At 44.6% G+C, this 144,179-nt stretch overlaps 1 protein-coding gene across 1 annotated transcript; it reads left to right on the forward strand.

Annotated features, from left to right (window-relative positions):
• The first annotated feature begins 1,063 nt into the window (after window positions 1–1,063).
• On the forward strand, window positions 1,064–119,646 carry paxip1 (PAX interacting (with transcription-activation domain) protein 1). The gene is made up of 21 exons (XM_060825136.1): window positions 1,064–1,266; window positions 14,870–15,004; window positions 20,725–20,768; window positions 23,350–23,413; window positions 28,061–28,174; window positions 38,864–39,484; window positions 53,028–53,463; window positions 60,872–60,966; window positions 66,542–66,637; window positions 82,801–82,938; window positions 88,334–88,455; window positions 94,698–94,882; window positions 95,979–96,022; window positions 99,201–99,268; window positions 101,484–101,586; window positions 105,689–105,857; window positions 109,359–109,459; window positions 110,265–110,399; window positions 111,053–111,128; window positions 111,220–111,279; window positions 119,192–119,646. The coding sequence occupies exons 1-21, from the start codon at window positions 1,174–1,176 to the stop codon at window positions 119,206–119,208; spliced, it is 2,916 nt and encodes a 971-aa protein (XP_060681119.1). The 5' UTR covers window positions 1,064–1,173; the 3' UTR covers window positions 119,209–119,646.
• Window positions 119,647–144,179: the final 24,533 nt, after the last annotated feature.

A 144,179-nucleotide genomic window follows, 5' to 3' on the forward strand; every position in this document is an offset into this window, starting at 1 on the left:
TGTGCTTTTCCAGCACCACACTCTCCGGCTATAACATTTGGTAGTCAGTCTAACGTAACAGAAATGCCAAATTTTCACATAAATAGACACTGCTTAAGAACTCCACAAGCTTGACCGCAGCTGTGGAGAGAAACATTTAACATTCTGAAACGGAAATTCATTTTCCTGGACACTAGGGATTTTAAACTTTTTTTGGAGTTTGAAAACACTATCATAAAATCGTGAAATTTTGTATAAGCCCCCCCCCCATTCTCTCCCAGCATATACTTAAATTATAAAATAAACAATAAAACAATTCAACCAGCTTTTCAACAATGTTTTTATTACAAAATGAACATTTTGCAATCAACTGAAATACCATGAATATTTTACAATTGCTTTTTCAAATAACCTGAAAATCTTTCAGGCATTAAGTTGGGGCTGGGGAAAGATATCCTCTGGGGGAACAGAAACTGCTAGACCAAGAAAAGCATTCAAATCATTACTTCAGATTCCAGCAGCCGCAAAATGTTTCGTTCGTGTTTTATTTTGAAGGGGTAAATATTATCACAAACAGTTTAGTTTATTTTGATGTTGCACATCCTTGTATTAGCCTGTTGTCACTGACTCTCAGTGATATTTGTGAGTCTACATAACAAACTACCCTCCCCACGCCCCAGCCAGTACTGAGTCAGGGAGCAGAAGACTCAATGTTTGCAAAGTGGCAACATTTCCCGCGTTATTTGTAACAATCGCCGCCTGGAACCCGCGCGCGCCCCGCGTTCCAACCAGGCCCCGCCCATTGGAAGGCGGACCCGACCATGGCTTCGGAGAGGGGTGTTCAGAAAGTGAAGAGACTGAAGTTCTCGGAAAACTACACGGAAGCAAAGAATAAAACAGCTCCGTGGATATTGTTATCAGTCATATCCTCAATACTGTGCGCATGTGTGGGGTGTCGGGATTGGTCTGAGCCAGGGGGTGATTTTAATAAGGTTAGGAAATTTCACCCCCCCCTCCCCCGGCTCTCCCAGGATTGTTCTGCTCAGATGGCTGGGGGATCCCCAGGAAGAAGGGGAGGGAGGTGCGCAGGCGCGGGCTGATGGATGTATCGAGGGGGAGCTCCGGAGACAGGGAAAGGGAAGCAGTTTGTACCCAGGCAGCAGGAGCAGCCCCAGCCCCAGATCACTCCCCGGCATGTCGGAGACGCCTCGCAGTGAGGAGCCGGCAGTCGCCCCGGATCTGTTTAAGGAGATCAAGTTCTTCGCGGTGGGAGACATCGATCAGCAGGTGAGGAAAGGCCTGGGCTGGAGGGGGATTGAGGATTGGAGGGGGAGAGGGGTGTGTGAGTACTGGAGAGAAGGGGTAAGGGGCTAAAGGTGACGGGTTGAAGGTTGGGGGGGGGGGGTTGGCGGCGAGAAGGTTGGGAGGGGGTGAGGTGTTGAAGGTTCCAAACTGAGGGGGGGAGGAGGAGGAGGAATGGAGGATTGGAAAGGGGTGGTGGGGGTGAGGGGTTGAAGGTGAGGGGTTGGAGGTTAGAGAGCTGGGGTGAGGGTTTGAGAGTACAAGATGAGGGGTTGATGGGAGCAAGGGTGTGAGGATTGGGCTGAGGGGGTTGAGGAGAGGAATGGTCCTGGGTCTGGAGGGTCTCTGCTCCATCCCCCACAGGAGAGGGACTGATACTTGGTGCTAGCAGCCTGGGCCTGCAAGCTGCTGCAGTTACTCATGGCCTTCTGCAACTTTTCAGGATTTGACCTGGAAGTAGATCATTCGTGTTTTTTTTCTGATCAGCTCCTTTACAATGTTGTCTTTGAATCTCTGTGTTTTGTGTGATTGTTTTTGTTTTTCTCGCTTGTGCTCTGGACTGAGCTGCCTGTGGGAATGTGTTTGTGTGGACGATTGCCTGGTTTTGCACTTCGTATTGTATAGTAGGCCCAGCCTTGTAATCCCTGCCTGAGGGATCAGCCCCCCTGTTGTGTATGTAAGGACAAGCCTAACACAGCTCAGTCTGGAGAGCTGGGGTACCTCCAATCAGTACTGTTATTTCTGAAAGACTTTTTTTAAGCACTGTGGAATATAGAATTTTTCTTTTCAAGTGAATTCTCCTTCCTTTTGTCTCAAATGGATGGAAAAATTACTTGGAATGAGGTTTTTGAATGTTGTTATTTGCATTTGACTCTTTATCAGTTGTGAAATACATGTGTAAAGTTATTATGATGTATTTGTCTGCCAATTGATGAGTTTATACCCAGATTATATGAAAAGGTAGAAGTATTAAGCCGCTTTCAGAGACTGAGAAATAATCTGTCATTGCGATTAGGTGTCTAGCCAGTGAACCTGTGTAAACATTGAATTGGGAGGTTGTTTTTAATTTGTAATGACCTATTTTGCTGGCACTAATGAGTGCTTTTGTATCCATCTCCCATATTAAATATTGGTGAAGTCTTTGTTTATTTTTAACTCGTGGATGTAGGTTTGTTCATTGAGCTGGAAGGTTCCTGAAAATGAACCTTCCAACTCAGTGAGCAAACCTACATCCAGAACCTCAACCTGAGCTACAGATCTTATCAAAACACACTAATTTTCATCGTGTTTGGCATTGCCCTCTGTACACAGCAAACCAGACCCTGCGTTTCTGTGATCAACTTGCTGTGTGTTTGACCACAAAAATTGCTTTTAGCAAAACAAATACACCTGCGGAGTTATTAACCAACTTTAGAATAATGGACCCTCAGTACAGTGCTCAGCCATAGACCCTTCGGTCCAAATAGTCCACGCTGATCGTGTGCCCAAGCTAAACTAGTCCCACCTGTCTGTGTTTTGCTCAAGTCCCTCTGAACCTTTCCTATTCATGTACCTGTCCAAATTATGTTTTAAATGTTGCAACTGTATCTGCACCCTCGACTTCCTCTGGCAGTTCATTCCACGCACACAGCACTCTGTAAGGAAAAGGTTGTCCCTAGTGTTCTTTTTAAATCTTTGTTCTCTCACCTTTAAAACTTTGCCCCCTAGTTTTGAACTCCTTCCCCCTAGGGAAAAGACTCTTGCAATTCACCTTATCCATGCCCCTCATGATTTTATAAATATCTATAAGGTCACCCTTCAACTTCCTACATTCCAGTGAAAAAGTTCTAGCCTCTCCTTATAATTCAAACCCTTCGTTCCTGGCAATGCCCTGGTAAATCTTCTCTGGACCCACTCCAATTTAATAATGTCCTTCCTATAGCTGGGCAACCTGAGCTGTACACAGTATTCCAGAAAACGCCTCAGTCATCACCTATGGAATCTCCATGGCCTTGTGCTTCCCTGTCTTTGTCATCTCAGAGTCTTTTGTTTTGTTAGCGACTGTCCAGCTTTTCTGTAGCAAAGGGGTTTGACGAAACTTCTCCCTTACCAAAGTACTATCAGTGTACGATAATAAATTGCAGCAATTCCTGGGAAGGCATGACATTGAAAACAAGAAGGGGAGTAGAGACAACCCTGGTAATTAGGTGACTATCCCAAATCAACTTATTCCTCTCTAGATGATTATAAATCCTATCTCTTATAACCCTTTCCAACACTTTACCCACAACCAAAGTAAGGCTCACTGGTCTATAACGGGATCTTTTTATAATCTTGCATAACCTTTTTCACTGTCCACTATTTTGGTGTCATTGCACTGTGACATCTCTGAGACAATTCCTTGTCCCCATCTTAAATGAGAGACCTCTGTTTTGAAACAATGCCCCCATTCTAGCCTCCCTTCCAACAGGAAACAATTGCAGATCAGTCACTTAGCCAAGTGCACTCAGCACCTTGGGTTTCAATAAGATCACATCACTGAGGCTCCAATGTGTATGCCTGGCCTACTGAACCTTTCCTCATGAGATATGCTCTTTGTTCCTGAAGTCACTCGATTAAGTCTTTCCTGAGGTGTTTCCAACAGTAGACTATCCCTCCTGAAGTACGATCACAATTGTATGCAGTACTCCAAGTGCAGTCTCACCAGTGTCCTTGGAGTGGAAGCAATACTTCCCTACTTTGACATTCTATTTCCCCTGCAGTAGAAGTTGTTCCATCGCAGTCCAATAAAGCTCTGCTCTTGCCAAAGTGGATGACCCTCATTTTTTCCCACCAGATACTTTGCCAGGTTTTCACTTGGCGGTGAGTGTTTAAACTCCTCTCTTCTTCCCCCTCTCCCAACTCCCACCCATCTCTTCATTTTCTTCCGAAATAATGTTTACTTTCAATGAGTTGGACCTCGTTTCTCATGATCTTACAAAGAATTTTCACACAGACCCAGGTGCTGTAAACCTGCTCCAATTTTACTGCCATTCTGATTTGAGTTGGCTAATATTTAACCTGTGATAAGTCCAGGTATTTGATGACAATAAAACTCCCATGTGGCTGTTGCACATGACCTGGTAGTAGTTTGATGGCCCTTTTAGGAGCCCGAAGAGTTCAGTTAGCCCAAAGTCATACCTTTGCAGTTTTGACAACTCACAGCTAAGTTGCTGTAAGTGATGTGATTAAACATGAACTTCATGTGTGTACTTGCACACTCTGATTGTATATGGGCAAAGTACGTTTGTCACTGTTTTTGTTGTATTTCATTTCCAATCCTTTTTTTGTTTGAAAGGAGTCTGGTCAGATGTTATAAACTGCTCTTCTGGGATGATTTGGAGATGCCGGTGTTGGGCTGGGGTGTGCAAAGTTAAAAATCGCACAACACCAAGTTATAGTACAACAGGTTTATTTGGAAGCACTAACTTTCGATATGCTGCTCCTTCATCAGGTGTTTGTGGTGATTATATATTGAAATATATATATTTTAAATATTTCAGTTACATCACACTGTAAACTTTTGCGATACACTCTTATTCTCCACAATCACTTCATGAAGGAGCTGCACTCCGAAAGCTAGTGCTTCCAAATAAACCTGTTGGACTATAACCTGGTGGCAGTTAATATGGAGCCTGGTAAACAGGGACTTAAAAAGCCAGTTCCTGGCAGTACCTGCAGATGGCTTTGAATTACAGAATCCTGACAGTATGGCAGCAGGCCACTCAGCCCATGAAGTCCATAAGAACCTTCGGTGAGCAGCCCACCCTATTCGTGCATTTCCCGTGGCCAATCCACCTAACCCGCACATCTTTGGACTGTGGGAATAAACCAGAGCAACCCCACACAGACACGGAGAATGTGCAAACTCCACACAGTCATCTGAGAGTGGAATTGAACCCAGGTCCCTGGCATTGTGAAGCAGCAGTGCTAACCACTGAGCCACCATGTTGCCCATTTGGGTTGGACAAGGACTAGAGCTGGGTGATCTTCGCCTTCGCAGAGAGCGTAAGAATGAGGAGCAGGAGTCTGCCATTCACCTGTTCAAGAGCACACACCCATTCAAATGAGATCATGGCTGATCTTCGACTTCAACATCATTTTCTTGTGCTGTCAGTGCTGGGACCACAATTATTTGTAATATGTTAATGACAGATGTGAATGTACTATCACCCAGTTTGCGGATGAGACAAAAATAGTTGGGAATGCAAGTAGTGAGGGTGATACTAACAAAATAGAGGTATATTTACTTGTTGAGTGAGTGTACAATATAATATAGAAAGATATAAAGTCTGTACGCTGACAGGAAGACGAGAGGAGAAGGTGAGGACTGCAGGTGCTGTAGATCAGAGTCAAAGAGTGTGGTGCTGGAAAAGCACAGCAGGTCAGGCAGCATCTGAGGAGCAGTAGAAACGACGTTTCGGGTATAAGCCCAGCGACATTCCTGATGAAGGGCTTATGCCGGAAACATTAATTCTTCTGATGCTTGGATGCTGCCTGACTGGCTGTGCTTTTCCAGCACCACAATCTTTGAGGAACACGAGAGGATCTGATTGTTATTCAAATGGCGAAGCACTGCAGAAAGCTACAAAATGGAGACTTTTGGTGGTCCTTTTGCATGAACTTCAAAAAGCTAGCATCTGAGTTCAATGGGTGATTGGGAATGCAAATGGAATGTTGATCTTTATTTCAAAGGGTATGGCGCATAAAAGTTGGGAGATTGTTACTAAAAACTGTACAAGACACTAGTCGGAACACAGCTGGAACACTGATTTTGGATTCCTTATCTGAGGGAAGATACACTGGCATCGGGGGGCAGTCGAGAAGAGACTCACTTGGTTGCTATCAGGTTTGAAGGAGAGGTTGAGTAGATTGGGACCTACTCATTGGAATAGGAGAGAATGGTAGGTGACCTGTTGAAGAGAAGAATCTTTAGGATGCGCCTGATGGGCTAGGTGCTGCAAATTTGTTTCCCTTTGTGGGAGGGTCTGGGACCGAGGGCCTAATCTCAGAATAAAGGTTCATACGATAGTTATTTCTCTGCAGGTCTGTGAAATTCTTTGCTGCAGAAGGCTGTCAAAGTTTAGTTGTTAAGAATATTTAAGACACCAGGTTTTTAGTCACTGCGAGAATTGAAACTTATGGTGAAAAGACCTGACATTGGAGTTGAGGATAATCAGATTAACCATTATCTCAAAAAGCAGACCCAGTTGGGCTGAGTGACCTACTCCAATCCTATGTCTTATGGTCTTATCACTGTATCCAGTGATGTTTTTAGTGTGTGGAAATCTATTGCTGTCTGTATTAAATGTACTCATTGACTGAGCCTCCACAGCCGTTGGGATGGAGAATCCCAATGATTCACCGTCCTCTGGGGGAGTGAAGAAATTCCTCCTCCTCAGTCCTAAATTGGCCTGCCTCTTCCTCCATCTCCCACCTCTACCCCTCGGCCAGAAGAACCATCCTTCCTGAGTCATCTCACCTCAGCTCCAGGATACCTCTGTCGGAGTTCCTCAGGGCATTGTCCCAGGCTCAACCAGCTTCAGCTGCTTCATCTTCATCAGGTTAGGAATGGAGATGTGCTGCTGTTGGTGAATAATGTTCAGCTCCATTTGTAAATTCTAAGGTACTGAAGCAGTCCATGTCGAAACGTAGCCAGGTTTGGCCTGAAAGGTGGCAAGGAACATTTGTGCTACACAAATGCTAGTCAATAACTATCTCCAACAAGATACAATCTACCCAATGCCCCTTGACATTCAGTGGCATTTCCATCATTGAATTCCCCACGAGCAGCAACGTTGGGGGATGCTATTGACTAGAAACTCAAATGGGTTCGTCAGGTGAACACACTTGGAGCAGGTCAGACTTGGAATCCTGCAGCAAGTAACTCACTTCCTGCCTCCTCAAAACCTGTCTGCCATCTCCAGAGTGCACATCAGGAGTGTGAGGGAATACTCCCCAGTAACTTGGATAGGTGCACCATCCAGGACAAAGCAGCCTGCATAGTGGGGCATCACATCCACAAGCATCCGCTCCCTCCTCCACTGATCTCGATATCATCAATGTGTACCATCTACAAGACGCTTTGGAGAAATTCTTCAAGGCTCCTCAGACAGCACCCTCCAAATCCCATGATCATTATCATTTAGGACAGGGGGCAACCGGTACAGTGGAACACTACCACCTGCAAGTTCCCCTCCAAGTTTCTCCCAATCTTGACTTGGAAATATATCACTGTTCCTTCACTGTTGCTGGTCAAAATCCTGGAATTTTCTCCCGAACAGCATTGTGGGTCAACTTACTGCAGTGGTTCAAGGAGACAGCTCACCAGCGCCTTCTCGAGGGTAACTAGCAATGGGCAATAAATACCAGCCCAGCCAGCAATGGCCACATCCCATGAATAAAAAGGAACCCAGACACTTACCAGTCTGCAGCTCCAACAGTTTACACAGCACCATTTCTTTCATGATTGTGATTTTCCTGAGTTCCTTTCACCTTTTGATATCCTGATTTATATGTCTGGGATTTTTATTGTCTATAATATTGTGAAGACTCGGGTAAATAGCTGTTCAACTCATCTGCCATTCCTTACTTTTGGTTATTATTGCCTGGTCTCTCTTTCTATGGGACTGATGCACACTTTGTTAACGCCTTTTTTCATCTTTAAATATTTATAGAAAATCATAGAATCTGTTCAAATATTTCTAGCTTGCTTTCTCTTGAATAAATCTTTCCCTCTAATTTTATTTGTCATTCGTTGCTTTTTAAAAATTTTGTTCAATTTTCTGACAACAAAGGTCACAGGAATGCCATATTCTAGAATTTTATTGAATGTGACCAGCTACATTGGGATTTGGGTCCAAACCACAGAACGTCAGCCTGGAGTTCTGGATTGCCAGGCCAGAGAGACGGATTATTGTGTGGCCACCTCCCTAGGTGGGAGCCTGAGACCAGTTCACATGGGCCTTGACATGAAAGCCAAAGCCTTCCAGATTGACATTGGAAAACAATGACTTTGCACAAGGGGTAAAACTCTCTTTGGCCAACGGCATTTGTTGCAAAGTGAGTTGATTTTTATTCTGTGGTTGAGAAATTTCTTTTAATCAGGTATCGGGAGATACAGGCCACAGCTGGGTGTGTAAACATGTATCAGATCTCTGCGTGTTGTTCCATCATTCAGAGGCTAAATTGAATCTTCCTGTTCTTGAGAGCAGTGCTGGTGGGAGGAGCTTTGCTGATGCTTCCTAACCTTTGCCAATGATTTCTAACCTTTCTGTTAGATTTTTGCCTTTGATGTTTTTATTTCCTGTTGCTGGAGAAATGGCGTCAATGTGACAGGAGGCAGCTTGATCGCTGGTGTGACAGGTTCATGGAATTGTAACGTGAGTGCAAGAGGGAACGTACAACAGCACTCTGCATTTATTCAGTGCCTGTTACATAGGAAAGTGTCCCAAAGCACTTCAGGAGTCTGGCTGTTGGGAGCCAGGATCATGTAACAATCGCTATTACTGTCCTTGGGACTTAAAGGAAGTGACTGCAGCAATGATAGATGTATTGCAATGTTCCAAAATTTCCTTGATTCTGAAACCATCCCAGTGGATTGGAGAACTGAAAATCTTATTCAAGAAAAGAAATGGCAGAGGCAATGCAGCCACAGAGCTGAACATTGCCTACACTTCCTCAGGAGGCTAGGAAATGCAGCATGCCTGTGAAGACGTTTGCCGGTTTTTATAGGTACGTTATAGAAAGCATCCTAATCAGTTGCATGATGGCTTGGTATGGCAACTGCTCTGCCCAGGACCATAAACTACAGGGAGTTGTGAACACAGCTCAGTCCATCTCACAAGCCAACCTTCCATCTATTGACTCCATCTATACTTCTCACTGTTTCGGGAAGGCAGCCAACATCATCAAAGACCCCTCCCACCCCGGTTCCAACCTCTTCCATTGGACAGCAGATTCAAAAGCTTAAACACACGTACCAACAGATTCAAGAACAGCTTTTTCCTCGCTGCTATTAGACTTCTGAACAACCTCTCAAATTTTAAATTTAATCTTTATCTTGCTCTTTGTATATGTTCTTGCAGCTATAATGTTGTATTCCACGCTGTGTTCTGTTACCCGATACACTTTGCATGCTGCGATCTGCCAATGTTGCACGCAAAACACAACCTTTTGCTGTAGCTAGGTACATGTCGCGTTAATAAATCAACTGTAGTTGGGAAGGTACAGGAATCTAATTTTTAAGGCGATAAGAACAAACCATACCGTAATCAGGCAGAGTCAACATGGTTTCTTGACAGGGGAAAATCTTTCTTGGTGAATTTATTAGAGTTGTTTGAGAACATAGCAACTCAGATGGTTCATGGAAAACAGGATCTGTACTGTATTTGGATTTCCAATGGCGATTTGATGGGCTGATACGTAAAATATTATTCCACAAGATCTCATGATGTCATGGAGTAATGGGAAGTGATGTGATAAGCAAGGATAGAGGATTGGCTGATTCACAGGAATAGACAGTTAACTCTGTCATTTTACAGGTGAACAATCTAGATTTAGTGGAGTGCTATAGCGATCCTTGGTAAAGGGAGTTGGTGGTCATGTCAAGAGAAAAGACCTTGGCTACTCACCCTATCCGTGCCTCTCATGATTTTATAAATCTGTACAAGGTCACCCTTCAGCATCTGATGCTCCAGGGGAAATAGTCCCTGTCTATTCAGCCACTCCCTCGTGATCAAACCCACTGACCCTGGCAACATCCTTGTAAATCTTTTCTGTGCCCTTTCAGATTCAGCAGAATCGTGATTGTTAAATGCACAACTGGGTCACTAGTGCCTTTTGAGAGAAGAAAATCTGCTAGCCTTGTGTAGGCTGGCCTCCCCATGACTTCAAACCACATCAGTGTCACTGAATCTTAGCTGCCCTTTGAAACAGCCTTGTAGGTTACCCAGTTCGAGGCCAATTACATGGGGGGGGCACCATACTGGCCTTGCACCAATGTCTACATTCTGTGCCAGAATAAAAATAAAATCAATACCTTGGTCTCGACTGATGAAGATCATTAGTAATCACTTGCAGGGACTGGTTGCTTTGCAGCCAAATCCTTTGACAATGTGAAGATAGGTAAGGAATCAAGTCGCAAAGGGATTTCAGTAGAGTATATGAGTAAGCACAGATCTGACGGATGGAGTATGTTGAAAAATGTAAACTTATTTACAGAACGCATAGAAAAGCAAAATGTTATTCAAATGGAGAGAGCATGAAATGTTACTAGAGAGGAATGTACAGATTGGTGTCTTTATATATTAAAAACAAATAGTTACCGTACAGATACAGCAAGAAGTAAAGAAGATGGATTGTTGGTGTTCATTGCATGGAGTATATACACACACATGGGAATTGTACTGCGAGGTTTTACTGAGACTGCACTTGGAATACGGCATACAGTTTTACGCTAGGTTAGAATTACGTTGGATGTAACTTTGTGAAGGTTCCCTTCACTGCTTCCTGCCCTGAAAGGTTGCATTATGGAGGAAGCTTACACAAGGTGGGCCGTTACTGATTAGAGCTCAGAAGAATGAGGGACGATCATGTTGGAGTATACAGTGTTGAGAAGGATGGGTGGGCACAGAGGGTAATTCCCCCCACCCCCCCTTCATTTGGAGAGGTCTAGTTCTGGGAAGCACAATCTCGAAATGAGAGTTTCCATTTAAATGAAGATGAGGAAGAATTGCTTCTGAGCCTTGTTAGCATGTGGAATTATCTTCCTCATTGTGATGATGCTGCCCCTTAACCAAAGGACAACATAACCTTGTTATTCTTCAAGAAGGGTTGTAAAGGCAGAGGTGTCGATTTGTCTGGTTCTGATTACTTGGAACAATGGTGTGTTTATGGGATGTTGCAGGGATTGGAACAGCTTTAAGTTGCAGTAGAGTCAGATGCGTTATGAAGTAAGTTGTTCTAAATTCTGTTTTTTTCTTTTTATGTTTCAACAACCGTTGTGTGTAAATAAATTCTGTTTTCTTTGGAGTTGTGGTTTGACCAGCTGCATCACCTCTGGAGTATCCACTCTGTCTTCCTTTTTAAGAAAAATAAGTTAGGGTCTTGGCTACTTTCTGTTTTGAGGGGATCTGGCCTGGTCCAAAATGCCTGTCGAGCAGTGGAGAGTGGCTGATCGAAAATGTCTCCCCGATCGTTGATCGATGAAGGAATTCGGGAATTGGGTGGGGGAGGGAACAGTAGCGGACAAGAAGGCGGAGTTAAAGCCACAATCCATGATTTGCTTTAACAGTAGGATAGGTTCGGGTGGCTGAGTGCTCTACCCATACTTGAGTTTTATCTGATTAGATCTGATTAGGAAAATAAGGCAGTTGTGAAATACTGGTAAAATGAAAACGCTGTGTGAACTGTATGTTAAAGGCAAAATGTCGCAATGCAGAGCCTGGCTGGGTAGGCTGCAGTTGTACACTTTGTCAGATCATGCACTGCTCCCCATGAACACCCAGCCTAATCTTGATTGGCCTGCTCCCACTACCCAAGTGGCCAAGTCCCAGGTTTCAACTTTGCCTGGAAAATTTGGCCAGCACATGACAATGTGAGGATGTCCTGGGTTAGGTAGGGCTCTTTGCTCCCTCTATGGGACACAAGTAATATCTTCAACTATGGCTGCACTTGTTCATGTCTGGACCATCGTACTCACTCTGAGCTCTGACTTCTAAGATCCCGACCCTGGTGATATCGCAGCCGTTTACCTTGAGTCAGCTGAAGCTGTAGAATAGATTGTAAAACCTCCAAGATTAATTTGTAACTGCCTTCCCAGACATAACTTTCATAGAATCCCTACAGTGTGGAAGCAGGCCATTCAGCCCATCGAGTCCACACTGACCCAGATGCCCCCCTCCCCGCAACCATGCATCCCCATGGCTAATCCCTGGACACGTTGGGCAGTTTAGCCCAGCCAATCCACCGGATAGACACGGGAAGAATGTGCAAGCTCCACACAAAGTTGCCCAAGGGTGGATTCGAACCCAGGTCCCTGGTACTGTGAGGCAGCAGTGCTAATGACTGAGCCACCCCATTCTTGGCTGAAGCAACGCAGGGCTAAAGTTGCTATAAAAGTGGAGCTTAAGGACAGGTAAAAATTGTAAGCATCTTTCCCAAGTGTGTTAATTTTAGGTCCTCGAATTTAAAGGGAAGTACTTTTGCAGAAGCTTGATGCTCAAGTATTGAATGCAAAACATTGTCAAAATTAATCCCTTTTTATAGCAGTAGTACATTGTTAAAGCCCCACCCCGTGTTCCCATCTTGCCATGCTGTCCCTGCTATCCCCATTCCAACACCACTGGATGTAGGTTTGCTTGCTGAGCTGCAAGTTACAGTGTGGAAGCCGGCATCCTCCAGTGCATTTGATCATTGTTGCAGCTATTCTGGTTCATTCAGGAGTCTGATTGACGGTGGGTGCTTGGATGGACTCATACAGCACAGAAGGAGGCCATTCAGCCCATGGCTGCCTGAACCTTCGAAGGAGCCTGTCCTCTTGTAACCGTTTTCCTGTTTTGACCATTGAGCTGAGGCACCACTGGCCAAAGCTCAGTTGGCAGCTTTGTGATGCACGCTGCTACCAACAGTGTGACTTCAGTTCCCAAGGGGTTCTAATGAAGGATTCTCCGTCTCAACCATTCCCCTCTCCTGAGATGTGGTGACCCTGCGGTTACCCCAACACCAGTCATCTCCCTCTAATGAGAGAGTAGCCCTATGGTTTGTTATGTAGTTAGTGACATTACCTTAATTCATTTGTTATTAAAGCTGATCCTTTCTAGGCTGATGTTCCACTCTGCCATTTAGCAAACTCTTTTAAGAGTCTTCTGTTGTTTATTGTGTATTGATGATGGGCATATTTGTAGAGCACATGGTCTTGAATGGCTTTATCATATTCCCAGTGCCCACTACAGTTTCAAACTACACGGGAGCTTCTATGGAGGACTGCTCTAGTTCCATTTGTCCTTGTTGCTCAGTGAAAACCTGCTGCAATATTGTCTCCTGTGTAAGTTTCCGCAGGTTGCTTCATGTTTGTTGCTGGGTCCACGACTTTTTGTCATTTATTTAAATGATTTGGATGTGAGCAGAAGAGGTATAGTTAGTAGGTTTGCAGATGACACCAAAATTAGAGGTGCAGTGGATAGTGGAAAAGGTTACCCCAGAGTACAACAGGATCTTGATCAGATGGGCCAATGAGCTGAGGAGTGGCAGATGGACTTTAATTTAGATAAATGCAAGGTGCTGTATTTTGTGAAAGCAAATTGTAGCAGGACTTGTACACTTTTAATGGTAAGATGCTGGAGAGTCTTCCTGAACAAAGAGAGTCACAGGTAGATAGGATAGTGAAGACGGTGTTTGGTATGCTTTCCTTTATTGGTCAGTGTATTGGGAGTCGGGAGGTCATGTTGTGGCTGCCCAGGACATTGGTTAGGCCACTGTTGGAATACTGCGTGCGATTCTGGCCTCACAAGGGTTCACAAAAAAATTACGATAATGTTGCCAGGGTTGGAAGATTTGAGCTATAAGGAGAGGTTGAACAGGCTGGGGCTGTTTTCCCTGGAGTGTTGGAGGCTGAGGGGTGACCTTATAGAAGCTCATAAAAATCGTGAGGGGCATGGATAGGATAAATAGACAAGGTCTTTTCCCTGTGGGGGAGTCCGGAACTAGAGGGCATAGGTTTAGGGTGAGGGGGAAAGATACAAAATAGAACCAAGGGGCAACGTTTTCATGCAGAGAATGGTATGTATATGGAATGAGTTGCCAGAGGAAGTGGTGGAGGCCGGTATAATTGCAACATTAAAGAGGTATTTGGATGGGTATGTGAATAGGAAGGGTTTAGAGGGATATGGGCTAGGTGCTGGCAGGTGGGACGAGATTGGGTTCGATATCTGGTCGGCATGGCTGGGTTGGACCCAAGGGTTGGGTTCCCTGCTGTATATCTCTATGACTCGATGTTGATCACTCTTGTGCATTTACTACATGCTGAACTGAAGCCGTGGTTGGTGTCAGTTTGATGGTGAGTTCTGTGGTGTTCTGGTTGAAGAGTGTGGGTTATACAGCAGCCTGTGGCTAGGATCCAGACATCCCTGAGCTTTTGGAAAATCGCTGCAGATTACTGTGATTTTGATAATACTCCGCTCTGAGCCTTACAAGAAAGGGACAGCTTACCCTGTTATTCTTAAAAAAAAAAGTGCTGGTTCTACCGGTTAAACTTAGACCAAGTTGAGTTTATCAGTGTGGCAATTGTTAATGCAGTGTGACTGTCAACTCTAAACCCTCATGGATCGTAAATTCACAGCAATGTGCAATTTCAATATTGTAATTTTGTTCGTTCTTCTAACTTTTACCCCTTTCTTTTCTTCCTCTGGGATTGCAGTTCACTCTAATTCCATTCCCCTTCATTGCTCTGTTTCTTTTTCAATAGCTCATTGGTTAAGAAGACGCATCGTTCCTGTGTGTGTCTGTACCTTTAGCAGTCAGCTCATCCTGTGTCTAGTGTGTGTTTACAGCTGTCTCTTTGTTTCTTTAGGTGATTCAGCTGCTGAAAGCTGGCAAGGCGAAAGAGGTTTCATATAACGCATTGGCGACGCACATTATTGCGGAAGATGGTGACAACCCAGAGGTTGGCGAGGCTCGGGAAGTGTTTGACCTGCCAGTGGTTAAGGTGAGCTTTATATTCTCTCTCTGTCCTGCACGGCAAATTCGCCTTTTCAATCTGAAGGGCATGTCGCTGCAGAATGACTTGGATGTACAATATAAATCAGTTATGAAATGGTTGCACCCTAGCAAGGAAACTATTTGGCCCAGCCAGTATTTGCCCAGGATCTCTCCCCTACGTTGTTGTGTTAGCCCGTCCACTTTCCCTTTGGAAAAGGTGATTGAATCTGCCTTGACCACGTGTTTGAACAATGCATTCTCTCAGTGCTGTGTTTGTTTCAGTTCCCCACTTCTACCTGAGCCTGCTCGGTCATTCAGCATGATCATGGCTGTCCTCCCCTCCACCTCAACATCACCTTGCTCTCTATAATCCTTCAACCTGTTCCTAATGAAAAATCCGTCTAACTCCTTTTTAAATTTATTTAGTGTCCCAGCATCCAGTGCATTTGGGGGCAGTGACTTTCACAGATTCATGAACCTTAGAGAGAGGTAATTTCTCCTCATCTCTGTTTTAAATCTGACACCCCTTTCGCATAGAGCTATGACCTGTTGTCATTTTGGCTCCCAAAGGGGAAACATTGCTCTCCATCTCCCTTGAGGAATACTGAAGTCAGAAGCCACACTTCGTCAGGTTATAGTCCAACAGGTTTATTTGAAATCGCAAGCTTTCGGAGCGATGCTCCTTCATCGGGTGAAGTCACTTGCTGCAAAAGCTTATGATTTCAAATAAACCTGTTGGACTATAACCTGGTGTCGTGTCCACCCCAGTCCAACACTGGTACTTCCACATCGAGGAGGAATGAGCAAGGTCAGTCCTCGCTTGGACAACTTCCTGTTTATACAAACACTTCCTTGACGATATGGGGGGGGGGGGGGGGGGGGGGGGGGGGGCGGGGGGGGGGATGGTGGTAACTGCAGGTTGATTTTGGTCCCCTAATTTGTGCTGTTTGCGCTGTGTGAGGTAATGGGTTTACAAATGCAGTACCCCTTAAGACGTCTCAGTGCATTCAGCTTGTTGGCTGTGGAGTGGTCAAGTGGTGCTCCTTGATTCAGTGGAGCAGCTGATGGGTGTTGGTGCTGTGACTGGGACTGACTTTCTCTGTGCGATGCTGATTTACACCTCAATCCTCCCTTGATCAGGCGCCCAGTGCAGAGTAGATCTCTCGTTGTGCTGGGGGAGACAATCCCTATTCCTCTGCCACTTCCCACACAATCCTGGGGTGGGGGGGGTCTCAGCAAGTTTGGCTTAACTTGTTTTCTTTCTCGATTTTGAGCTGAAATGTCCAGTGATCAAATTTTCAGCCAATATTAAATGTATCCACTACCCACACCCCCACCATTTTTCTCGGAGTTTGTTTTGCAAGGGGATGGGTGCTGATTTTTTTTTCCTTTCTGACTTGTGATAATTGTGATTATTCCTGTATCTCAGTTTTCAATAATTTATGCACTCTGTGCTTTTGAGCACAGTGCAGTTGTATGAAATAAAAATTTCCTTCTATCTTTGGAAAGCCCTGAATCATTCAATAATTTAGGAGATCCGTGAGTAGGGTATCAAAGTCAGAGATAAGATCTTTAGTTTGGAAGGGCATTTGAAGGAGAGGCAGTGAAGGGAAGTCTTGAATCAGGACTCTTTTGAAATGGTCTTTCTGTTATTCCCTTGTCAATCCAGCTCTTAATGCATCATCCACTTCGTATAATATTGTAATTAAAATGCTGTGTTCACTCCTTAGCTTGCAATTTTTTTTCTCATGAATTAGCTAAAGCCCTAATATAAGCACATGTCCAGTTCTGCAGCACTCTAAGGGAAAAAAAAACCCTAATATTTAATGTCCTGCAGTATCTGAAATCATTACCCACTGCTGGAACCTGCAGTTCCGTGTGATTCAAAGTTGCCCTTCAGGACGGCAAATTGTGCCACAGGTTTCAGTAGCAGTGTGCAGCACTTCCCAGTTTGCAGTGATGTTTTCCATTGCTAGGAATAGGGAGATGTTGGTACCTTGTGCACTGATTGTACAGTCATACAGCACTGGGACAGACCCTTCACTCCAACTCATCCATGCTGACCAGGTATCCTAAACTGAACTAGTCCCATTTGCCAGCACTTGGCCCAAATCCCTCTCAACCCTTTCTATTCATATACCCATCCAGATGCCTTTCAAATGTTGCAATTGTATCAGCCTCCACCATTTTCTCTAGCAGCACATCCATAGACGCACCACCCTCTACGTGGAAAAAGTTGGCAGTCCCTTTTTAAATCTTTTCTCCCTCTCACATTAAACCTATGTCCTCTAGTTTTGGACTCACCTACCCTGGGGAGAAAAAAACCCTGGCTATTCACCCAATCCATGTCCCTCGTGACTTTATAAACCTTTGTAATGTCCCTCCTCAGCTTCTGATGCTCTCGGGACGTAGTCCCAGCCTATCTAGACTCTCCTAATAACTGAAACCCTCCAGACCTGGCAGCATCCTTGTAAGGTTTTTCTCGAACCTTTCTGGGCAAGGGTCACCAGCCCCGAAATGTTAACTTTGATTTCTCTTCTCAGATGCTGCCAGACCTGTTGAGCTTTTCCAGCAACTTTTGTTTTTGACCAGAATTGAATGCAGTGTTCTACAAGTGGACTCATCAAAGTCTTATACAACCGCAACGTAATGTCCCAACTCTTATACTCAATGCTCTGAACAACGATGGTCGACTCACATCGATATTGTGCACTTCCTTGTACGGATCTCTCCAGTGTGGAAGAATTAAAAGCCAGCACTTTCTTTTTGTATTGGTCAGCTAAGGGACCTCACCTGGGGAGGCCATTCGACAATGCTATCTGATATGTACGTACAGATTGGGAGCAGCAGAGGCCAATTCAGCCCCTCCAGCCTGCTCTGTCGTTCAATAAGATCATGGTTGACCCACTGGTCTTTCGAATCCCATGTTCCCATCTACCCACGATGAATTCTGCTGTCATCCAAAGGCTGTGACATGAGGGTAGATTGGACAGGTTAGAGCCGCCCTCCTTGGAAGAGTGAAAGCTGAAGGGGAGTGCATGGAGGTGTGCAGAGCACAGAGATTGATAGCCAAGAGGTTGAGATGAAAGCATTGGAGGGGAGCTGAGAATTTTGTTTTCACTCCACCGCACAGTGGGTGGTTAGGGCTCACTCCCTAAAGGGAGCCTTGACACAGTTTGAAGTAAAACACAGACAAGGCTATGGACCAACAGCTGGAGAGCTTTTCCAATCAGCACCCACTTGATGGGCCAAATGGCCTTCTCAGCTGAAAATGTGTTGCTGGTTAAAGCGCAGCAGGTCAGGCAGCATCCAAGGAACAGGAAATTCGACGTTTCGGGCACAAGCCCTTCATCAGGAATGATGATTTCTGATGAAGGGCTTGTGCCCGAAACATCAAATTTCCTGTTCCTTGGATGCTGCCTGACCTGCTGCGCTTTAACCAGCAACACATTTTCAGCTCTGATCTCCAGCATCTGCAGGCCTCACTTTTTACTCAAATGGCCTTCTCAGTACATTTTCTACGTTTCATAACAATGGGCTCGGTCACATTTTATTGATGAAATCATAGGTGAGAGAGAATGAAGCTTCTTGATCACTCTCCAGTGGGTTTCATTCCAGACTACATCCAACAATCAATGGAACTGGAGAGGAGGGAACGGACAGGTCAAGGCTGGCCAGGACATTAGAACGTTTCTCCACACCATTGGATTTTACCACTGACCATGGTTCTGGAAGGCTTAGTGAAAGTGACTTCATTCCTGACTCCATATAATTGATATTCTCTAGAATTTCTAATGACTTTGGAAGGTTCTGGGGTGATCTGATTGAAGTCTTCAAGATAAACCGGAAAAGGCAGGATAGATAATGATAAACTATCCCCACTGTTGGGGATTCCAAAACTAGGAAATTAGGGCTAGAGTGTCCAGGGAGCAATCTTGGGAATCACTTCCACACAAAAAAAAATGGTTGATGTTTTCCACTCTCTCTCACAAATAGTAGTGGCTGCTGGGTCAGTTCTTAATTTTAAATTGGAGATGATTTTTTGTGAAGAGCAGGTATTAAGGGGAATGGGCCAAAGGCAGGTAAATGGAGTTAGGCTGCGTGATCTTAAAGAATCCTGGAACAGCCTCAAGGGGCTGAATGGCCTACTTCTGTTCCTATATTTCAATTACTTCACTCTGTTCAGCTTGAATATCCAGCTTGGAGAATCCTTGAGGATTTGACTTGTGTCTGAGGTGCCCACGGAACAGGAGAGTGGAGTGGTGGGTTAGCAGCCCTCCTTGGTTTATATCTTACCCGTGTGCCTCTGAACTCTGCATCTGGAACTGGAAGTCAGTGCTGGGATCCACGTTCCCCAAGATCATTGGTTCAGTCCCTTCACCCCGCGCATCCCAGTGCCTGAGCACGTAACCCAGGGTGAGCTGCACTTTGAGGAGCGCTGTTGTACTGCATTGGGGTAGCGCCCCAGGAAATCAAGCCCTGCTGCTGCTCAAATCATCACAGAAGTTAGTTTTAAAATAAATATGTAAAATCCCCCAACTGTCTGCTTTTTCTGTTAGTCCCAGGTTGGTAGAAAGCATGGATCAGGCTTCTGTACTTAACGAGAAATTGCGATTTGTTGCAAGTCATCCTTTTCTAGTTACAGGTTGTTTTAAAGCTACGTAAAAACAATTGAGAACTCTAAGCCCTTTATTATACTCGTCCTTACACAAGTCTAAATAAATGGGAGACCAGAAAGTACTTGGGCGGATGGAAAACAATTCCATACCTATTCTTCACAAGATCTATTGGGTTGGTTTTCACTGATGTGAGTGTTGTTTTCTGGGGAGGTGATGTGGGTAGAGGGGGGGGTGGGACAGCATTTATTGCCTGCCATGAATTGACCTTGTGAAGCAGCTCGAACTATTGTTAATCGTAGAGATGTTTTTTAAAGTGATGGTTTAGTCCCTTGGTATAATTCACAGACTCATTTTAGAGCTCGGATTCAAGCACATTGCTGGAGACCAGACTGGGAAAGACAGCAACTTTATCTAAATAAGGCACCTTTAATGAATCAGTTGGATTTTTAATGGGTAGTTTTCATGGTGACTTTCACCAGCTCCTCCCAGATTTATTCAATTAACTGCAATTTGCCCACTTCCTCACTGGGGTCTTAACATGGGTTTCCCGATAATTGGTCAATTCCTGTGAATCACCAGTCGTAGACGGTGGCACAGTGGTTAGCACTGCTACCTCACAGCACCAGAGACCCGAGTTCAATTCCCACCTCAGGAGACTGTCTGTGACACATGTCTTTGCACATTCTCCCCGTGTCTGCGTGGGTTTCCTCCAGGTGCTCCGGTTTCCTCCCACAGTCCAAAAATGTGCAGGTCAGGTGAATTGGCCATGCTAAATTGCCTGTAGTGTTAGGTGATGGGGTAAATGTAGGGGAATGGGTCTGGGTGGGTTGGGCTTCAGTGGGTCGGTGTGGACTTGTTGGGCCGAAGGGCCTGTTTCCATACTGTAAGTAATCTAATCTAATCTAATCCTAGAGTCCAGGCGTATAGTACACAATGCTGCTGAACCCACTTAAATGAGCTGGTGTGTCTGAGATTAACTGCAGAGGTAATGGGAGTCTTGTGCCAGACGTGGGTGATGGTTAATCTGCGAAGTGGAAGAGTATGCAGTATTAAGAAAGTTACGTATATATTTTGTGACTCTTTTTTTTCTCTCTCCTCTCTCTTGCAGCCGTCCTGGGTGTTTTTGTCAGTACGGTGTGGCCAGCTTCTTCCGTATCCTTTCCATGCTCAGATGTTTCACCCACGCAGGTCGATGGATTGCATTTTGCGCCCAGTCAACATGAGGCGATTCTGCAGTGAAATTCAGGAGTGAAGTATTGTAACAGCCAGGGGAATGGAAGGTTTCCTTTGTAGCTTTGTGCCTTGCCTTCTCTTCCCTGGTTCCGTTTGAGTGCTCATTGGTGATCGCTGCTCTGGATCCAAGCCCTTCATTCCATTTCCATTTTTGCCTTTCTGCTGAGATTCCCCCTGCTTGGCTCCTTCACTCCTCCACTCTCAGTACAGTGTGTTTCCATCTCTTCACAACACCCCTTCAGTATTCCTCGATCTTCCTCTGCCTACTGCCATCCCAGGCTTGAACAGAGAGGACATGATTGAGCTGCGTAAAATTCTGAGTGGTGTAGGTGGGGCAGATAGGAAGCAACCTTTCCTTTTCGATCCCTGGCCACTGATCCTTCCATTGTAGATTTAAGGAAAGAGGCACAAAGTTGAGACAAGGGGAAATCCTTTTGGGAATCTGAGCTCTGTCTATAAATGACAGAAACCCTCAATTTCGGAAAGTATTTAAATGTTTTAGTTGTGATATATTTAAGGCCATGACTGAGTGCAGGAAATTGGTTTGGAATAATTGGCTCTCTTTGACCGGTGCTAAGTCGATGGGCTGAGGGCCTTTTTCTGTGCTGTAGACCTCTCTGACTTCCTCTTGTGTTAGTCTGTAACTTGCCTCTGTGCTTTTCTCTCTAACCTACGGCCCATTGAAAGTTAGCCTTCTCAGTCTTCCTTCCTACGTCACTGGCCCTAAACCCCCCTCCAAACTTGGTGTTTTGGGGGTTACTGTACTCACCATACCTCTGTGCATCTCCCTCCTGGATATTTGTCCACGTAGGGCCCTATGGGCCCACCAAGTCTGCACTGACATGAGAAACACCTTCAACCTAATCCCATTTACCAGCACTTGGCCCAAAGCCTTAAATGTGATGATGTGCCAAGTGGTCATCCAGGTAGTTTCTGAAGGACATGAGACAACTCACCTCTGTTACCCTCCCAGGCAGTACTTCTAGACTGTCAGCACCCTCTGGGTTAACAAACCTTTCTTCACATTCCTTCAAAACCTCCTGCCCCTCACCTTGAACCCGTGTCTCCATATGACTGACTCTTCACCCTGTTCATACCCCTCGTAATCCTGTACCCCTCGATTAGATTCCCGACAGTGCGGAAACAGGCCCTTCGGCCCAGCAAGTCCACACCAACCTCAGAAGAATAACCCACCCAGACCCATTTCCCTCTGACTAATGCACCTAACACTATGGGCAATTTAGAATGGCCAATTCACCTGACCTGCACATCTTTGGGATCACCCCTTTGTCTACTCAGCTCCAATGAAAACAACCCAAGCCTATCCAACCTTCCCTCAGACTGCAGTTTTCCATCCCAGGCAGCATCCTGGTGGATCTCCTGTGCACCTCCTCCAGTGCTGCTCCTCCAGTACATCCTTGCTGTAATGTGGAGACCTGATCTGCACAGAGTACTTTTGCTGTGGTATCAGCAAGGCTCTGTACAACTCCAACATGATTTCCCTACTTTTCTAATCTTGATTCATAAAGGCAAGCATCCAATGTATATTTTTCACCAGTGATTTATGGACAAACATGCCAAGGTCCTTTTGTTCCTAGCATCATGCCGTTCATTGAACACTTCCATGTTACATTACTCTTTTCAAGTGCATCATCTCATACTTTTCAGGGTTACCTCCCACCTGCCCCTTCCACCATCCCATTTACGGCGCACAACCCCTGGTGAAGTCTTCATGACTTGCTCATTTTCTTGATGTGATCTGCTACACCCTCAACCCAACAGTATTTGAGCTCCTCTAACTCGGGCATTCCTTAAAACCTCCCTCCTTGACCAAACTCCTGATCAGCCGACCTTGAATCTTCTCAGGTAGCAATGGAGTGATAGTGATTATTTTCAGGAATACTTTCTCGCTGTGCAGTAAGTGTCTCCGTGAGTGTATTGGCCCAGGGTAACCTGCTCATTAGCTACAGCCTATTGCCTGCACAAGGAGTTAATAACCAGAGACTTTTCCCCAGGGCAGGATTGACGGGTACAAGGAGTCTTAATTTTAAGATATTAGGAGAAAGGTATAGAGGGGACGTCAGAGGTAGGTTCTTTATGCAGAGAGTTGCGAACGCTTGGAATGCCTTGCCAGTGGTGGTGGTGAAAGCAGAGTCATTCGGGACATATAAGCGACTGCTGGGCATGCACATGGATAGCAGCAAGTTGAGGGGTGTGTAGGTTATGTTGTTATATTTTACATTAGAATTAAACCTCGGTACAACATCATGGGCCAAAGGGCCTGTTCTGTGCTGTACTTTTCTATGTTCTGCAGCTCTTGAGGGACCCTCTGAGTGCAGTGAGCTAACGTGGTCCTTGGTTTTCTCTCACCACTGTAAACCAGCACCTCATATCTCCGAGTGAACTGGTCCGTCTTTGTCATACACTGTCACTGACACTTTTAATGTTTGATCCAGAATAATGAACTGTGCAGCTCATTTCCTTGACATAACGCACACAGAGTAGCTGGCTTCTCTCCAGAAGGAGGACAGGTATTCTCGGGAGTTGCAGCCTGCCTATCACGGGTACGTCCTCGCAATTTTCACTGCCCTGCGCCTGCTCCTCAAGGCAGAGAAAACTCTTTTCTCGGTAACTGCTGTTAAAGGATTCGCACTTTCTCCCTTTTTCTTTGTTTGTAGCGAAGACGTGAATTGTACTGTTTTAGAAGAAGGAATGGAGGTGTACAACAGGCTGGCTATGTTGAAACCATTGATGTAGAATATGGCCAATCATTTATCCATGTGTGCAAAGGAAAATGCATTAGTGCTTCATCCCAGTTTAAATTGCTTCCAGTCAATTCACCTTGAAATGAAGAGCAGAAACTGTTTCTTCAGATAGGGGTCTTCACTTTCTGACCCAAGGCTGTCTTTTTGCTGAATATAGTTCATCAATGTGCTGTTAAGTCTTTCCTTTTTCCTGTTGGATCATCTGAACTGTGTCTCTAATTTCCTTGTAGAGTAGTCCCATTTCCCCCCCCCCCCCCCCCCCCCACGCCCCCATCCGCAGGTGATGTGTTTCAAGACCTATCGCAGATACCTGAAACCACGGATAATAGTGAACCCTATATATGTCACTTTGTTTGTTTACATACATACCAATGATAAAGTTTAGTTGATAAATTACATGCAATAATTCATTACCAATATTAAATAATAAATACCTTGTACATTATTATCCATGCGAGCGTGCCGTCAAATGAACGGGATTCTGGCGTTTTAGCTTGACCCTCAAGGGATGATTGTGCAATGAAGAGAAATGATTAGTTTATTTCTGGAATTTTCCATTTAATTGTTTTAGGCAGCGGATAACAAACCCTGGAAACCAAATCCGCGATTATTTGCGTTCGACTGTATATTCCTTTCATGCCATGATAGACTGTGGACTGATGCTATGGTGATATCACTTAGCCCCCTCGAGCATGTGCTGTCCTGTAACACACATGTTGATACCTCCTGTTCTTTAATGCTCTTCGAGTAGTTGAAAAGACTTTACGTGGGGAGTATGTTTATTGCTTTTAATTTCATTTGCATTTTATTTTCAAACAGCATATTTGGATTTGGATCTGAAGGATACCCCCCCATGCCAGTTGGGCTAGTGCAGTGGGTTTTCTTTTGTAATTCACTCATGGTATGAGGGCGTTTTCGGTAGGCCAGCATTTATTGCCCATCCCTAATCGCTCAGAGGGCAGTTAAGAGTCAGCCACATTGCTGTGGGTCAGGAGTCACGTGCAGGCCAGACCAGATGAGGGTCCCTGAAGGACACTAGTGAACCAGATGGGTTTTCTGACCATCTGCATTGGATTCCTAATCATTGCTAGATTCTTAGCTCCAGAATTTTTAAAAATTGAATTCAAATTTCACTGTCGGCAATGGCAGGTTTTGAACCCAGGTCCATAGAACATTTTACTGGGTTTCAGGATTAACAGTCCAGTAATAATATGATTTGGCCATCACCTCCCCATGAAAGAGCTATCCATATATCCAGTCCCAACTCTGCCTTTTCCCCTTAACCCTGCCCATTAGTCCTTTAGGATTGTGGCTATATAAGATTCTTCACAGCACTCATTCGAGTGATCGTGACAATAAAGCAGATTTCGAAGTTGTCTTTTGGATGTTTTGTTATGGACCAGGTCAGACCCCCTCGAAAAGATAGCCCAGGCTCTAACGTTTCTAGTTGTTTTAAGCCGGTGTACAGTGGATATTTCAGGAGGAATGCAGCTGGCCCAACCACTCAGTTTAAAAAAAAACACAATTTATTCACACACTAACCAAAGGAAACCAAATTTACAATAACATAACGACTTGAAAACCCAACCGACATGAAAGTACAACTTAACAAAGAGCTGTTACGATTTCCTGCACCATCCCATAATCAAACCCCCCCCCATGGCAAAAAGGTAAATTCAAACACAGGGTCTTAAAGGAGAGAGACGGCAGAGAGAGGGGGGGGGGGGGATCAGTGTGGAGCGGGTTCTTTTGGTCCCCGGCTAATAACTTAACCAGCAGCTTCAGACAGTCTACTTGGTGAAATCAAACAAACCAGAAAAATCTCTGAATTGGGAGAACTGGCAGCCCCCCTTTATTGTGCAAGTGTTTTTTAAAAGAACTTAAGAACCTTTTCAAGTAGAGACTTCCAGACATATCGAAACCTCTACCTTTACAACCTCTCAAAAAAACAAGGACGGAATAACTTTTGTTAAAGGAGCAGCGTCGCCATGTGTTCCTACACAACTTGTTAAGGTAATGCTCCAGATCTTCTCAGCTTCCCCACCCCAACCACACCCCCATCATATGGGGAGCAATGTTCTCTCATCCCCTATAGTTTCCTCTGCCAGTTAGCTCAGTCTGTAGGCTCTGATTACTGCGCCACATGACAGAAGGGACAAACCCATCGCTCTGTCAAAATTCCTTCTGGTTTTGAACACCTCTGTTGTCAGTGCCCTCTAACCATCTCTGCTGTAAGTTTATGGAACCAAAGTTAGTTGGTGGAATTAAGATATGGATTGGTTCAAAATCTGATAAAACAGACTCGTGGAGATGAATGGCCTACACTTGATTCTATAATACAGAAAATTTGTTCCTTTTTTATGAAAAGGAATTTCTTGTATGAAGAAACAATATTGGTACGGTTGTTGTTTTTTCTGTTCCTCAATTTTGCTTTTTAAGAAACTTATTTTGTGCAAGAATCTGTAAAGTACAGAATGGCACAGTGGCTTAGTGGTTAGCAATGAGGGACAGCGCCAGGGACCTGGGTTCAATTCCATCCCTCGGTCTGCCTGTATGGATTTCCTCCCATAATCCAAAGATGTGCCAGTTAGGTAAATTGTCCATAGTGCCCACCGATGTACAGGCTGGGTGGATTACCCATGGAAAATGTAAGGTGACCCCGATAGGGTGGTGAGTTGCTCTGTGTGGGATGCTGTTCAGAGGGGCGGTGTGGACTCAATGATGAAAGGCTTACCTGTGAAACGTTGATTCTCTTGCTCCTCGGATACTGCCTGATCTGCTGTGCTTTCCCAGTACCCCACACTCAACTCTGATCTCCAGCACCTGCAGTCCTCGCTTGCTCCTGGTTAAGGAGAGATAGGCAGTGGAGGAGGCTCTGCATATGACTCAGTGGTCAAGTGTGTTACCAGAGTTCTCTGTTTGCATTGTTGCTAATTAGGAACACAGTTAGAGGAGGAGCAGTGATCCCATGTATTTCGTTTCGTCGGTTGTACATTTATTAGATGTTATTAAACTTGGAAGCCTGGGATGTTCCTTCTGGCGGTGGAATAATGCGATTTTGAGGAAGTTTATTTTCCCAGAACTTCGATATGTAATGGGCCCTCTTGTAGCACAGTAGTAGTGTCCCTACCCTTGGACCTGGAGGCCTGGGGTCAAGTTCCACCTGCTCCAGAGATGTGTAATAACATCTCAATAGGTTGGTTAGAAAAATAGGTTAAGTAAACAAAAGAAACAGTGTAATGTTTAAGTGTGGAGGCTGGCTGTGCAATTTTGGGGTTGGTATGAACACTAAATTGGGAGGGAAATCCCCACAGACAGTAGAAATTGGGCCAACTGTCTTGTGTTTCCATGGAAACAGTATGTTCTTAGGAGTTGTCAGATTTGAACCAGTAAAGGATCCATTCATGACCGAACACTTCAGAAACAGGCCAGGTTCTTTACTTTGTGTAAAATCTTACATTTAAGACCAAAAGATATGAGTAGAAGTAGGCTATTCAGCCCATCAAGTCTGCTGTGCCATTTGATCATGGCTGATCTATTTCTCAATGCCATTGTTCTGTCCTTAACAATTGATCCCTTTTCTAATCAAGAACCTATCTATCTTTCTCAAATACACTCAATGACCTGGCATCCACAGTCCCCCGTAGCAATGAGTTCCACAGAGTCACCAGCCTCTGGCTGAAGAAATTCCTCCTCCGCTCAATGCTACAAGGTTGTCCCCTTCACTCTGAGGCTGTGCCCTTGGGTCCCCAGTCTCTCCTACAAGTGGAAATATCTTCTCCACATTCACAGTATTCTGTAAATTTCGTTGAGATTCCTCCTCCTCATTCTGCTAACTCCATTGAGCTCAGACCCAGGATCTTCAAGCCCTTGATTCCTGGGATTGGTTATGTAAGCTTTTTCTGGATCTCCCTCCAAGGCCAGCACATCCTTCCTCAGATGCGAGGCCCTAAACTGCTCACAATATTCCAAATGTAGTCTGGCCAGAACGTTATACAGTGTGTGCAATACATCTTTGCTCTTGCATTCTCGCCTTCCGGAGATGAATGCTGACACTGTATTTGCCTTCCTAACCGCCAACTGAACTTACATAGTATCCTAAAGAGAATCCTGAACTAGGACTCCCAAGTCCCTCTGTGCTTCAGATTTGTGAGATCTCTCCCCATTTAGAAAATAGTGTATGCCTCTGATCTTTCTGCTAAAGTGCACAACCTCACTTTCCTACATTGTATTCCATCTACCATTTCTATGCTGAGGAGTTGTCAGCTTCTGGGAAGGAATGTTCCATTCTAGGTGAATGCTTCTAGTTTGATTAGATTACTGGTTCGAGAAGTGAGACTTCACTGTCGTTTATATAGAGCAACAAGTGTGTAATAAGAAAATACATAAAAATTATATTTAATGAACACTGAAAAGTATGTCTCTCTTTCCATTTCTCTGTTCCAGGTTTCCACTGAAGACCGCAAAACACTATGGGCTTTAATAACGTTTTACGGAGGGGACTGCCAACTCAAACTCAACAAAGCTTGCACCCACTTAATCGTGCCTGAACCTCAGGGGGTAAGTGAGTCACATTTGCCAGAGCAGTCTGGAATGTACTCCATTTAGATGAAAATCACGCAACACTTGGTTATAGTCCAACAGGTTTAATTGTAAGCACACTAGATGAGCATTGTCCTGGAACAGTCACTACTTTCCACTGCCTTTGATGGCATTAGATATTTCTGGTCAGGACTTAGAGGCATAGAGTTGTACAACACGGAAACAGATCCTTCGGCCCAACACCTCTATGCTAACCTGATATCCTAAACTAATCTAGTCACATTTGGCTCATATCCCTCCAAACCCTTCCTATTCAGATACCACCCAGCTGCCTTTTAAATGCTGTAATTGTACAGCCTCCACCATTTTATCTGGCAGCTCATTCCAAACACGCACCACCCTCTGCCCGTTGGGTCCCATTTAAATCTTTCCTCTTAAATGTTAGCTAAGCCAGGCTGCTCCTTGTTACAAAGTTCTGTTTTCTGGTCAGCTCATTCACTACCTGCTGACCAGCTTTCAGATGTGTGAGCAACCCTTTGGTGTTGGCGAATGCCTGAGTGTGCATGTGAGGATGTAGTGTGAGGTAAGCGGGTGACAGAAGTGGATGGCGATAGTTATGGGCGACTCAAGCACCTGATCTCAGAATAAAGGGTCACATCTTTAATGCAGAGGTGAGGAGGAGATTCCTCTTGGTGAGTCGTGCGTCTATGACATTGTCATCTTCAGAGAGCTCTTGGGATCATCACGTGTACTCAGTGCTGAGAGAGTCCGATTTTTAATTAGCAAGTGGAGGGTGCGTTCTGGGGAGAAGGGGAAATGGAGTGGAGTTTGGCTAGATCCATCATGATCTCCGTTAAATGGCAGAGCAGACTCGACGGGCCGAATGGCTGACTTCGGTGTTCACTGGTCAGACGGGGACCAGCAGCGTGTTTTCTCATTCTTGTTCCAGCTGCCTAGGCCTCTGAGTGTGGCACTGTCTTCGGAATTGAAGGTCATGGCCATGATCGGCATGCAGGCACGTAACCTTCGAGGGAGCATTGGTGACCAGCTGAAAGGAGGGGGTGAGGCAAGATGGATATCAGCGGAGCGTGTTGGGAAGTAAATTCACGAGAGGAATTGGTGGGGCGTGTTGTGTAGGGGAGGGGTTTTCCGAGGCATGGCATCATAACGGCCCTGAGTTTGGGAGTGGTGTGGCGGGGGATGGGATGAAGCTGGAGAAGTGTGGTGAGTCTGATCATTTCGTACTGGGGGCCTTTCAGCCCTGGCCCGCAAACTGCCTCTGTCATTGACTGGTTTAACCTCTTCTTTCTTCCCCTTTTCATCCCACAACGTCCCTAGTCTTTCCCAGTTGGAAGTTAGGCCGAATCGGGCAGGTATGTTTCAGGAGGAGGAGGCCACACAATGTCCGTGGTCTTTCCCAGTTGGAAGTTAGGCTGAATCGGGCAGGTATGTTTCAGGAGGAGGCCACACAATGCCTTGAGAAACTATTCAGCAACTTTGTGAAAGCACCTGGCACCTTGACTATTTGGTGCATCAGAATAACTCTCCTCCTTTTCCCTGCCCGGACTTTTCTGCCAGTTTGCTTAAATATGGTTGCCCGGGCTTGCAGCCCTTCTGAGGTGGTATTATATTGCTTGTTCTGGTTTGGAAATGTCTTACTGGTATATTTACTGAGCCACTGGTCAACTGCTGAGTGAGAAATGGGAGATCTCGCACTCTGACTTTCATTTATTCAGCTGGAATGGTTTGAGTTTATCCTTTCTTGGAAGGAGAAAGGAGAAAGCAGATGAAGGGGATATCACCCTCCCTGATCTTTCTTTTAATGTAAGAGATTTATTGCTCTCGTTGAAGACAGATCTCTGAAAGGCTTAGATCCACGGAACTTGCCTTGTGGGCATGTTTCAATAGGGCAGTCTGTGTCAGGCTCGTAAAATCTTTTTACAGCCAGTTGTTAAAAGCAAATGGGCAGACTAAATTGTGCTGCTTTGCAGTGGCCGTAAATATCTACTTAATAGCCATTTGTCTCCGAGGTGGGGGTTGTCTGAGTTCACTGGGGAACAATGCCAGTCCCAGTGATGGTGATTCTGTGGGAGCATCTGCAGTCTTAAAAAGAATTTATTAGCTATAACTGAAGGTTTCTCCATTCCTGCAGGAAACTGCTTCATGTTTATGGTGCTGTTGTTAATACTGGTTCACCTCCGAGCAGCAGTAAAGCTTTACAGTCCTCTGGCCAGTTTTTTTTGGTGTTCCTGGTTCCACGGAGCTTGCTGTTGCAGTATCTCCATCTGCCATGTCAGCTTCAAGCTGTAACTGGTGCGCAAGGTGCCGAAGGGGATGAACAACGTAGACCGAACGAATGCTTCCTTGTGTGGGGCAGTCGAGAATGGGAGGTCACAGGTTTAGGATAAAGGAGAGCAGATTATAGAGTCATAGAGATGTACAGCATGGAAACTGACCTGTCGGTCCAACCCATCCATGCTGACCAGATATCCCAACTCAATCTAGTCCCACCTGCCAACACCCAGCCCATATCTGTCCAAACCCTTCCTATTCATGTACACATCCAAATGCCTCTTAAATGTTGCAATTGTACCCACCTCCACCACTTCCTCTGGCAGCTCATTCCATACACGTTCCACCCTCTGTATGAAAAAGTTGCCCCTTAGGTCTCTTTTATATCTTTCTCCCCTCACCCTAATCCTATGCCCTCTAGTTCTGGACTCCTCGACCCCAGGGAAAAGACTTTGTCTATTTATCCTATCCATGCCCCTCATAATTTTGTAAACTTCTATAAGGTCACTCCTCAGCCTCCAATGCTCCAGGGAAAGCAGCCCCGGCCTGTTCAGCCTCTCCCTATAGCTCAAATCTTCCAACCCTGGCAACATTCTTGTAAATCTTTTCTGAACCTTTTCAAGTTTCCCAGCATCTTTCTGATAGGAAGGAGACCAGAATTGCACACAATATTCCAACAGTGGCCTAACCAATGTCCTGTACAGCCACAACATGACCTCCCAACTCCTGTACTCAATACGTTGACCAATAAAGAAAAGCATACGCCTTTTTCGCTATGGGTGGCACAGTGGTTAGCACTGCTGCCTCACAGCGCCAGAGATCCGGTTTCAATTCCCGCCTCAGGTAACTGTGTCTGTGTGGAGTTAGCACATTCTCCCATGTCTGCGTGAGTTTCCTACAGGTGCTCCGGTTTCCTCCCACAGTCCAAAAATGTGCAGGTCAGGTGAATTGGCCATGCTAAATTGCCTGTAGTGTTAGGTGAAGGGGGAAATGTAGGGGATTTGGTCTGGGTGGGTTGCGCTTCAGGAGGTCGGTGTGGACTTGTTGGGCCGAAGGGCCTGTTTCCACACTAAGTAATCTAATTTATCCTATCTACCTGTGGCTCTACTTTCAAGGAGCTGTGAGCCAGCACTCCAAGGTCTCTTTGTTCAGCAACACTCCCTAGAACCTTACCACTAAGTGTATAAGTCCTGCTACGATTTGCTTTCCCAAAATGCAGCACCTCTCATTTATCTGAATTAAACTCCATCTGCCACTTCTCAGCCCATTTGTCCCATCTGATCAAGCTCCTGTTGTAATCTGAGGTAACCCTCTTTGCTGTCCACTACACCTCCAATTTTGGTGTCATCTGCAAACTTACTAACTATCCTTCTTCTGTTCACATACAAATCATTTAGATAAATGACAAAAAGTAGAGGACCCAGCACCGATCCTTGTGGCACTCCATTGATCACAGACCTCCAGTCTGAAAAACAACCCTCCACCACCACCCTCTGTCTTCTAACTTTGAGCCAGGTCTGTATCCGAATGGCTAGTTCTCCCTGTATTCCATGAGATCTAACCTTGCTAATCAGTCTCCCACGGGGAACCTTGTCGAACGCTTTGCTGATCTTTGAGGGGCCCTATTCTCTCCCTAGTTACCCTTTTGTCCTTAATGTGTTTGTAAAAACCCTTTGGATTCTCCTTAATTCTATTTTCCAAAGCTATCTCATGTCCCCGTTTTGCCCTCCTGATTTCCCTCTTAAATATATTCCTACTGCCTTTATACTCTAAGGATTCACTCAATCTATCCTGTCTATACCTGATATAGGCTTCCTTCTTTTCCTTAACCAAACCCTCAATTTCTTTAGTCATCCAGCATTCTGTATACCTACCAGCCTTTCCTTTCACCATGACAGAACATACTTTCTTTCGATTCTCGTTATCTCATTTCTGAAGGCTTCCCATTTTCCTGCTATCCCTTTACCTGCGAACATCTGCCCCCAAGCTGCTTTTGAAGGTACTAATCTAATGCCATCAAAAGTGGCCTTTCTCCAATTTAGAACTTCAACTTTTAGATCTGGTCTATCCTTTTCCATCACTATTTTAAAACTAATAGAATTATGGTCGCTGGCCCCAATGTACTCTCCCACTGATACCTCAGTCACCTGCCCTGCCTTATTTCCCAAGAGTCGGTCAAGTTTTGCACCTTCTCTGGTAAGTACATCCACATACTGAATCAGAAAATTTTCTTGTGCACACTTAACAAATTTCTCTCCATCTCAACCCTTAACACTATGGCAGTCCCAGTCTATGTTTGGAAAGTTAAAATCCCCTACCACAACCACCCTATTATTCTTACAGATAGCTGAGATCTCCTTACAAGTTTGTTTCTCAATTTCCCTCTGACCATTGGGGGGGTCTATAATACAATTCCAATAAGGTGATCATCCTTTCTCATTTCTCAGTTCCACCCAAATAATTTCCCTGGATGTATTTCCAGGAATATCCTCCCTCAGTGCAGCTGTAATGCTATCCCTTATCAAAAACGTCACTTCCCCTCCTCTCTTTCTATCCTTCTCTCAAAGGTGATGAATCTTTTGAATTCACTGCCCCAGAGTGCAGTGGGTGCTGGAACATTGAGCATATGTCTAGAGGAGGTGGACAGATTTTTAATTAGTGATGGGGTCTGTGGAGCGGGCAGAAAAGTGGAGTTGAGGCCGCAATGAGATCACCTGTTGCTGTATTGAATAATTGAGCAGACTGAAGCCCACTCCTGCTCCTAGTCCTAATGTTGTTTATTTTGTTATATCTGAAGCTGGAAGTAACTCCTGTACTTGCTGACCCAGTATGGCTTCTTTTCTGGCAAAGCTGTAATTTTGAAACAAAAAAAAATCACCTCCCTGTTTCCAAATCTCTCTCTTGCCTCACACCTGTGTCCCTTCCAGCACTATTCCCAAAACAAATCTCTCCTCCACCAAGTAAACGTCCTTTAGATCTCAGAGAGAAAAGGTTGTGTGGTAAACAGGACATAGAACATTACAGCGCAGTACAGGCCCTTCGGCCCTCGATGTTGCGCCGACCTGTCATACCAGTCTGAAGCCCATCTAACCTACACTATTCCATGTACGTCCATATGCTTGTCCAATGACGACTTAAAGTTGGCGAATCTACTACCGTTGCAGGCAAAGCATTCCATACCCTTACTACTCTCTGAGTAAAGAAAGTACCTCTGACGTCTGTCCTATATCTATCACCCCTCAATTTAAAGCTATGCCTCTTCATGGTCACCGTCACTATACTTGGAAAAAGGCTCTCCCTGTCCACCCTATCTAACCCTCTGATTATCTTATATGTCTCTATTAAGTCACCTCTCAACCTCATTCTCTCTAACGAAAACAGCCTCAAGTCCCTCAGCCTTTCCTCATAAGACCTTCCCTCCATACCAGGCAATATCCCAGTAAATCACCTCTGCACCCTTTCCAAAGCTTCCACATCCTTCTTATAATGCGGTGACCAGAACTGTACACAGTACTCCAAGTGCGGCCGCACTAGAGTTTTGTATAGCTGTAGCATAACCTCATGGTTCCGGAACTTGATCCCACTATTAATAAAAGCTAAAACACTGAATGCCTTCTTAACAACCCTGTCAATCTGGGTGGCAACTTTCAAGGATCTGTGTACCTGGACACTGAGATCTCTCTGCTCATCTACACTACCAAGAATCTTACCATTAGCCCAGTACTTTGCATTCCGGTTACTCCGACCGAAGAGAATCACCTCACACTTGTTTGCATTAAACTCCATTTGCCACCTCTCAACGTTGCTGTGCAGCTTATTTATGTGTCTCTGCAATCTACAACATCCTTCGTCACTATCCACAACTGCACCGACCTTAGTGTCGTCTGCAAATTTACTAACCCACCCTTCTACACCCTCATCCAGGCCGCTCATAAAAATGATGAACAGCAGTGGACGTAACACTGATCCTTGCGGTACACCACTGGTAACTGGACTCACATTTCCCATCAACCACTGCCCTCTGTCTTCTTTCAGCCAGCCAATTACTGAACCAAACTGCTATATCTCCCATATTCCCATTCCTCCGCATTTAAATATAAGGTGGATAGCTGTAAACTACTGAAGGATATCAATGGACCCGACTGGTTAGCTAGGCAGAGCAGTGGCAAATGGAATTCAACCTGGAAAAGTGCGCGGTAATGCACCTGGGGAGGCCTAACAAGGCAAGCAATTATTGTGTGAATGGTAGACCCTGGGAAGTTATGGAGACCATAAGAACCTTGGTGTGCATATCAGAACAGTCAAGATAGGGCAGGAAGAATAAGATGGTTGAGAAGACTTATACAACACAAAAACAGAAATTACCAGAAAAATTCAGCAGGTCTGGTAGCAACTGTGGAGAGAAATCAAAGTTAACTTTTCAGGTCCAGTGTCCCTGCCTTAAAACTGATGGTAGCTAGGAAAAAAGTTGTTTTTTATGCGGAAGTGTGGGGAGGGGGTAAGGTGTAAATGATAGTTAGGGTTAGTGCCCAAAGAGAGAGAACAAACTAGCAGGAAATTTGCCACCAGGATACATGAACAGCAACTGGCCACCGAGACACAATCCACTGTCACCAGCTTCCATACATACAGACAAAGAAGGACACCACTTTGGGACAACGCACGCATCCTCGAGCAGGTGAAGCAAAGACATGCATGAGAATTCTTGGAGGCATGGCATTCTAACCAGAACTCCATCAATAAACGCATCAATTTAGCGTCAAGAGCATGGTGCTGGAAAAACACACTAGATCAAGCAGCATCTGTGGAGGAGGAAAGTTGACGTTTCGAGCAAAAGCCCTTCACATCAATTTAGACCCTATCAATCTTCCCTTGAAAAGAGAAAAACGCAAATGACATCACCCACCTTAAGAAACCAAGACCTATAAATAGAGAGGAAGGGCATACTACCAGCACTTTACCAGAGATGCTCACTGATGATATGACCTAGTCATGGTGACGAAACGTCTGAAAACAAACCTTCCAGCTCAGTGAGCTAACTTACTTACTTATCATTAACCTGAGCTACAAATCTTCTCAAAAATTACTAAGAGACAGAACAGTTGGAAAGACAGGAGTAGTTAATGATTAACTTGGGAATGAAGAGATCCTAATGTGAACTAGTGGCTAACAATGGGTTGTGTGTATTAGCATGTAATGGCAAGGCCTAATGTGTGCAGCTTGGGAAAAGGTGTCTCGAGTCCTAATATTGTTGAACATAATACTGAGTCCAGAAGGCTGCAGGGTCTCCAAGTGGAATATAAGGTGCTATTCTTCCAGCTTGCACCAAGCTTCACTGGAGCACCGGAGCAAGCCTGAGATCAGAGATGTTGGCCAGGGAACGAACGTCTGGGGTGGGGTGTTAAGGTGGCAAGTGACTGGAAGCTCAGGGTCTTTTTTGCAGACTGAATATGGGTGTTCTGCAAAACAGTCACCCAGTTTATGCTTCGACTCCCCAGTGAAGAGGAAACCATATTGTGAGCAGTGAACTGCAAGTGAAATGCTGTTTCACCTGGAAGGTGAGTTTGGGGCTTTAAGTGTGTAAGTGGGAGGAAGTGAATGGGCAGGTGTTCCACCTCCTGTAGTTACGATATAGGAGACTTGGCTTTATTAGCAGAGGTAGAGCATACAAGAGGAAGGAAGTTATTCTGGAACTGTACAAAACACTGGTTAGACCACAACTGGTGCGCAAAGGTTGTAGCCAGGATGGATAGGATCAAACTTGGTTGAAGACTTCATTCCCCTTCCCATTCTCTTTCTGACATGACCATCCTTGGCCTTTTCCATTGCCACAACGAACCACACTGCAAATTGGAGGAACAGTTCCTCATCTTCCACCGGACAGCCGACAGCCCGGAGAGCTCAACATTGAATTCTCCAATTTCTAATAAGCTCTCTTCCCATCTCCCAACTCCCTTCCAAGCCCCTCCACCTTCCTTTACCCCTCCCTGCCACCTACCAGGTTAATTCATCCCATTGACAAACTAGGTCGTACCCTCTACCTGTCTCTTCACCTATCGCCACTTCACCCTGGCTTTTCTACTCATTTATCTGCAGCTCCCCTCACACCCGCCCTCAATCCTGAAGAAGGGTTACACCCGAAACATTAACTTCTCCACCTCTTGATGCTGCTTGGCTTGCTGTGTGTTCTTCCAGCCTCTTGCCTGTCTCTGATGGATAGGAAGGCATTTTTTGTGTTGGTAGAGGGACATCGATGTAAGGTGAGAAGAGAATACACTTCACTGGAGATCATGAGAACGGCAGATGCTGGAGAGTCAGAGTGGATAAAGAGTGGAGCTGGAAGAGCATAGCAGGTCAAGCCGCATAGAGGAAACGGGGAGTCGATGTTGTAACCTTTCATCGCTCCCCTTCTTCTTTGACACTGCTTGACCCGCTGTGCTTTTGGAGAGAGTCAGAAGCTCACTGTCTAAAAGGGTGGTTGAGTGAGAAGTTTCTGTAACAATTAAGTTACATTTAGCTAGTCCCTTGCCCAGCCATAGCCCCCAGAGCTATGTATAGAAAAGTGAAAGCTGGAATCAGTGTAGTCAGTTCTTTGATGGGTGAGGGACTGATGATGGGCCTTCTCTCCTGTAAACATGTGTATTACTAAGGAGCTATATGTTTACATTGAATACAGACCTTGAGACGAATGGGATTAGGGTAGCCCCATCAGCATTTTCACAAAGCTTAATGCATTAAAGCCTCAGATCCATACCTTAATAGGCTGTCTTTGAACTTTATAATTACCAACTGAATAAATATTAAACAACTGCCAGATTGATCCAAACGGTAATTGCTTCTCCCAAAGTCCTACAGAATTAACGTTAAATCTGTGCGTTCCTTTAATCAGTGACATAATTTTTAAAATATGCTAAAATGTAATTTTTCTACAAAAATGTCTTCTTTAAAAATAAGAGCCCAGGAATTTTCTCTGTATCCTTTCATAGGGTATGGGTTTTGCTAACAAAGCCAGCATTTTTTTAAATCCCTAATTACCCTGGAACTGAGGCCATTTCCAGAAGGCAGTTAAGGGTCAGCAGCATTGCTCAGGGTCTGGAGTCACATGTAGGCCAGACTAGCTAAGGATGGCAGGTGCCCTTCCTGAAAGGGCATTAGTGAACCTGCTGGCTATTTACAGTAATCAGTGGTCGTGCTATGGTACCATTATGGAGGGAAATCTGTTCAATTCCAGATGTATTAATCTGAATTTAAATTTCACCTGCTGTGGTGGGACTGGAATGAGCTACTGGCTAAGGGGTGTGAGGATAAGGTGGGATCATGTGATGTGGCAAGAGACTGGTGTAGAATGCAAATATCAGTACTGTAAACTAGTTGGGTTTTAAATAACAGTATTGCAAATTTGTTTGGTTTTAAATATCAGTATTATCAACTAGTTTGGCTGCATACCTTAATTCTTGTTGGGCCGAAGTCCTGTTTCCACATTAGGGAGTCTATGAAAGTTAGGAACTAATTCTGTATCGAAAGTATGAAGCTGCTATTTTGTTTATCAGGTGCTGACTGATAAACCACCTGTATATTTCAAAGATTTGCACTGTCTTTCTTTATAGAATAACTGCAATTACTCCTGAAAGGCTAACATACTGTTTTTCAACCTTCCCACAACATGACCCATTCAAAATTAAAAAAAAAAGGTTCTCCCAGACCTTTCTCTAAACCTCTGCCCAATCCCTCTGGGTTTAGGTGCAAAGTTACAAGATAAGGCCTGTAGCCTAGGATCTTTTTCACTGGAGTGTCAGAGGCTAAGGGCTGGCCTTTAGATGTTTTAAAAAAAACATGACGTAAAGATAAGGTGAATGGCAAAGGACTTGTCCCCAGGATAGGTGAGTTCAAAACTAGAGGGCATAGGTTCAAAGTGATAGGGGAAAGGTTTTAAAAAGACCTGAGGGGCAACTTTTTCACGCAGAGGGTGGTGCTTGTCTGGAATGAGCTGCCAAAGGAAGTGGTGGAGGCTGGTACAGTTACAGCATTAAAAATACACTTGGACAGGCACATAAATTGGATGGGTTGAGAGGGATATAGGCCAAATACAGGCATGTGGGACTAGTTTAGTTTGGGGAAACTTTGTTGTCATGGATGAGTTAGACAGAGAGGTCTGTTTGTAGATATAATGAAGAAAAACACACTGTTCGCAACAGTGTCTTCATTTTCTGTCTCGATATGAATTTTAAAATTGGGGTGGGGGGGCATGCTGAATAAAGGACCAGTTGTGGCAAAGTTGTAGTGTCCCTCCAAAAAACAATTCTGGCTCTTACTAGGTTCCAATTTTGAGACCTTCTTGTGGAAAAGCAAGGTACAAGTGATAAGTTTTCTTAATGTCAGTGGCAGAAAGGTTTAAACTCTGTTTTGTTTTGACAGGAGAAGTACAACTGTGCTTTGAGTCGAAGCAGCATTAAGATAGTGACGCCAGACTGGGTGGAGGACAGTGTCGTGGCAAAATCCAGGAAGGATGAGTGCACGTATCACCCTCGCCTTGTCATTCCGGAGGAGGAGGACGAGGAGGAGCTGGCCGGAAACGACGAGGAGCCTGAGATGGACAACAAGTGTTCGGCCAAGAGCAGCGCTGGGTCATCGCGGGCAGGCTCTCCGCTCAGCGTGCCGGGCTCGCCCCACAGGCGGGGGGGTGAGAAGGCCCAGAAGGCCACCAGCGAGATCATGTTCGACGACTCCTCGGACTCCTCACCCGAGAAGCAGGAGAGGAACCTGAACTGGACCCCGGCGGAAATCCCGCCTCCCAGCGCCGCGAAGCGCCGGCTGGCTCACGGGAAGGAGTCTGCCCTCATTAACCTGTGCGCCAACGTCCCGCCGGTGCCCAGCTCCGTCTCTCACCCTGAGGCCAGAGTTGGCTTGGTGACGCCTGGCCAGGGGCCTCCGGGCCCTGAGATGGCGACTGCCTGGAGTCCCGCCGTCAGGACTCTGCGGAATATAACGAATAACGCTGACATTCAGCAGATCTCCAGACCGTCGAATGTAGCGCAGGTAAGTGGCTTGTCATTCCTGCTGGGGCACGCGGCATCTCTTGAAGTGAAGCAGGTGGGGTTAACGCGGAGCCCGGCCTTTCTGTTTAAAAGTGTAACGACAGGGAAGCAACACTGTTGAGTCACAAGTTAGCCAGTCGGCCAGTCTGATCTGCTTTCGTATCATCTGTGACACGGTCCCCTTGTCTCACCCCACTCCAGGATTTTAGCAATCTGAAATGATAATCCACCTTTCTCTGTCTGTGCTGCCTGATCCACCTCCAAATGTATGAAGTCGGAGCAGGAGTAGGCAGGTCAGCCCCTCACATCTGCTCCCCTAATCAGTATGTTTGTGATCTCCTCTCAGCCTCAACTCCACTTCCTGTCCCTCCCCCATTTGCTAATCAAAAATCTGTCCATCTCCTCCTTATTCACTGTCCCAGCATCCACCTCATTCTGGGGTAGTGCATTCCACAGATTTGTGACCCTGTGAGATAAATAATTTCTTATCTCTGTACTAAACCTGCTAGCCCTTAGCCTAAAACTCTGGCCTCTCATCTTAGATTGTGCCTCAGAGAGAAACCTCATCTCTAGACCTACATTTTTGATCCCGAAAGCATTTTGTGCACCTCCATTAGATCTCCTCCTGTATAGACCTAAATTGCTTCATTGCTCTCAATCTTCTTTTGAGCTTTTTCTGTTTTTCCCTTAACAGAGGTTATAGTGTTTGCTTCAAAGAGACCTTGGAGTGCAGGTTCATAGCTCCTTGAAAATAGAATCTGAGGTAGATGGGATAGTGAAGAATTCAGTATGTTTATTGGTCAGTGCATTGAGTCGGAGTTGGGAGGTCATGTTCAGGCCGTAAAGGGCATTGGTTGGGCACTTTTGGAATATTGCGTTCAGTTCTGGCCTCCTTACTACAGGAGGGATGTTGTGAAACTTGAAAGCGTTCAGGAAAGCTTTACAAAGGGTGCTGCTGGGGTTGGAGGGTTTATAGGAATCGGCTGGGGTTGTTTTCTCTGGAGCATCGGAGGCTGAGCGGTGGTTTATATAAACCTTACAGAGGTTTATAAAATCATGAGGGGCGTGGATACAGTGAACAGACAAGGGCTTTTCCCTGCACTAGGGGAGTTCAAACTAGAGGGCATAGGTTTAAGGTGAGAAGGGAAAGATTTAAAAGGGACCTAAGGGGCACCTATTCCATGCAGAGGATGGTGGGTGTGTAGAATGAGCTGCCAGGGGATGTGGTGGAAGTTGGTACAATTACACATTTTAAAAGGCATCTGGATGGGGATATGAAAAGGAAGGGTGTAGAGGGGTATGGGCCAAATGCTGGCAAATGGGGCTAGATTAATTTAGGATCATAGAATCCCTCCAGCATGGAAACAGGCTCTTTGGCCCAACAAGTCCACACTGACCATCCCACCCAAATCCATTTCCTACATTTCCCAATGCACCTATCTTACACATTCCTGAACAGTGGGCAATTTACCATGGCCAATTCACTTGCACATCTTTGTATTGGGCCAGGATACCTGGTCAGCGTGGATAAGTTGCTCTGAAAGGTGTGTTTCCATGCTGTACAGCTCTGAATCTAAAATTCTGCATTTCTGCTCTTGCTGCAAGATGACCTCTAATGTCTGTGTGTTCCAGCTAAATTGAAGCTTCTGTTTCTCTGTATTCCCCTAACCAGTGTGGGGATAGGTCTGCTCTGTAGAATTGTGAGCCACCATCAGATCCCTCTCCTGGGTAATTCTGGGAATGGTACAATGTTCCTAACCATCTTCATGACGTTGACCCAGCTACCGTCTTGGTCAGCACAGCATCTTCTGAAAGCAGAGTACTGTGGATGCTAGTCTGCTGAGAAACAAGCAGTTCAAGTTGAAATAAAGAAGGAAATTGCTGAAGAAACTCAGCTGGTCTGCCCTATATGTGGGGAGAAAAATAGACTTGACTCTCCGGAAGAAGAGTCATCCTGGATTCAATATTTCTCTTTATCCACAGATGCTTGCTGAGCTTCTACTGCACTTTGTTCTGACTTCAGCACTGCATCTCTCCTCTTGCTCTTACACCCTTCCTGAGAGGTGCAGGTTAAAGGTGTGCTTGAGATTAAAATTCATTGTTAGCATGCAGTGCTTCAAGCAGAGACTGGGTTTGGTAAAAGGGAGAATATTGAAACTTGTTCAGAAACCAGGCAAAAGTGAGGACTGCAGGTAGAGTCATAGAGATGTACAGCATGAAAACAGACCCTTCGGTCCAACCAGTCCATGCCGACCAGATATCCCAACCCAATCTAGTCCCACCTGCCAGCACCCGGCCCATATCCCTCCAAACCCTTCCTATTCATATACCCATCCCGATGCCTCTTAAATGTTGCAATTGTACCAGCCTCCACCACTTCCTCTGGCAGCTCATTCCATACACACACCACCCTCCACGTGAAAAACTTGCCCCTTGGGTCCTTTTTAAGTCTTGCCTCTCTCACCCTAAATCTATGCCCTCTAGTTCTGGATGCCCCACCCCAGGGAAAAGACCTTGCCGATTAATCCTATCCATTCAATCACTATTTTGTAAACCTCTATAAGCTCACCCCTCCGCCTCCGACGCTCCAGGGAAAACAGCCCCATCCTGTTCAGCCTCTCCCTATAGCTCAGTCTAGATTAGAGTGGTGCTGGAAAAGTACAGCAGGTCAGGCAGCATCCGAGGAGCAGGAAAACTGACATATCGGGCAAAAGCCCTTCATCCGGAATAAAGGCAGGGAGCCTTCGGGGTGGAGAGATAAATGGGAGGGGGTGGGGCTGGGGGAGGCGGGGGGAAGGTAGCCAAGAGTACAATAGGTGAATGGGGATGGGGATGGAGGTGATAGGTCAGAGGAGGGTGGAGCGGATAAGTGGGAAGGGAGATTGGCAGCTAGGACAGGTCATGGGGACAGTGCTGAGCTTTCCAGCACCACTCTAACCTTGTTCAGAAACCAGTCTGTTACTGTGAATGGGGGAGTTGTGGAAGGAGAGGAGTAGCTGATGGGTTGAATGGTCACTCCTTTCTGTATTTATCAGGTTAGTCAGTCAGAACTACCAGGTTAAAATGGCCTTTGGAATAAAATGGATCCTTAGCTTGGTAACAATGGATTCTGCTGGGGAGGCTGTTTGTTAATGACACACGCTGTCATTGATTCGTAAATCAAAAGCGGCAAGTTTATGGGGTTGAGGAAGATGCTATGAAGTGTGAATCTCCAGAGTTTGTTGGTTGGTTTACTGTTCCCTGCTGTTCGTTTCTCACAAATGGCACTTCATCCTGAACCTTTCGTTGTTGTTAAAGCCGTGTTGGATTTGTAAGTGAATCACTCTTTAATCTTACACGTCCCTAACTCTAATCAAACTGACTATAACACCGGAAGCAATTGGAGTGGGCCGTTCAGTCCGTTGAGCCTGGTCTGCCATTCAGTAGGATCGTGGCTCATCTAACATTCCTCAATCCACTTTTCCGCCCTTTCCCTGTAACCTTCGAGTCCAACTGATCAAGGATCTATCTTAGCCTTAAATGTACACAAGGGCTCTGCCCTTACAAAGGCGCTCAACTCTCAGAAAATTCTTCCTTCTACTCAGTCTAAAATGAGTGCCTCCCTACTCAAGACCCTTTGGATCTGGACATCCTTTCAACATTTATCCTGTCAAGAATCCAATATGTTTGAATGAAATCACCTCTTATCCTTCTAAATTCCAGTGAGTAGAGTCCCAACATGTTTAGCTTTTGCTCATAGGACAATCCTTCCATTTGAGAGATCAACATCGTGAACTGTCTTTGAATTGCCTCCAATGAAGTGACATTTTTCCCTTAAAGAATGGGGCCAGACTGTTCGCAGTATTACAGATGTGGTCTCACCGTATACAATTGCAGTAAGGTTTCCTTACACATGTATTCAGCCCTTTGAAATAAGAGTTAACATTCCACTAACCTTCCTGATGACCGGCTGTATACGAGTGTGCTAGCTTTCTGTGCACAAGTACCCCTGTGTCCTTTGATGTTCCAGATTGCTGCAGTTTTTCTCTATGTAAATAGCACTCTGATTTCCTGTTCTCCCTTTCAAAACAAACAACTTCATGTTTTCCTGTATTGTACTCCATTTACTAACAACTTGCCCACTTACTCCCTGTGTCAGTGGAGTTTGCACATTCTCCATGTGTCTGCGTGGGTTTCCTCCGGGTGCTCTGGTTTCCTCCCACAGTCCAAAAATGTGCAGGTCAGGTGAATTGGCCATGTTCAATTGCCCGTAGTGTTAGGTGAAGGGGTAAATGTAGGGGAATGGGTCTGGATGGATTGCGCTTCAGCAGGTCGGTGTGGACTTGTTGGGCCGAAGGGCCTGTTTCCACAATGTAAGTAAGTAATCTAAACTTATTTGACCTATTGATGCCTCTCCATACTAAAAACCAAAAGAACGCCAAATGGTGTCAATCAGAAGCAAAAAGTTCAGCAGGTTTTGAGAAAGGGTCACTCAATCTGAAACGTTAACTCTAACTTCTCTCCACAGATGCTGCCAGACCTGCTGAGCTTTGAGTAGTTTCTAGTTTTGTCTCTCTCCAAACTGTGTATTTGTCTCCCCCTAGCAACCTATCATTGCACCTATTTTGTGTCGTCTGCAAGTTTGGCTACAGTGCATTCACTTCCTTCTTCCAAGTCATTAATATATCTGGCAAACAGTTGTGTTTGCAACACTGAGCCCTGTGGAACCTTGCTGGTCACAGCTCAACTAGGCTTTCTGTCACTGCTCATTTTAAAATATGCCCTTAAATAACGTAGACAATAAAGCTGTTCCCATTTGCTGCTGGCTCGTGGACTGGGCAAAGCAGGTTTAAGATTTCGGGCAAAAGTGTGAGGTGGAAGTCGTTTTGTGCAGTGGACGGTAATGTCCCGAAGTTTGCTGGTGAGTGTGCAAATAATTGATTTGGAATGCAATTGGATTGGTTCCTGAGAGAAGTAAGCACGTAGGTCTAGGACGATGGAGCTGAGCAATGGGATTGTCTGGATAGCTCTGCAGAGCTCAGCGTGGATTTGAGGGGTCGAATGGCCTCCAGTGTCATAATTGCTTCTCTTTACCATGTTTTTCATCGTCTGGCCAAATATCATTTTTGTGACCTAGCATCCAATTTTACTTGATAACCCTTTGTTAAACCACCGAGGGACATTTTAACTACATGGTCGGCGCTATGGAAGTGCAAGGTGTTGGAGTCTGACGATGAGTTAATTATTTATGCAATGCCCCAGCAATTGAACAGTTTAACTGTGGAGCTCATTCCTTCCAAGTGGTAAATTGCTTTTATTCTTACAAAGTCAAATTTGCACTTTTTCACCTGATCTTCCCTCTCAGTCCAGTCAGTTTCTTTGTGTCTGATTTGACTGTAATTCATCTGCTTTCTTAGTCATTCCCCTGTATTCTTTCTTGATTCTCATTTCTCTTTGATGTGCGAGAGCTGCTGTTGGTCCTGTCATTCACTATTCTCCTTGTTGACCTGTTGTCTTCACACTCATTATTGCCTCTGACAGCATTCATTTAAACAATAAAACAGCTTTTTCAGCTGAAAGGTGAGGGAGCTAATAGCGAAATGGCCTGTTCCAGCAGGAACTAAGTTTTTCATCATCTTGTGGTATTGGGGTAAATGGTTTCAGGTGTGGCAGGGTTAAATGAGTCTCAGCTTTTGCAGCGACAGTGAATGTCCTCATAGGTCAGTGACGCAATCCAACATCCCAAATCCTGGGACATTTGAGTTTCTCAGGCTCTCTGATAATGTTATGGTCAGTCACACCAACTGGTACCTGGCTCGTGGCCAGGCAAGAAGAACTGAAGAGGGGTGGGGAGTTACAGACAATGGAGGAAGACATTGCTGTGACTATTTCCTGAGCCTTTTGTATATTTGACCCCTTTGAATGGCAACAGAGAAGCAAACTGTTTAGCCAATCACTGAAACCCTTAGTAAACCTAAAGCGGGGTGGCTCATTCATTAGCACTGCTGCCTCTCAGCGCCAGGGTCCTGGGTTTGATTCCTGCCTCGGGCGACTGTCTGTCTGGAGTTTGCACATTCTCCCCCTGTCTGTGTGGGTTTCCTCCCACAGTCCAAAGGGATGCAGGTTGCCCTGTCCTGTGCCGGCTAGGTGGGTTTACAACGATTAAATGTGGGATTACAGGGATAGGATGAGATGCTGTTGGGCAGGTTGCTGCAGATCTGATGGGCCAAATGGCCTGTGTCTGCACTCTGGGTTTTTATGATTCTAAGGGTCATTGTTTTAAAATATGGCATTGCCCAATGAGAAAGATTTAAAACATTTCTTCGTTGGAGGGTAACGAGTCTTTGGAACACCGTTCCCCAGACAACGGTGAAAACCATGAAGTAATTTGAAGGCCGAGGTAGATTGGATCATGGCTAACGGAGTGGGGGGTGGTGTGGCATGTGGAATTGTAGCTGTTGAATAAGGAGCAGGTTAATGTCCCCTAATTCACTGTTAGTACACTTGTGCTGGTGTTTAACTTCCACACATAGTAATCCTAATCCCATGTACCTGTTCCTCAAGGTCTTTTGGCTTTATTCCTGCACTATTTATTGAGTAGATTAGATTCCCTACAGTGTAGAAACAGGCTCTTCAGCCCAACCAGGTCCATTTCCCTCTGATTAATGCACCTAAACACTAGCTTGGCCAATTCACCTAACCTGCACATCTTTGGACTGTGGGTGAAAACCCATGCAGGCACGGGGAGAATGTGTAAGCTCCACACAGACAGTGACCCGAGGCTGGAATCGAACCTGGGACCCTGGTGCTGTGAGGCAGTAGTGTTAACCACTGAACCACTGTATTCATTTATGTTTCTGCAGTCCCTGTTTTCGTCACTAAGTCCTGTACGGCCACAGTGCACCAACAGACCCCTCTTTGGGGAACCAAAATAGCTTCATCTACTCTCTTCCCTTTAGTTTTCGATCTGTATTCATTTATGATCTTTCAGTCACTGAAAGTAGTGTTCCAGCTTTCCAACTAGTCATTATACAACATTTCTTTATCAAATCACCCAGCAGCCTCATCGGTACTCATGAAACCAGCCACAGTCTGCCCTTCGCTTCTGTATTTTCCGAATCAGCAGCACCCGATTTTAGTCACGCCCATGTTTCCTCAATATGTTCCACACATCGCGCAGGCTGAAAGTGTAGCATTGTTACAGTTTATATGGATCAAGCATTTCCTAGAATCATACAGCATGGAAACAGACCCTTTAGTCCAACTCATCCATGCCTGTCAAGTTTCCCAAATTTAAACGAGTCCCACCTACGTACACGTGACCCATATCCTTCTAAAGCTTTCCTATTTATGTCCAAATGTCTTTTAAATGTTGTAACTGTATCTACACCTACCACTCCCCTCTGGCAGTTCTTTCCACATATGAATCACCCTCTGCCTGTAAAAGATCCCCCTCATGTCTTTTTTAAATCTTTCTCCTCTCCCCTGAAACATCTGCCCTCTAGTTTTGAAGACCCCCACTCTGGGCAAAGACAATTGCTATTCACTTTATCGGTGCCCCTCATGATTTTATAAACCTCTGCATAAGGTTACCCTTCAACCTCTTATGCTCCAGTGAAAGAAGTCCTAGCCTCTCCCTGTAACTCAAATCCTCCATTCCTGGCAGCATTCAGGTAAATCTTTCCTGTGCCCTCTCCAGTTTAATAATCACCTTCCTAGGGCTACCTTTCATAGTAGCTCTTGTCATGGAATCTGTATGCACGTACATATTAATGTACTCTGGTTGCAACTTGCGAACTTGAGCTTCCAAATCCTCCTCCTCCTCCTCCCCTTCACTATGTATCTTGCCACACCTTTTGCCCTTTCAAAGTGAATTCCACCTGTAAGTTTGTCCATTTCACCTTATGACACTTTTTCTTCGACCTTCTGAGTTCTTAACTGTGCTTAATATTTGAGTATTGTTTATCAGATTGGGTAAAGCTTCCCATATCCAAATCTAAGTCCTTCTGTAATGTTGCTGTTTGGACCATAACAGGGGTGAGCCTTTCTGAGCTGGGTCAGAGAGAGGGAGGCCGTACTCTGTTCCATCTCTGTCTTGTACTGCGTGTATGGACTTCAATCTGAGGAAAGCAAAATCATCCAAGTTACTGTTGGGAGTGTGTTGCTGGGAAAACACAGCAGGTCAGGCAACATCGAAGGAAAAGGAAAAGCGTCGTTTCAGGCCGGAGCCCTCCCGAAAGGTCGATTTTCCTGCTCCTCTGACACTGCCCGACCTGCTGTGCTTTTCCAGCAGTGCACTCTCAACTCTGATTTCCAGCATCTGCAGACCCCACGGTCTCCTCATCCAAGTTACCGTCCAGACATTCCACTCTGTCTCTGCAATCTCTAACCTTATTCATGAAATCATTGCCAGAGCTTCACTATCTCTGACCTTAATTCCGTCAATAACCCATCTGGACCTGAGGAATGCCTTCTATTTCAGTTCTCTCCTGTGTGTAGTATTTTTCAGATTCCCCTTGTTTCTTCACTGTATTAAGTCCAATGCTTTTAGCCACCTTTATCAGTTCCATTTGATGTCTATATTTACACTTCATGGGTTCTGGCCAATGATGCTGTACTTCTCTTCCTGCTAGAAATGTTTCTATTTCGGAATAAAAATACAAATTACTGGGGAAACTTAGTGTGTCTGTTAGCATCTGTGCAGAGAAAACACTTGATGTTTGGGGTCTGGCGACTTTTTCGGAAGAGTTCAGCTCTGTAGAAAGGTCAATGGATCTGAAATGTTAATTCTGAATTCTCTCCCCAGATCCTGGTTGACCAACTGAGCTTTTCCCAGCAATTTTTGTTTTATTGCTGATTTCCAGCTTCCACATTTCTTTGTTTTAGTACAGTGACTGTTCTGGACCTGGACTTCCTGTTTGGTCTCCCATTGCTTGTTGAGATTAGATTCCTACAGTATGGAAACACTCCCTTCGGCCTAACAAGTCCACACCGACCCTCTGAAGAGTAACCCATCCAGAACTGTTCCCCAACCCTATATTTACCCCTGACTAATGCACCCATCCAGAACTGTTCCCCAACCCTATATTTACCCCTGACTAACGCACCTAACACTATGGGCAATTTAGCATAGCCAGTTCACCTGACCTGCACATCTTTGGATTGTGTGAAGAAACCGGAGCTCCCGGAGGAAACCCACACAGACAGATGCCCGAGGTGGGACTCTAATCTGGGTCCCTGGCGCTGTGAGGCAGAAGTGCTAACCACTGTGCCGCCTCCTAACCAGGCATCCTGTTGATGAGGCCGTTTTTGGAGTACAGTATGCAGTTCTGGTTATCCTGTGACAGGAAGGATATTATTAATTTCAGGAGGGTTCAGAAACGATTTACAAAGATGTTATGGAGACTAGAGGGTTTGAGTTAAAAAGAGAGGATGAGTAGGCTGAGACTTTTCCCCCTGGAGTGTAGGAGATCTAGGGCTGACCTTATACAGGTTTATAAAATCATGCAGGACATCAATAAGGTGAATAGCAAAGGTCTTTTCCCGAGGGTGGGGGAGTTCAAAACTAATGTTAAAATGAGACGAGACAGAGAGGGGCAAAGTTTCACACAGAAGGTGGTTCATATGTGGAATGAACTGCCAGATGGAAGTGGTAGATGCAGATACAGTTACAACATTTAGATTACTTTAGAAACAGGCCCTTCGGCCCAACAAGTCCACACTGACCCGCCGAAGCGCAACCCACCCATACTCTTACATTTACCCCTTATCTGGGCAATTTAGCATGGCCAATTCACCTGACCCGCACATCTTTGGACTGTGGGAGGAAACCGGAGCACCCGGAGGAAACCCACGCAGACACGGGGAGAACGTGCAAACTCCACACAGTCAGTCACCTGAGGCGGGAATTGAACCCGGGTCTCTGGTGCTGTGAGGCAGCAGTGCTAACCACTGTGCCACCGTGCCGCCCACAAAGACATTTGAGCAGGTACATGAATAGGAAAGGTTCAGAGGGATGTTGTGGTTCTGCTCGCCGAGCTGGAAGTTTTTGCTGCAAACGTTTCGTTCCCTGGCTAGGGAACATCATCAGTGCTGTTGGAGCCTCGTGTGAAGCGCTGCTTTGATGTTTCTTCCGGTATTTATATTGGTTTGTTCTTGCCGCTTCCGGGTGTCAGTTTCAGCTGCAGTGATTTGTATGTGGGGTCCAGGTCGATGTGTCTGTTGATGGATGTTCTTGCCGCTTCCGGGTGTCAGTTTCAGCTGTAGTGGTTTGTATATGGTGTCCAGGTCAATGTGTCTGTTGATGGAGTTTGGGGATGAATGCCATGCTTCTAGGAATTCTCTGGCTGTTCTCTGTCTGGCTTGTCCTATGATAGTGGTGTTTTCCCAGTCAAATTCATGTTGCTGGTTGTCTGAGTGTATGGCTACTAGAGATAGCTGGTCGTGTCGTTTTGTGGCTAGCTGATGTTCATGGATGCGGATTGTTAGCTGTCTTCCTGTTTGTCCTATATAGTGTTTTGTGCAGTCCTTGCATGGTATTTTGTAAACTACGTTAGTTTGGCTCATGCTGGGTATTGGGTCCTTTGTTCTAGTGAGTTGTTGTCTGAGCGTGGATGTTGGCTTGTGTGCTGTTATGAGTCCTAAGGGTCGCAGTAGTCTGGCTGTCAGTTCTGAGACGCTCCTGACGTATGGTAGAGTGGCTAGTCCTTTTGGTTGTGGCATGTCCTCGTTCCTCAGTCTATCTCTTAGGCATCTGGTGATAAAGTTGCGTGGGTATCCGTTTTTGGCGAATACCTTGTATAGATGTTCCTCTTCCTCTTTTCGCAGTTCTGGTGTACTGCAGTGTGTTGTGGCCCTTTTGAATAGTGTCCTGATGCAGCTTCGTTTGTGTGTGTTAGGGTGGTTACATTCATAGTTTAGGACTTGGTCTGTGTGTGTTGGTTTCCTGTGTACCCTTGTGGTGAATTCTCCGTTGGGTGTTCGCTCTACTAACACGTCTAGGAATGGGAGTTGGCTATCCTTTTCCTCTTCTCGTGTGAATCGGATTCCTGTGAGTGTGGCGTTGATGATTCGGTGTGTTTTTTCTATATCTGTGTTTTTGATGATTACAAAGGTGTCACCAACATATCTGATCCAGAGTTTGGGTTGGATTTGTGGTATGGCTGTATGTTCTAACCTTTGCATAACTGCCTCTGCTTTGAGTCCCGAGATTGGTGATCCCATGGGTGCTCCGTTCATCAGGAATACACACATAGACAAAGAAGAAACCATGGTATCATTCAACGTGACGGCACTGTTCACTTCAATTGACAAAACCCTAGCCAGAGAAACAATAGCCAACCTACTGGACATACATAACAGAACACAGGAGGCCGAACCTATCAACAAGGACGGCATACTTAAACTACTGGACCTGTGCCTCACCACACACTTTACATTCAACAATCAGATATACAAACAAATCAACGGAACACCCATGGGATCACCCATGCGAAAAGAGGAAGAGGAACATCTATACAAGGTATTCGCCAAAAACGGATACCCACGCAACTTTATCACCAGATGCCTAAGAGATAGACCGAGGAACGAGGACATGCCACAACCAAAAGGACTAGCCACTCTACCATACGTCAGGAGCGTCTCAGAACTGACAGCCAGACTACTGCGACCCTTAGGACTCATAACAGCACACAAGCCAACATCCACGCTCAGACAACAACTCACTAGAACAAAGGACCCAATACCCAGCATGAGCCAAACTAATGTAGTTTACAAAATACCATGCAAGGACTGCACAAAACACTATATAGGACAAACAGGAAGACAGCTAACAATCCGCATCCATGAACATCAGCTAGCCACAAAACGACACGACCAGCTATCTCTAGTAGCCATACACTCAGACAACCAGCAACATGAATTTGACTGGGAAAACACCACTATCATAGGACAAGCCAGACAGAGAACAGCCAGAGAATTCCTAGAAGCATGGCATTCATCCCCAAACTCCATCAACAGACACATTGACCTGGACACCATATACAAACCACTACAGCTGAAACTGACAGCCGGAAGCGGCAAGAACATCCATCAACAGACACATCGACCTGGACCCCACACACAAATCACTGCAGCTGAAACTGACACCCGGAAGCGGCAAGAACAAACCAATATAAATACCGGAAGAAACATCAAAGCAGCGCTTTACACGAGACTCCAACAGCACTGATGATGTTCCCTAGCCAGGGAACGAAACGTTTGCAGCAAAAACTTCCAGCTCGGCGAGCAGAACCACAACAACGGATACCCGAGCTACAAATCTTCAATCAGTTCAGAGGGATGTGGGTCAAATGCAGGTAAAGGAGACTAGTTTAGTTTTGGAAACGTAATCTGCATGGATGAGTTGGACCAAAGGGTCTGTTTCTGTGCCGTGTAATACTATGCCAGTGTGCTCAGTCTTTCAGGAGCATCGTTTTTGTTTGGTCCAGGTTCCAATACCCCAGGAATGTGAACCACTCCCCAGCACTAATTTAGTGGTCCCTATTAATCATCTTTATCCCGCTGTGTCTGAAGTATACCAAAACGGCAGGGATACTTGGCCTCTAAAAATGCATCGGCAATGGTGGGGGAAGAAACAATTTAGTCTTCCTCTAAGACAAAATACTGTGGATGCTGGAAATCTGAAACAAATATGGGGAACATTGGAGAAACTCAGCAGGTCTGGTAGCATCTGTGGAGAGAGAAACAGCGTTTGTGTTTCAAGTCCCAAATGACTTCAGAAGTTTGGAAGGAGACTCATGCTGGATTCAAAATGTTATCTCTGCTTCCAGCCTTGGGTGCTTAATATTTATTCTTCCTCCTCTTGTTGAAATTGGACAAGGTTATTTACCAGATCACTGCCAGGAAGAGAGATCCTGGAATCAGTTGTAAGCCGGATGCCAAACCCTTTACAGCGAGTACAGCCTGCCTTCCTAACTTGTCAGCTGCAGTGAATGTAGCCATTTGTCTTTAATGAAAACTCCTACATTGTCTCTTTGCAATAGCTATTCAATTAGCTTCACTTCTCTGCCTTTTCGCTATACCCGTGCAATGTCCTTTCCCCACCGCAGTTCCCATTTACAGGTTAGTATCCAATCTGCTTGGACTGTACAGCGTTACAGATCGATGATAATTAGAGCTTTCAGCTACTGTAGCTTCTGTCATTTAAAAGATGGGGCTTGTGTAAGATTTTGGTCACACGAGACTCATTTCATTTTGCTGCTTGTGCAGTATTGTATTTAGATAAGTCAAAGGTGCATTTAAAACCGATGGATGTGTTGTATTTATGTGCATGGGGCTGGTGCAGAGTTTCTCAAGTTATTGACCAGTAAAGCGAATCGGCAGAAAATTAACTGGGTTGAACCAAGACTACTCACCACCCCCTTCTCAACTTGATTTTTTTCCCCTTTGCACCCAGATAATTGAACAGCAAACTCTAAACATCATTCCCTCCGCATCGTGACTATATTTCAATCTCTTTAGTCTTGGCACTTGTTAAAAAAAAATTTGTGGGATTGTTTTTGCAGATCTTACAGTCCCTTTCCGCTCCGACCAAAAACCTGGAAGCCGCTAGTCAGAACCAGCAAGGCCCGGACCCAAGACATCCCAGTGCCATCTTGTTCACACAGGTTAAGCAGTTGACCCCCGAGGCACAGCAGCACCAACTGCTGCAGCTCCAACAGCAGCATCTGATGCAACTGCAGCTACAGCAGCAGCAGCAGCAGCAACACCATCCTCAATTGCACCAGCATCCGTTCCAGCAGCAACAGCAGCACGGGTTCTCCCAACAGCAGCAGCACCATCACTTACAGCAGCAACTACAGCAGCAGCACCTCCAGAGGTTACAACAGCAACATCTACAACAGCAGCAGCAGCAGCATCTACAACAGTTACAGCAGCAGCAGCAGCACCATGTCCCACTGCAGCAGCTGCCAATCTTCGGGCACGATCCAGGGCTAGAAAGTAAGTCGATGAAGCGTTTCGTTCGCAGTCATTACGTCACATGTTTTCCCTTTTGCGTCTTTCCAAGTACATCCGCACACCTCATTATGACCTTGATGTCGAGAATGCATTTCCTGTCTGTACGTGTCAAGTCCGGTTGCTGCAGTTCTTGATTACGCCCTCTCCTCTGCTTTTACCCTTGTAAATTCTGAGGGGAGGCGATGGCCTAAAGACTCATAACCTGGAGACTCTGGTAATGTTCTAGTGACCTGGGTTCGAATCCCATCACAGCACTTAGTGGAAGATTAGATTAGATTCCCTACAGTATGGAAACAGGCCCTTCGGCCCAACAGGTCCACACTGACCCTCCGAAGAGTAACCCACCCGGACCCATTCCCCTACCCTATATTTACCCCTGACTAACGCACCTAACACTGTGGGCAATTTAGCATGGTCACTTCACCTAACCTGCACATCTTTGGATTGTGGGAGGAAACCGGAGCACCTGGAGGAAACCTATGCAGTCACGGGGAAAATGTGCAAACTCCACACAGGCAGTCACCTGAGGCAGGAATTGAACCCGGGTCCCTGGTGCTGTGAGGCAGCAGTACATTGAGGGCCGAAAGGCCTGTACTGCGCTATAATGTTCTAATGTACTAACCACTGAACCACCGTGCCCTGGAAGTTTGAATTCAGTGAAAATCTGGAATTAAAAGTCTAATGATGACGATGAAGCCATTGTCAGTTGTCAGGAAAAGTTCATCTGGTTCACTTATGTCCTTTAGGGAAAGAAACAGCCATCCTTCCCTGCTTTAGCCTATATGTGACTCCAGACCCACAGCAATGTGGTTGACTCTTCATTGCCCCCTGGGCAATTAGGGATGGGCAATGAATGCTGGCCTATCCAGTGATGCCCACATCCTCTGACTGAACTTTTAAAAAATATATGTCAACGTATCTGATTTCGGTTTTGCCTGCAGCAGGGTAATTGCAGGCTGTAGCCGCTTGGTGATAATGTAGGATGGGCTTCTTTAAAGTCCACAAACTCACATTTACCATTTTGCAGATTTGTATTCATCAAGCTGCTGGTTATACATAGACACTCCCCGCATGCCCCTTCCCCCAAAGATAAAGGGAAACCCACCAGAGTTACATGTGGAATGTTTTCCATACTTTGAGGCCAGCTCTTATGTTCATACAGGAATGAAGGGTTATGGTCAGAGGGTGGGTAAAGTGGAGCTGAGGCCAGAGAAGATCAGAATGGCGGAGCAGGCTCAAAGGGCCAGATGGCCTACTCCTGCTTCTGGTTCCTATGTCCTTTTTATGCTCACAATACCCCATCTCCATTGTCAGGTTGTTGAAGCTGCCCCTGTGTCGTAAGCCATCCACAGCTTTGCTCCAAGCTACCTCACCCACCTGTCTAAATTCCAGCGCTCTCGTAAACGCTGCCTTACTGAAAATAAAATATTTTGTAGATCTCATTGTGCCTCAGAAAGGCAACAGCTCATTTCTTCCTCCTCCTCCTCCTCCTCCTCCTCCTCCTCCTCCTCAATCCTTTCGCTGTCTACTGCACCCTCTGTCAACTCAAAAGTCTCTGAAAAGTTTGTCCCTTTTAAATACTCATCAACCTCACTAGCTTTGTGCAGTTTCTCATCAGTGTAGAATCTTTGATTCCACTGCAGTTGTGAAGTTGTTTGAAACACAAGTTTACAATTCCTTTTGTGTAGCCATGTATTTCATGTGCCTGGAACTCGGTCAATATAATTGTGGATGTCCATCTTGAATAAAGCCACAGGTGTTGGACCAGAGAATTGTTTGATCACAAAGAACCCCGACATATATTTGGAAAATACCTTTAACATAATGAAACATCCCAAGCTGCTTCACAGAACCATTATAAAGCAAATTCTGACACTCAGCCATGTGACGAGGCGTTAGGTGAGGTGATAGAAGGCTTTAGTCAAAGAGGTTGCTTTTAAGGTGAAAACTGAGGTAAAGAGAGAGAGAGCAGCGAGGTTTAGAGACAGAGTTCCAAAGCTGGAATTGTATGCAGCTGAAGTCACGGCCACCATTGGTGGAACGATTAAAATTGGGGTGTACGCAAAACTGGTGTTAGAGGATCTCCAGTCTCATGTTGGGTTGTGGGGCTGAAGGAAGTTACGGGAGTCAGCTGGGTGATGCCCAGGAGGGATTTGAAAACCAGGCTGAAAATTGACTGTAAGCTGCTACAGGTCAGTGAGCACAGGGGTGTAACGGGTTTGAGCTGGACTTGTGTTGAGATGCAGGTAGTAGTGTTTAGGGAGGATTGGCTGACTGGCAGAAGACTAGAGAATGGGGTTAAAGGGTTTTTTTTTCAGGATGGCAGCCAGTGACTAGCGGAGGTCCATAGGGGTCTGTGTTGGGACCACAACTATTTACATCATACATTAACCATCTGGACAAAGGAACTGAGGGCATTGTTGCTAAATTTGCAGAAGACGCAAAGGTAGATGGAGGAACAGGTAGTGCTGAGGAAGCAGGTTGGCTGCAGAAGGACGTAGACAGGCTCAAGGAGTGGGCAAAGAAGTGGCAGATGGAATACGCTGCAGAAAAGTGAGGTTTTTCCAATTTGGTGAGAAGAATAGAGGCATAGACTATTTTCTGAGCAGGGATATGCTTCAGAAATCTGAAGCACAAATGGACTTGAGTGTCCTAGTTCAGGATTCTCTTTAGGTTAACATGCAGGTTCATTGGACAGTTTGGAAGGCAAATGCAATGTTAGCATTTATTTCAAAAGGGCTAGAATACAGGAGCAGAGCTGTACTGCTGAGGCTGTACAAGACTTTTGTTAGACTGCGTTTAGAATATTGAGAAGCCTCGGGCCCTGTATCTAAGGAAGGATGTGGTGGTGGGGAGGGTTCGGAGGAGGTTTACAAGGATGGAGGGCTTGCCATACAAGGAGCGGTTGAGGACTCTGGGTCTGTACTTTGGAGTTCAGGAGAATAAGGGGTGCAGGGGAGTGCATTTTATTGAAACCTACAGAATATTCAAGAGGCCTGGACAGAATGGAAATGGCGAAGATGTTTTCATTAGTAGAAGAGGTGAGGACCAGAGGGCAGAGCCTCAGAGTGAAGGGATGACCCTTTCGAACTGAAACGAGGAGAGATTTCTTCAGCCAGAGGGTGGTGACTCTGTGGAACTCATTGCCAAAGGGGGCTGTGGAGGCCAAGTCATTGAGTGTATTTAAGACCGGGGTAGATAGGTTCCTGATTAGAAAGGGGATCAATGGTTACAGACAGAAGGCAGGAGACTGGGGTTGAGAAACGTATCAGCCATGATTTAAATGGCAGAGCAAACTCAGTGGGCTGAATGGCCTAATTCTGCTCCTCTGTCTAATGGTCTTATGGATAATCTTTCATTTACGGGTGTAGAATGTGGAAGATGAATCAAGGATGCATTGGAATAGTTGAGTCCAGAGCTTGATGACAGGAGGGTTTCAACAGAAATAAGAAAACATACTGAAGTCCTCAGGCTGTGATAAAGTGGAAAGAAGGTAATCAACATGAGGTCAGAAGTTCATTTCCGTGTTAAATAAAGACCTACAAACAGACCTTTTCTGAGACAGTTAGCAGAAGCAAGGAGGGGGCCCAGTATAATGAGTCAGCAAGATATTTTCTGACCATCTATTAGTAGTTGTGTAAATATAATTAATCATCACTGAAGTAGGGCAGCACAGTGGCTCATAGCACCAGGGTCCCAGGTTCGATTCCAGCCTTGGGCAACTGTCTGTGTGGAGTTTGCACATTCTCCCCATGTCTGTGGGTGCTCCGGTTTCCTCCCACAGTCCAAAGATATGTAGGTCAGGTGAATTGGACATGCTAAATTGTCCATAGTGTTAGGTGCATTAGTCAGAGGGAGATGGTCTGGGTGGGTTACTCTTTGGAGGGTCGATGTGGAGTTGTTGGGCTGAAGGGCCTGTTTCCATACTGTAGGGCATCTAATCATAAGATATAGGAGAAGTAGGCCATTCAAGCCCATTGTGTCTGTTCCATCATTCAATGAGATTATGATTGATCTGATGATCCTCAACTCCATTTTTGTGCGTTTTCCCATTAACCCTTGATGCCCTTACTGATTGAAATCCTCTCTGTCTCAGCTTTTATTGTACTTAAGGATCCCACCTCTGCAGTAAAGAGGGCTTCATTACCCTCTGAGAGAAGAAATTCCTCCTCATCTCAGTCTTAACAGGACAGTCACTTCTTCTGGGATGATGCTGTCTTCTCCTAGACTCTCCCCAGGAGGAAACAATCTTCCCACCTCTATCCTGTAAAGCCCCCTAATACCTTTCAATAGATCACGTCTTTCTCGTAAATTCCAATGAGTGGAGTTGCAGGTAGATAGAGTAGTGAAGAAGGTGTTTGGTATGCTTGTCTTTATTGACCACAGCATTGAGTATAGGAATTGGGAGGTCATGTTGCATGTGTACAGGACATTGGTTAGACCACTTTTGGAATATTGCGTGCAATTCTGATCTCTTTGTAAGGAAGATGTTGTGAAACTTGAAAGATTGCAGAAAAGATTTACAAGGGTGTTACCAAGGTTGGAGGATTTGAGCTGTAGGGAGAGGCTGATTAGGTGGGGCTATTTTCCCTGGAGTATCTGAGGTTGAGGGGTGACCTTATGGAGGTTTATAAAATCATGAGGGGCGTAGATAAGGTGAATAGACAAGGTCTTTTCCTTGAGGTGGGGGGATAGTCCAAAACTAGACAGCATACGTATAAGGTGAGAGAGGAAAGATTTGAAAAGGACCTAAGGGGCAAGTTTTTCATGTGGAGGGTGGTACATGTATGGAATGAGCTGCCAGAGGAAGTTGTGGAGGCTGGTACAATCACAGCATTTAAAAGGCATCTGGATAGGTATATGAATAGGATGGGTTTAGTGGGATACGGGCCAAATCCTGGTCAATGGGATGAGATTTATTGAGGGTATCTCGTCAGCATTGGGTCAAGTTGGATCAAAGAGTCTGTTTCCATGTTGTATATTTCGATGCGTATAGGTCCACCCTACTCAAACTTTCCTCGTATCAGGCAGGGAGGGACTGTTATCAGTCTTGTGGTCGTCTTCTGATGCCTCCCAATGCCGGTGTATCTTTCCTTGGGTAAGGGCCCCAAAACTGTTCACAGTATTCCAGCTGTGGTCTGACTAGTTAGTGCCGAATTTTGCTAAACTTGTCATTCTTGTAAAACCTGAAAATGTGTTGCTGGAAAAGCGCAGCAGGTCAGGCAACATCCAAAGAGCAAGAGAATCAACATTTCGGGCATGAGCCCTTCTTCAGGCTTCTGCCCGAAACGTCGATTCTCCTGCTCTTTGGATGCTGCCTGACCTGCTGCGCTTTTCCAGCAACACATTTTCAGCTCTGATCTCTAGCATCTGCAGTCCTCACTTTCTCCTCTATTATTGTAAAACCTCTCTATTTTAATGTTCCGTTCTCTTTGAGATTAAGGTCAATATTTCATTTGCCTTTCCAATTAACCAATATGAATTTGGATGCAGTATTTTTATGATTTATGGATGATTAACCGCTTCAGTTTTAGAGTGGTGCTGGAAAAGTGCAGCAGGCCAGGCAGCATCCGAGGAGCAGGAAAATCGACGTTTTGGGCAAAAGCTCTTCATCAGGCGAAAGCTCATTCCTGATGAAGGGCTTATGCCCGAAACTTTGATTTTCCTGCTCCTCGGATGCTGCCTGACCTGCTGTACTTTTCCAGCACCACTCTAATCTTGACTCTAATCTCCAAGCATCTACAGTACCCACTTTCTCCTGCTTCAGTTTTAGTTTAAAGTTTATTTTTGTGGGCAGTTATACTTTTATTCCCTTGAGCCTTCGAAGCCAGGGTGTTCATGAATAAAATGACTGTATAAGGTTAATATTCCACCACTGTAGCTTTCTAGTCACAACATGTCTAAACATATTGACCATCGCCTTCTGCCTCCCTGGTTAATTGAGCAGTCTTAGTCATTAACAGTTGCAACAGCTCACCCTGGACAGCTCCTCAATTAATTTTAAAGGGCCTGTATTAACCTGAGAGGATAAAAGAGCAGAACAAAGATATTCCCTGCTAAAGGTCTTCGCTAAGCAGGTCAAGTGGAAACAAACACTTGTCAAAGGGGCAAATCCAAATTAAATCACCACTGAAGTGCACCCTTTTTTATTCTGATGCATTCGCTAATCTGACGGTGTCTGTCCTTAATATTTAAATTGAGAAACTAAAATATTTGTCTTAGATTAGTGATGGCAGGTTTGATGTTTGGAATTTCAGTAACAGATGAGAATATGGGAACTGACTGAAATTGCTTTTGTAAATGAGGCAAAAAAAAGAGTTGAGAGGTAGTTATCAAGACAAGTGCTAGATGTATAAATTACTGCAATAATTTGTACAACAGTGTTACTTTTTTAAAAAAGTTCCATATTTTGTAAAGACAAAAATAGAAATTGCTAGAAAAGCTCAGCAGGTCTGGAAGTATCTGTGGAGAGAAATCAGAGTTACCTCTCACCACCTCTAGCTTTTAAGAAGTTGTACCTGGGTAACCTGGTCCTTAAGTCGCCAGTGACAGGGCCATCTTGTAAACTTTGCGTTGTACTCATGTGAGTACACGTGACAATAAAGCTCGTTCAAATTCAAGTTAACGTTTTAGGTCCAAGGACCTCTCCTCAGAACTAATGGTAGCTAATTGTACCCCTATGACACATGCTGGTTCTCAGATGCCACTATTGTAAAATTCTTGCCCTTTTCAAATCCCTCTGTTGTCTGCCTCCTCTTATCTCTACAACTTTACAAGGTATCAGTTTATTTATTCCTGAAGAAGGGCTCATGCCCAAAATGTCGATTCTCGTGCTCCTTGGATGCTGCCTGACCTGCTGCGCTTTTCCAGCAACACATTTTCAGCAGTTTATTTAACTCTGGTGACTTGAATTGCTCCACCATTGATGGCTGTACGTCCATGTGTTTAAGCCCCTAAACTCTGGAGTTCCCTAAATCCCTGTCCCTCTTCCTTTTAAGATGGTTCTGAAAACCAAAATCTTCGCCTGAGCTTATGTCCATTAGCTGTAAAGTGTCTTTAGTCCCCTGTATCTGATGTTGATTTATGATGCTCCTGTGAAAGTACTTTAGGATGTTTGATTATTTTAAAGGCGCCATGTAAATGTTAATTTGTGTATATAGTGTGCATCTGCAAGTGGGAGTTGGATTAATTTCTGACTCTTGATTGCTATAAAATTAGATTAAGGGACTGCACAGGATTAATTGTGAGGGCATAAACTACATTACTGAAATATTTTTAGTTATTCCTTATTTAGTACTGCTTCTGAACATCTCAGTGCATCTGTGTAGTCATGAATTATTGTATACTTTCAGCTATCAACTGCTCAGTTTCCTTCCTCTTTCCTTTTCAGTCCCAGAAGAGTCCTTTTTATTGGGTTGCGTTTTTGCAATTGCTGACTACCCTGAGCAAATGTCAGATAAACAACTGTTGGCAACTTGGAAAAAGGTAATACCTCACGCGTTGCTAGGTGACAAAATAGATTGCGGATTTGCACTTCTGCTGTGGACAATTGGTGCTTTTTAAAAAAAAAATTGTTGATGTCCCCACTTGTTTGCGAGTGTTGAGGTGATCCAGAACTGGCAGGGAGTGACAAATGAAAAGAGATCACCATTGAGTTTAATGGGGCATTCAAAGGTGACATTTTACCACAGACCTGGGTCAGAATTGCAAGTTTGTCGCTGCACGGAGTTGCTTACCTGAATGGTAGATGGCTTTTCATGGGAAGCCAGCTAAGGACAGGAGGGAAAGGAGTTTGAGAACCCTTCAGTGAAGGCCGACTCAACTCGTTCCTGAGATGCAGGGCTTCCCTTTTGAAGAAATGTGAAACAAGTTAAATGTTTACTCGCCGGAGCTAACGAGAATGTGAGGCTTTCTTGTAGTCATAGAATCCCTGCAGTATGGAAACAGGCCATTCAACCCATTGACCGACGCTCCGAAGAGCATCCCACCCAGACCTAACCCCCTACCCTATCCCTGTAATACTGCATTCCCTTTGTTAATCCACCTAGCCTGAAAATCTCTGGACACTATGGGCAATTTAGCAAGGCCAATCCACCTAACCTGCATATCTTTGGACTGTGGGAGCAGCCGCAGGAAACCCTTGCAGACTGTCCACTGGCAATCATCCGAGGGTGGAATCGAACCTGGGTCTGTGACACTGTGAGGCAGCAGTGCTGACCACTGAGCCACCATATCGTCCGAACGCACCATTGTTGGCAGACAGAAGGCCATTGTCATTGGTCAGTGGACTAATGACAAGTTATCAATCAGTTACTTGTTCCAGCTAATGTCTCGGATCCTGAGGTGGGGTCTGGGAGGCTTGATACTGGGAAGACATTTCCTGTTGTAAAACTAAAACAAGCAGTCCTAATTTAAGGACAAGAGGTTGCCGTCTTAAAAACAGACTGTTTCTCTCAGGATTATTAGTGTGTGATATTCTCTTCCCCAGAAGCTAGTGGAGGCTAAGTCTTTAAGTTTATTGAAGGCAGTGTGAGTTAGATTTTTGACAAATACAGGCGTCCAGGCTTATGGGGCTCAGATGGGAGAGTGTAGCTGAGACTACAGTCACACGAGCTATGACCTTATTAAATGGTGAAGCAGGCTCAAGGAACCAAATATGCTGCTGCTTCTGAGTCGTTTGTTCATGTGGTGGAAACAACTTCAATAATGGCTCGCAAAGGGAATTGGACAACAATCTGAACAACTGTCAGGCTAAGGGGAAAGGCAGGGAGTTTGCATTGGCAATGATCACTGTGTGACCTCTTGGCCATTCTGTTCTGTATACAGAGGAGCCTCAATCATCTGTCATTCGATTTATCCGAATTTCGGATTATCCAAACAAGATCCCGATGCTTGGCTAAACTGTGTTATCAGAACGTTTGATTATCCGAACAAAATACTCCTCGCCTGTGTCGTTCGGATAATTGAGGTTCCTCTGTAGTTGTTGGAGTTAGCTACAGAGATGTGGGAGGAGGCTAGTACGGAGTATAGTCACTGGCACAGGCTTGTTGGGTTGAAGAATGGCTCATTTATGTTCGATGTAATCTATTGTTGAATTGTAGTAAATTCATCTTCACTTGATTAAGCAGAAGAACTGCAGAACCTAAGCACTTTATCCTTGAACGGTACTGTCTGAGAGTATAAATTTAAACTAGGATGTTGAAGCAGAACAGTGAGTGAACTGATGGTGATTGACAGGGAGGGTCCCAGCCAGCTGGGGTGGGGGAGAAGGTCTCAGGACAGCCCAGCGTGGAGCAGCTTCAGGCCCACGCCCTTGGAGAACTATGATGAAGTTTTTCTTTGGTTTCCTAATTTGTACCAAAGATTTTGTACCAGATGCACGATGGCGCCAGGAATGGCATCTTTGTACACTTTTCACTGTAATTCTGTGCTTGAGTACATATGACAATAAATCTAATTCTAATTCCAATCTGAGATAATGCCTCAGGGTTTCGAGGACCAGGAAGTATCGATTTAAATGAGTGAGAAAGGATTTTAACACTGACCTTGGGCTGTCCCAAAGAGTGTTCAAACCAATGAAGTTCATTTTAAGTCAATAGATGTGAAGCTGGAAAAGCACAGCAGGTCAGACAGTATCCGAGGAGCAGGAAAGCCAACATTTCATCCCAAAACACTTATCAGAAGGAAGGGTTTCGTCCCGAAACGTTGACTTTCCTGTTCCTCGGATGCTGTCTGACCTGCTGCGTTTTCTAGCTTCACATCTATTGACTCTGGTTTCCAGCCTCTGCAGTCCTTACTGTCTCAGTTTATTTTGAGACTAGTGATTGCTAGTTATGGGATCTTGCAAGTACAATCCTGCAATGACCAGACAATTTACTTTGGAAGAATTCATAGGGTATTCGTAGGTTGGTTACTGTTCAGAAGGTTGGTGTGGACTTGTTGGACCGAAGGGCCTGTTTCCACACTGTAAGGATTCTTTGATATTTTTCCCCATAACAATATCTTGTGGATCCACCATTGGATCAGAGTGTTTCAGATCTGGTAATGTGTGATGAGGTGGGCTTAATAGATGATCCGAGAATAAAAGATTCCCTCAGCAACAGTGACAATAATGGAACAGAATTGGGTTGGAAACAACTGTGCTAAACTTTAAAGATAATTACATGGGACTGGGGCAGGGCTGTCTGGAGTGGACTGGGGAATATTTTAGAGAAGAGATGGTTGAGGAACAGTGACAGACATTTAAGAAAACAGTTCACCACACACAGCAAAGAAATATTCCAGGGAGGAAGAGGGGTACTAGGGACAGGCTAAACTGATCGTGGTTATTAAGGAAAACTAAGTTATCAAATTGAAAGAAAAAGCATACAATTTGGCACAGACAAGTGGTAAAGCCAACAGAAAATGACAGAAAAATGGTGGAGAAACTTAACTATGAGTCCAATGGAGCAAGCATCATAAAAGCGGATAGTGAGAGCTTCTTTGAGTTTTAAAAAAAAGGGGTACCTATGATTATCTGCTCCTTCGAAAGAGTATCTGAGGAAGTATTGGGGAAGTTAGAGAATGGCAGAAGAGCTAAGTAATAGTTTTCACTACAGGGAATATTAGGTTAGATTAAATTCCCTACAGTGTGGAAACAATCCGTTCTGCCCAACAAGTCCACACCAACCCTCTGAAGAATGACCCGCCCAGACTCACCCCCCCCCTCTCTGACTAATGCACCTAAAACTATGGACAATTTAGCACAGCCAATTCACCTGACCTGCACATCTTTGGACTGTGGGAAGAAACCGGAGCACCCGGAGGGAACCCACGCAGACGCTGGGAGAATGTGCAAACTCCACACACACAGTCACCTGAGGCTGAAATCGAACCTGGGACCGTGAGGCAGCAGTGTAACCACTGAACCACCATGCTGTGCTAATTAGCATTCCTAGATTACCAAATAATTAAGAAACAAGAGGGAGGAAATAGCATCATGACTATCGTGAGAGCAGTAACTCGGGAAATTAATGGGATGAAAGGCGAAAACATCCCTTGTATGTGAGGATAGCATCCCAGGATTTTAAACAAAATAGGGACAGAGATAATCAATGTAATCTTGTAAGAATCCTTAGATTCTGGCAAAATCACAGATGATTTTTGGTAAGATGAACAAGGGCAGGACTTAGATAGTTAATGCTAGGGCCCTTGGCAGTGTTGTTGAACAGAGAGACCTAGGGTTTCAGGTACGTAGTTCTTTGCAAGTTGTGTCACAAGTAGTCAGGTTGTTAAGAAGGCGTTTAGAACTCTTGTCTTTCTTGCACACACCATTGTGTATAGAAGTGGGGGCATCCCATTGAGAGTATACAGAATGTTGGTGAGGCTAATTTTGGAGTACTGTGTATAGTTCTGGTCACCATGCTATAGGGAGGGTGTTATTAAATTGGAGAGGGAAACGTTTTACCAGGATGTTGCTAGCACTGGACGGTGAGAGTTATCAGTAAAGGCTGGAACCTCTTTCACTGGAGCATAGGAGATTGAGGGTGAACTGAGAAAGGTTTATAAAGATAAAGTGAATAGCAAAGGTCTTTTCCCGATGATAGAGGAGTTCAAAACTCGGGGGCATATTTTTAAGGTGAGAGGAGAAGAATTTTGCCTGAGGGGCAACTTTTTCAAACAGCGGGTAGTTTGTGTGGAGTGAACTGCCAGAAGAAGTGGTTGAGGATGTTCCAATTACAGTATTTAAAAGCTGTTTGGATTAGTACATGAAAAGGAAAGATTTAAAGGGATATGGACCAAATTCAAGCGAATGGGACTAGTTTATTTTGGGAAACTTGGTCGGCATGGACGATTCGAACTGAAGGGTCTCTTTCCGTGCTGTACAGCTCTTGGAAGATTGCACCCTTATACAAGGCAAAACTCTCCTGCAAAAGGGGAGGGAGACAAACGGCTAAATAGTTATTAGGCAAATGCTGGAATTCATTTTAATTTGAGAAATGCATAATTTAAGCAAGCCGAATCAGCATTGCTTCGTGAAGGGGAAATCAAGCCTGACAGTTTTATTCAAGTTTTTTTGAGGAGGTAACAAGCATTACAGATAAAGGGGAATCATTAGGTGTTACATACCTGAAAGTGGCTTAATATGATAAGCATTCATCGTCATTGAATCATAGAATCGCTATAGTGCGGAAAGAGGCTATTTGGCCCATCAGGTCAGCACCAACTCTCCGAACAACATCCCACCCAGACCCAGCCCTCCCCTCATTTTCCGGAGCATAGGTTATAACCAGTGGAGTGTTGTAATGATTTAAAGTCTATTTAAAAAACCATAAGACATAGGAGCAGAAGGAGACAGTGAGGTCCGCAGATGCTGGAGGTCAGCGTTGAGTGTGTGTTGCTGGAAAAACTAAGGCAGGTCAGGCAGTATCCGCGGAAGGGAGAAGACAGAGGATGGTGGTGAAGGGTTGCTTTTCAGACTGGAGTTTGTGACCAGTGGAGTGCCACAAGAATCGGTGCTGGGACCACTGCTTTTGTCATTTACATAAATGGTTTGAAAGTGAACATAGGAGGTATGGTTAGTAAGTTTGCAGATGACACCAAAATTGGAGGTGTAGTGCACAGTGAAGAGTGCAATGGGATCTTGATCAGGTGGGCTAATGGACTGAGGAGTGGCAGATGGAGTTTAATTTAGGTAAATCCGAGGTACTGTTGACAGTATTTCAGCTGTGGTCTGACTCTTTCCTTTTATAGATTTAGCAAAAGTAGTTCAGTCAGATTGCTTCCCTGTCTCATCTCGTGTTCAGTGTGCATCATGGAAAGCTATGGAACCCGAAGCAGATCCATTCCATTCCTGATTTGTACTGAACCAGTCATTCCCATCTCAGCTGTGCTGTGGTGCATTAAATATAAGGCAAAAGTTAAACGGGTAACTTTAATAATGAGGTGATGCAATTTAATCAAAGCTGACAAACTAAGCGATGCGATGACATGGTTTAACTGTTGGAAGAATCTCCTGATTGTAGCTGTAGTAGAAATTCATATGGTGTATAAATGATGTGTTTTTATGTTTATTGTCCAGATTATCCAAGCCCATGGTGGAATTGTAGATCCCACCCTGACCAATAGATGCACACACCTTCTGTGTGAAAGTCAGGTCAGCAATATGTACACCCAGGTAAGTGCACAGACATTTACTTGCCTTTTCCCTTCGTTACATGCATGTTATCAAGCTAGTTTTGTGAAAACATTATGCAGCCTCACTCAGCCTCCCAGCTTGTTTTGAGCGCTGTATTGATGAAAGAAATTAGTTTTTAATGCAACATCTTTTGATGGCTCATTACTGTTCACCAATTTGTTTAATAAATGTATTATCTTCAATCTCCGATTCTTTGCTATGTAATTGGTGCATGAGTAAAATCAATCCTTCATAACATTTTGCCTCTGGTATTTCCATCCAGATGTTGAGAGTAAAATAGTAGGAATGTAACATCCTGATAATTTCCCCAATTTACATATCGATGCATATTTCCAGCTCTGTGCTGCTGTAGGTTGCTGTATTTTACTTCCTAAAGCCGTGGAATGTCAGTACAAGCAATGTGATGGAAGGCTTCCTCCTGGTTTCCCTGCATAAGTTTCTTTTTGGCCTTATTTGATTTACAGAATATCAACTTGCGCCATTTAATAATTTCAAAACCTGCTGCTGGGTCAGTCTTTCAGCAGATCATGACCAGTAACTTGCGTCTCATTCTGAGCTTTGACTGTGGTTTGAATGCCGTCATGAATCTGCAGTGGGGAAATATTTAGGGGAGATGCTTGGGATTTGAGGAGCCAGTCATATTCGTCCGGTCCAGGGCATGGATTTTTGTCATTTGGAATTGAGCCTAACGCGGGAGAAGTGAGCGTTGAGGGAAGTCCCCCAGTCTGTGGTGGCGGCCGCATTGAGAACAGATAGCTGAGGTCTCCCAAAGAGTGAGCTAAGTGGAGGAACTTGGGGCTGTATTATGGCTAAACAGTCAAACAAGCTTTTAACTTGATTTCTTTATCTTTCTAGTTTATATTAAGAAAGATAATATTAACTATTACCTTAATTTCTTTATTTTTATACTATAATGGCCTGTAATGCTTAACTTTTTAACTTGGGTGCAAAGTAGTTTTTAAAAAAAAAGAAACAAAAGGTACCTTTGTACGTAAGATGGGACTGTGTGTGGTGACATTGTACACTTCTCACTGTACTCCTGCGCATCTGTACTTGAGTACACACGACAATAAAATCTGAATTAATATCCAATGATAAAGTAGGCAAGTGTAGTTGATCTAGCTCTTTGAGCCTGTGATCTCAGCTGCTCATCCAACACCATACCCTTGTCCAGCTTTCACCTCAGGCCCTTTATCCCTAAGTGCTATGTTCTATAAAATACAAACAGAGTGCTCTGTCTCTCAAGGAGAATGAGTAAGTGAACTAAGGATCTTCCTTTCCCTCTTAATTGAGTGTACCAAAGATCCCTTTCTTCACTAAATGACATGAGTGTGACAGTACTCTGACTAATCTTAAAATCCATTCCTCACAGGTGCAGGTCAAACAGCCATGACTCAGCACTGAACTAGTCAGCAACAGTGAGAGATTGGAGGTTAACTGATGCTGCACCTCCTGTGTTCAGTGAGTGATCATGCATAAAACTTTTTGCCAGTTCAGTACTTCATTAGACAAACTGCGTTGTAGGGTCAGCTGCACAATTACCTGTCCACTTTGTTCTGCAGAGGCTGTCTCACAAGGCTTTCCCCTAAGTTTATTGAGTAACTTGGCTAATAGTTTTTCAACCGTAGTTGATGCGCCATAATTGAATGGCACTCCCCCACAGAACAGTGACCCCTGTGTTCAAGCACATTTGAATCCATGCTCAAGCACTAAAGCTTGTAATAGTTCCTTTTGGAATTGTTGCTGTGTCTCAGGGTCCCTTGGCTTATTGCTGGTGACTCTTTTTAAAAGCTGCTGAGTGGGAGTTATGGTTGGAGAGGTTTGCGCATTCACTGCAAGGTTAGTTGAGAAGGAAGTGAGAAGATGAAATGTTAAAACTCTGTTTTATTTTCTTTGCCAGCTTCAGCTTCAGTTTCAGAGTTAACAGAAACTCTGCCGTGTTGGGCTGTCCAGTTGCAGCAAATCTGCAAAAGCTCCACCGGTGTAGTGTGTTCCAGTTTGCAAGAAGCTTTGAATAAGCCTTTGCATTCAAGTGTGTATACAATTCAAGTAATGGTCAGGTTGATAAGAGGATACAAAGTTAAGTAGGAATGTTCTGAGAGAAAGAGAATACAGGCCCAGTTTCCCAAATCTCTATTCATGGGACAATCCCATGTCAGGTGAATCTTTTTTGCACTCCCTCAATGGCAATAATATCCTTCCTCGGGTAAATAAACCAGTACTGCACACAGTACTGTAATTGTGCTTTGACCAATCTCCTGTACAGTCCAAGCAAGATTGTTTAATATATTCATGACCGATGTGCCAGCATTTATTGCCCGTCCCTAGTTGCCCTTGAGAAGGCGATGGTGAGCTGTCTTCTTGAATTGCTGCAGTCCATGTACCCTGGATTGACCCACAATGCACTTGGGAGTGAGTTCCATGATTTGACCTAATGACACCGAGGGACCAGCGATATATTTCCAAGTCAGGATGGTGGGTTGTTGGGAAGAGGACTTGCAGGTGGTGGTGTTCTCATGTATCTTATCCTTCTAGATGGAAGTGGTCATGGGTTTGGAAGGCGCTATCAGAGGATCTTTGGATAAATCTCTGGGACCTGATCTAAAGTATCCCAGAATGTTGTGGGAAGTAAGGGAGGAAATTGCGAGATCCCTTGCAGAAATATTTGCATCATCCATAACTATGGGTGAGGTGCCTGATTTCTGGAGGATGGCTAATGTACCTTTGTGTCAAAAAAAGGTTGTAGGGGAAAACCAGAAAACTATAGACCTGTGAGTGGGTAAACTGTTTGGTTGTGGGCAAATTGTTGGAGGTGATTCAAAATGTTCATAAATCCTATGTTTTATAAAGGCAAAAATTGATGAGGGATAGTCAGCATGGTTTTGTGTGAGGAAAATCATGTCCCACAAACTTGAGTTTTTTGAGGAAGCTATCAAGAAGATTGATGACGACAGAGCAGTAAATATTGTTTATTTGGATTTTAGTAAAACCTTTGACAGGGTTCAGCATGGTAGACTAAAGTTGGGTCACATGGGATTTAGGGTGAGCTCGCCAATTGAATACATAATTGGCTTAAATGGCGGGAGACAGAATAGTGGGGAGAGTTGCTTTTTGGACTGGAGGTCTGTTACCAGTGGTGTTCCACAGGGATGAGTTCTGGGTCCTCTTTTATATGTCATTTTTTTTTTAAAAATGATTTGGATGCGAATATAGAGACATGGTTAGTAACTTTGTAGACGACACCAAAAGTGGTGGCATAATAGACAGTGAAGAAGGTTTTCTGAGATTGCAAAGGGATCTTGATCAATGGGCTGAAAAATAGCAAATGGAGTTCAATCTGGATAAATGCAAGTTATTGCATGTTGGTACAACAAACCAGGCTAAGGCCTTGGGTAGTGTTACAGGACAGAAGGACCTCTTTATTCTGGTACGTAATTCTTTAAAATTTGCATCGCATATAGACAGGGTAGTTAAAGGTGTTTGGCACACTTGCCTTCATTGCTCAGTCCTTTGAGTATAGGAGTTGGGAAGTCATGTTGAGGTAGTACAGGACATTGGTGAGACCTCTTCTGGAAGACTGTGTCAGTGCTGGTCGCCCAGTTATAGGCAGGATATTATTAAGATGGAGAGGGTTCTGAAGAGATTTACCAGGATGTTGCCAGGCATGGAATGTTTAGGTTATAAAGAAAATTTGGATAAGCTGGGACTTTTTCTGTAGAGTGCAGGAGGTTGAGAGGCAATGTGATAGAAGTTTATAAAATAATGAGGGGTAAAGATAGAGTTCATAGTAGTTGTCTTTTCCTGAGGATGGGGGATTTCAAGACTAGGGGGGCACGTGTGGTTACAGGTTAGCCCACTGAGCTGGTGCATTGTCGTGCAAACGTTTCATCAGCACGATAGGTAACAACATCAACGCGACGTAAGTGAAACGTTGTAATTCCACTCTGATATTTGCCCTGGTCTGTTAAGGTGGGTGCTGTCACTTCCGGTTTTCCTATGCAGTGGTTTGTAAGTGGGATCTATGTCGACATGCTTGTTGATGTTATTGCGGATTGAAAACCAGGCCTCTACGAATTCCTGTGCGTGCCTTTGGTTAGCTTGTCCTAGGATCGTTACATTGTCCCAGTCAAACTGGTAGTCCTCTTCGTCTGCGTGTGTTGAAACGAGGGAGAATTGGCCATCCTGTTTTGCTGCTAGTTGGTGTTCATGTATCTGGATTGTTAGTTTTCTGCTGGTATGTCCGATGTAATATTTGTCGCAGTTGTTAGATGGAATTTTGTGGTATCACGTTGGTCCTGCACAATACGGGTATGGGGTGTTTTGTTCGTGAGTAGCTGGTGTAGTGTGGCCCTGTGTCATGATTCCTAGTTGTTATTTCTGATAGGTTTTTGATATAGGGTGGGGTGACTAGTGTGTTGGGACATACGGTGTCTCTCTGGTGTTAGCTGTCCGATAGGCATTGGCGGATGAAGCCGTTCGGGTATCAATTGTTTGTGACGAGCTTGTATAGGCATTCGTCCTTATTCTTGCATCATTCTGGTGTTGCCGTGCGGAGTAGCTTGTCTTAAATGTCCTGGCACAGCTCCATTCATGGACATTGGGGTGGTTGCCGTTGTGGCTGAGGATTTGATTCTGTGGGTGGCCTTTCTGTATACCTTTGGTACAAATTCTCCATCAGTCCTTCGTTTTTTTTTTAGATTAGACTTAGTGTGGAAACAGGCCCTTCGGCCCAACAAGTCCACACCGACCCGCCGAAGCGCAACCCACCCATACCCCTACATTTACCCCTTACCTAACACTACGGGCAATTTAGCTTGGCCAATTCACCTGACCCGCACATCTTTGGACTGTGGGAGGAAACCGGAGCACCCGGAGGAAACCCACGCAGACACGGGGAGAACGTGCAAACTCCACACAGTCAGTCGCCTGAGTCGGGAATTGAACCCGGGTCTACAGGCGCTGTGAGGCAGCAGTGCTAACCACTGTGCCACCGTGCTGCCCATCGTTCTACAGTGATGACTCGCAATGGGAGTCGATTGTTGTTTTCCTGCTCTCCAGTGAATGTGGTGTTGATGGGCTGTTGTGTTTTTTCTAGCTTGTACATTTGATGACAATAGTTTGGGTTGGATTATGGGGAGGGCTGTGGGTTCTAGTCTTTCCATGACTGCTTTGGCTCGAAGCCCTGATATGGGTGGTCCCATGGGTGTGCCATTGTTGATATACTTGGCAGTTGAAGCTGAAGTAAGTGGTGAGGCATAAGTCAAGTGGTTTGAGTATATTGTGTTGGGGGTCAACGTTTCCAGTTCTTTCAGCTGTGCTGTGGATGGTTCTTCCTCCAGTGGTATGTCAATGGAGGTAAACTGCTGTGAGGTCAAATGAAACCATGATTTCTTCATCGTCGATCTTAATGTTGTTGAAGAGTTTCTGCGCTGAGTGGATAGCATGAGTTGATCCATTGACAAGGTGTTTCAGTCTCTGCTTTGGACAGTTTGTGTTAGTGTGCCCGGTAAGGAAACTGGGTCAGAGAGTGATATTGGCTCTAGCACCTTGGGGAGTCTCCGCCACCAAACCATCATCTCCCAGACCATCCATAACCTCATCACCTCAGGAGATCTCCCATCCACTGCCTCCAACCTCATAATCCCACAACCCCGCACCGCCCGTTTCTACCTCCTGCCCAAAATCCACAAACCTGACTGCCCCGGCGACCCATTGTCTCAGCCTGCTCCTGCCCCACCGAACTAATTTCTGCATACCTTGACACGGTCCTGTCCCCCTTAGTCTAAGAACTCCCCACCTACATTTGGGACACCACCCATGCCCTCCACCTCCTCCATGATTTTTGCTTCCCCGGCCACCAACGCCTTATCGTCATCATGGACATCCAGTCCCTACACACCTCCATCCCCCATCACGAAGGCCTCAAAGCCTCCACCTCTTCCTTTCCCGCCGAACCAACCAGTACCCTTCCACTGACACCCTCCTTCAACTGACTGAACTGGTCCTCACTCTTAACAACTTCTCCTTCCAATCCTCCCACTTCCTCCAAACCAAAGGAGTAGCCATGGGCACAGTATGGGCCTAGCTATGCCTGCCTCTTCATTGGATATGTGGAACAGTCCATCTTCCGCAGCTGCACTGGCACCACTCCCCACCTTTTCCTCCGCTACATTGATGACTGTGCTCCTACGAGGAGGTTGAACAGTTCATCCACTTTACCAACACCTTCCACCCCGACCTCAAATTTATCTGGATCGTCTCAGACTCCTCCCTCCCCTTCCTAGACCTCTCCATCTCTATCTCGGACGACCGACTCAACACAGACGTATACTATAAACCGACTGACTCCCACAGCTACCTAGATTACACCTCTTCCCACCCTGCACCCTGTAAAAATGCCATCCCACATTCCCAATTCCTTTGTCTCCGCCGCATCTGTTCCCAGGAGGACTAATTTCAATACCGAACAACCCAGGTGGCTTCCTTTTTCAAAGACCACAATTTCCCCTCAGACGTGGTTGACGATGCTCTCCACCGCATCTCCTCCACTTCCCGCTCCTCCGCCCTTGAACCCCGCCCCTCCAGTCGCCATCAGGACAGAACCCCACTCGTCCTCACCTTCCACCCCACCAACCTCCAGATACATCGGATCATCCTTCGTCATTTCCGCCACCTCCAAACGGACCTCACCGCCAGGGGTATATTTCCCTCCCCACCCCTATCAGCATTCCAGAAAGACCAATCCCTCCGTGACTCCCTTGTCAGATCCACACCCCCCCACCAACCCAACCTCCACTCCGGCACCTTCCCCTGCAACTGCAAAAAATGCAAAACCCACACCTCCCCCCTCACTTCCCTCCAAGGCCCCAAGGGATCCTACAATATCCATCAGAAATTCTCCTGCACCTCCACACTCACCATTTACTCCATCCGTTGCACCCTATACATTGGGGAGACAGGCCGCCTACTTGCGTAACGTTTCAGAACACCTCTAGGACACCCGCACCAACTAACCCAACCGCCCCGTGGCTGAACACTTTTAACTCCCCCTCCCACTCTGCCAAGGACATGCAGGTCCTTGGCCGCCTCCATCGCCAGACCATGGCAACACGATGCCTGGAGGAAGAGCGACTCATCTTCTGCCTAGGAACCCTCCAACCACAAGGGATGAATGCAGATTTCTCCAGCTTCCTTATTTCCCTTCTCTTTCCCCCCCCCCCCCCCCCCCCCCCCCCCAACCTTTTCTCAGTCCCAATCCTCAGACTCAGCACCGCTGTCTTGACCTGCAATCTTCTTCCCGACCTCTCCGGCCTATCACCCTTACCTTAACCTTATTCCACCTATCGCATTCCCAACGTCCCTCCCCCAAATCCTTCATCCCTACCTTTTATCTTAGCCTGCTTGGCACACCCTCCTCATTCCTGATGAAGGGCTTATTCCCGAAACGTCGATTCTCCTTCTCCTTTGATACTGCCTGACCTGCTGCGCTTTTCCAGCAACGCATTTTTAAGTTCTGATCCCCAGCATCTGCAGTCCTCACTTTCTCCAAGTTGGGGAGTCTGTAGTCTTGTTGGAGCATCTGGGCAATTAGAGCATATCCAATCATGTCAGGCAGCATCAGAGGAGCAGGAAAATCTCCGTTTCGGGCAAAAGCCCTTCATCAGGAATCCTGATGATATTGCTGATGAAGGGCTCTTGCCTGAAACGTCGACTCTGCTGCCCCTTGGATGCTGCCTGACCTGCTGTGCTTTTCCAGCACCACTGTCGACGCTGATCTCCAGCATCTGCAGTCCTCACTTTCTCCTAGTTATCCTGTCATGTTCCCTGACTTGCGTCTTGTAGATGGTGATAAGGCTTTAGTCTGCTCTTGTTGCCACAGCGATCAAATGGTTAGTCCAGTTCAGTCTTTCAGCACTTGTACCTCCTAGGATGATGTAAGTGGCCTATTCAGTACCATTGAGATGGTCATTTTCTGGTTGAAAATGTGTTGCTGGTTAAAGCACAGCAGGTTAGGCAGCATCTCAGGAATAGGGAATTCGACGTTTCGAGCATAAGCCCTTCATCAGGAATGAGAGAGAGTAGCCAAGCAGGCTAAGATAAAAGGTAGGGAGGAGGGACTTGGGGGAGGGGCGATGGAGGTGGGATAGGTGGAAGGAGGTCAAGGTGAGGGTGATAGGCCGGAGTGGGGTGGGGGGCGGAGAGGTCAGGAAGGAGATTGCAGGTTAGGAGGGCGGTGCTGAGTTGAGGGAACCGACTGAGACAAGGTGGGGGGGAGGGGAAATGAGGAAACTGGAGAAATCTGAATTCATACCTTGTGGTTGGAGGGTTCCCAGGCGGAAGATGAGGCGCTCCTCCTCCAGCCGTCGTGTTGTTATGTTCTGCCGGTGGAGGAGTCCAAGGACCTGCATGTCCTCGGTGGAGTGGGAGGGAGAGTTAAAGTGTTGAGCCACGGGGTGGTTGGGTAGATTGGTCATTTTCTGGCACTTGTGCAGCTGCCTAGACTGCTAATTGCTGTGACAGTGGGGAAGTGGAGGCAGATGCAGGTAAGGGATGTTAGTGACAATGTTTTGGTCCTCACTCTCTACACTAGTTGGTGTTCGTCCACAGGTTGGTGTTGATATCGTGCTTAAAGCCTGCTAACGTGACATTGTGCATGTTTTTCGAAAGAGTCCGACTCTTTCCCTCCATCTGAGGGAAGTCCGAAGCACAGTCTGCCTTTCCTATACTTCCCAGGTCACCACTCCTCTCCAGTTACCAACCACTCTGACTAAAAAAAGAAAACTCAATTCAGTGCCAATTAACTGCTGGATGGTGCTCAGATTGTGGAATATCTGAATGCTTCAAGGGAATAACATTTTGAGAAATTTTGGAGTTTATTCTGAAGTACCAGATACCACGCTTCCATAGTTGCATGGATCAGTTCGTCCAGAAAAGGCACTTACAGGAAGAATTGAGGCTGTAGCAATGCATGTTCCTCTGGTATTTTGAGGAGGGAAAGAACAGTGTAGTTTGGACGAAGAGTGGACTGTCCGAACGCCGAAAAGAAAGGCTCTTGTTTTAAACCCTATTTGGCCACTTCCCATTTCATTGAGAATCCAGAGCAATTGGTGTGAAAGCCACCTTACTGCAGAGTGAAAAATCTCAGAGGGAAGTGTTTCCGAAATCACCTTGAGGTGAGGGATACAGAAGGGAAACTAATGAAAAGTAAACAAGCGTTTGTGGCCCGAATGATGCTTCGAGGTTATGGCATTTTTTTTTTCAGAGCTCAGTTTTGTAGAAACTAGTCTGGGTTTAGCTACATTCATAAAGTCATAGGTATACAGCATGGAAACAGACCCTTTTGTCCAACTCGTCTGTGCTGACCAGATATCCTAAATTAATCTAGTCACATTTGCCAGCACTTGACCCTCTAAACCCTTCCTTTTCATGATCTCCTCCAAATGCCTTTTAAATGTTGTAATTGTATCAGCCTCCTCCACTTCCTCTGGCAGCTCTGTCCGTACACACCACCATCTGTCAAAACATTAGTGACAGTGAGGCAAGGAATAGGGAGAGAGTGCAGTTGAACACGTGGCTGCAAGGATGGTGTAGGAGGGAGGGCTTCAGATATTTGGACAATTGGACTGCATTCTGGGAAAGGTGGGACCTGTACAAACAGGACGGGTTGCACCTGAACCAGAAGAGCACCAATATCCTGGGGGGGGAGGTTTGCTAACACTCTTCGGGGAGGTTTAAACTAATTTGGCAGGGGGATGGGATCCGGACTTGTAGTCCAGCAAGTAAGCTAGCTGTTTGTCAGGATGTCCAAGAATGTAGGGAGGCAGTGAGAAGGTAGCACGGACAGGGAATACTTGCAGACACAGAGATGGGCTCAAGTGCGTATACTTCAACGCAAGGAGTATCAGAAATAAGGTGGGTGAACTTAAGGCGTGGATCGGTACCTGGGACTATGATGTTGTGGCCATCACGGAAACATGGATAGATGAGGGACAGGAATGGTTGTTGGAGGTTCCTGGTTACAGATGTTTCAGTAAGATTAGGGAGGGTGGTAAAAAAGGAGGAGGGGTGGCATTGCTAATTAGGAATGGTATAACGGCTGCAGAAAGGAAGTTCGAGGGGGATCTGCCTTTGGAGGTAGTATGGGCTGAAGTCAGAAATAGGAAAGGAGCAGTCACCTTGTTGGATGTTTACTATAGGCCCCCCAATAGCAGCAGAGATGTGGAGAAACAGATTGGGAAACAGATTTTGGAAAGGTGCAGAAGCCACAGGGTAGTAGTCATGGGCGACTTCAACTTCCCAAATATTGATTGGAAGCTCTTTAGATCAAGTAGATTGGATGGGGCGGTGTTTGTGCAGTGTGTCCAGGAAGCTTTTCTAACTCAGTATGTAGATTGTCCAACCAGAGGGGAGGCCATATTGGATTTGGTACTCGGTAATGAACCGGGACAAGTGATGGGCTTGTTAGTGGGTGAACATTTTGGTGATGGTGACCACAATTCTGTGACTTTCATCTTGGTTATGGAGAGAGATAGGTGCGCACAACAGGGTAGATTTTACAATTGGGGGAAGGGAAATTACGATGCTGTAAGACAGGATTTGAGGAGCATAAGTTGGGAGCATAGGCTGTCAGGGAAGGATGTGGAACTTTTTCAAGGAGCAGATACGACGTGTCCTTGATATGTATGTAGCTATCAGGCAGGAAAGAAATGGTCGTGTGAGGGAGCCTTGGTTGACAAGGGAGGTTGAATGTCTAGTAAAGAGGAAGAAGGAGGCTTACATAAGGTTGAGGAAACAGGGTTCGGACAGAGCAGTGGAGGGATACAGGATAGCCAGAAGGGACCTGAAGAAAGGGATTAGGAGAGCTAAGAGAGGGCATGAAAAATCCTTGGCGGATAGGATCAAGGATAACCCCAAGGCATTTTATGCGTATGTGAGAAACATGAGAATGACGAGAACGAGGGTAGGTCCGATCAAGGACAGTAGTGGGAGATTGTGTATTGAGTCGGAAGAGATAGGAGAGGTCTTGAATGAGTACTTTTCTTCAGTATTTACGAACGAGAGGGACCGTATTGTTGAAGAGGAGAGTGTGAAACGGACTGGTAAGCTAGAAGAGATACTTGTTAGGAAGGAAGATGTGTTGGACATTTTAAGCAACTTGAGGATAGACAAGTCCCCCGGGCCTGACGGGATATATCCTAGGATTATGTGGGAAGCAAGAGAGGAAATTGCAGTACCGTTGGCAATGATCTTTTCGTCTTCACTGTCAACGGGGGTGGTACCAGGGGACTGGAGAGTAGCGAATGTTGTGCCCCTGTTCAAAAAAGGGAATAGAGATAACCCCGGGAATTACAGGCCAGTTAGTCTTACTTCTGTGGTAGGCAAAGTAATGGAAAGGGTCCTGAGGGATAGGATTTATGAATATCTGGAAAGACACTGCTTGATTAGGGACAGCCAGCACGGATTTGTGAAGGTAGGTCTTGCCTTACTAGTCTTATTGAATTCTTTGAGGATGTGACCAACCATGTGGATGAGGGTAGAGCAGTGGATGTAGTGTACATAGATTTTAGTAAGGTATTTGATAAGGTTCCCCATGGTAGGCTTATGCGGAAAGTCAGGGGGCATGGGATAGAGGGAAATTTGGCCAATTGGATAGAAAACTGGCTAACCGGTCGAAGTCAGAGAGTGATGGTAGATGGTAAATATTCAGCCTGGAGCCCAGTTACAAGTGGAGTTCCGCAGGGATCAGTTCTGGGTCCTCTGCTGTTTGTAATTTTTATTAATGACTTGGATGAGGGAGTCGTAGGGTGGGTCAGTAAATTTGCAGATGATACGAAGATTGGTGGAGTTGTGGACAGTGAGGAGGGCTGTTGTCGGCTGCAAAGGGACTTAGATATGATGCAGAGCTGGGCTGAGGAGTGGCAGATGGCGTTCAACCCTGCCAAGTGTGAGGTTGTCCATTTTGGAAGAACAAATAAGAATGCGGAATACAGGGTTAACGGTAGGGTTCTTAGTCAGGTGGAGGAACAGAGGGACCTTGGGGCCTATGTACATAGATCTTTGAAAGTTGCCACTCAGGTGGATAGAGCTTGTAAGAAGGCCTATGGTGTATTACCGTTCATTAGCAGAGGGATTGAATTCAAGAGTCGTGAAGTGATGTTGCAGCTGTACAGGACTTTGGTTTGGCCACATTTGGAGTACTGTGTGCAGTTCTGGTCGCCTCACTTTAGGAAAGATGTGGAAGCTTTGGAGAGGGTGCAGAGAAGATTTACCAGGATGTTGCCTGGAATGGAGAATAGGTCATACGAGGATAGATTGAGAGTTCTCGGCCTTTTCTCGTTGGAACGGCGAAGGATGAGGGGTGACTTGATAGAGGTTTATAAGATGATCAGAGGAATAGATAGAGTAGACAGTCAGAAACTTTTTCCCCAGGTACAACAGAGTGTTACAAGGGGACATAAATTTAAGGTGAAGGGTGGAAGGTATAGGGGAGATGTCAGGGGTGGGTTCTTTACCCAGAGAGTGATGGGGGCATGGAATGCATTGCCCGTGGGAGTGGTAGAGTCAGAATCATTGGCGACCTTTAAGCGGCAATTGGATAGGTACATGGATGGGTGCTTAATCTAGGATAGATGTTCGGCACAACATCATGGGCCGAAGGGCCTGTTCTGTGCTGTATTGTTCTATGTTCTATGTTCTATTAGCCCAGAGGTCCCTGTTTAATCTTTCTCCTCTCACCCTAAACCAATGCCCTCCAGTTTTGGACTTGCTTACCCTGAGGAAAACATCTTGATTATTCACTCTATCTATGCCCCTCAAGATCTTATAAAGTCACTTCTCAGTCTCTGACGCTTCAGAGAAAATAGCCTCCGCCTCTTCCTATAGCTCAAACCCACCATTCCTGGCAATGTCCTTGCAAATCTTTTCTGAGCGCTTTCAAGTTTCACAACTTCCTTCCTAGAGCCAGGGGATCAAAAATGCAGGCAGTATTCCAAAAGTGGTCTGACCAATGTCCTATACAGCTGCAGCATAATCTCCCAACTCCTATACTCCATGCTCTGACCAGTAAAGGAAAACATACCAAATACTGCCTTTACTATTCTGTCTACTTGCGACTTTACTTTCAAAGAGCTATGAGCCTACGACTCCAAGGTCTCTTTGTTCAGCAACACTCCCTAGGACCTTACCATTAAGTATATAAGTCCTGCTCTGATTTGCCTTTCCAAAATGCAGTATCTCACATGTATCTAGATTTAATCCATCTACTACTTCTCAGCCCATTGACCCATCTGATCAAGATCCTGTTGTCATCTGAGGTAACCTCCTTCGCTGTCCACTACACCTCCAATTTTGGTGTCATCTGCAAATTTGCTAACTATACCTTTTTATGTTCACATCCAAATCATTTATATAAATGACAAAAAACAATGCACCCAGCACTGATCCTTGTGGCACACCACTAATCACAGGACTCCATACTGCAAAACAACTTTCCTCCACCACTGTCTTTTACCTCAGAGCTAATTTTGTATCTGAATGACTGTACTTCAGGTGATCTAACTTTTATAATCAATCTATCTTTCGGAACCTTGTTGAACACTTTTGTCTTCAATACCAAGCCTGTATGGTAATCCAAGACTGTTACTCCTCCTCCAATCTGAGGACAATGGTAATCTGTTGGATTGTATTATTGACTGACAGCTCTATCCATAAAGCAGCTTCCATGATATATTGTTGATGCCAAATTGGGAGGGATTCAGGCTTCTGAATGATAAATGTTGGTGATTCCTTGTGGGGTGATGCTGTGGATATTGAGAAGTGGTCTTACTGAGATTGAAATGGAATTTAAGATTGGCAAGTTAGACTTCACTGGCTTTATGTTGATTTCGCCATTAAGTAACATACGTGTGGAGTAATTTCAAGTTGGTGCTTAGAGTGTTGGTGTTAGAAGAAACAGTTGTGGAGCTTGTTTGATTAGTTAAATGGCACATGACTAGGTGTGTTGGACCTCAGTTCTGTGATGAAGTGTCCTAAAGTCAAGTGTATTTTAAGAGCAAGCAAAACACCACCTGAAAGACTTGAAAAGGACCTGAGGGGCAAATTTATTTTTACGGAGAATGGTTAGAGTGTGAAATAAACTTCCAGAAGAAGTGATGGATATGGGTACAGTTACAATGTTTAAAAGATATTTGGATAAGTACATGGGTGGGAAAGGTTGGGAGGGATATGGGCCAAGCGCAGGTAGATGGGTCTAGTTTGGGAACATGGTCAGCATGGACTGCTTGGTCTGACTCAAATTAAAAACAAATGCAGAAATAGACAAGTTTCCATCCTTGGGTGACCCCAGAGGACGTTAGTTATTTTTAGTGATCATTCCCATGTTGTTTTTCTTAATGGGCATTTAATTACATTTAGATTCATAATGTTATTGGGTGGGTAGGTGGATAGAGGTGGGATGTACTGACGTTAACTTTAGGAAGCAAAGTGAGTAGGGTTGTTCAATTTACTGGAAAACCAGTGAAGTTTGTAGAGGCAGGGCATTGGAGATTTTATTTGGCAAAAATAGGGGGGAATTCTAAAAATGGGTTGAAGGATTGTGGGGAACTGGTAGGAAAGAGGAGTTGAAGCAGAGATGAGATCAGGCATGATTTTATTAAATGGCGGAGCAGGCTCAAGGGGCTGAATTGCCTCCTCCTGCTCCTCATTCTTCCATTCTTAAAACTGTTGGCCCATAATTGTGGGATAATCTTCTATCTGTAAGAGTAAGCAGAATGAAAAAAAAATGTAATTTTTGGTCCTGGTAGCCTGAAGCCAATGTAATTTGGGAGTGAGAGTCCAATACTATACATGATTAAATATTAATCAATCACTCTCAAATCCAGTCAGGAATTTGAGAGAGACCTTGATTTACTCAGAATGGGAAATTCACCCCCAGGTCACATGAAGTAATGAAGGCAACAAGCACTAACGCAGTTAAATACTTGAGGGAGGAAGGAATAGACAGATGTCTAGATAGAGCAAGATGAAGGAAAGTGGCGGGACACTTGTGTGAAACATGGACTATTGGTCCCACATGGGTTTGTCTTTGTAAACTTCTGCGACGCATCCAAGTTAAGGCGATTTTGAGGGAAGGAACTGCAAATGCCAATGGTGTTTGCCAAGAACCACAATAAGAAGAAATCTGAATGTTACACTTCCATTTAATATCAACGGTGTTCTATCTGATCTCAATATTTTGGGATACTGGGTAACCTTTCTGGGATGTAATTAACCTTTTCTGGTTGATCCCTGGTGAGCCACAGTCAATACTGTTACAGAAGCATTTGACAAAAGAATAATTCCGGTTCCTGACTGTGACTCATTAGTTAGTCCTGTACTCTTGAGAGAATTGATCACAGCAGTTCCAATGATAGAAGGCATCCTTTTAGAATTTGAAGCAGTTAATTTGAATCATTCTGCACCATGAAGCATTTCTTCTTTCCACTTTAATTCCTTTTAGCGCATCCCCTCCGATTCCACTCATTAGCGTCGCTGTTCTCTCCCCCCTCCCCCACCCAGCCCAATCAATGTTATTCATCCTTTAATGACCTTCTTTGTCAAATAAAGCACGCAGCTTTCGCCTTTACTCAACTGCACACAGACAAGGATAGATTGCATCTTTCTGCAGGCTGTTCAACATAACATTTTCCTAGCTGACAATTTATTTCCCCTTATTTCTGTCTCCTGACCTCAGTCCAAAACAGTATTCTTTTGGGATTTCTTAGAATTGCAGTTTCCTCCAACCAAGAGGATGGGCTTTAGAATGTGAAGAGCTTCACATTGATATCGAAGTTGAGTTTGCAGATATAGGAGGTTTTATTTCCAGATGTTTCCTGTGTTGGTAACCTTCCTGGTCAATGCAGTTGGCCTGAGATTTATCAGCATCCTTCACCAAGCTTTGGCAGGCTGGGTTTCAGTGGCAATGGTGTACTTGAAACTTAAGTGCAGCATTGATGAGCTCAGTTGAAGCCTAGTCCAGTAGCCACAGAGTTATGATCTTCCCTCTTTTGTTTTCATTGTCTTGCATGTCCTGTTGGCAGTACTTCAACACCATCATTTTGGGACCATTGTTTTCTTAACATTTAACGTTGTCCTTCTGTTACTAGGCCTTGAGAGAAGGAAAGCGATGCATCACCGCTCATTGGTTGAACACCATTTTAAAGAAGAAGAAAATGATTCCACCTCATCGAGGGCTGCATTTTCCTGTCGCTTTCCCGCCAGGAGGCAAGCCGTGTTCACAGCACGTGAGTAACCTATCACCAGGCGACGTGTGCCGTTGAGTGACTGGGATTGCTAGAACTCAAGTGGTCTCCTCATGTTTCTTGAGCAATACACGTTTTAAAAAGAAATGGAGCATATATATTGCACTTTCCGTGGCATGGTGATAATGTCACTGGGCTGAGAATCCAGAGCCCAGACTATAAGCTTCTGGTAACGGAGAGTTTGAATCCCACTATGGCATGTGGTAAAATCTGTGTTCGGTAAAATGTAGGCTGAAGAACTGAGCTAATGGCAACCACTGTCAATTATTATTGTAAGAAGTCATCTGGTTCACGAAACTTAAGGAAGGAAATCTGCTATCTTTACCTGGTCTGGGTGTGCGTGTGATTCCAGACTCCCAGCGGAATGGTTACCTCTTCATTGCTCTCCGAGCAATAAATAAGAACATTAAGGAGCAGGAGTAGGCCGTCCGGCCTTTTGGGCCCACTCCACCATTCCCTAAGATCATGGCTGATCTTTTCATGGCCTCAGCTCCACGTACCCAACCTCTCACCATAACCCTTAATTCCTTTACTATTCAAAATGTTATCTATCTTCGCTTTAAAAACATTCAATGAGGAAGCCTCAACTACTTCACCGGGCAGGGAATTCCACAGATTCACAACCCTCTCTGGGTGACGAAATTCCTTCTTAATTCAGTCCTAAATCTGCCCCCTGCCCCCCCCAATTACCTTCCTGTTCTATTTTCACCTGCCAGTGGAAACATCCTCCCTGCTTCTATCTTATCTATTCTCTTCATAATTTTATGTTTCTGTAAGATTTCCCCTCATTCTTCTCCAATGAATATAATCCCTGTCTACACTGTCCTCACACGCCAATCCCCTCAACTCCAGAATCGACCTAGTGAACCTCCTCTGCTCCCCCTCCAGTGCCAGTGCATCCTTCCTCAGGTAAGGAGACCAAAACTGCACGCAGTACTCCAAGTGTGGCCTCACCAGCAACCTATACAGCTGCAACATAATCTCCCTGCTTTTAAATTCAATCCTTTTAGCAATGAAAGATAACATTCCATTTGCCTTCCAAATTATATGTTGCCCCAGCAAACTGACCAGCCTAGCCAGCAATTCCTCCATTAACCATGGATACATTTAAAAAAACATTTGACTTCCCACAGGACGGTGCACCCAATGATGTACTTCAGAAGTGTTGTCACTTGTAATGCCATAAACATGTCAACCAGTTTGTACACCGAAAACTCCAGAAAGCGAGGTATGATAACCATTAGATTTGAGGGGTCAATACATTGGGTAATATGGACTGGGACCACAGGGAAATTTCCCTCTGCCCTTCCTTCAGTCATGCCTGGGGACGTTTAATATTGGGTTTGATCTGACCGCTTTGGCCTCTTTCAAGTCTGTCCAAAAGATGGCTGCTTGGGAAATTTTCGTTAATTTTATTAATTGTGAGCTAGAAAGAGGTCCAGTTTGTGGGAAATATGCCGTGGGGACTAGTGAGACTGAAAATTGACAGACTGTCAGAGGGGTTAAGGAGTAAGTGACAAGTGGAGGTGGAACCTAAAGAGGGAGAAGAACCTTTGGCGGACAAAAGATTGGATAGCAGTCACCCTAGGAGAATGAATGGCTGCTAATGGGGACTATTTGTAGCTAATGATGGATTTTATGTAGTAGTGGGGTTTGGTGGTAGGGGCCTCAAACCCTAATATTGTTAAATTCGACACTGAATCCAGATGGCTGTAGAGTCCCCAAACAGAAAATGAGGTGCTGCCCTTCCAGTTTGTGCTGAGTTTTGCTGGAACACTGCAGCAAACCTGGGACAGAGATGTTGGTAAGGGAGCAGGGTGGGATATTGAAGTGGCAGGAAATTGGAAGCTCAGGGTCTTTTTGCACACTGTAGATGTTCTGTGAAGTGGTTACCCAGTCTATGCTTCGTTTCCCCAATGTAGGGGAGACCACATTGTTAGCAGCGAATGCAGTACTCTAGATAGAGTGGGAAACAGCGAATGTTTGCTAATTCGCAATGCAGTATAACCTACTGCGCATGTTCAGAAATCGGGTTTATTGTTGTCAGCTACTCTTGTTTGTACCGACACTCAGAACAATTGGTGAGCTCAGTAATTCAGAGTGGATAATAAGTCGATGCATAGCATCAGTTGCCTCATTCAGTCTCTGTGACCATGCGCTTCATGCCGATTTTTTTTTGTTTTTGTTTGAGTTAGAGTCTAACGGCATGATGACATTTAAACAGGAGATAAGAGCCTGGTGCTAAAGCTGACTGAGTCACTGGTATAAAACCTTTGTCTTTTGCCTTCAGTATTCTTTCATAATGGATTTCCTGCTCTCTCTTCCATTGACATTACTTTTCTGACATCTTAATCATAAAATGAGGACTCAATAAGCACAGAAAGATTGCATTTATCTGGCGCTTGGCATCACTACTGGACTTTGTGAAGATCATCAGAGCTAAAGAAGCAGTTCAGGGTAGCGTAGTTGTTGTAATGTCAGAAACACAGTGGCCTATTTGAGACCCATCAAGCTCTCTCAAGCAACTATGTGATGATGACCAACAGATTTTATTTTTGCGACATTGATTGAGGGCTAAATATTGACCAAGATGCCAGGAATAACTTCCCTTCCCTTGTTCAAAATAGCACAATGACTTCTTCTGCATCCATTCAAGCTAGTCATGGGGATGTACAATACAGAAACAGACCCTTCGGTCCAACTCGTCCATGCCGACCAGATATCCTAAATTAATATAGTCCCATTTGACAGCATGTGGCCCATATCCGTCAAAACCCTTCCTATTCATGTACCAGATGCCTTTTAAATGTTGAAAATGTGTTGCTGGAAAAGCGCAGCAGGTCAGGCAGCATCCAAGGAGTAGGAGAGTCGACGTTTCGGGCATTATTCCTGAAGAAGGGCTCATGCCCGAAACGTCGACTCTCCTGCTCCTTGAATGCTGCCTGACCTGTTGCGCTTTTCCTGCAACACATTTTCAGCTCTGATCTCCAGCATCTGCAGTCCTCACTTTCTCCTTGCCTTTTAAATGGTGCAATTGTATCAACCTCCACCACTTCCTCTGGCAGCTCATTCCATACATGCATCACCCTCTGTGTGAAAAAGTTGCCCCAGAGTTCCCTTTTAAATCTTCTCTTTCTCACTTAGTTTTGGACTCCTGTACACTGGAGAAAAGACCTTGACTGTTTACCTTATCCATGCCCCTCATCATTTTATAAACCTCTATAAGGTCACCCCTCAGCCTCCAACATTCCAGGGAAAACAGCTCCAGCCTATTCAGCCTCTCCCTATAGCTCAAACCCTCCAACCCTGGCAACACCCTTAAATCCTGTGTTTAATGATTCATCCAAAACGAGGCACCTCTGACAGTGCAGTGTGCCTCAGTACTCCCCTGGATATCAACCTGGAATTTTTTCTGAGGGCAGTGAAGTAGGGTTTGATCCTGGAACCCTGTGATTGAAAATGAGAGAGTGACGAACTCAGTTCTTAGAAACGCTAACTTAGAAGCACTGACTTAGAAACACTAATTTTAAAGCTGTTGCATCATTGGTAACTTGCACCTAGCTGTAAAATGATGAATTGGTTCAGTTTGATTTAAATTCAATTTAACAATGGTTAATAAAATAGAAAATTTGCCTCTATCTTCCTCTGAAAAGTATCAGTGCTGTCACTGTGTACTTAATTTATTCTGTTATTTATTCTGATTTTGAACCCTGATTTTTATCTTTGAGGATTGCTTGCATTTTACTGTCCTTTTAGACACATTGCCAGAGGAACAGCTATTACTCAAAGGTCCATTTGACAGTTTAATATTAGACAGATGGCCATAATAGAATCGAGGCGCAACAGAGCCTGTGTCCAGAACTGATTTAATTATTTAAACTTTTCAAACCATTCATTTCATCTATTCTCTTTGGAAAGCAATTATAGAGGGGTCCTGAATCAGAATCCTAATGAAAGCTGTCGGTCTTGTTGAAGCATTGCTACTGACAAGTTCAGTTGGCTGAAGTAATAGCTGTCTTGTGTTCAAGAAAGATTGTGCTTTGTGCATGGTCTATTTTTGAGTGCATTAGCAATAATGTCCTGAGAGAGCACAAGAGAGTGTGTCATAGTTCCTCAGTGTTGGGAGGTGGATGGTGGGGGACTAGACAGTAGTCATGTCCTGGGATGAGCTGTACCCAGGAGTCACGTCTGTTAGCCCATGGGCCAGTTTTTGTACTGCCGCCTGCATAATCTTCCAATCCGGACCTTCCCGAGCTGACAAAGCTCAACGAGCTACAGTTGCTTCATCACAATGGCCGAGGAGCTCTGTGGTTGTGGTGATCCCCCAGCTGAAGTGGGGCTGTGAAATCTGTAAAATGGGAAGTTAAGGAGCTCAAGAAGCCTCCACATGTTGCCAGTAAATCTCCAAAATAATATAAGGTAACTAGCTGGCCCTCTCCCTCGAAACATAGGGGACAGAAGGAGGTCATTCAGCCTATAGAGTCTTCTACACCTTTCAGGGAGAGTGCGGCTGACTTGATTATCCACATCTGCATTTTCCTGTATCCTTATCCCTGTAACTCATGATCCCTTTACTGACAATTGTGTTCTTCACAACATTTTAAATAAGCTGGTGTGCATCCGAACTTTGAAAAGCAAAGCTTTGATGGAGTGTCTCAATTACTCACCAACATCCCGAGTCCTTGAGCCCAACATTGGATCGTGCTTGTCAAAGGTAAGGGTAGAAAACGTGTTGCTGGTTAAAGCGCAGCAGTTCAGGCAGCATCCAAGGAACAGGAAATTCGGCGTTTCGGGCAAAAGCCCTTCATCAGGAATGGCTTTTGCCCGAAACGTCGAATTTCCTGTTCCTTGGATGCTGCCTGACCTGCTGCACTTTAACCAGCAACACATTTTCAGCTCTGATCTCCAGCATCTGCTGACCTCACTTTTTACTCAAAGGTAAGGGTAACCAAAATTAAAATTGCACAAAGCATTTCTATTGTGGCCTCACCAGCTCCCCATCGCAATGATAACGTCTGATTTATTTTTTTCACTTTTGGTGCACAGTTTCACTTTGGCAACGACCAGACTAACAAATAATCATGTGAAATACCAAACCCAGAGGCAGGTTTACCAATGTATCGGACAGATCAAGAAATAAATCCTCAATTTAACTGGCGATTCCAGAATGCTGCACTTAAACACCAGTGCGGTGTATAGTGTGTCTGAGGATCAGAAAGGTCCTTTGTCTTAAGTAAGCTGGCATGGTGGGAAAGATTGGTTTCCTATTTTTGTGCTGTCTTTTTCTTCACCTCTCTCTCTGCTGTCCATGGATGAAAGCTGCTTTGATGCAGCAGGTCTGGAAAAACAAACTGAACTGTTTCCTGTGACTTTGCAGATGATTTCTGTCACTGGCTTCATGGATAACGATCGAGCTGACTTGAAGCTGATGGGTTATTTAGCCGGGGCCAAGTATACGGGATACCTCTGCCGCAGCAACACTGTCCTCATCTGCAAAGAGTAAGTTCTGATTGTTAATGTGAAATGGCGGTGATTGTTAGTGAAGGGTACTGTTTGTCACCGCAAAAGAAAAAGACATTGGCTTTCAGCAGCTTAATTCTGATGTGCTGTCTGCCAAGTTTTTTTTAGTATTTCATTGGCTTGTAATGTGTTTGGTTGAGTACACCTTTAAAATGACGGCAAGCACTTTTGTACAGAATCCTTTTATGGAGAGTATCAAGGTCATCTGGAGTGAATTATTACAGTTACATGCCTGAAGGTCTGGTACTCTTGAGAGCAATGATGGTCAACTGCTTTCTTGAGTGAAATAATTGGTAGTCAAAGGTACATTTGCTCTAATTATGGTTCATCATGATTCCCTGTCTTTTTTTCCAAAGACTACCTGTCATAAGTTTCAAGTATTTGTGGGCTGGAGCAGTTGAGGAGTGGGTGAGGAGAGCACTGGGAATTAATGGGAGACAATTCTAAGTGGCAGTGATGGAGCTAATGTGGCAGAATGCAATTCGGTCGGAATGCTAAACTAAAAATACTTCTCGCTTAAGGTTTTATTGAATGGGTAGAGCTCAGGATTAGTCCCATTATGCCTATGTTAGTCCTTTTGAATGACCAATCCAAATTGACCCATGCAATTTCACTTAACCTTCAGCATGCAAAGTTTATTTTTCCTCCATCAGGTATTTAACATCCTAAAAGTTGCAATTCGATCTGCTCCAGCAACCCTTTCAGGCGGTGCTTTACAGATTTTAACTCTTCCAGATCATAACTCTTTTATTTTACTTTTCTTCATCTTGTCCCTGCTTTTTTTTAATATCTGTGACCTCTGAGGACCAACCATCTTGATATTGTAAAGACTGAATAAGGAGGAAGTATCAAAACTACTGCGTTTTTGAAAATATCCCAATGAAATCTTCTTTTGACATTCGCTGACCTGCTGGAAGTATAATATGGGGGTACTGGTGTTGGACTGAGGTTGACAAAGTTTAAAAATAACATAATACCAGGTTATACCCCAACAGGTTTAATTGGAAGTACAAGGATTTGTTGGACTATAGCCAAGTGTTGAGCGATTTTTATTTTTAACTCTACTTGAATTAGAATCACTTCCACAGTCTCTCTAACTGAAGTCCCATTTGCTCAGATGTTTGGACCTCAATAAGAGAATTTGCTGGTGCTGGTGGTGAGCGTGTGTCTTTGACTGATTTATGCTGGACACTTTGCTCGTGCAACCCATTGTTTCGAGCTTGTTTTGACAGTAAATTTGATTCAATTTTGAACATTTGCTTTTGATCTGGGCTAGCCGAGAATGTTTTTGTAACGGGCTTCAGTCTTTAGTCACGTGATGCTTTGTCAAGTTCTAAACTGAAAGACATTTGATTCTATTTGTACAGAATTTTAAAATCGGGGTTGGGGGGGCGCGGAACTAAGCAAACAGGACCTTTACTTAAGATAAATGGCACAGAGGTAGGGCATTTCTGCCCAACCAGTCCATATTAATGTTTCTGCTGCATTCTAGCTTCTATCTTTACTCATCTGAATCTATCATTTATTATTCTCTGTTCCCTTCCTCTTTTGTATGCTTGCCTGGCTTCCTCATAAATACACCTATACAATTCGTTTCAACCTTCAAGTTTTATTGAACTCCACATTCTCATCATTCTTTGGGTGAAACGTTTTCCTCTTATTATCTCAGCTGATGGTAATACTGACCAAGTCTGATCCCTGAATGAAAACTGGCTTGATAGATAATGAGTTTAATTTTTTGTGATTTGTTAGTCATTGAATATATTCATACAAGGTTGGCAGTATTCTTCCACAAAAGAACAATGAGTTTATTGCTGGAATAATATGTTTATAACTGGAACAAACAGTTCAAAATAATACTAAGGTAAACTGCAAAGCAAAGTTTTAACCTTTTTTTTCCTAGCAGCATCCTTTATAGATTCTCAATCCCTGCAAAATGTCACTTCTATCTTAATCCTTCGATTTGTTAGATTCGATTCAATTCGATTCCCTACAGTGTGGAGATAGGCCATTTGGCCCAACAAGTATACACCGACCCTCGGATTAACCCACCCAGACCCATTTTCCTCTGACACTCACACCCATCATTGTGGCTAATTTGCCTAGTGTGCACATCTTTGGACTGTGGGAGGAAACCAGAGGAAACCCACGCAGACACGGGGCGAATGTGCAAACTCCACACAGATAGTCACCTGAGTCACCCAGGTCCCTGACGCTGTGAGGCAGCAATGCTAACCACTGAGCCACCATGACGCCCTCTTACTTTACTGACTTACTGATTTTGATGGCCTTGAAATCTTTATTCGTTTCTTATGGCTTCCACTTTTTTCCCCAGTTTTGGCAGCTTAAAAACCACGACACACACTGTTACAGAAAAACTCTTTCAGTTTGAGGTTTTGTAGCTTGGCTTGCACGTACTACCCTTCTGCTGTGATGAAACCTTTCTGTACTGAAACTTGCATCTTCTGAACTAAACTCAAATCCGTCAGAGCCTTACTGGCTTTCTGTACATATCAAAACTTCAGCTTCGTCAATGAATGTCACAAGTATCCTGTTGGAGACTATTCAAATCACATGCCTTCTTGAAATGATTTGATTAGTTAACTCTTCAAAACACCTTTTGAACTTTGTTTTAAAAGTTAGCTTCACAGGACCTATTTTATCTCTATATAAAAATTCAAATTACGGTAACATGTTACACATTTTCTTATTCTGAGTTCTCAATTTAGGTTTATTGATGACCATCCATTCCTATATCAATGGTTTGGTCAGATGGCCAACTCAATGCCAGATGGAATTTAACCCTGATAAATGGGAGGAGGAATGAGACAAGAGAGTACTCAATTAATGGCAAGACACTTGCAAGCTCAGAAGAACAGAGATATCTTGGAGTGCTTGTCCACTGATCCCTGAAGATGACAGAACAGGTTAATTGGGTAATTAAAAGGGCACAGTGGCTCAGTGGTTAGTACTGTTGCCTCAGCACCAGGGATCTGGGTTTGATTCCAGCTTCGGGTGACTGTCTGTGTGGAGTTTGTACGTTCTCCCTGTGTCTGTGTCAGTTTCCTCCGGGTGCTCCAGTTTCCTCCCACGGTCCAAAGCTGTGCAGGTTAGGTGAATTGGCCGTGCTAAATTGCCCACAGTGTTCAGGGACGTGTAGGTTAGGCGTATTAGTCAGGTATATGTAGAATAGTAGGAGAATGGGTCTGGGTGGGTTACTCTTCTGTGGGTCAGTGTGGACTTGTTGAGTTGAAGGGCCTATTTCCACACTGTAGGGATTCTATGATTCATATGGGATGCTGACCTTTATAAGTGGTAGGCATAGATTATAAGAACAGGGTAGTCATGTTGGAGCTATACAGGACTTTGGTTAGACTATAACTGGAGTACTATTTGCAGTTCGGGTCACAGCCTCACTATGGGAAGGATGTGATTCCACTAGAAGGTGTGCAAGTCAACCAAGCCTTCAACACAGGAGTAGCTCATGAGGAGTGTCTTGTAACAATGATTTGGTGAGACAATTCCAGAGCTTTAGTCCCAGGCATCTGTTCTGAAGAGCGATTGTTGGACTGGAAAAGTTAACTCTGCTTTCTCTCCACGGATGCTGCCAGACCTGCTGAGTTTTTCCAGCAGTTACTGTTCCTGATTTTTAGCACCCGCAATTCAATGATTTTAGTTTTAGTTATTACACTCAAGGATATGCAAGAGGCCAGAATTGCAGGAAAGCTGAGGTCGTGAACAGTTGAGAGGCTGGAGGAGCTGACAGAAGTAAGGAGCAGTGAGGTCCTGGAGACAGTTTTTTGGGCAGTATTGGCTAGTGAGCAGGTCTCAGTGGTTAGGAACTAGCTTGTGACTACAAGCAGTCTGAATGGGGCTTACTGCAATTGGGATTTGCACTTTTATTGCAAATCTGGTCCACAACTGTTCTGTCTCTAGGACAGGGGAGACACTTGATGGTATTGTATTTTGCACCATTATTACAGCTACCGTTCTGTGCAGCTTGTAGAAAAGAATAGCATACTGTGAAGACAAATGTCCGGCCAAGACCGAGTGCTTCAAGAATGGTGAATGGTTGGAATCATTTTTTCTGCATTTAGTGCTGACCTTGATGCACAAGCACAGAACCTCTGCATTTTGTAGTGAAGGATCCCAGTCCTTTGTGTTAGAGCATCATATGTTCACAATTATTGGTGATAATAAACTGGCAAGTGGGGGATATATGCTAATGGGGCACAGGATAGCGATGTACGTTTTAGTTGGAAAATAGGATAAGTACCACAGTTGATTTTGCATTCAAGCTGTATATAACACTTGGGGTTAATTCAGTGACACTCCATTGCATTCTCCTTCTAAAAGCTAAAGATCTTTGTTTCTAAAGATATCAGTTGCTGTCTGCCATGGATTGCTCGCAAGCAGAACCGCCAACTGTTCGAGACCATCTGCTGTCTCGCTAACGGATAAGCAGCTGGCCTGCAATATTTCTTACAAATTGCTACTGTTTACCTTTTGTACTGTAGCCACACAAATGCATACCACGTAAGATTCACTAAGTGACTTTAGGCTTCATTAACACTTGGCTCAGAGGTTTGTTTAGAGTTACCTTGCCTGCAAATCAACGCAAAGTTTTGAAAAATTGCTGGGAAAGTGTCCTAGTCAGGAGAATTCCAATATGTGAGAGTCATACAGCACAGAAACAGACCCCTCGGCCCGACTCGTCTACCTTGACCAGACATCCTAATCTGACTTGGGCCAAATGCTGACAAATGAGCCTATATCCCTCTAAACCTTTCCTATTCATGTACCCAGCCTTTTAAATGTTGTAATTATACCAACCTCCAGCACCTCCTCTCACTCATCCTATGCATGCACCAGACTCAGTGTGGAAAAAGTTACCCCTCGGGTCCTGTTTAAATCTTGTTTCCTGGAACCATAAGCCTATGCCCCCTACTTTTGAATGCTCCCACCCTTGGGAAATGACATTTGCTGATGAAGGGCTTTTGCCCAAAACGTCGATTCTCCTGCTCCTCGGATGCTGCCTGACCTGCTGTGCATTTCTAGCACCGCTCTAATCTAGACTCTGATCTCCAGCATCTGCAGTCCCAGAAGACCTTTGCTGGTCACCTTATCTGTGCTCCTTATGATTTTACTTGATAAAGTGATCTCTGACAATGCAATTGCTGGCGCAAACCAATTACATGCATGCAGCCAACGGTAAGAAAGTCGAGTTGCCTGTAATATGAAACAATATTAGAAAAGTTATTTATTTTCAAAAGCAAACCAACTCAATGTAGTGTGGTGGACTTATTTCTGTTGTGCAGGCAAGAACAATGGATACCACACCAAGGTATTGCCTGGGATGGAGTGTCTCAGCTATGAAGAGAGGCTGGAGTACATCAAGGTGTATAAGATAATGAGGCGTTTGGGCGGTGTAAACCGAAAGCAGCTGGTGCCCTTAGTCAAAAGGTCCGTAACAAGGGAGTAAGGTGATGGAGGTCTGGGATGCACTGCCTGCAAGGGTAGTGGAGGTGGAAAAGTTCACAAACTTTAATAAGTACTTGATGAGCTCTTGAAATGCTTTATCATTCAAGCTGCTGAGCCCAGTGTGGGACAGTGGGACTCGTGAGGATTGTGGTGCATTTTGGGTGGGACAGCCTTGATGGGTTGAAGGCTCTCTACTGCATAATTCTATGATCTGATCCCTGAAAATTTCTTAATCAGATTTTTATTCATAATTATTGAGGAAGTTCTAACATGAGGAAATTCGCCTAGGTACTGTACGGTCTGTATATGACACCACCTTGCAGTTGCCAGATCTTTCTGGTGTTTTGGCTCTGCCATTGGTAAGGACAGTGGCTTCCTAATCCTGAAGGACACTGGTAAACAAGCTGAATTTGTTTTCAATGATTATCGGACAACTTTACAAAAAAATATTGAATTCATAAAATGACTGTTGCCCCCAAATTTCTCCAAAATGTCATGTAATAGACACTGTTGAGAATTCATTTTCAGTAAGTCTGCCATTGCATGTTGGTAACATGGAGTCAGTGTTTGACGTTTTACAAAGAGCTGATTATGCAATTCTAAAGTACTGACTCAGTGAGTTGTGGAGTGAGAGGATGGAGATTGTGGTGGGGCAGGGTACAGTATGGTGAGATTTCCTCTTGGTGTTTGATTTGAAAGTGAACTGACTCTACTTTCCCGGTGGCTTGTCTTGAGAACAGACCGTGTGGATTGAAATACGAGAAGGCGAAGGAGTGGAGGATACCGTGTGTGAACGCTCAGTGGCTCTGTGACATTCTCCTCGGGAACTTCGACGCATTGCGACAGATTCAGCACAGTCGCTACACAGTGTTCAACCTCCAGGACCCTCTTGCCCCCAATCCACAACTGGTTTCAAACCTTTTAGGTATCGTACGTGAAATTTTCAGCTGCCAAATTCATCTGGTTTTTATGGAATGGCAAAAGCTGAGAGGTTCATCCGGATCCCTCAGCCAAGTTGAAACCCAAGCTGGTTGCCATGTTGAATTTTCACCATCACTGGCAGAATAGTGCAGGGCAGGAACAGGCCCTCCAGCCCACAATGTTGTGCCGAACATGATGCCAAGTTAAACTAGTCCCTTCTGCCTGCCCTTGGTCCATTATCCCTCCATTCCTTGCATATTCATGTGCTTATCTAAAAGCTCCTTAAAACTTTACCCCCCTCCCAACCCCGTAGCTGCCTCATGAATAAAGTCCGAGTGGACTTATTTTGCTATTCTTCAGCTAGACATCCTCACCAGTTTGTAAGTGGAGTTGACATATTGAACCCTGACCAACACAATGCATTTCAAGAACTTCTCTCCCTTTCCCTCTCCCTCTCCCTCTCCCTCTCCCTCTCCCTTTCCCTTTCCCTCTCCCTCTCCCTCTCCCTCTCCCTCTCCCCACAATTCCATTTTCCACGGTTTTGTTGTAGCCCGTGTTGACAAAGCTCAGCTTCTTAATGGAAGCAGTAGATCAGCTACTCCTATTTCAGATAAAATTAAACAAACCCTAAATTCCAAAAGCACCGCCAGCGCTCTAGTACTGTGCTATCATCCTTTGTGCCAAATTTAAAGGTAGTTAAATATCTGTAAGTTGCCATTCTTATTTTTTGAAAAGGTGATTAACTTATCCATCCTTCCTGTGAAAATATTAATGGAAAATAGAGAATAGAACAGAACAAAACTAGGTAACGCCATCTGACTTTCCTCCCTTTCTGTGCCCCTCATAATTTTGTAGACTTGTAAATGGAGCCCCTCGGTCTTTCAATTTCCAGTGAAAACAATGAGTTTATCCAACCTCTCCTCCGTAACTAAAACCCTCCAGACCAAGCAACATCCTGGTAAACCTTCTCTGTATCCTCTCCAAAGCATCCACGTCCTTCTGTTAATGTGGCAACCAGAACTGCATGCAATATTTTCTGTGGCATTTGTATCATTGGCAGATAAAGATTTGGTTAAATTCTGTTCCATTTTTGTTTCCAGCTGCTTGGCGGATGCCACTGAAGATCTCTCCGGAGTTGTTGATGGTATGACCATGTTTACTTACCCTCTGTCTCAAGTGTTGACTGCTACTATGTAGTTTTTACCCCTTTTTCACCCCCTCCTGAATTTTGTCCTTTTCCCCCAGAATAAGTGGGGGCGGCACGGTGGCACAGTGGTTAGCACTGCTGCCTCACAGTGCCTGAGACCCAGGTTCAGTTCCCGACTCAGGCGACTGACTGTGTGGAGTTTGCACGTTCTCCCCATGTCTGCGTGGGTTTCCTCCCACAGTCCAAAGATGTGCGGGTCAGGTGAATTGGCCATGCTAAATTGCCCGTAGTGTTAGGTAAGGGGTAAATGTAGGGGTATGGGTGGGTTGCGCTTCGGTGGGTCGGTGTGGACTTGTTGGGCCGAAGGGCCTGTTTCCACACTGTAAGTAATCTAAGTCTAAAAGCCATGCGTGTAGACTTGTGGGAGATTGAGTAGATTTGCTTTAATCAAACCAAAGCAGGTTTATTATTTCAATGCAAATGATGTACATCAAAATACCTTGGCTAAAGAAAGCATTTGCATTTATCTTAAGAGGATATGGTGGCATAGTGATAAAAATTGCCCGAATAATCCAGGGGCCCAGGCAATGCACTGGGGCATGGACTCGAGTCCCACCATGGTAGCTGGTGGAATTTAACTTCAGTGTCTGAGGAATGGCATTGAGGGACTGCAAAGAAGGATTACCAAACCGATTCCTGGGATGGCAGGACTGACATATTGGGAAGAGACTGAATCGGTTAGGCTTGTATTTACCGGATTGAGAAAATCGGGAGATATACCTCATAGAAACGTAAAAAAATTCTAACAGGGTGGAAGGATGTTCCTGACGACTGCAGAATCCAGAACCCGGGGTTCAGATTCTTAACGCTCAAGGATGGGCCTTTTTAGGGCTGAGATGAGGAGGAATTTCTTCGCCCAGAGATTGGTGAGCCTGTGGAGTTCTCTGACACAGGAAACCGTTGAGACTGTTGTGCTGTCATCAGCAACCAGCCCCACTCTCGACCTTAGGATCAAGAGAGGGTCATTATTGAAAGAGCTGAAGGTGTTTCAGCTGAGGACCCTTTGCTGGTGCCTGACTGTAGCCACCATTATCTCCCTCTCTGCTACTTCGGGCTTCAGTCTGCAGTGTGTTTCCCCCAGTTCCCATAGGCTGCAGGTTTTCAGAGCTCCCCGATGCCGCAATCTCATCCAAGGCAGCTTCACTGTCAAGAGCAATTACTTTCGTCCCTCAGTTTTTTTTTGTCCGTTTTTATACCCAGGCTGCAGAATCATGAGCCAAGTAACCCTTGCATAACCTGAACTGAATGCCAGTGAGCAGCTTTGTGTCAAGCATATGATAGCTTTTGGCGATGTTTCTGGGAGGTGTTAGCATTCTACACCAATTCCCTGTTCCAATAGTGCCTACCGCCAGCATCTTTAATTGCGCTGTTCCTTGATGAATTAAGATGGGGTGTGGCTTGGTCAGGGTTTATTGCCCAGCCATAATTCCCTTGAAAGCAGTTGAGAGTCAGCCCGTTGCTGTGGAACTGGACTCACATGTAGGCCAGACTAGATGAGTCTGGCAGATTTCCTTCCCTAAATGATATTAGTGAACCAGATGGATATGTTTTTTTCCTAATCATTGTCAACAGTTTCATGGACATCATTAGAACTCCAGATTTTTAAAAATTGAATTCAGATTCCATCATCTGCCATGGCAGGATTTCTGCATTGAGAGTCTAGCAATAATGCCATTAGGCCATCACTTCCCCTATAAACTGAGGCAATAGTAAATGAAAATGAAGACCGCGGATGTTGGAATTCTGGAAGTAAGGCAGAAAGTGCTGGAAAACTTCAACAGGTCTGGCACATTGATGGGGAGAAAACTTTAATGTTTTGAGTCACAACAATATCGAGTAAATTGCATTGTACATTGGTAACTTGTAGTTGAGTTAGCAAGTTGATAGACTTCACTTAGAAATTCCTTCCCAGACAGCATTGTGGGTCTACCCACAGTGGTTCAGATTTCTTCTTGAGGGTAACCAGGGATGGGCAATAAATGCTGGCCAAGTGGTGATGTCCACATCTCTCTCAGGAATGGAGCTTGCAAATGTGATGCCTTCTCGACCTTGGAGAGCTCTTTGTAAAGGTAGACATAGAACAGCACAGCACGTCAGGCAGTATCCGAGGAGCAGAAGAATCGATGTTTTGAGCATCAGGAAACTGGCGAAGGGTTTATGCCTGAAACTGCTCCTGCTCCTGGGATGCTGCCTGACCTGCTGTGCTTTTCCAGCATCACACTCTTTACTCTGATCTCCAGCATCTGCAGTCCTCACTTTCTCCTAGACATGTAGAATAGATGTTTTCATCTGCAATGGAGAGTTAGGGCCATAAATGGAAAATATCCTGTGATAACTGTGAAAGAACATGGAACACAGTGCAGGAACAGATCCTTTGGCCCTCCAAGCTGACACATCATGCCCTTTTATGCTGTAACTGTCTTCACTTAGAGGATCCATTTCCCTCTATTCCCTTTTTAACCACATATTTGTCTAGGTGCTATTTGAAAGCTGCTATTCTGTCTGCTTCCACCACCACCTCTGGCAATGCATTGCAAGCACTCATCACCCTTTTTGTGTGTGAGACCACCCCCCCCCCCCCCCCCGGGAAAAAGCCTCATACTTGCCACTGTCCATGCCATTCACAATCTTCTAAACTTCTTTCAGGCAGCCCCTCAACCTGCTGCATTCCAGTGATAACAAACCCAGTCGATCCAATCTTTCTTCAGAGCTAAAATCCCCCATTACAAGGCAGCATCCTGGTAAACCTTTTCTGTACCCTCTCGAAAGCATCTACATCCTTTTCGTAGTGGGGTGACCAGAATTGTACACAATATTTGAAGTGTGGTGTGGTCTAACTAAAGGGGTTCAGGAGAGATTTCCTGACCCAACCAGGTAAGTTCCTACCTCGGGGTGTAGATTAGATCAATTGTGTAGATCCTCTTCATGAGGAAATTACATAAGTGCAAGGGGAACATAAATGAAAGACAGTGTCAGGAGTATTGGGTATGAGATGAAGGGTGCTAGGACTTGTGTGGAACATCGTTGCTGGCGTAGCTCCCATTGAGATGAGTGATGTTTCTTTCCTCTGTGAACCTGCTAAAGGTGTCCTGGTGATCTGTCTTTTACCTTGCAGAATGTACGTCTCCAGATTAAACAGAAACAAAATGATTATAACGTTCCACCTCCTGTGAAAAGAGCAAGGTAAGGTGACTATGACCATAGCTTTTCTCATTGAGTTTGAGATTTATTGTTGCGTTGGCCTGTGTGGTGGAGAATGCGCAATTATAGACTTCAGGAGACTTGGCCAGTTACCCAGGTCTGTCTGTGACAGACTGCTGTTATTTGGTGTCTCCAGTTACTGTTGTCCGTGTTTGGTTTGTTTTGTGGTTTTCCTTAACTCTCCATTCAGTGCCTCTGAAATACAACACAGATTTGAAACCGGAGTCTAGATTAGAGTGGTGCTGGAAAAGCACAGCAGGTCAGGCAGCATCCTCCGATGCTGCCTGACCTGCTGTGCTTTTCTAGCACCACTCTAATCTAGACTCTGGTTTCAGCATCTGCATTCCTTGTTTTTACCGACACAAATGTGAAACAACTTGCATTACACAAATCTCCAAATTGTTGTCTTAAACTCTTGCTGTCCTCAACTTGAGTGCTTTTGGAATTTAATGGAATGCATTTTTAAAAATTGCAATTCAAGTAATCACAATGCTACATAATGTATTTGTCATTAACTTTTTAAATGTTAAATTGATGGATCAGACATTGGCCTACTCTTGACGAGATGCAGAACAAAACTAGTACAGAAGGAGGCCCCTCTGCCCATCAAATATGTGCTAGCCCTTTCAAGACACAATCCATTTGTTCCCACTCCCCACTCTTCCTGCAATTTTTTTCTCCTTTTTGCATTTATCCAATTTCCTCATTTTTGAATCTGTTTCCACTAACCTCAAGTAGTGCATTCCAAATCCTATCACCACATTTCTTAAGAAAGGTTTCCCCCACTGTTATCTTTGGTTCATGTGGCACTTGGCTTTAGCCCTCTGGTTCCTACCCTTTATCAGTTAGAAGTAGCCTCCCTTTATTTACTCTATTTGAATCTTTCACGATACTAAACACGTCCATCAAATCTCTTCAGCACTTCCTACTAAGTTACTGTATGACCTTACCGCTCATTCATGTAAATCTCATCTGCATCCCCTACAAAGTCTGAACGTCCCTCCGCAAAGAGAGATACTCACAGTTGGACACAGTGCTCCGGCCGCAACCAGCCTCCAGTTTTATCTCCGTTTAGCAGAACTTTGTTGCTTTAGTACCCAGGATCCTGTATATTTAGTCATTTCTTTGTTAAAGTGTCCTGCCAACTTCAGTGATTTGTACACACATATGCTAATGTCTCTCTTTTCTTCAATCCCCTTTAACTCATATCGTTGCTCCTCATTCCATTATCACCTCACTTCTTACTGCACCGCATTGCATGGGCCACCCGTTTTACCATCCTTTCTGTGGTGTCCTGAAGTCACGTATTATCCTCCGCACCCCGTTTATTGCACTTCCAAGTTTAGTGTCATCTACAATCCTTTCAAAAAGAAAGGTTGAGAAGGTGGAAACCTTTGTGGTATCCTCAGCCAGTGTGGGAATTGAACCCTGACGTCACTGCATTGCAAACCAGCCGCATGGTTTTAAAGAAAAACAAACTCAAACCCAATGTGCATGTGTGTGGGGATTGAATCCTGATAGCTTCAGGGGAGGCCATGGCCTAGTGGTATTAATTCACAGACCCAGCTAATATTCTGAGGACCTGGGTTCGAATCCTATCGTGGCAGGTGGTGGAATTTGAATTCAATAAATATTTGGGATTAAGAGTCTAATGATGGTCATAACTCTATTGCCGATATTCAGAAAGACCAAAGGAAACTGCCATCCTTACTTGGTCTGGCCTAACCCACAACAATATGGTTGTCTCTTACCGGCCTTCTGGGCAATTAGGGATGGGCAATAAATGCTGGCCTAGAAAGTGACCCCGTCATCGCCTGAATGTTTATTTTAAAAGGAATGGTATGCTGTTATCCCTCAGCTTTAATAATCCAGTCGTTTAATTCCTTGTTCAACAAGGGAGGCCGAAACATTACCTGGGGTAGATGGGAATGTGGATTTAAGGTTAAAATGAGTTTGCCCATGATCATCTTGAATGGTGGAGTGGACCAAAATAGCCTGCTTGCTCCTGCTATATATGTTTGTAGTCTGCCTGTGGAGCAGTACTCGGTGTCTTCGAGAGAGAGAGAAAATAAAAAGAGCGCTTCATGTGGTATCGGGGTGAGAGAGCTAGATGACCTGGGTAGCTTTGTGTGGTTTTTTTTTATCTCCCATCGATATGATCACAGTTTCTGACTCGGCAAGTCATCTGTCTAACCAGGATTGAGGATCTGCCACCACCATCAAAAAAGCTCCCTCCAGAGTCAACACCAGCAGTGCTGTTCACAGGATTTGAGCCTGCCCAGGTTCAGCAGTACATCAAGGTAACCCTTCCCTGCGCCTCGTCTCTCACTTCTTGTTCTGTGTAATACTTGAAGGGGTCTTCCGTTGAGCAGCCAATCAGATGAGCCCTGTGATTTATTCTAACCATTAAGTGGATGCAGTCTTTTAGTTTTGTAATGTGGTGAAAGCTTAGGGACAGCATATCAGCAGATGCCCTTTACCACGGGGTTATTTGTTGACTTGGCTTTCTGTTCGTCTTGACATTCATTTAACGGGTGGTACACTCAGGTTGCCGTTCTTCAGTCAAAACCATCTGAGGTGCCTCCCTGAATTGGGAGAAGAGGGGAATGTGGGGGAATAAATGGCTAAAACATCAGTATCAACAGCAACCTGAAAGTTTGCACTGTACAGCCTCTTACTGTGTTACAATAACTAACTACCTCATTGCAGTGCAGCTGAAAAGAGATTCCGGGTGAATTGGAAAATCTAAAGATGGATTTAACCAGGGAGGTCGGTTCTGAAGTGTCAGTCATACAGCACGGAAAGAGACCTCTAAGTCCAACTTGTCTTTGCCAACCAGATATCCTAAATTAATCTAGTTCCATTTGCCAGCATTTAGGCTATATCTTTCTAAATCCTTCCTATTGATACCCATCCAGATGCCTTTTAAATGTTGTAATTGTACCAGCCTCCACCACTCCCTCTGTCAGCTCATTCCATACACGTACCACCCTCTGCATGAAAAAGTTACCCCCTCAGGTCCCTTTTTAAATCTTTCCCCTCTCCCCCTAAACTGATGCCCTCTAGGTTTAGACTCCCGCATGCTATTCACCCCAAACAGTGTCAGTAAGGTTGGAGGGGCATTAATTCACAATTCTGAAATGACAGATTGCAATTTCTGGAGATCTCTGCCAACTCTAGACAGATTTAGGGTGATAAACACCAGAGGTAAAGCTGTTGGTTAAATGGAGTCTAGGCATATGTTTTTGTTTTTTCCAGTTAGAGCTTCTTTCCAACTGTCTCGCCATCAGCTCTAACTGCATTGATTACTAACTCCCTCTATATAAAACACCCAATTGGTTTCTCACCCAATTACTCACAATTGACGTATAACCATCACCTTTCCCCAAGTTCCACTTAACCTCAGACGTATATGCAAGATGCTACTAGATACTGCGATGTGGTTGGGTGGGCTAGTGGTTGACTGGAATTGTTTAGAAATAGTGCATTGTCCTGTCGAATGTAGTGTAGGTCGGATGAAGGCATTTGAAGTGGGAAGTGAGAATTTCCTGCCTCGTGTTTCAAAATGATCAATTATGATCCCAATGTACTTAGCACCTGTAATGATCTGCTATCAGAGCACCAAACAAAAATGAAAAATTGAAAACCTAATCAGGAATCCAATAACTAATGGAACCCCGAAATAGCGTTGTGGAATCTGACTTGTGAATCTGTGCAGGATCACAGGTAATGAGAGCATTTTGCCCTCATCCTAGCACATGGGTCTCCTTGGCAAGGCTAGTGTTTATTCCCTACCCCTAGTTTCCCTCGGAATGTGGGTTGAATGACTTCTATGCTATGGGATTTAAACAAAACTTTGGATTGAAACCGGGGTAATGATTAAGGGGTAAAATCTGTGCAACACTTGTAGATAATATCACAGAGTAGCCTTACGTCAGTTAGGATTGGAAGGAATGTCCAAGTTTGTCACCTGTGGAGAACATAGTAAATGGTGTTCTGGGGCCATGATAATGTAGGTAACACTGTGAGCACAAGGGGGGTAAAACAACACCTATAGGCCAGTGAAATGGAGCTATTGACTGGAAACCACAAAGGAGGTCTAAGGTGTCACAGTCTTGGTCCTTGAGAATATTGTTGGTGTCTTCAAGCAGGACACTGCTGGGCCAAGTGGGAACCACTCCTTGCCATCACCCTGAGAGACTTTTAGTGCAGTGTATACAAAGTGTAAATGATCTATTCACGCATCTTAAAGCAAGACCATTGGTAAGATAGTCTTTGGCTGTGATGAAGGGAGTTAGTGATGTTTGCAAATTTGTAAGAAAATTATTCCTAAAATCTCTTAATAGCCATCAAGGAGGTTGAGGCGTACCGGTAATGTCACAGGGCTTGTAATTGAGAGCCCCAAACTAATACTGGGTTCAAATCTTACCCAGACGGATGGTGGGATTTGAGTTTAATTAATAATATCTGAAATGTAATACTCATCTCCGTGATGGTGACTATGAAGCTATTGTCAGTTGCTGTAAAAATCCGTCTGACACACTTTTCCTTTAACTCTACAAAACATACAAAGAAAAGTGGGCCATTGTGTTCAATGGGTCTGTTCTGCCATTTGGGTGAGGTCATGGCTGATCTGATAATCCTGAACTCCACTTTCCTGCCTGTTGTCTATAACCCTTGATTCCCTTTACTGACTCAAAATCTACCTCAGCCCTGAATATAGGTCATGACCCAGCATTGATGGCAGTCTGAGGTAAAGAAGTCCACAAATTCACTACCCTTTGAGAATTCTGCCTCGTCTCGGTCTGTCTTAAATATGCAACCCCTTATCCTGAAATTATGCACTCTGATTCCAGACTCTCCCACAGGGGGAAACACATTTTCACCTCCATGCCGTCAAGTCCCCTGTGTATTCTATTTGCTTCAATAAGGCTGCCTCTCATTCTTCTAAATTCTAATGACTGGGCCCAATCTACTCGATTGCTCAGTTGAGGGCAACAGTTCAAGGTTAGAGGGGAAAGCATAAAAGGGAACCTGAGGGGCAACCTTTTTTACACAAGAGGGTAATGAGCTGCCAGCGGAAGTGGTTGAGGCAGATACATTAACAATATTTAAAAGGCATTTAGATAAATACATGGAGAGGAAAGGTTTAGAAGGATATGGGCTAAGTGCAGGGAGATGGGGTTAGCGTGGATGGAGATTTTGGTCAGTAGGACTCTGACTCCTCACAATTCGGTCCCTCCGTACCTGGTATCAGCCCACTGCCTTCAATGCCAATATACCTTTCCTTAGATTTGGAACCAGAACTGTTTGCAGTATTCCAGGTCTACTCTGACTCATGCCTTGAATGATTTTAGCAAAACCTCCCGAGTTTTTTGGTCCATTCCATTCGAAACATAAGCTGACATTTTCCATTCCCTGTTACGTGCTGAACTCAAATGCTAGCTTTCTGTGATTCGGGGCGATGGCTACTGCTGTCCTTACCTGGTCTGGCCTACGTGTGACATAGTTAACTCATTGCTGACCCAGCAGCCCACACAGTTCAGGGAAATTTACGGGTATGCAACCAATTCTGGCAGCCCATGAAAGACAATCAGGGAAAAAAAAATATACATCAAAGTTAGAACCTTCTCTCAGGGGAAATCTTTCTTGTGTTTTATTTTGTCAGCCATTATATCAGTTGTCATCAAACTGTCTACATACATTGGTAACCAAATGATGAATTTCTTTTCGAGAATCGAGAAGATTTTCTCCATTCATGTCTTTGTTACTTCAAGACATGATTCCTCCAGTGCACACCTGGTTAGCTTCACATCTTCCAACTTGCACAAAGTTAAGCTTATCCACAACAAAACTGGATTGAATTCTTAGCTAGTCATGGTCACCCATTGTGCCTCTTATACCTGCTTACCCACAATGCCACCTCCCCCCACCCGCACGCACGGTGGCCTCACCTCTCAATTTTGAAATTCCTGGTCTTTGTTTTCAGATCTCTAGAATCTCACGGTTCCTTATCCACGTAATCTGCTCCAGCTCCTAAGCATTCGCTGATCTATCTCCATGCCTCTCGGAAATGGCCTGTCGCCCTGCCTTCTAATGACCTTGCCTGTCTGCCGCATTCTCTTCGGGCGGTATATTCCCAAACCCAGCAGTTCTCTCCTTTCAACCCCTCTATTTCTCAGCTTCTCTCGCTTCAACACACTTCCTAACGCCTACCTGTTTAGAGATGCTTTTGGTGCCCTGCCATGATAGGTCAAGGATTTCCGTTAAAATTGCTAGCGTTAATCCTCTTTGGCTATGTTACTACATTGTTTGTGCCTGTGTAAGTGCATATTCAGCACTTCTGACGGACGTCAGGGTTTTTTGTGAAAGCACAACTTCATTTTTCTACCTTTATTTCAGAAACTCTATGTACTTGGTGGTGAAGTTGCCGAGTCTGCTCAGAAATGTACCCATCTGGTGGCAAATAAAGTGACACGTACAGTGAAGTTCTTGACTGCCATCTCCATCGTAAATCACATTGTCACACCTGAGTGGTTAGAGGAGAGCTTTAAAAGTCAGAAGTTTATTGGTAAGTCACCGTGCCAGTAATTGCTACTGGCACTGATTTCAGAGCTCTCGGTTATCTCACCGCACCGTGGCTGCTTCAGTTTTGAGGTGACCATAGCATGAATATGCACATCTCTAATATAGGGTCTCCACATCTTGTACTGATACTTTTGTATGTTGATAGGGTGTAAATGCTTACAGTGCAGAAGGAGGCTATTTGTCTCATCGTGGTGGTGCTCACTGAATGAGCCTTTCTCTTCGTGGCATTCTCCCCACAGACCCAAGCATTCTGCTTTTTACAAATACTCTCCATTCAAAAGCCTCGACTGAACTTTGCTCCCCAGCCCTTTCAGGCCATGTCTCCCAGAGCTTAATTGCTAATGTGCAGGTTGTGTGAGGTGCTGCATTTTGGGAAGGGAAATCAGGGCAGTGTTTAGACATTTAATAGTAAGGTCTTGGGAAGGGTTGCTGAACAAAGAGACTTTGGAGTGCAGGTTCATAGTTCCTTGAAAGTGGACTCACAGGTAGCTAGGATGGTGAATGTGTGTGGTATGCTTGCCTTTATTGGTCAGTGCATTAAGTTTAGGAGTTGGGAGGGACATGTTGCAGCTGTTACTTTTAGAATATTGCATGGAATTCTGATCTCCCTCCTATAGGAGAGATGCTGTGAAACTTGAAAGGGTTCAGAAAAGATTTACAAGGATGTTGCCAGGGTTGGAGGATTTGAGCTACAGGGAGAGGATGAACAGGCTGGGGCTGTTTTCCCTGGAGCGTCGATGCTGAGGGGCGACCTTATAGAGGTTTACAAAATGAGGGGCGTGGATAGGGTGAGTAGCCAAGGTCTTTGCCCTGGGGATGGCAAAGTCCAAAACTACAGGGCGTAGGTTTAAGGTGAGAAGGAAAGATATAAGAGAGACCTCAGGGGCAACGTTTCCATGCGGAGGGTGGTGTATGTATGGAATGAGCTGCCAGAGGAAGTGGTAGAGGCTTGTACAGTTGCAACATTTAAAAGGCATTTGGATGGGTGTATGAATAGTAAGGGTTTACGGGGATTATGGGCCAAATGCATGCAAATGGGACAAGATTGGGCTGGAATATCTAGCCAGCATGGACGAGTTGAACCGAAAGGTCTGTTTCGATGCTGTACATCTCCATGACTCTGCTGACCCATTCAAAGCGCAGAACATGCGTACCTACATTGGTGCCAACTAAGTCATGGATGCCACAATGTAACACGATTGCATTAAATGTTTGTGCATGTGTGACCTGACCATACCTTCTACTCTGTGGGCAGAAAGGTCAACGCCATGCCATCTGCACCAATCCGTTGTGGGATAGATGATGTAAAATGAGAGGTTCCCAACAGGCCTGGTGTCTCTGGGCTGGGGCAGCCAAGTTCCATTCCCACTGATTCCCTTGCCTCTAGACAGCTTGCCTTCCCTTAGCCTCGACATCTGAGATATGAGATCAAGTAGTGTTGAAGTCAGAATTAGAGTGGGGATAACAAAGTTCTAGAAATGGAAGAATTTTGGATGACACTGCATGTGACCCCATGCCCGTTTCTGGATGTGTGGCTCCCTATTCTCACCCTCCAGTTGTTGTTCACGGCAATGGGTGATGGCTGATGGCAGAGCCGGAAATTTCCTGCATGGTGGCAGCGTGATTGTCCAGAATAACCAAGCCCCTTACTACTCCTCCAGTCAGTGCCTCAGAGAGGGGCCTGTGATTGCTAGCGTGCATAGAGTGCCTTTGCCTCGTCACTTCTTGCTAATACTCCTATCGAAACACACGGGATAGGGGCACAACCTTTTCTTTCAGTGTTTTGAATTTTCCGGAGTTTAGATGTGCTCATTATAAGGTTTGGAGGGTTCATTTGAACCTTAGGGGAGCATTGTATACCACGCAACATGTCTCTTAAAACTAAGACTGATTTTGTAAGAAAAATACTATTTTCATGTCATTACTTTGGAGGAGAAAGATAGCACCGTAACGGTATTCTTTATGGAAATGTTCCAGAAAACGAGGGAGCAGCCCACTTTTGCTCAGTCCATATTGGAACAGTCTACTGCAAGCCCCTAAATGAAATCCATGTTTTACCTTGGAACAATATCATTGGATATGCTTAGCTCCTGTTCGTGTGCTGATTTGATTCCATTGAATGTGTATTTCTCATACTTATAAAAAATAAGTTTAGAGCTGGATAATCTGCATTTTCAGTTACAGTTGCTGTTTTTATTCTTCCACAGTCAATTTTTCCAAACAAGTTTCTTGATTTACGCAGTCCCTCACTATCCAAAGTGCCTTTGAACATTTGCGTTTCAAAAATAATTTTTAAAAAAATGTAATGTCTTTTATGACCGTTGGCGTATAGGAACTGGGACGTCATACTGAGGTTGTACAGTGTGTTGGGGAGGCCTTGTCTAGAGTACTGTGTGCCGTACTGGTCGTCCTGTTATTGGAAGGATATAACTAAACTGGGCAGCATTCAGGACAGATTTACCAAGATGTTGCCGGGATTAGAGAGTTGCGAGACAGGAAAATAGGCTGAAAGGCTGAGACCTTTTGTCACTGAAATGTAAAAGGTTGAGGGGTGACATTATTGAGGTTTATAAAATCATGAGGGGCATAGATAAGGTGAATGGCAAAGGGCTTTTCCCTGGGGTGGGAGAGTTCAAAATTAGGGAGTAGATTTTTAAGGTGAGAGGAGAAAGGTTTAAAAAGGACATGGGGGCGGCAACTCTTTTATGCAGAGAGTGGTTAGTTTGTCAAATGAACTGCCAGAGGAAGTGGTGGAGTAGGGGCAGTTACAATGTTGAAAAGACATTTGGATAAGTATGTGAATAGGGAATGTTTGGAGGGATATGGGCTAATGCAGGATGGTGGGACTAGTTTAGTTTGGGAGCATGGTCGGCGTGGACAGGTTGGACTGAAGGGTCTGTTTCCACGTTGTATGACTCTGTTTCCTTAAAAATAACTGGCAATGTGTTGTCGGCTGGAATTTGTTTATTGTGCTTTTATCTACAAATAACAGATAGCAAGCTTAGGAGGATTTTTTTTAACTTAATGTGTAGCATGTCTTCAAATTGTTGTGTTTACACCAACCCGTGTATCCACTCCATCCCGCCACCCCCCCCCACATTTCTCCAGGGATTCTCATCACAATTCTGCACTTGCTGGGCTGGTGAGTAATGCCCCCTCTTAGCGGTGAACTACCCAACATGTTGACTTTTTCTGGGCCACTTCTCCTCCTGCTGTGCTGTTCCCCCGGTGAGGAGTTAGCCACCTCTATGCAGTGCCTCAAGACAGTTAAGAACAGTTGAGATTGGATTAACAAATCCAATCCCACTTACTTGTGATATCAGTGCATGGATGCAGTTTGCTGACCCCCTACAATGTCTTAGCCAGAAGCCAGTCTCTGTTGTGCAAGAGATTTGAGTTAAGCTCAATGCTTGTAGATTTGTTTTTAACCTGAGCATCCGAAAGCTGCAGTCTTTTCTAACAGGCAGTATTTTTTTTCCTACAGACGAGCAGAGTTTTGTCCTGAGAGACGCAGAAGCAGAAGTTCTCTTCTGTTTTAGTTTGGAGGAGTCACTTAAGAGGGCGCAGAATGCTCCTTTATTCAAGGCAAGGTTCATATGCTTCCCTCTGTGTATTATGTCTGTGCGTGTTGTATTTCAATGCACATTAATAAGCGTCACGGGTGGACCTGCACACACACAGCAGCCAGCCATGCTGAGGCTTTATCCAAATCTCTTCCGAGAAAGGAAAAGAACTGTAGCTATTGTTTATCTTCTACATGTACGTGTTGACACTGAAAACGAAGACGAGTTGAGAAGCTGCAAGGATGAACAGAACCAAAGTATTGTTGAGCGAGGTCCCTAAAGGGGTAAACTTGCTTTAAAGAATCAGACGGAACCTGGGAATTAATTATATCACCTCAGAAATGAACTTTTGCAGGGCATTTGGAGCAAAGCTCTCAAGTAGACCGAAGTACAGTGGGTCAAATGGCCACCTCCCATGCTGTGAAAAGTTCCTGTTGCATTAATAGTAGAAGAACCTAAATGTAGTCCTGTTGCAGTCATGCATAGTATGGAATCCTCTAACTCCTGGAAGTTAGGTCACTGATAGTGTTTAAAGAGGAGGTAGATTTTAAATATGGAGATATTGAGGGCTAGGAAGAGCTGCAACAAATAAAAGAGGAAATGAGTCATCTGGCACATCAGCCAAGATCTCATGGAATGGCAGGCCTGAATGGCGTTACTCCTATTTCTGGTGTTCTTATGTAACCTGCAAGGCTACAGCCAAATGCTGGGAAATGCGATTAGATGAGGTGGCTTGTTGCTCAGTTTTGGCTCGCGTAGGCCAAGTAGCTTGACTCTGGGATGTAATTTTTGCCACAGCTTCCTGTTTATTGCCTGCTCTCTTTCAGGGCAAGTATTTCTACATCACTCCTGGGATTTGCCCCAGTCACGCAACGATGAAAGCCATCATAGAGTGTGCGGGTGGTAAACTGCTGCCTAAACAACCTTCCTATCGCAAAATCATGGAGCATAAACAGAACAAGGTTGGTCGTCCATGTGCACTTTTGTTGAATGAGCTTTGTGGCTGCAGAAACCCCAGGCTTTGCCCTTGAAGCAGACACTGGCCCCGTTTTCAAAAAGAAAACCACCAGGGCATTTGCTTCCTCGGCTCCTCAAACTAGATCAGAGTCTGAATTTTTTTAAAAATGAGCAGAAACCGAGCATAATAATGCTAACGGTAAAAGTAATTAAAGTCCCCTGTTCCATTCTTTTGTTTAGGGAGATTGGATGGTGCAATGAGCTCGCACTCTCTTCCCTTCACCTTCTGGCTTCAAATGCAGCCCAAACTACTCGCTGTGACGGTCTGACATGAAATGAGGTTCATTGTAACTGAGCTCCCAGCATGTGTCAGTCTGTACAACTAAATTGGAAGTCGAATCCCTACTCTTGCTCAGGGAGAAGGCAATGTTTTTTCTGAAGTTAGTTAATGGCACTTTATAAGGTTCTTTAAGTCTGAGATAGGAGTGCACTCTGCTGGCAATTGGCATCTGAAAATGCTTCTTTCACTCACTCGAACATAGGAAAAGAGAGCAAATCAATGTTGGGCAATGGAATTGGGCTATTGCATTTACAGATTTCTTCAGTTGCTGTATATCACTCCTTCACCTACTTACAAGTGCTTTTTCTTTTTCCTAAGAGTTTGTCCGAGATAATCCTCATCTCATGTGAAAACGATCTTCACTTATGTCGGGATTATTTTATCCGAAGTATCGGTGAGTAACTATCTGTGCCTGAGATGCTTCTTGCAGCCATGCAGTTAAGTTTTGGTCGTTGATTTGTAACTTCTGTTTCTGTTCTTCCCAGATGTTCACAACGCAGAGTTTGTTTTGACTGGTGTCCTGACGCAAACACTCGATTATGAGTCATATCCTTTCATGTGTGAACACTTCCAGTTCTGACTCCTGCTAAAACCTGCTGCCAAGGCTTATTTAACTTGGTTCACTGATCTTTTTTAACACCTTTCAGGGATCGTCACTCTCCATGGGGCAATGACACACATGGCTTGTGTATTTAAAGGGATTTGTTAGACTGACCCCTCTGGTATCCCAGATTTCTTTTCCAATCTGCCAAACCTTCTAAGTTAATGCTTAGGTTAAAATTTATATTTCTTTGCCCGTGGTTGTGTTTATGCATGATGAGATCTCCCAGTCAGGCTACTCAATAAGTGGCTGACTTCCTGTAGTTCACTGCTTCACAGTGGATTGGAGGGGGAGAATATCACTGGCAGGCAAAATGAAACAAAGCTGCAAAAGTTCATGGTCACTTGTATGGGAGGCACATCCATTATTGTAAATGGAAATTTAAATCTAAAGGATACCAAACCTAGGTACCAAATTATCTATTTACTAGCGAAGGTAGAAATTAAATTGGATTATAATTTTTTTTATATGGGCTGCAGTGCAAGTGGAAGCGTCTGAAAAATACCTTTTACCAATGTTGGGTAATTTGTTTACTTTCTGTACCCAGTAATTTAAAAATCATCTAAAGTTCTGGCCATTAATCTGAATTTGACAGTCTGCATCTCTGAATGGAAGGTACTGTGCTGTGTCCTCTAACACAGTATAGTTAAACAGACATTGTGGTTACCTTGGAACCTTGAAATACCTCAAACAGATGCGTTCAGTATTGCTTTTCACTTGGGTGAGTAACAGTGCTTGCAGGATGGTTGTGACAGAGAATAGTAATTTTTTTCTCATAGCTAGAATTCTCCAGTACCACAGGAGATTGAGTGTGTTGGCCAGTCAAGGTCTTTATTAAGTTGCTCATCGTTGGGTCTTGCATCCTCAGACTGCCGTTATTGGTATGTTAGTATTTAGAGCTCTATTTGTGTAGAGTATTACCGTTACCAAGCCACCAAGATGATGCATTACAGAAAAATTATATTGTTTTGTTTTTAAACAGTTATCTTGACGTGGTTTGGGTAAAACAATACTACAGTGATAAATGGATTGATACAAATTGTTTTGAGTGTAATTTTTGAGAGGAATGTGAACATTTTGTTCTGCAGTAATATAGAACTTGGCACTGTGCTCTAGCTTTTGAGCAGTTAATTGACTAAGAACAGTTCACCATTTCATCATCATTTGATAGATCTCTATCTGCACCAATCCACTCCCATCCAAAGCATCAGCAGAGCAACAACACAGGAAACCAAAAACTGGTTAACCTGGTAACCTGACCTCAATCATTGGTAAGATTTTAGAATCCATTATTAAGGGAGAGATTACAGAGTATTTGGAAGTGCATGTTAAAAAAGGGCTGAATCAGCACAGCTTTGTCAAGGGGAGGTCATGACTGACAAATCTTCAACTTCTTTGAAAAGGTAATGAGCACGTTATACAAAGGAGAGCCAGTGGACGTGATCAATTTGGCTTCAGAAGGCCTTTAACAAGGTGCTGCACTGGGGGTTCCAAAATGGGATAAGAGTCCATGGTGTAAGGGGCAAGATACTGGCCTATACCGAGGATTGGCTGACTGACAGAAGGCTAAAGTGAGGACTGAAGATCAGAATCAAAATTAGAGTGGTGCTGGAAACGCACAACAGGTCAGGCAGCATCAAGGAGCAGGAAAGTCCACGTTTCAGGCAGGAGCCCTTCAGGAATGAGGCTGAGAGCCTCGGGGTAGAGAGATAAATGGGAGGGGGTGGGGGTAGGAAGAAGGTAACTAAGAGTGCAGTAAGTGGATGGAGGTGGGGTTGAATGTGATAGGTTGGAGAGGAGGTGGAGCAGATCGGTGGGAAGGAAGATTGGCAGGTAGGACAGGTCATGAAGATGGACCCCAATCCTCAGCACCATCCTCATGACCTGTCCTACCTGCCAATCTTCCTTCCCACCTATTCTCCCCAGCCCCAACCCCTCCCATTTATCTCTCCATCCCAGAGGCTCCCAGTGTCATTCCTGATGAAGAGCTCCTGCCGGAAACATCGATTTCCCTGCTCCTTGGAGGCTGCCTGACCTGCTGTGCTTTTCCAGCACCATTCTAATCTTGACTGGCAGAAAGCAGAGTGCGCATAGAGGTATTTTTCAGGATGGCAGCTGGTGATGAGTGGAGTTCCACAGGGGTCAGTGTTGAGCCCACAACTATTGATATTGTACAATAACGATCTGGACAAAGGAACTGAGCGAGGGCATTGTTCCGAAGGTTGCAGATGCCACAAAGACAAGTGGAGGGACAGGTAGTATTGTGGAAGCGGGAGACTGGAGAAGGAAGGATTTGGACAGGTTGGAAGAGTGGGCAAAGAAATGGCAGGTGGAATACAATGTGGGAAAGCGAGAGATTATGCACTTTGATAAGGACAGAGGCTTGGGAATCCTAGTTCAGGATTCTCTTAAGGTTAACATGCAGGTTCAGTTGGCAGTTAGGAAGGCAAATGCAATGTTAGCCTTCATTTCAAGAGGGCTAGAATATAAGAGCAGGGTACACTGCTGAGACTGTGTAAGGCTGTCTTCACAGAGTCATACAGCACGGAAACAGACCCTCAGTCCAACAAGTCCATGTCAGACATAGTCCCAAACTAAACTGGTCCCAGCTGTCTGTTCCTAGCCCCTAACTCTCCAAAACTTTCCGATTCATGTACTTATCCAAATGTCTTGTAAAAGTTGTAACTTACCTGCATCCATCATTTCCACAGGAAGTTCATTCCACATGTGAACCATCTTATATCTTTGCCACTTTTATGTTTTTTTAAATTTCTGTGCTCTCACCTTCAAAATGTGCCCCGTAGTCTTGAAATCCCCCCCATCCTGGGGAAGAGACCGCTACCATTAACTCTATCTGTACCCCTCATTGTTGTATTAATTTCTGTAATGTCGCCCCTCAATCTCCTACGCTCCAGAGAAAGAAGTCCCAGCTTATCCAGACTTCCTTTATAACCCAAACATTCCATACCTGATGACATCCTGATAAATCCCTTTCGAACTCTCTCCAGCTTAATAATATCCTTCCTGTAACTGGGCGACCAGAACTGGACACAGTATTCCAGAAGAAGCCTCACCAATATCCTGTACAACCTTGACGTGACTTCCCAACTCCTTTACTCAAAGGACTGAGCAGTGAAGGCAAATATGCCAAGCACCTTTAACCACCCTGTCTATATGTGACACAAACTTCAAAGAAATATACATGGAAGGTTTAAACTAACTCTGCAGGGGCATGGGAACCTGGACTGTAGCTTCAGGGTACAGGACCTTGAGTGTAGGGAGGTTAGAAACAAGGCATCGATTTCGAAGGAGGGTGCCTGTAAACAGAAAGGTGGCTTGAAGTGTGTATACTTCAGTGCCAGAAGTATAAGAAATAAGGTAGGTGAACTTGCAGCGTGGGTTTGTACCTGGGACTTCGATGTTGTGGCCATTACAGAGACGTGGGTAGAACAGGGGCAGGAATGGCTGTTGCAGGTTCCAGGGTTTAAATGTTTTAGCAGGGTCAGACATGGGGGTAAAAGAGGGGGAGGTGTGGCATTGCTTGTCAAGGATAGCATTACAGCGGTGGAAAGGACGATGGAGGAAGATTTGCCGTATGAGGTAGTTTGGGCTGAGGTTAGAAATAGGAAAGGTGAGGTCACCCTGTTAGGTGTTTTCTACAGGCCTCCCAATAGTCCGAGAGAAGTAGAAGATAGTATTGCGAGGAAGATTCAGGAGAAGAGTGAAAGTAGCAGGGTGGTTGTTATGGGGGACTTTAACTTCCCAGATATTGACTGGGAAAGCTATAGCTGGAGTTCGTTAGATGGGTTGGTGTTTGTCCAATGTGTGCAGGAGGGTTTCCTGACACAATATGTAGACAGGCCAACAAGAGGTGAGGCTATACTGGATTTGGTTCTAGGTAGGTGAGCACTTCGGGGACAGTGACCACAACTCGGTGACTTTTACTTTAGTGATGGAGAGGGATAAGTGTGCACTGCAGGGCAAGAGCTATAGCTGGGGGCAGGGAAATTATGATGCGGTGTGGCATGACTTAGGATGCGTGGATTGGAAAAACAGGCTTCAGGAGAAGAACACTAATGATATGTGGAGATTGTTCAAGGAATACCTATTGAGTGTCCTTGATAAGTATGTACCAGTCAGGCAGGGAGTAAAGGGTCTTGCGAGGGAGCCGTGGTTTAATAGGGAATTGGAATCCCTTGTGAAAGGGAAGAGGGCGGCCTATGTAAGGATGAGGTGTGAAGGTTCAGTTGGGGCGATTGAGAGTTATAAGGTAGCCAGGAAGGATCTGAAGAGAGAGCTAAGAGCAGCGAGAAGGGGACATGAAAAGTCCTTAGTTGGTAGGATTAGGGAAAACCCAAAGGCTTTCTATAGGTAAGTCAGGAATAAAAGGATGACTAGGGTAGGTATCGGTCCAGTCAAGGATAGTAGTGGGAAGTTGTGCGTGGAGGCGGAGGAGATTGGTGAGACACTAAATCAATACTTTTCGTCAGTATTCACTCAGGAACGGGACTCTGTTGCTGGTGTGAATATTGAGTCACAAGTGATTAGAATGGATGTCCTTGAAGTATGTAGGGAGAAGGTTTTGGGAGTACTGGAAAGGATGAAAATAGATAAGTCTCCTGGGCCTGATGGCATTTACCCTAGGATCCTCTGGGAAGCTAGGGAGGAGATAGCAGAGCCATTGGCCTTGATTTTTATGTTGTCATTGTCAACGGGAATAGTACCAGAAGACTGGAGGATAGCAAACGTGGTCCCCTTGTTCAAGAAGGGGAGTAGGGACAGCCCGAGTAACTATAGGCCAGTGAGTCTCACTTCTGTTGTGGGCAAAGTCTTAGAGAGAATTGTAAGGGATAAGATTTATGAACATCTGGATAGGAATAATGTGATCAAGGATAGTCAGCATGGTTTTGTGAAGGGCAGGTCGTGCCTCACAAACCTTATTGAGTTCTTTGAGAAGGTGACTAAGGAGGTGGATGAGGGTAAAGCAGTAGATGTGGTGTATATGGATTTTAGCAAGGCGTTCGATAAGGTACCCCATGGTAGGCTAATGCAAAAACTACGGAGGTATGGCATTGAGGGTGCATTAGAGGTTTGGATTAGGAATTGGCTGGCTGGAAGGAGACAGAGGGTAGTAGTTGATGGACTAGGTTCATCTTGGAGTGCAGTTACTAGCGGTGTACCACAGGGATCTGTTTTGGGACCGTTGCTGTTTGTCATCTTTATAAATGATCTAGAGGAGGGGCTTGAAAGCTGGGTGAGCAAGTTTGCGGATGACACAAAGGTCGGTGGAGTTGTGGACAGTGAAGAAGGATGTAGCAGGTTACAGCGGGATATAGATAGGTTGCAGAGCTGGGCAGAAAGGTGGCAGATGGAATTCAATGTAGCTAAGTGTGAAGTCATTCACTTTGGTAGGAGTAACAAGAAGATGGATTACTGGGCTAATGGTAGGCTACTTGGTAGTGTGGATGAGCAGAGGGATCTTGGTGTCCATGTACACAGATCTCTGAAAGTTGCCACCCAAGTAAATTGTGCTGTGAGGAAGGCATATGGTGTACTGGGCTTTATTGGTAGAGGAATTGAGTTCCGGAGTCCTGAGGTCATGTTGCAGTTGTATAAGACTCTGGTGCGGCCTCATCTGGAGTATTGTGTGCAGTTTTGGTCGCCATACTATAGGAAGGACGTGGAGGCATTGGAACAAGTGCAGAGGAGGTTTACCAGGATGTTGCCTGGTATGGTAGGAAGATCGTATGAGGAAAGGCTGAGGCACTTGGGCCTGTTCTCATTGGAGAAAAGAAGGTTTAGGGGAGATTTGATAGAGGTGTATAAGATGATTAGGGGTTTAGATAGGGTAGACACTGAGAACCTTTTACCGCTAATGGAGTCAGCTGTTACTAGGGGACACAGCTTTAAATTAAGGGGTGGTAGGTATAGGACAGATGTTAGGGGTAGATTCTTTACGCAGCGGGTTGTGAGTTTATGGAATGCCCTGCCAGTAGCAGTGGTGAACTCTCCCTCTTTATGGTCATTTAAGCGGGCATTGGATAGGCATATGGAAGTTATTGGGCTAGTGTAGGTTAGGTAGGATTTGGTCGGCGCAACATCGAGGGCCGAAGGGCCTGTACTGCGCTGTATTTTTCTATGTTCTATGTAAATATGTACCTGAACCCCTAGGTCCTTCTGACCTATAACACTACCCAAGGCCCTACAATTAATTGTCTAAGTCCTACCATTGTCTGTTGTACCAAAATGTAATACCTTGCATTTTTCCAGATTGAACTCCATTTGCCAGTTTTCAGCACTTGGACCCATTTGATCAAGATCCCTTTGTCATCTTAAATAACCACTTTCACTGTCTACTGTGCCACCAATTTTGGTGTTGTCCGCACACTTACTGACCATGTCTTCTATGTTCTCATCCAAATCGTTTATATAAATAACAAACAAAAGTGGACCTAGAACCGATCCCTGTGGAACATTGTGGGTAACAGGCCTCCAGTCCGAAATGCAATCCTCCATCGCCATTTTGTCTTCTGCCATTAAGCCAATTATGTATCCAATTGGCAAGCTCACCCTGAATCCCATGTGACCTAACTAATCATTAGTCTACCATGTGGAACCTTGTCGAAGGCTTTACTATAGTCCAAGTAAGCAATGTCTACTGTTCTACCCTCATCAATCTTGGTTAGACTGCATTTGGAATATTGAGAGCCGTTTTATGCCCCTCGACCCTGAGGATTCTGCAGAGAAGCTAAGGGGGAAATCTCATAAAAGTCCAGAATACTGAGAGACCTAGATAAAGTGGACATGGAGAAGATGCTTCCAATGGCAGGAGAGACCATGATCCAGGGGCATGGCCTCCGAATGAAGGGGCAATCCTTGAGAACTGAGATGAGGAAGAATTTTTTCAGCCAGAGGGTAGCGACTTTGTGGAACTCATTGCCACAGAAGGCTGTGGAGGCCAGTCAAGATTAGAATGGTGCTGGAAAAGCGCAGCAGGTCAGACAGCATCCGAGGAGCAGGAAAATCGATGTTTCGGGCAAACGACCATCATGTGGAGGCCAGTCATTGAGTGTCTTTAAGAAAGAGATAGATGGATTCTCGATTAGTAAGGGGATCAGGGTTGGGAGGGATTTTGAGGAACAAATTGGCCATGATCGAATAGTGAAGTAGACTCGATGGGCTGAGTGGCCTAATTCTGCTCCACCATCTTATGGTTTTAAGCAAAACCCGGGGGCAGAATGAGTTTTCACAAACCTATCGTGAACACACTCGATAGATGACGCTGTTTGATTTTGAGAAGCAATCTGGATAGCTTCTGAAAGTCAATTTAAACAGCCCAATAAATCTTGATACCAGATGCACTTTGAGTAATGACAGTCACCAATTATGCTGTATCAATGAAAGTTCCTGCCACCTGGTGTGTTGCTACCTGTTGTTTATTGACACGAATTGTTATCACTTGCTGTGTTTTATTAGTGAACAAAAGGTACCGTGTAATTGGGAATCCAGGGGCCTGTTATACATGCACTTTATTAACACAGGATACATTACCTTTCATTTTAAGAGCAAAATATTTTTCATATTAAAACCATCACAATGCAGCAGTTTAAGTGGCATTAATTTGTAGGTTATTTCTTTGAGTTGGACATCACTGAGGTAATGGTCCCTATTTTGGAGGGGAACCATAAAAGTGAACAAGAACAAAAGACTGAAAATATCTCATACCATGGACCTCGGATTTTATGACTCTAAAGGGATTTGGGAGCATTTGAAAAGTATGTTTGATACTGTGTTGTGCGTCTGGGTCAGCTTCAAAAATCCTGCCTATGATTGAGAACTTTTCCTTAACGATCTTACATATAAATTCACCTGAAATGATGCTGGGTGCATGGTGTTGCACAGCCAGATTTGCCAGAACAGTGTTGAATCAAACTACTGAGGAGCTGGGACAAGTGTGTTGTACTTTCCTGTCGACTGCCACTCTACTGTTCAGTCTGAAGAGTCTTCAGTGAAACAAGCAGATTCAGGCAGGAGAGGAAGAAGAAAAGCAATTTGCATCTTTTTAAGATGTGTGTTACTTAAGAAACATATTTTGTTATGTTTTACTCCAGTGCTGGCTTGTTTTCTTACTGTAGAATATTGTACTGATTATTTTAGCCAGTTCAGATAGTAATCGATTATTTTTAATAAACTGTTTTTAACTATGACTGTGGTACAAGCCCATAAATAAAAAAATCTAGCTCTAACTCTTGTTTATTATGAAAATTTTATAAAGGGCTGTTGTCTGATAAATTATGGATGTTTTGAAATTCTGGACTTTATGCAAATTTTGTTTTGTATTTCTAATTTGTGAATTACTTTTATTACGCAAAGTTGCATGAGTTGAATAAATGAGTTTTAAAAATTACCAGAGTCACTTCTCGTTCTTAAAGATTCAGGGACAAGAGATTTTTAAGCTCAGGTTTTCAGGGATGTGGTTTTTATTTATTCATGGGATGTGGGTGTTGGTGGCTAGGCCAGCATTTAGTGTTCATCGCTATTCACCATGAGGGCAGTTAAAAATTGACCACATTGCTGTGGGTCTGCCAGGCAAGGTAAGGATTCATTCCTGATGAAGGGCTTATGCCCGAAACGTCGAATTTCCTATTCCTTGGATGCTGCCTAACCTGCTGTGCTTTAACCAGCAACACATTTTCAAGGTAAGGATAGCAGCTTGCTTAAAGGACGTTGGTGACTTAAATGGGATTTTCAGACAATTGGGAAAGCTTTGATGTAATCATTAGACTTTTGATTCTAATTTTTTTAAAAATTGAATTGTAATTGTTGTGATTGTGTTCGCTGAGCTGGGAGTTTTTGATGCAAACGTTTCGTCCCCTTTCTAGGTGACATCCTCAGTGCTTGGGAGCCTCCTGTGAAGCGCTTCACAGGAGGCTCCCAAGAACTGAGGATGTCACCTAGAAAGGGGACGAAACGTTTGCAACAAAAACTCCCAGCTCGGCGAACAGAACTGCAACAACGAGCACCCGAGCTACAAATCTTCTCAAACTTTGAATTGTAATTCCATAATCTGCCATGGTAGGATTTAAACCCAAGTCCCCAGTACAGGGTCTCTGGATGAATAAACTAGTGATAAAACTAATAGGCCATTGCCTACACTGTTCATGTTATCAATTGCATTTTGCTATAATTAATTGTGAGGATGATGTCGACTGTGAATAGTGTTGGGTGTTTTTTTAATATATCTGGAAGTACTATCCTATACAGCTGAATAGCTACCATGGGTTTTCATGTTTAGACATTATCATAGAGTCAGAAGACGGTCAATGAGCAATCGTCTTCTCTCTACTTAATTTAAATTGACTAAGTTTGCACCGTTTGAATTTCTGAGGTTAAAACTCTTATCGCAGATAAAGCACCCGCTTCCTTCTCTAATATAGCCAGATTCTGATTTTACCTTATATCCGCGAGCAACATAATTCTCATCTGCAACTTTATTTCCAATCGGTGACTTACTCGTTCATGGTTATGGGTTTGGAAGGTGCTGCCTAAGGATACTTGGTGAATTTCTGCAGTACATCTTGTTGATAGTACACACTGCTGCTACTGAGTGTTGATGGTGGTGGAGCGAGTGGATGCTTGTGGAGGTGGTTCCAATCAAGTGGGCTGCTTTGTCCTGGATGGTGTTCAGCTTCTGGAGTATTTTTGGAGCTGCATCCTATCCAGGCAAGCAGGGAGTATTCTATCACACTCCTGACTTATGTCTTGTAGATGAAAGACCAGCTTTGGGGAGTCAGGAGGTGAGTTGTATTATTCCTCACCTCTGACCTGCTGCTGTAGTCCCAGTATTTATATGGTGAGTCCAATTCATTTTCTGGTCAGTGGTGGTTGATTTAGCTTATTTGGCTGCACAGCTGGTTTGTAATGCAGTGTGATGCCAACAGCATGGGTTTCAATTTCTGCTGCAGCTAAGGATCCCAGGATTCCACTCTCCTTCCTAACCTCTCCCTTTACCTGTGACGAAGTGACCATCAAGTTACCACCCCCCCCCCCCCCAACCTTTCATATCGCCTTCAGAGAGCAGGCCTCCAGTCTGGGATGATTGTGGTGCTTTTACCTTTAACCCGCAGCATGTTGACAGATAATTCAATAGTTTATTAATTTATACGATGTGAGCAGCTAGCTAAATCAGTGTTTTTTGCTTATTTCTAACTGGCCGGAGGTCATTTCAGAATCGACCACATTGCTGTGGGTCTCGTGTCATATTTGGGGTAGACTAGTAAGGATGGCAGATTTTCTTCCCTGAAGGAACTGCTAATGAACCAACTGGGTTTGTCCCCTGACATTGAATGTCATTGCACTCTTAATTCCTGGTTTTTTTTATTGAATTCAAATGCCACTATCTGCACATGATGTGATTTGAGCCCAAGTTCCCGAAACATCACTGGATTAATAGTCCAGCAATAATACCACTAGGCCACTGCCTCCCTGTTCTAGCACAGTGAATTTTTTCAATTTGAGTATATTGCTCAAGGTATAATGATGGTAGTGGAGTCAATTATTGTCCATCCAGTCTCAATGATGATCTTCATTTAAAAACTAATCTGTGCACCCACTGAAGAGTAGTCCCTCGGAGTATGTCACAGTAACTATACCGTTTTTTTTCTAATTCTTGTTGCAGGAACCCCCTCATTTAGCCAGTCATGTAGTAATAATAGACTTGGTTCCTCTGTCAGAAGTTTCCACTTGTGGTTAGTCAACCCATGGGTGTATGTTTGCTACATTTTACCAGCTAACCAAGGTAGAGAACCAAATTAACTTGATCAGTTAGTACATCATGCCAAGCTTTGTATTTGAGAGATTCCACCTTTCCCCAGTTACACATTCTTAAAATTCAGATTAGAAGGAAGATTCTGACAAGCATTGGCCCTAAGAGCCTAAGTATTTGAAAATAATCCTGTTCGTAACATTTCATCTTCTGCCTTAATTTTTTTAAATCACTTAATGACGGTGTCGCTGGCTAGGCTCATATTTATTGCCCAGAGGGCAGTCAAGAGTCAGCGCCATTGCTGTGGGTCGAAGCCCCATGTAGGCCAGACTAGGTAATGAAGGACATTAGTGAACCAGCTGGTTTCTTTTCTACAATCCGCAATGATTTCATGGTTCTCTGTAGATTCTCAAATCCCGATTTTTATTTTTTATTCTTTTCTTTTAATTCAAATCCATCATCTGCTATGGCGGCATTTGAACCTGGGTTCATGGAATGTTCACTGAGTTTCTGGATTATTAGTCTAGTGATAATCCCACAAGGCCTTTACCCCCCCACCCCCCTCAATTCCTGATGAAAGCTATGGAGCAAACAGGCTGTTTGCCCAAAAGCATCTACATTGGTATTAATGCTCCATACAAATCTCCAATCTGACCTTGACCACCACGTGTAAATTTGTTAGTCTAACCTAATCCTTTTTCTCTATACAGAGGGACTGGCCTATTCAACTCTTCAACTATCTTCGGAAATTCTAGATTGAGGATGAACGTCGGTCTCGACATATTTCCCCATCATCCCCGTATCTCTCATTGAGGTTAAATTGTAAGGAGATGAGCATGTCAGGAATATCTCAGAAATACCTTAATTGTGATCACCTTGGGGAAAGTAGACCAGATGGATTGTGTTAGCGACAGAGGGGTCTCCCTGATGTCCAACTCTGGGAAAGACATTTCAATATTTCTCCGTGTTAGTCTCCTTCCAGTGGCTGAAGAGCTCATCATGGAGTCAGGATACTGATTCCACCATCAAAAGGCCCTGTGGACGTCAACTTCACCACAAGACCATTACAGAAAGCAGCAGCAGCTACTTAAACATAGCCACCTTTGACCTCCCAAAGGTCTTTGGCTTTATCAACCAAGAGGCTTTATGGAGTGTCCTACTGAAATTTGGTTATCTGTAGAAACTCATCATAGTCCTTGCCTGCTGCACAATTATGTGCAAGCTATAATTCTCAGCAATGGATCCACCAATGTTTATGCAAAGTAGGATCAAGTGAGGCTGTCACTGCGTCATACTTTTTAATATCTTTCTTATAGCGCCTCACCCTCTAACTACAAAGATGTCCCGTGGTGTGGAGTTAATCTACAGGATGAGTGAGAAACTATTCAGCCTGTATCTCGCCCAATTTGACGCACAGACGCAACCCCTCCCATCGAGCTGCAGTGTGGTTACATAATGGTATGCAAGCTCCAAGGCCAGGACCAAGACCATCATCGGGACATTCACTGTGGCATCGATGGAATGGATTTTATGCTAATCATCCAGAAATCAAAGGTTTCCTATCCATCTTTTCCCACTTGACAACACTCCCTCCATCGTCCTCCGATTATCAAGGTCAACAGTATGAGGTGCTACACTTGGAGAGATCAAATGTTAAGGGAAAGTGTACAGTGAATGGTGGAATCCTGAGTAGCATTGATTTATCGAGGGATCTTGGGTTTCGAGTCCATAGCTCTTTGAAAGTTGCCACACAAGTAGATAGGGGTGGTTAAAAAAAAAGCTTGTCTTTGTTGGTTGGGGAATTGAGTACAAGAGTCAGGATATCATGTTGCAGCTTTTTAAAGTTAGGCCACCCTTAGAGTATTGAGTTCAATTCCAGTCACCACATTACAAAGAAGCATGTGGAGGCTTTGGAGAGGGTGCTGCCCGGATTAGAGTATGTGAACTATAAGGGCAGGCTAGAAAACCTCTAGTTGTTTTCTCTGGAATGGTAGAGGCTTGAATTTGAATTTGAATTGAATTTAATGTCACGTGGACCGAGGCACAGTGAAAAACTTTCTCTTGCGAGTAATACAAGCAGATCACAGGGTTAAGTAGCATAGATAAGTAAATAATAGGGTAAACAGTGACAAAAACGCAGGTACAGGCAAATGTTAAGAGTTTGAGTTCATTCAGTATTCTAACAACAGTGGTAGAAACTGTTATGAAACTGCCTGGTGCATGTGTTCAGGCTTCTGTACCTTCTCCCCGATGTTGAGGTTGTAGAAAAACATTGCCAGGGTGGGATGGATCTTTGAGAATGCTGGCAGTGTTTCCTTGACAGCGGGCCTGGTGGATGGATTCTATAGATAGGAAGTTAGTCTTTGTGATTGTCTGGGTCAAGTTCACCACTCTCTGTAACTGTCTGCAATCAGTTGCTATACCAGGTAGTGACACATCCAGATTGATCTCGATGGCACACCTATAAAAGTTGGCAAGGGTATTCGCCATCATGCCAAATTTCTTCAGCTGCCTGAGGAAGAGGAGACATCGTTGGGCCTTTGTAACCAGTGCATCCACATGAAGAATCCAAGAAAGCTTATTGTGGATGACCACTCCCAGGAGCTTGACACTCTCCCCTCGTTCCACCTCTGTGCTGTTAATGTGTAGGGGGGCCATAAGTAACATCCTGCCGAAAGTCAAGGAGTTCATCAGTTTTGTTGACGTTGAGAGCTAGATTGTTCTCAGTGCACCATTTTTCCAGGTCTTCCACCTCCCATCTGTAGTTTGTTTTGTCGCCATCTGAGATTCGACCAACTATGGTGGTGTTATCAACAAACTTGTAAATGGCATTAGTCTGGTATTTGGCGACACAGTCTTGGGTATACGGTGAGTACAGTAGGGGCTGAGTAGTATGCACCTCAGGGGGTCTCCAGTATTGATTGTTAAAGAGGATGAAATATTGTTCCCATTCTTCAGATTGTGGCCTGTGGGTCAGGAAACTGAGGATCCAGTTGCAGAGAGTGGGGCTTATCTGAGATCACTAAGTTTAGTAATCAGTCTCTAGGGAATAATAGTGTTGAAGGCTGAACTATAGTCAATGAGTAGGATTCTTATGTAGCTGTTCTTTTTTTGATTAGATTAGATTACTTACAGTGTGGAAACAGGCCCTTCGGCCCAACAAGTTCACACCGAGCCGCCGAAGCGCAACCCACCCATACCCCTACATTTACCCCTTATCTAACACTACGGGCAATTTAGCATGGCCAATTCACCCTGACCTGCACATCTTTGGACTTTGGGAGGAAACCGGAGCACCTGGAGGAAACCCACGCAGACACGGGGAGAATGTGCAAACTCCACACAGTCAGTCACCTGAGTCGGGAATTGAACCCGGGTCTCAGGCGCTGTGAGGCAGCAGTGCTAACCACTGTGCCACCGTGCCGCCAACTTGGTGTTGAGATACTCTAGGGAGGAATGCAGGGCAAGTGATATGGCATCTGACATGGATCTGTTGTTCCAATAGGCAAATTGGAGTGGGTCAAGAGTAATGAGGAGGATGGAGTTGATTAATGCCATGACCAGCCTTTCAAAGCACTTCATGAGCACCAAAGTTGGGGCCACTGGGCGGTAGACGTTGAGACATGCTGCAAGAGCAGTCTTAGGCACAGGAATGATGTTGCGGTATACATGGATTTCAGTAAAGTGGTAAGGTTCCACATGGTAGGCTATTGGGAAAATGCAGAGGCATGGGATTGAGGGTGATATAGCAGTTCGGATTAGAGTCCGGCTTTCTGAAACAAGACAGCAAATGGTGGTTAATGGAAAATATTCAGCCTGGAGTCCAGTTACTAGTGTTCCACAAGGATCTGTTTTGGGACCACTGCTGTTTGTCATTTTTATAAATGACTTGAACGCACGCATAAGTGGATGTAAGTTTGTTTGCAGATGACACTAAAGTCGGTGGAGTAGTGGACAGTGTGGAAGAATGTTACAGGTTGCAGGGGGACTTGGATAAACTGCAGAATTGAGCTGAGAGGTGGCAAATGGAGTTCAATGCAGCTAAATGTGAGGTGATGCACTTTGGGAAGAATAACAGGAAGGCAGAGTACTGGGTCAATGGAAAGATTCTTGGTATTGTGAATGTGCAGAGGGATCATGGTGTCTCTGTACATTAATCCCTGAAGGTTGCCACCCAGGTGGATAGTGCTGATAAGAAGGCATATGGTGTGTTAGGTTTTATTGGGAGAGGGATTGGGTTCTGGAGGCCATAATGTCATGCTGCAACTATACAAAACGCTAGTGTGGCCACGCTTGGAATATTGTGTACAGTTCTGGTCACCCCATTACAAGAATGATATGGAAGCCTTGGAAAAGGGAGAGGAGATTTACCAGGATGTTGCCTGATCTGGAGGAAGCTCTTATGAGGAAAGGCTGATAGCCTTCTTCTTTCCAATGAGAACAGACCCAAGTCTAGGAGAGGATTTGTAGAGACATACAAGATTATCAGAGGATTAGACAGGGTAGATAGCAAATGTCTTTTTCCTAGAATGATGATGTTGGCTTGTACAAGGGGGTATAACTACAAATTGAGGGGTGATAGATTTAAAACAGATGTCAGGGAGTGGTAAGGGCATGGAATGCCCTATCTCCCATTGTAGTTAACTCCGCCACATTGGGGAGATTGAAACAATCCTTAGATAAGCATATGGATGACGATGGGATAGTGTAGGGGAATGAGCTTAGATTAGTTCACAGGTTGGCGCAACATCGTGAGCTGAAGGGCCTGTTCTGTGCTGTATTGTTCTATGTTGGCCCTCTTGAAACAGGCATGTACAGTTGCCAGCTGCAGGGAGAGGTTGAAGATGTCCGAGGACCTCTGCCAGTTGATGTGCACATGCTCTGAGTGCACGGCCTGGTACTCCATCTGGTCACAACACTTTCCTTGGATTCGCATGTAGGAAAACTGATCTGATCTCTGATGCAGTGACTGTTGGGATTGGTTCATCAGGACTTGTCGGAATAGGTGTTACCTCTCCGCTGAAATTCTGCTCAAAGCGAGCATGGAAGGTATTAAAATGATCTGGGAGGGAAATGTCATTGTCTGCTATCTTGCACTGCCTCTTTTTAGAACCTGTGATGTCATTCAGTCCTTGCCATAATCGCCAGATGTCTGTCTGGGTCTCCAGTTTGGATCAGTATTGGTCCTTGGCTGTCTTAATGGCTCTGCGAAGGTCATATTTGGATTCCTTATATTTAAGAGCGTGTCTTAATATGAAGACCTCACGCCTAGTTATTAGCAGGTTCTGATGTCTTCATTCATCCAGGGTGATGTGAGGGGTAAGATTTTTACACAGTGGTAGGAGTCTTCCACAAAGACCATGCCATCTGTGACTACCTGGTCAGGTCCACGCCCCCCCTACAACCCACCCTTCCATCCTGGCACCTTCCCCTGCCACTGCAGGAATTTCAAAACCTGTGCCCACACCTCCTCCCTCACCTCCATCCAAGGCCCCATCCACGTCCATCAAAGTTTTACCTGCACATCCACCAATATCATTCATTTACTGTATCTGTTGCTCCCGATGCGGTCTCCTGTACATTGTGGAGACTGGGCGCCTCCTAGCACCCACACCAATCAACCATACCGCCCTGTGGCTCAACATTTCGACTTCCCCTCCCACTCTGCCGAGGACATGGAGGTCCTGGGCCTCCTTCCCCTCCCCCCCACCGCTCCCTCACCACCAGACGCCTGGAGGTTGAGCGCCTCGTCTTCCGCCTCGGAACACTTCAACCCCAGGGCATCAATGTGGACTTCAACAGTTTCCTCATTTCCCCTTCCCCCACCTCACCCTAGTTCCAAACTTCCAGCTCAGCACTGTCCCCATGACTTGTCCTACCTGCCTATCTTCTTTTCAACCTATCCCCTCCCCACTCACCTATTGTACTCTATGCTACATTCTCCCCACCCCCACCCTCCTCTAGCTTATCTCTTCACCCTTCAGGCTCTCTGCCTCTATTCATGATGAAGGGCTTTTGCCCGAAACATCGATTTTACCTCTCCTCGGATGCTGCCTGAACTGCTGTGCTCTTCTGGCACCACTAATTCAGAGTCTGCAGCGCACTGCCACATAATGATGGAGGCAGATAAGATAGGGACATTTAAGGGGCTTTTAGATAAGCACATGAATATGTGAGGAAAAGAGGGATATGGATAATGGGCAAGCAGAAGGGATGGTCATGTTCAGCATAAGATCATGTGTCAAAGGGCCTGTTCCTGTACTGTACAGTCCTGTGTTCTCCCACTGAGTTAAGGGATTCAATTCCCATTTTTTCAAAATCAACATGGTTTCTGATCTGCCAACACATCCTTTGGCTGTCTGAGGAGCAGAGTGTCATCAGTCCGTTTGTATGTGCTGTGAAATCTCAAACCTCCTGAAAATATAGATTCCCACAGAGTGGAAACAGGCCCTTCAGCCCAACAAGTCCACACTAACCCACCCAGACTCATTTCCCCCAACCAATGCACCTAACCTTCACAATGAGCAATTTAGCACATCCAATTCACCTAATCTCCACACCTTTGGATTGTGGGAGGAAACCGGAGGAAGCCCATGCCGACACAGGGAGGACGGGCAAACTCCACACAGGCAATCGCCCGAGAGGGGAAATTGAACTCGGGTCTCTGGCGCTGTGAGGCAGTATTGCTAACCACTGAGCCGCCCCACATCACTGGCATCTGCAAAATCCTGCAAACCCACAGAGTGTGTGCTCCAATATCCAGCGTCTTCTCACAGACCAAACTCTCAAGCACCGAGGCACTGTTTATTATCGATCAACTAGGTGGGCAGGCCACTTCAACCACATGCCCAACATCAGATTTCCAAAACAAACTCTTTACTCCAAGCTCTGCCAAAAAAAGGGGTCGTTGGAAGGGTGAGAAATTGATTCAAGTGCCTCCTTGAATGCTTCCCTGAAAAATGCAGTATCCCTGCCAACTCGTAGGGACTGCCTAAGAAGAAGTGAGCAATCCGGCCATCTCTCTGTCTCAAACCAATGAGTGTTAATCCATTCACCCAGTGTTGGCCCATTCCGATACATTTCAATTTTGTTGACTAACCTACTGCATGGGCCCAATAGTACAGAAATTCACTAAAGAGGAGGAAAACAGCAACAAGCTGCCATTCCTAGATGCCACAGTACAGCAAACAGCCAATAGGGAACTTCAAACCAGCATCTACAGGAAAACAACACGTACGGGTCAAATATTGAGCTGCAGAAGCAATCATCCCAACGTCCACAAACAAAGCTGCATCAAAACATTATTCCAATGAGCCACCATACACTGCAGCACAGAGGAACTACGCAGAGCAGACAAAAATCTCCTATACTGTGTATTCAAAAAGAATGGGTCCTAAAGAAGGGCTTATGCCCAAAACGTCGATTCTCCTGCTCCTTTGAGGCTGCCTGACCTGCTGCGCTTTTCCAGCAACACATTGTTCAGTTCTGATCTCCAGCATCTGCAGTCCTCACTTTCTCCTACCCAATGACACAGTCTGCCGATTTCTCAGCAACAAACTCAAACAAGCAGACAAAACATGTCCGGAACCCCTAGCCACTCTCTCCTACTTCAAACACATCTCAGAAATGACTGTCAGACTACTCCGACCCCTTGGAATTGTGGTAGCCCACAAACCCACCAATACACTAAAACAGCAGCTAAAAAACTTGAAAGATCCTATACAGACAACAAACAAAACTAATGTTGTTTACAAAATACCGTGCAAGAACTGTAACAAGCACTACATTGGACAAACAGGCAGAAAACTAGTTACCAGGATACATGAACATTAACTGCCACAAAACGACATGACTCTCTCTCACTAGTATCCTTACATACAGATAAGGAAGGACACTACTTTGAATGGGACAACACATCCATCCTAGGACAAGTCAAATAGAGACCCGCACGAGAATTCCTAGAAGCATAGCATTCCTACTGGAACTCTATCAACAAACACATCAAGTTAGACCCCATTTATCACCCCCTGAGAAAAAGAATAGGAAATGGCATCACCACCCAAAGAAACCCAAACATATAAATAGAAAGCAGGAATTATCAGCAGTGCTTTAGCCGGAGGCCCACTGAAGATGTTACCTAGTAGGATGACGAAACATCTGGAAATGAACCTTCCAGGTCACCGAGATCCAGATTCTATTACCCATTAACAGGGTAATATTCTACCCATGCCAAGATGTTACATCCTGCACCATGCATTTCATTTTCTACATTAACCTCTGATATGGGACCTTATCAAATGTCTTTTAGAATTCTAAGCGGAATACAACCCAAGTTTACCTTCTTCACAGCAAGTTTCTTTTTCAAGAATGTTAATAAATTCACTAAACAAGATTTATTTTCCATGTTGACTTTGCCTGACCACTTTCCACTTTTTGAAGTGTCCTGCTATAAAGTTTTTAATAACTTCTAACATCTTCCCTATGTCAGATATTACGTTAACTGGATTGTACTCTTTGATCTACCCATTTATTTCTCAAATCTCATTTGTCTCTGCTAATTTAGATGTGGTTTCGGTAATAATCCATTTATTGGAAGCTTCCAAATCAACAGCTCTGCTTTGCTGTCTCTAGCTTTCTCTTCAGTTATTAAATTATTGAAAGTCCTCAGAAAAACATCACTTTAAAGAAATGTATACATATTCCTAAGAGTCTGCTGAAATTGCACTAACCAATGACATTGGAATTTGAACATGATATACAGTTCTATATGCCTGTTAACAACTTATTGTCGAAAGACTTTAGGCCTGGTATTCATCATTTGAGGCTATGTAATGTAACTGGAAAATTACAAATATTTCCTTTTATTTTCAATGTATCCCTTAACTGTCAATCTCTGTTGGGGGGGGGGGGGGGGTGCATGTCTTATGAGCAAAGAGTAAACAGGTTGAGACTCCATGCACTGGAGTTTCGAAGAATGAGAGGTGACCTCATTGAAATACATAGGATTCTTAGGGGCTTGACAGGGTAAATGCTGAGAGGATGTTTCTCCATACGGTAGAGTCTAGGACCAGAGAGCATTATAGAGTCATAGAGATGTACAGCATGGAAACAGACCCTTCAGTCCAACCGATCCATGCCAACTAGATATCCCAAACCAATCTAGTCCCACCTGCCAGCACCCGGCCCATATCCCTCCAAATCCTTCCTATTCATATACCCATCCAAATGCCTCTTAAATGTTGCAATTGTACCAGCCTCCACCACATAGAACATAGAACATAGAAGGATACAGCGCAGTACAGGCCCTTCGGCCCTCGATGTTGCACCGACCGAGTCCTACCTAACCTATACTAGCCCAATAACTTCCAAATGCCTATCCAATGCCCGCTTAAATGAACATAAAGAAGGAGAGTTCACCACTGATACGGGCAGGGCATTCCATGAACTCACAACCCGCTGTGTGAAGAATCTACCCCTAACATCTGTCCTATACCTACCACCCCTTAATTTAAAGCTATGTCCCCTAGTAACACCTGACTCCATTAGCGGTAAAAGGTTCTTAGTATCTACCCTATCTAAACCCTTAATCATCTTATACACTTCTATCAGATCTCCCCTAAACCTTCTCTTCTCCAATGAGAACAGCCCCAAGTGCCTCAGCCTTTCCTCATACGATCTTCCTACCATTCCAGGCAACATCCTGGTAAACCTCCTCTGCACTCGTTCTAAAGCTTCCACATCCTTCCTATAGTATGGCGACCAAAACTGCACACAATACTCCAGATGAGGCCTCACCAGAGTCTTATACAACTGCAACATGACCTCAGGACTCCGGAACTCAATTCCTCTGCCAATAAAGCCCAGTACACCATATGCCTTCCTCACAGCACTATTTACCTGGGTGGCAACTTTCAGAGATCTGTGTACATAGACACCAAGATCCCTCTGCTCATCCACACTACCAAGTAGCCTACCATTAGCCCAGTAATCCATCATCTTGTTATTCCTACCAAAGTGAACGACTTCGCACTTAGCTACATTGAATTCCATTTGCCACATTTCCGCCCAGCTCTGCAACTTATCTATATCCCGCTGTAACCTACCACTTCCTTCCTCACTATCCACAACTCCACCGACTTTCGTGTCATCCGCAAACTTGCTTACCCAGCTTTCAAGTCCTTCCTCTAGATCATTTATAAAGATAACAAAAAGCAATGGTCCCAAAACAGATCCTTGTGGTACACCGCTAGTAACTGCGCTCCAAGATGAACATAATCCATCAACTACTACCCTCTGTCTCCTTCCAGCCAGCCAATTCCTAATCCAAACCTCTAATGTATCCTCAATGCCATACCTCCGAAGTTTTAGCATTAGCCTACCATGGGGAACCTTATCGAACGCCTTACTAAAATCCATATACACAACATCTACTGCTTTACCCTCATCCACTTCCATAGTCACCTTCTCAAAGAACTCAATAAGGTTTGTGAGGCACGACCTGCCCTTCACAAAACCATGCTGGCTATCCCTGATCACGTTATTCCTACCCAGATGTTCATAAATCTTATCCCTTACCATTCTCTCTAAGACTTTGCCCACCACTGAAGTCAGACTCACTGGCCTATAGTTACTAGGGCTATCCCTACTCCCTTTCTTGAACAATGGGACCACATTCGCTATCCTCCGGTCCTCTGGTACTATTCCCGTTGACAATGACGACATAAAAATCCAGGCCAATGGCTCTGCTATCTCCTCCCTAGCTTCCCATAGGATCCTGGGGTAAATGCCATCAGGCCCAGGAGACTTATCTATATTCCTCCTTTCCAATATTCCCAAAACCTCTTCCCTGCATATTTCCAGGGCATCCATTCTAATTATTTGTGATTCCATATTCACATCAGCAACAGTGTCCTGTTCCTGAGTGAATACTGATGAAAAGTACTGATTTAATGTCTCTCCAATCTCCTCCGCCTCCACACACAACTTCCCACTACTATCCTTGACTGGACCGATACCTACCCTAGTCATCCTTTTATTCTTGACATACCTATAGAAAGCCTTTGGGTTTTCCCTAATCCTACCAGCTAAAGACTTTTCATGTCCCCTTCTCGCTTTTCTTAGCTCCCTCTTTAGCTCCTTCCTGGCTACCTTATAACTCTCAATCGCCCCTACTGAACCTTCACGCCTCATCTTTACATATGCCGCCTTCTTCCCTTTCACAAGGGACTCCAATTCCTTACTAAACCACGGCTGCCTCACAAGGCCCTTTACACCATGCCTGACTGGTACATACCTATCGAGGACACGCAGTAGCTGCTCCTTGAACAATCCCCACATCTCATTAGTGTTCTTCTCTTGAAGCCTGTTTTTCCAATCCACACAACCTAAGTCATGCCTCACTGCATCATAATTTCCCTGCCCCCAGCTATAGCTCTTGCCCTGCGGCGCACGATTATCCCTCTCCATCACTAAAGTAAAAGTCACCGAGTTGTGGTCACTGTCCCCGAAGTGCTCACCTACCTCCAAGTCTAACACCTGGCCTGGTTCATTACCTAGAACCAAATCCAATATAGCCTCCCCTCTTGTTGGCCTGTCGACATATTGTGTCAGGAAACCCTCCTGCACACATTGTACAAACACCGACCCATCTAATGAACTCGAGCTATAGCTCTCCCAGTCAATATCTGGGAAGTTAAAGTCCCCCATAACAACCACCCTGCTACCTTCACTCTTTTCCTGAATCATCCTCGCAATATTATCCTCTACTTCTCTAGGACTATTAGGAGGCCTGTAGAAAACACCTAACAGGGTGACCTCACCTTTCCTATTTCTAACCTCAGCCCAAACTACCTCAGATGGCAAGTCCTCTTCCATCGTCCATTCCACTGCTGTGATACTGTCTTTGACAAGTAATGCCACGCCTCCCCCTTTTTTACCCCCATGTCTGATCCTACTAAAACATTTGAACCCTGGAACGTGCAACAGCCATTCTTGTCCCTGTTCTACCCACGTCTCTGTAATGGCCACAACATCGAAGTCCCAGGTACCAACCCACGCTGCAAGTTCACCTACCTTATTCCTTATACTTCTGGCATTGAAGTATACACACTTCAATCCTCCTTTCTGGTTACAGGCACCCTCCTTAGAGATCGCTGCATTATTCCTAACCTCCCAACACTCAAGGTCCTGTACCCTAAAGCTACAGTCCTGGTTCCCATGCCCCCGCGGAGTTAGTTTAAACCCTCCCAAAGAGCACTAGCAAACCTTCCCCCAAGGACACTGGTGCCCCTCAGGTTCAGGTGTAGCCCATCCTTTTTATAGAGGTCCCACCTTCCCCAGAAAGGACCCCAAAGGACCACATCCTCTGACAGCTCATTCCATACACGTACTACCCTCTGCGTGAAAAAGTTGCCCATTATGTCTCTTTTATATCTTTCCCCTCTCACCCTAAACCTATGCCCTCTAGTTCTGGACTCCCCGACCCCAGGGAAAAGACTTTGCCTATTTATCCTATCCATGTCCCTCAGAATTTGGTAAACCTCTATAAGGTCACCCCTCAGCTTCCAACGCTCCAGGGAAAATAGTCCCCGCCTCATCAGCGTCTCTCTGTAGCTCAGATCCTCCAACCCTGGCAACATCCTTGTAAATCTTTTCTGAACCCTTCCAAGTTTCACAACATCTTTTCGATAGGAAAGAGACCAGAATTGCACGCAATATTCCAACAGTGGCCTAACCAATGTCGTGCACAACTGCAACATGACCTCCCAACTCCTGTACTCAGTACTCTGACCAATAAAGGAAAGCATAACAAACGCCTTCTTCACTATCCTATCTACCTGCGATTCCACTTTGAAGGAGCTATGAACCTGCACTCCAAGGTCTCTTTGTTCAGCAACACTCCCTAGGACCTTACCATTAAGTGTATAAGTCCTGCTAAGATTTGCTTTCCCAAAATGCAGTACCTCGCATTTATCTGAATTAAACTCGATCTGCCACTTCTCAGTCCATTGGCCGATCTGGTCCAGATCTTGTTGTAATCTGAGGTAACCCTTTTCGCTGTCCACTACACCTCCAATTTTGGTGTCATCTGCAAACTTACTAACTGTACCTCTTATGCTCACATCCAAATCATTTATGTAAATGACAAAAAGTAGAGGACCCAGCACTGATCCTTGTGGCACTCCACTGGTCACAGGCCTCCAGTCTGAGAAACAACCCTCCACCACCACCCTCTGTCTTCTACCTTTGAGCCAGTTCTGTATCCAAATGGCTAGTTCTCTCTGTATTCCATGAGATCTAACCTTGCTAATCAGTCTCCCATGGGGAACCTTGTCGAATGCCTTACTGAAGTCCATATAGGTCACATCTACTGCTCTGCCCTCATCAATCTTCTTTGTTACTTCTTCAAAAAACTCAATCAAGTTTGTGAGACATGATTTCCCATGCAAAAAGCCATGTTGACTATCCCGAATCAGTCCTTGCCTTTCCAAATACATGTACATCCTGTCCCTCAGGATTTTCTCCATCAACTTGGCCACCACCGAGGTCAGGCTCACCGGTTTATACTTCCCTGGCTTGTCCTTACCACCCTTCTTAAACAGTGGCACCACGTTAGCCAACCTCCAATCTTCCGGCACCTTACCTGTGACAATCGATGATACAAATATCTCACCAAGGGGCTCAGCAATCACTTCTCATTATCTCAGAATAGAGAGAATTAATAAGTATTTCTACTCTGAAGGCTGTGAGTCCAGAATGTCTTGCCGAAGAGAGCTGTAGGGACAGCGTTCTCCAGTATATGTAGGGCTGAGATCGATAGATTCTTGATCAGTCGGGGTATTTAAGGGTTACAGGCAAATGCAGGAAAGTGAACTTGAGGACTGCAGAGTCAACCGTGAGTTGGAACAGGTTCGAGGGACCTATTCCTGTTCCTATTTCTTATGCTGCCTTACACATCTGATTTTTTTATAGTTGATGTATAGATTAAGGTCCCTGTGATTTTCACCATACCTTTCCGACAAGCTTCTAATATTTCTTCCTTTATATACCTATCCTAGCATGGGATTTCCAATTGGGGGTTGAAGTGACTTTTTGTCTTTACTATGTCTCATTTCAACCCAAACTGCTCCAAGGTTTGGTTTCCTGAAGTTAGGTTATTGTTCTATAGACAACTTAATTAACAGAACTACACTTCAGGCTTCCTGGCCTTCCTAAATGTCCTGTACTCTTAATATTCAGGTATCAATTTGTCACCCTGTAATGCCTGTCAGATTTTACAGGCAGTTCATTTGTTTTGCTTTGAATGTTATTTACATTCAGTTACAGAGCCTTGTTTTCTGTCCTTTTATTATTTTTGTAACCCATGTTCTCACCTGTTGATTTATTCTTAGATTTTTAATTTCAATCGCCTCATGTCATGGTCTGGTTATCATTTTCCATCTTAATACCTTTCTCTTAGCCTTGTGCTTACCCCTGATTCTAAACTTTTCAATTTGATTCCCCTACAGTGTGGAAACAGGCCCTTCGGCCCAACAAGTCCACATTGACCCTCCGAAGAGTAACCCACCCAGACCCACTTCCCTCTGACCAATGCAGCTAACACTATGGGCAATTTAGCATGGTCAATTCACCTGATCTGGACATCTTTGGACTGTGGAAGGAAACCAGAGCACCCGGAGGAAACTCAAGCAGACACGAGGAAAATGTGCAAATTCCTCACAGACATTTGCCTGAGGTCGAACCTGGATCCCTTATGCTGTCCTCACTATTTCAGCATAAAATGCTCTCTACTTTGGGTCCCAGCATATATCAGTGCCCAGAAGTATTAGCCCCACTTTTCTCAGCATGGCGCCACAGTGCTCCACAAGCTGGAACTATGTTTCCCACCCCAGTCTTTAAAATGTCCATTTATTTCTTCAAACTTACGTCACCTCATATATGGCTCAGGTAATAATCTGCTTTCCAATATTAGGCTGCTGTAGTGTCCATTTTGCATTTATTAGCGGAACAGAATAATAATGTTTGCTGTACCGAGCTTCTTCACCCAACCATTTCCCCCTACTCAAGAAGTTCACTTCACAAATGCTTTGTTGATAACCAGGCAGCTGACCCAGGACTTGCTCTATGTGCCAACTCTGGGTGGCATCATGCCTGATTAGGAAGTCTTGATTCAGCAGGCAAGACTTTTGGCCTCAGGGCCAGTCACTGAACAAAGGACACAACACACTGCAAATCGAAATGGGACGTGGCAGTTTGCCAACGCTTCCTGCTTTTTTTTTAAGTTTGAAGAATGAAAACTCTAAGATTTAGATGCTTAGACCAGAGGCAGTACATACTGAAAACTAAATACTCTAACATTGTTTTTCAAAGACAGAAGAGCTCCTGTGACAAATTGTTAGAAGCTGCTATTACTTCATCCTTAGCTTGAGGCACCTTCAAATCAGACTCTCGGGTGTTTTGAAGCATCAGCTTAAATATGAACACAGCAGCACATTGTGTGGGCTGAGTCTCGAGCCTGCGTCACTGAGTGTCTCTATGCGCCATCTACCAGATAACATCTTTTCAGTTATGTCTTTACACTTGTCATCTGTTCCCTTTAGGGATGTGCTGACTTATAGGTTTTGGAAAACTGGTTGATCTTAAATCAGGGAAAATTGCACGAGAGTACAGGACATTGAACATAGAACATAACAGCACAGTACAGGCCCTTCAGTCCTCAATGTTGCACCGACCTGTATCACCAATCTGAAGTCCATCTACCTACACTATTCCATTCTCATCCAAATGGGAGAAAGTGAGGACTGCAGATGCTGGAGATCAGAGCTGAAAATGTGTTGCTGGAAAAGCGCAGCAGGTCAGGCAGCATCCAAAGAGAAGGGCTAATGCCTGAAACGTCGATTCTCCTGCTCCTTGGATGCTGCCTGACCTGCTGCGCTTTTCCAGCAACATATTTTTCAGCTATGATACAATCCTGGAAGAGGTGGGACTTTAACTCAGGTCTCCTGAATCAGAGAAAAGGACACAACCATTGCATCAGAGAGCCCCCTATCGTGTACAAATATGTTTTGTTGATATTTCACACCTCGAGAGCAGGTGAGACTTTAACTTAGACCATCTAGTTGAGAGATTGGGACACTACCAGTGCACCACATGAGTCCTTCATTGGTCTGTTAAATAATTCTCTAAACCATGCTTAGCTGTGATACATCACATGAATTGAGTTAAAATTAGGATTTCTATTTCAAATTTCTGTATTGAGTGATGTGAACCAGAGCAGAGCAGAAGAATCAGCAATGTAAGGTTCTTTTTCAAACAATGCAAGAAATTAAAAACTCATTTAGTTTGATATCTCTACCAGGGAAAATATTGGAAACATTAATTAAAGATGATGTTACTAAATAGAAGGATGGAGCACAAGTAATTGGATGCAGGCCACACGAATTTAAAAAAAATGAATATTGACAGACTTGACTTTGAGGATTTAAAATTCAGCTCTGGCCACTGAGAAATGAAATCTGGAAGTGGTTTCTCACACAAATCCTATTGAAGGTGTAAAACTCTCCCACACCGCTTCAGGTAGCTGCAAAGTTTTAAAGACCTAATATCAATAGCACTTTGTTCAGAAAGGGATATAATTCAAGAGTGGAGATAAATTGAATTTGAGATAGAGATGATTTAATTGAATAGCAGAAAAGACCTGAGGAGCTGTCCTTCAAAGGAGGTGAAAGATATGTTGAGCAAGGAAATACTGTGCATATAGAAGTAAATACACTCTGGCAAGGTATCCCAAAGGGACTTGTTGGATGCGATTAAGAGCTACTTTGTACAGCATTCCCCATGTCAGATGCTTGTTGGGGACATGTCAGCCATGGCTAAATATGTAGCATTGATTCTGGGTTGGAGACACACTATGGGACTTGAGGACGAGAAGTTGCTGACACTTCAGTGCAATAATGACAGAGTGCTGCATTGGCAGGCGTGTTGCATTTAAGAGCAGGCTGTCCATTCAGCTCCTCCAGCCTGACTCATCATTCAATTATAGTAGCGGCACCTCAAAGTCATTTACTTCCGTTGACTAATGAAAATCTGTCGATTTCATTCTTTAACATTTCAGTTGACAGAGCTCTGTGGGAGAGTTCCACATCATCATCACCACGTGGGGATGACCGACTCCTCACTTAAAGTCCTCAAAGACCTCGATCAGGTTTGTCAAGTATAATATACCTTCTGGAAATCCATATTAGCTGTGTTAGATTAGATTAGATTAGATTAGATTCCCTACAGTGTGGAAACAGGCCATCTGGCCCAACAAGTCCATACTGACCCTCCTAAGAGTAACCCAACCAGACCCATCCCCCTACATTTACTCCTGACTAATGCACCTAACACTATGGGCAATTTAGCATGGTCAATTCACCTGACCGGTACATCTTTGGATTGTGGGAGGAAACCGGAGCACCCAGAGGAAACCTGCACAGACACATCTGTGTTCAATTATTTTCCCAATTTATTGGAGAATCTGTTTTGAATAGAGCCAGGCAACAACCTCTATCGTTCTGGTCAACATTTATCCCTCAATCTCCAGTGCAAAGGAAAATAACAGGTTACTACATAGAATCATTGAGTCATATAGCACAGAAACAGACCCTTCGGACCAACCAGTCCAGGCCGAACATAATCACAAACTAAACTAGCCCCATCTGCCTGCTCTGGGCCCATCTCCCTCCAAACCTTTCCAGATGTCTTCTAAATTGTAACTGTACCCTCATCCAACACTTCCTCAGGAAGTTTACTCCACAAGTGAACTACCCTCTGTGTGAAGAAATTGCACCACATGTCTTTTTAAAATGTCATTCCTCCTACCTTAAAAAATGTGCCACCTAGTTTTGAAATCCCCCATCCTAGGGAAAAGACAGCTACCATTAACTCCATCTATATCCTTCATTATTTTATAACCTTATATCAGGTCACCTCTCAACCTCCTACGGTCCAGTGTATATGGCTGTCTGTCAGAATTGGCTGTGTACAGATTGGCTTCCACTTCCCTACTTTAGTGCAGCAGCCTCCTAGCTGCTAAAACACAGATACATTGCTACGTTGGCCAAACAACAAGGAATTCTGAGTACATTGACCAGTAAAACTCTGAAATCCAAAAACCCGCAACAGACACTGTGAAAATAGAGCATTCAGGTTCTAATGATATTGGTATAATGTAAAAGGCACCAGTTATCCTAGACAGACATATCCTCCACAACATATCTACCAAACAAAGGAGGGTCCAGATGGAAAGGCACTGAGTCCTGCTACTAACAGTACAAACTAACACTAGTATGCCATCCAAATGATGGACTCTTTTTAAGTGAGTCTCCTTGATTGGCCAGAATTACAGAAAATCCATTTCAAACAGTATAAAAACAGGGATCACTGGCAGACTGCTCTCTTGGACCTCCTGAGGAGACCAACATGACCAAAGGCTGAGAGCTGCTGACAGTCTGGAGAGAGAGAGAGAGAGAGAGAGAGAAAGCAACTTGGCATTCCCACAGAGACAAACCTACAAGAGTCTTGGGAAGTGTTGTAAGCTTAAGGGACCAAATAGGATTAGAGGTAGTATTGTTTTGTAGTAAAAACTATTGTAATTGGTTTCTTAATAAAGTTGGGCCCGTTTTTGTTTGTAGTGATTTGACAACTTTGGTATTGTGGGACACCTGGGCAAATTCTTTCATGACATTCTGGTTAGGTTTGCCTTGACTATGACTTGCTTTAAGGAGGAACTAGATAATAGTGACTATACATCAAAACTACTTGACTGACAACAAAGTGTGATGGGTGTCCTCATATTGTAAAAGGTGCTCTAACAATGCAAAACATTTCTTGTTTGCTATTCCTATAGCTAGACACTTATCTCATTTCCAGTCGTGACCTCCTTTCCATTAAAACAGCTCACCTGTGACCAGCTCCCAGGCCTAGCTCCACACGTATGAGTGTGGGGGCAAACAGCTAGATGGCTAGACTATGATGGGGTGGCACGGTGGCTCAGTGGTTAGCACTGCTGCCTCACAGCACTAGGGTCCCAGGTTTGATTCTAGCCTCAGGCAACTGTCTGTGTAGAGTTTGCACAAACTCCCCCTGTCTGCGTGGGTTTCCTCCCACAGTCCAAAGATGTGCAGGTTAGGTTAATTGGCCATACTAAATTGCCCATAGTGTGAGGTGCATCATTCAGAAGGGGAATGGGGTCTGTGTGGGTTACTCTTTGGAGGATCAGTGTGGACTTGTTGGGCCAAAGGGCCTGTTTCCACACTGTAGGGAATCTAATCTACTGATACCCATGGTGTAGGTTCAATCCCTGTGATGGTTTGTAGAGGACTGTCTTGCATTGTGATTGAGGAATGCTATCCCACAAGCTTTATATAACTCAGTTCTGAAGAAGTGTCACTGGACTCAAAACGGTAACTCTGCTTCCTCTCCATAGATCCTGCCAGACCTGCTGAGTTTCTCCATCAATTTCTGTTTTTGTTTCAGACCTCCAGCACCTGCGATTCTTTGATTTATATCACTCGTTAGTTTCTCTAATGGGCAGAGGTGCCTATGGTTGTTTGTGAGCTCTGGCTATTTACTTTAAATATGACATGGCACAATGACTCAGTGGGTTAGCACTGCTTCCTCACAGCACCAGGACTCCAGGCTCGAATCCAGTCTCAGGTGACTGTCTGTGTGGGGAATGCACGTTCTCCCCAGTTTTGCATGGGTTTCCTCCCACAATCCAAGGATGCGCAGGTTAGGTGGAATGGCAAAGCTAAATTGCCCCACAATGTTGAGGAAAGTGCAGGCTAGTTGCATAAGACAAGGGAAATGTTGGATTACAGGGATTGGGTGGGATGCTCCTCAGAGGGTTAGTGTGGACTCTGCTTCCATGCTGTAGGGATATTATGATAGATGCCCTCACCTGCCAGTAAGAAGCCCCATTATATCATTATGATCACTGCAATGAGATTTATTCATCACTGAGATTGCTCTGGCAGTTTCTTGAATTTGGTTACATATTTCACCTTGGCTCTCCAGTCCTGATTCCACCTAAACGAAGGTTCTCCATCCTCCAGCATTGTCCAAAGCACTGCTGCAAGCAAACCCAGGAATTTAAAAAAACTCTGCTCTTCACTTTGAATGTCCTTCTTCATGAGTTACAAAAATATTGAACTTCAGCAAAGCAAGCTCTGAGACCCAATCAGCTAATGGAGAGCATCATCTGTAGCATATTGTGGGGAAAGGTGATGTTCTGTGAACATGAGCATGGCAGATGTCCAATGGCCAAAGTGAGGACTGCAGATGTTGGAGATCAGAGTCAAGACTAAAGTGGTGCTGGAAAGGCACATCAGGTCGGGCAGCATCCGAGAAGCAGGAAAATCAACATTTCGGGCAAAAGCCCTTCATTAGGAATGAGGCTGAGAGGCTCTGGGGTGGAGAGATAAATTGGGTGGGGGGTGGGGAGCTGGGGAAAAGGTAGCTAAGAATGCAATGGGTGGATGGAGGTGGGGGTGAAGGTGATAGGTCGGAGAGGAGGGTGGAGTGGATAGGTGGGAAGGAAGATTGGCAGATAGGACAGCTCATGAGGATGGTGCTGAGCTGGCAACTTGGAACTGGGGTAAGGTTGAAGAGGGGAAATGAGGAAATTGGTGAAGTCCACATTGCTAGTCTGTTTCAGGACATGGTTGAAGAGCTTCAGGGCAGAGGAGATGACCTGGGGGTTGCAGTGACAGAGAGAGGCTCACTGAGATCTTTGTAGAGAGAGGGGGAGAACGTCTTCAAGGTTGGCAAGATGAGCAATGGCCAGAGTTTGGGGCCAGAATATGAAGGAGGGGTTTATAAAATCATGAGGGGCATGGACAGGGTCGATAGTTAAGGTCTTCTCCCCAGGGTAGGGCAGTCCAAAACTAGATAGCATAAGTTTAAGGTGAGAGGGGAAAGATTTAAAAGGAACCTAAGGGGCAACCTTTTCACACAGAGGGCGGTGTGTGTATGGAATGATCTGCTAGAGGAAATGGGTGGAGGCTGGTACAATTACAATATTTAAAAGCATCTGGATGAGTGTATGAATAGAAAGGGTTTCAAGGGATATAGGCCAAATGCTGGCAAATGGGACTAGATCACTTTAGGATGTCTGGTCAACATAGAAGGGTCTGTTTCCGTACTGTACATCTTTATAATTCTAAGATTGACATATCCAGGATTGCCAATACTAATAAGTTTAATGTTGGAGAAGGAATAAAATGGCAGAATTGGCAAATAAAGTTCAACATTGATAAATTGAGGTAATACATTTTGGGAGGAACAGCTTATGACTTGAGTGTGAGTCTGGGTGGGATAGAGGAACAAAGGAATCTCAGAGTACAAATACATCAGTCAAGCTGTCTTAACACCAGTTAGCAACCATTAAAATTATTTCCAGAATTGAAAGCAGAGAAGTTGTGCTAAACTTGGTTAGCTCATTCCTCAAGTACTGTGTATAATTCTGGTCACTCAATAATAAAAAAGATGTAGAGACCTTGGATAATAGATTTATACTGATGAGACCAGAAGTGTGTGAGTACACCCATCAGGCAAAGATTGACAGGTATATTTTCTCTCTTTAACAAAGAAGGTGGAAGGAGTCAGAAGAAACTTCTTGACCTTGAATGGTGAAGGTGTAAAATTGGTCAGCACAGTGACTGAATCACTACACTGGGAGAGATCAGTGAGGATTTCAGAGCCTGATCAGCTAAGTGTTTGATTTTATGATTTCTAAAACATATTAATCTTAATCTGCTTTTTTTCTTGTAAATCTATGATAGTGAGTATGGTGAAGATTTTTTGTGATGTTTTACTGAGATCTGTCTCTTGATTGAACTTTAAAATAATCGGTAGGTATTAAGTTATCCCAGAGCAGTGTTTTGAGCAGTAAGACTGTGCTCACCCTGAGTTTTTGAGCAAAGTACGTTGTGTTTGTTTCTGGTACTTTCTGGGTCTGTGGATGGTTAAAAGGGCAGGGATGGCGTTTAGTAAAGTGAGGTGCTCTTCCAGTTGGATGTTGGGAGATTGGGGACATT

This window comes from Hemiscyllium ocellatum, chromosome 5 (genome assembly GCF_020745735.1).
Source record: "Hemiscyllium ocellatum isolate sHemOce1 chromosome 5, sHemOce1.pat.X.cur, whole genome shotgun sequence".
Classification (NCBI taxonomy): Eukaryota; Metazoa; Chordata; class Chondrichthyes; order Orectolobiformes; family Hemiscylliidae; genus Hemiscyllium; species Hemiscyllium ocellatum.

Excerpts from the sequence above, each read along its gene's own strand:
- paxip1 (XM_060825136.1), top strand. The coding sequence starts at position 1,174 with ATGTCGGAGACGCCTCGCAGTGAGGAGCCGGCAGTCGCCCCGGATCTG. Across the intron at positions 53,464-60,871 it reads GCACGATCCAGGGCTAGAAA|TCCCAGAAGAGTCCTTTTTA; the intron begins GTAAGTCGATGA and ends TTTCCTTTTCAG. Across the intron at positions 88,456-94,697 it reads ACTGTCCTCATCTGCAAAGA|ACCGTGTGGATTGAAATACG; the intron begins GTAAGTTCTGAT and ends TCTTGAGAACAG.